The 144179-nt window shown below is 41.1% G+C and overlaps 2 protein-coding genes across 7 annotated transcripts; one reads left to right on the top strand and one right to left on the bottom strand.

Annotated features, from left to right (window-relative positions):
- The first annotated feature begins 51917 nt into the window (after nt 1–51917).
- LOC125890952 (transcription factor SOX-13-like) lies at nt 51918–112180 on the top strand. Of its 4 annotated transcripts, none has more exons than XM_049579918.1 (14): nt 51918–52291; nt 85028–85244; nt 85409–85511; nt 88469–88555; nt 90110–90282; nt 92018–92086; nt 92258–92369; nt 96949–97025; nt 97722–97887; nt 98429–98553; nt 101292–101397; nt 102504–102674; nt 104710–104926; nt 107934–112180. In XM_049579918.1, the coding sequence occupies exons 2-14, from the start codon at nt 85029–85031 to the stop codon at nt 108217–108219; spliced, it is 1908 nt and encodes a 635-aa protein (XP_049435875.1). In that variant the 5' UTR covers nt 51918–52291; nt 85028; the 3' UTR covers nt 108220–112180. The 4 variants fall into 4 exon arrangements, with proteins under 4 accessions (XP_049435875.1, XP_049435848.1, XP_049435857.1 ...); XM_049579891.1 differs by having other exon boundaries at nt 92255–92369; XM_049579900.1 differs by lacking the exon at nt 51918–52291 and adding an exon at nt 58503–58621 and having other exon boundaries at nt 92255–92369.
- Nucleotides 112181–113976: 1796 nt separating this feature from the next.
- etnk2 (ethanolamine kinase 2) lies at nt 113977–133139 on the bottom strand. 3 transcript variants are annotated; one of them, XM_049579988.1, is made up of 9 exons: nt 132720–133139; nt 126313–126450; nt 126079–126200; nt 125397–125537; nt 122806–122948; nt 122343–122426; nt 121525–121685; nt 121361–121434; nt 113977–120901 (listed from the first exon to the last, which is right to left on the bottom strand). In XM_049579988.1, exons 1-9 carry the CDS (start codon nt 132864–132866, stop codon nt 120829–120831), a joined length of 1083 nt encoding a protein of 360 aa, XP_049435945.1. In that variant the 5' UTR covers nt 132867–133139; the 3' UTR covers nt 113977–120828. The 3 variants fall into 3 exon arrangements, with proteins under 3 accessions (XP_049435945.1, XP_049435935.1, XP_049435953.1); XM_049579978.1 differs by lacking the exon at nt 132720–133139 and adding an exon at nt 130730–131394; XM_049579996.1 differs by lacking the exon at nt 132720–133139 and adding an exon at nt 130354–130537.
- Nucleotides 133140–144179: the final 11040 nt, after the last annotated feature.

Below are 144179 nucleotides of genomic sequence, written 5' to 3'. Positions count from 1 at the left end.
ATATCAGGTAACTTATTAGTAGATGCAACAGTAAAATTGAGGGGGGACTGGGCACTTGAATATTTATTTATTTATTCATATATTCTGCCTTAAAGCTACCGTCAGAGATAGTCTGGGAAAAATAAAAATCTTGTTTCTCTGCCTCTTCCCACTGTTTCCAATGGCATTTGCTAGAAACTACTGTGATTGTTGGAAAACAACCAATCAGAGCCGAGCAGCCTCTGACGAAGCTGTCAGTCATGTCAATCACTGCTCGTGAACTGTGGTTAAACTGTCAAACTAGGCAGCACTGATCAAATATGAATCAAGATTCTGCTACTGTATTGCCTATTTCTTACCTCAGATGTTTTCATCAACATATTTTAGTGTACTGTTTAGCTGTAAAATGAGAAAGTTTGGTTGGGGGTGCTTGGTTTTCGCTTGACTATTTCAGATGTAGCAGCTAGGTTGTAATCTTTCTCACTTTACAGCTAAACAGTTAACTGAAATATGTTTCTGAAAACATTTGATTTTGCAGGCTGCTTTTGGGATTGTTGCGGCCTGAAATGTCTGAATTCATGGCAGCTTTTCACAAAAACTGTGAGCGATCGCAACATTGCAAACTGATTTGAGGTGAGAAATAGGCAATGCAGTAACAGAAACTTGATTCATTTGTGATCCTAATTTGACAGTTTGAGCGTAGTCCACGAGGAGTGATTAAGATGATTGACAGCTTAACTTAACTAACTTTAACTTAAGCCAGTGAATTCTTGTAAATGCCTTTAGAAACACTATGCGGAGGCAGAGGAAATTATTTCACAGACTATGTCTCATGTTGTCCTGCTGCTGTGTGGATTTAGTGACAGTTTGGGTAAATATATATGGCAAAAAGCTATCTATTAAAGTTATTGATCACACCTTTAAGCAGGAGGAATTTTATGACTTAGTCACCTCGTCATGATGTGTCTGAGAGTCACAGATACCCACACACTGAGAAGACAGGCCACAGATGTTTGCATTGTTTGGCTCAGTTTGTCTTTGTTTTCTGACATTTCCCCATACTGATATTGTTGTGCCACCTCAGCTCAACTCTGGCCATGCCCATCTGACACACTTGCAAACAGAACCTGCTCAAACAATCATCTTAACTGAGGTGTTATTCAGGTAAAAAAAATGTAACAGGCATGAATAAACAGCTCTCAGGCTGTAAATGGTGCATAAGAGTGATTATTAAAATATTAGATTTTATTTTAATCTTGTAAAAAGTTAGATATTGTAACTTGAAAGCAGACCATGTTGAGAGACGATGCTTCACTGCGCGGTGTTGCCGCTACAGCCTTAAGCTATCAGTATTCTTCATCAGCTTTGAGGTTGTGTCTGGCCTTTTCCAATTGAACTTTCCAGCGCTGACAATCTGACATTCACGCAAACTTCACACCCTGACTGGTCGGGGGAGGTAAGAAAGTAACTTTGAACTTCTCTATCGATGTATCACATCTCCTGCCTCTTTGTCAGTTTGGCTGTTTGGAACATTCATTCATTCCTTCATTCATTCATTCATCTTCTAACCGCTTCATCCTCTTGAGGGTCGCGGGGGGGCTGGAGCCTATCCCAGCTGACATCGGGCGAGAGGCAGGGTACACCCTGGACAGGTCGCCAGACTATCGCAAGGCTGACACATAGAGACAAACAACCATTCACGCTCACATTCACACCTACGGACAATTTAGAGTCACCAATTAACCTAGTCCCCAATCTGCATGTCTTTGGACTGTGGGAGGAAGCCGGAGTGCCCGGAGAGAACCCACGCTGACACGGGGAGAACATGCAAACTCCACACAGAAGGGCTCCCACGCCCGGGATCGAACCGGCAACCCTCTTGCTGTGAGGCCTGTTTGGAACAACTATAAACAAATCCGATTTCCGACGTGGTTGGACAACACGTTGTTCAAACTAGTTCTGTTCTGGCATAACCCAACCCTTGGTGTCGAGACAGTGAAACGGCAAACGTCATCCTTGAGTCCTCACAAAGCAGGTGATGGTAGTGACCTCTGGGGTTGCAACTGCATTAGAATAAATTGATTTTGGTCCAGGTATTAAATGCTAGCGCGATCAGACCTTATTTAGTGTGGTACAGTATGACCGGTAGTTTATGGTGGCTAATGTTGGTTGGTTGGGTTTAGGCACCAAAACTACTTGGTTAGGTTTAGAAAAAGATTGTGCTGTCGATTAAATTTTTTGGAAACCTACCGGATGTAAGTACGTCTAAAAGGGACATAGTGTAAAGGTGCAGACACACCAAACCTACATCAAAGAACTAGCGGCGCCTCACGTCGCCCTGTGTCAGTTGCATTTGAACACACTACACGGACTACATCCAACGGCCAAGTAGCACGTACGTTCTGCGCTCGTGTGAGAGAGAGCGGAGTGAGAGAGTGGTACATCCTGTCAGCTGAGGGGTTTCCTATCTGTGCAATCAAGCACCGCAGCACCTCCACAGACTATTACATCCAGACGGTCCCAGTGTTTCCTCCGCAGGCTCCACTTCACTCAGCTGCCCGACAAACCCGCTGCTTCCTCCCACTTTAATCTGAATAGCCCTGGCTCTATGGTTGGATCCAAATGGAGAGCCGGAGCTAGCTGGGAAGCTAGCGGAGGCTAACTGGCTGTGCTTCCCTCCGGTCATGCTGCGGCTAACGCTCCGCTAGCCTCACAGCTAGCTCCGGTTTGTTATTCAGGTTAAAGTGGGAAGAAGCAGCGGATCTGTCGGGCAGCTGAGTGAAGTGGAGCCTGAGGAGGAAGCACCGTTTAGCCCCGGTTTCACTACAGGCAGATTCACTCGCTACAGGGGTGAGGAAATAAAACAGCCAATCAGAGTGATCTCTCTCACCAACAAGCTCCGCCGCCGATTCAACATGCTCAATCAGCCGAAAAGCTGCTGACGCCGAAGTGCCGACGGTGCGGGACACACCGCAAAAACTAGCCCGACAGACGCTCACTGACAGCCCGACTTTGGTCAACGGCCGACCGTCGGCTTGGTGTGTCAGGGCCTTAAGTGTAAAAATGTTCATTAACGACGTAACCAGGTAAAGGATATAAGTACGAAAAGTTAAAAGAAGTCACTGTCGACTTTTAGCCTCACACAGGACACAAACAGCAGTGTCCTTCGTGAAAGTTCTGTGTTTGACCCAAGACTGTCTGTATTTGAGGTGTAAAGGCTATGCACTAAATAGAGTCCCTAAAAATTTCCACAATGGAACAAAAGAGGAAAGCTGTGTCATAATCCCTCCGTTGCTTACTCATTCATTACTCCTACATATATACAGACTCAGTAGTTCACAGCAGCGTACAATTTCCCACTCAGAATCCACTCTATAATGACAGACAGTAAACATAGTAAAGAAGTGATTTCAGATGCAACTATGGCTTGTGTATTCATGCTGTGCAATACTTCAGATTTCTTTCACATGTAATTTAGAGTTATGCAAGTCAGTACCTGCCGGTAATGGCTTAAAATGATTATGATTCATAAAGGGCAACACATACTGTTGATGTCAGACATGTCAAAATTCTTACACCCCTTGTTTTTGACGTAAGCCTAAACCTCTAATTACTGCCCACTGTGGAGTAAAGGATTGAGTTTTGATCATGAAGGAAATAATAAATGAGTGAATAAGGGAGTGATCTGGAGCACAGCCTCGCTCTCAGTCAGGTCACCTGATGATGATGTCACATGTACAAGCTTTGAAAACAAATGTACATAGTCTCACTTTTAAGATATTGCTTATGTTTATACATTGCTTAAATCACAAAGCAGAAGCATTTAAATATAAAAAAAATCACCCTATACCAAAAAAGTAACTATTTGAACTGAAAACATGCTCTTTTTCTAAACCGAACCAAGTAGTTTTAGACCCTACAGTGTCTACAGTGGACCCAACTGTGCCGCCACCTCATAATTTAGCACATTACATACCATCACCACGTAAAGCAGTGTTGAGAGGCTGTGGTCATTTCACATACTGCTATGAGATCACAATGTTAATTTTGCCTCCAAATGTACTGGGATGGACAAACTGTTAAAGTCAATGACTTTGGTAAGAGCACGTGGTTTAGTGAGCATTGTGATGGCAGGTTGTTTCAACCTGTGTGTGAACTCTTTTCCTATTCATGCTCAGTGTGACACACAGGTCGGTGTTTGTGGTGCTGTTCTCTCCACTCGATGGTATCACTCAGCGACGTGATAGCAGGCGGGGAGGCCTTAAATAATGAATACTGACATGTTTATTCCCTTTACTCAGTGCAGACAATCAGTTTGCGTCAGTACAGGTTGGAGTGGAGTTATTGCTCTAACCTGTGATGTAGGAAGCAATTATAGAAACATGTGTAATCATGTTTTGATTTTCTGTGCATGGTCTCGACCAAATATGGGGTTTACTAATGTAAGTCATGATCTAGTTATCGCTTAGTGTACTACTTCAGTCTACTACCCTTTTCTATTAGTAGATGCTGTAAAACCAGGTTATGGTTTGTAGCGTTTCACCTCGGAACATGCACTCATATGTGTATTTGCATGTACTATATTTACTCTGTTTACACTCAAAACACAACATCAAAATCTAATGACCTTGAAATCACGATTTTGTGGATTTTCATGTTTTAACTTAATATAATTTATGAAACTTGTACAATCTTGAGCTCATGATACCTTTCTGAAACCTACTGGGGGAAAAAAGAAAACTTTATGAATGCCAGGTCATCAAGTGAAGCTGCTTTTTTGTGAATTCATGCAAAGCTGTCAGTTTCTCGATGTAAAGTGGCTGTACTTGTCGGGAACAAAAGCGAACACAGAGGAGAGGTCCTTTGTGGTGAAAGGTGGAAAAAATCTGCTAAAAAATGTAACCAGAATTCTCCATGTAAATTAAAGAAGTATAGCCTCCTAATAATTCAGACTCATCTAAGCAGTCTTCTCCATATCTGCAGTAGTTCACTGTGATGTTCAACACAGCTTTGGCAATGCTGCTTACTGTCATTGCTGTTAAGGGGAATTCCACACAACTATATCTCTATGTGTCATGTGGTTGCATTATCAAACCTGTTTGTTTTGGGTGGTGAATGTTTATAATTTCAACGTGCCTGTATATGACCGACCTCTAAACTTTGTTTCTTGAATGGGTAATGCCAGAATCAGTGACAATCAATAAATGACATCTAGCTGGGGATTGCCAGATTGGTCACATATGCCACACCAGCAGCAGAAAGAAAAGAAAAAAACAGTTTCCAACTTGTTCACACTTTCTCTATTAAACAATTCATTCAATAGCCACTGCCTCGGACTTGCTCATGTGGTTCTTATCTTGTTTTAACAGCACCGTCGAGATGCACAATACATTTATTTTCCCTCCAATTAACACAGTGAATAATACGCAGGTCCGATAAGGGCTTTTTGTTCCAAACAGTGTTTGTGAAACCGAGGAAATGTGGAGGCATTTTTCATTGTGAGCTTGTTTGGCTGTAACACTGGGGATCTGATGAACATGTCGGCCAAAGCTGCTCCAGTGGCAGGGGTCAGTGAGCAGTGAGGAGGGGAGGGAGAGGAGGAGGAAAGCTTCATCAATATCTCAGACACTGACCGTCCCACTACTCTCAGATATTAATCAACTGTCGTTCAAACATTATTTTACCACAGTCTAAGTCAGATCCTTAGAGCCATACTTTGGTCATTTAACAACCTTTCTAATATGGTATATTATGCTCAGTGGTACTGCCCTTATGGTGTGTGCTGTTTGATATGTTCTTTACTGTTGCGCTATATAACAAAGGTGTGGGCTTAAGTCACATGACTTGGATTCGAGTCACAAATTTGATGACTTTTGACTCAACTTGACAACAAGACCTGCAACTTGACTTGTACTTAACACCAGCGACTTGTGACTTTGCTTGGCCTTGAGCCGTTTGACTTGAGAATCCTTGTTATCTTCCCCCTAGCAGAAAGATAAAAAAGGATGTTTTTTTAAAAAGTGTGCCACCCAGCTAACATTTGTATGTGGGGCCCCTGTGGGTAGTAAATGAGCTGAAAATGGGCCCTGTATAGGATTATCCATGGGTTCCATAGTGGCCCCATGCCAATTGCCCACATGGGTGGTTTTATCCAAGAGGGCTCCAGATAAGATGTCCGCTTTGGGCCCATACCCACTTGGTACTCACGTAGCCCTAGCCTATCCCATGTGGGGCCCACTTGGGTAAAACCACTGAGGTGGGCAATGAGTGGGCAATGGAATGAGGCCACTATGGAACCCATGGACAATCCTATACAGGGCCAGTTTTTCAGCTAATTTACTACCCACATGGGCAAAAAAAAAAGTCTTAGATCTTTAGAAATGGAAGACAAACCTAAAGTGTTGCGTTTAAATTTTTGTTCAGTTTATTCTAAAAGTTTCTGTGTTTTCACAGGGGTGGTAACTTTGGTCCTACTGCATTATTTTGTTGCATATTTACTCTCTGCCATACTATCCCCAACGTTCTTTGCATTAGGTGATTTACCTCTTAGTTATCCCAACTGTTCAAGGCAAAATATACCCTAAAACTTAATACTTTAGTGAAAGAGTTTAGTCTGAGGTTTTTCCAGAGAAGCATGATTTGAATAAAAAGAGTTCCAGTTATGTGTCAGGATGTTCCCCTATCACAGTCAGTTCACTGTAGTCACAGTGTGCCACCAGTTGTTTTAGTATTCACTGTGAGCACCAACAGGATTTGTCTCAGTCTTTGTTTTGAAATCCTTGATTTGTCTGGCTCCATCTTTTTATTCTTATCATTCTATCTTACTATTATTTCTTACTTTCTATTTATCTGCCCCCCTCACCCCCAGGCCAAATATTTTTATGTACTTTAATTTTATTTAAGTGTTTTACCTGGATTCTTTATTCACTAGCACTTTGATTATTCGTTGTAGATTTGACAATAGAGTTCTTAATGCTGGTTCAGCCTCCACTTGTGTCTTTTTATCTAATTTAAAATGTTTTCCCATCACCTGACGTGTATGTCACATGACTTTAACTATGAACAGCGGTTGTTTGTTTGATCCATTCGCCCCACTCAGACTTTCTCACTTTTTTATACCACATCATTGCCGCAGATGGGTTTACATCAGAGACAGTTACAAGATCAGTGCGTCCTAAGATGTGCTCACACCCAATGCGATGTGAGCATTTCATGCAACAAGATTACATATTTAGTCAATGCAACAACGCAAACAGACACAAAGTCATGGCAGGTAACATGTATGATGAGGTAACCCCACCAAAGATGGTCCTCTGCAGCCGCAGAGGATGGCTGTAGCCCTACACTGGCTAACCAACCGGCTGTATATATGGTGGATGAAAGGCTGCATATCTCCATGACTGACTTTCAGACAGATCTTTGGGAAAATACTGGCCATGTGCAGAAGAAGACTCCCAGGTTAAAAAATCTTTTGCACACTATCTAGTCTTAGTTGCTTTTACTGGAGATTACCCTGGTGTTTAGCAGCACGTCTGAAGTCTGACTTTTGAGGAGAATGGACGTAATAACCAATGTTGTGGAGTGTAATGGAAAAGTAATAGAACAAGTAGTGTAACAAATTACTGTTAGCAGGGAGGAATGAGTAAAGTAATAATATTACTTTTAAAAAGTCTAATGAGTATTGAGTAACAAGCTACATTTTTTGAGAATGAGCCCAACGCTGCCCCTCACTATGTTTACTCCTGCTCATATGCCCTTCTGTTTGTGTCTCTTGCTGGCTCCCTTCAGAGCCAGTTTTGCCTTTTACCTGAGCTTCTTTTCATCTTACCTGCCTTGTCTACATCCTGTATTTGAGTTCTCACCATTATCCCAGAACCATTACACTACCTGGTTTCTCTACATATATCTGTGTGAGTGTGAGGTTGAAATATCTGCCAGATGTTTCTGCTTCCAGCCTGTAGGAGTGTGAATGTCAGAGTCAACATGTTACGCTGTGCTGCTGAATCCACCAGCTGCATCAATCTGCTGTTACACGTCTAGGCTATTTGTGAGTGAGGCAGCTGTGAATTGTGGAGAACCACTGTTTATTGTATTTAAATACGCAGTGAAGAAAGTTAAGTTTTCCAGTTAAAACAAATGATTTAAGGATGATGCACACTGTCACATTATAAGCTCAGTTTGAGGTAGGTTTCCTGCAGACATGCTACATTCCTATAGTTATGGCTTATAGTTATTCTCAGGGTTGTGTGTGTGTGTGTGTGTGTGTGTGTGTGTGTGTGTGTGTGTGTATAATCTCCAGTGTAATGTATGAAAAAAATAAAAAGTGCAGTTTTTTCTGCCTGTTTCGAGAAATCAGCATCATCAACAACATGTGTAGTGGAGACAAAACCACTTATCACATCGTTCACAGTTTGGTCAGACCAATCTGCTAAATATGCAGATCACTGGTTTACAATCAGGCTAGGTCATGGTCAGGGTGCAAATGACCCCAGCCCAAAACCAAGGGGGCAGGGGTCTATGGTTTACCCTTAAATATGAGCAAGTCCAGCAATTTACTTACTACCTTAAATCTCTGACAATACAACTTATATGTATTTACATGATAAATAAATGTAATTTTGTTATTGAAACACATTTCAATGTGCCATCTGATACTCCCACCCCCCGCAGGTACCGTTTAAAAGGTGCAGTCAATCTGACATGGATCTGGTGCGCAATGTGCAAAACTCATGAGGGCGGCTGATGTAAATGTGTGAGGCAGACTGCTGCCTAATGAGCTGAGTCAGAATGTCTCACCAAAAATCAGGGGCTCTTAAAAGAAAAGCGAGGGTACAGACAGAACAAGAGAACAGAAAGTGCAGAAGCTATATAGAAACTACGACATCAATTGGTACCAGTCATGTTACGCTATCTTTTCAGAAAGAGGGACAAATAATGATCCAAAGTTACGCTAAATTTTGGCAAGGGAGAAAGAAACACTGACATATATTTAAAAAAAGGTCCCAGAAAGTCTTGGACCTGTAGAAATTGAGTAAAAGTGGAGAGTTGAAAGCCACATACTCTTTACACTATTTCAGTTCTGCACACAATTTGACCAATATTTGATTAAAGATTGAATGAATAAATGACGAAAATTAATATTTGTTCAGTCATGATCTGATCTTATGATTCAATAGCCAAGCTTGCAGTTATTTCCTCAATCAATTTTTGATTTTGCTTTTCTCCAATCGTTCGTTGTAGGGCATTTTTTTGGCCCAGGGCAAATATGTGACTACCTCTGCTTTTTAAAATAAGGAAATAAGGTCCTAATGCAGAGTAAATACAAAATACATATGGAAATATGAGTCATTGGATTATATTCACAGGAAGTAAAACATTTTGCATGGTGGTAAGTACAGTAACGGTTGGCCTCCTTTTCACTACAGCTTTGTCATGAGAAGCAGCTGAACTACATGCGTCTGCATAATACATTGTAACTACACTATAATTATAATAACTTTACAGCCTATTATGTCATAATAATAAGCCACACCCTTTATCTCATGCTAGTCTACGTTTAAACTATATTAATAATGTAATACATTATAACTAAGTAAGTAGGCCTAAGTAAACTTTTTGCTTTGTAATTTCCCAAACCCATTTTTTTTTGTAAATGTCTCATAATTTTAGAATAAATTATTATATAAATTATTTTATTTCAATATTAACACTGTTATCTTATTGTTTCTTCCTAATAGTGATAATATTATTACTACGGTATGCTGTACTTAGGTACTCAGGTACTCAGCACAAAGAGAGAGGACAAAAGGTTGAAGGGATCCTTCAAGGTTTGTTTGTTTCTTTGTTTTTTAATTACTAACACAGTATATATGTACCCAACTAGTATTTATTGATACCCTGTATACACTAAATAATTACACAGTAATTCCAGGGCTGTAATCTAAAGCATTACCAAACTAAGTATTATAGCTAAGTGTGTATAATCAACCTACAAGCCTGTACAGTTCAGTTTGAGCAAATGTGTTTTATTATTAAATGCCAAACTTTTTCAAAAAGCTTCACATGAGACAAAAACATTCAAATAGCAGGAAAGATTCCCGCATGTAATTACCACTGTTGAATCATTAAAAAACACAGTGTGAGCCAGAAGAGAAATCAGGAGCCATGTTAAGCGCTGCCATGTCTACAATGAATCCAGGTTGCAGTGCTACAGGTTTATAGATACTGTCTGTCAGAATTCAGTCATGGTAAGGATCCAACATCTTTGAGTCACTCCACAGGGTGAAATACTCACACCACTGTGCCTTTGAAGTGTGCGGGTTGATTTGCTGACAGTAAAGAAGTTCAACGGAGGAGATAATTAGCATTGTTCCGAGCAATTCTTTCAATCAACATGACGTTTGTGGCCTGACTTGTTAGTGCACCACAGGGGCTAAATAAGTTGCCATACTTACATTCCACTTGCAAGAAAGGCAGGGACAATGATTCATCTGTCTTCTCTGCTGCTGTGTGTCAACTTCAAATGTCTCACACTGAGTGGACAAATTGCTGCAGGAGATGTGTGTGCTTCTAAACATGTTGGCCATATTAAGAGCAATATCTCCTTATAATACCTAGTCTGTTTGTTACCCCCAAACAAAAGGAAAAGTAGCCCAGCTTGCAGCTCACACACCCTCACCTGTCTGCAGGGGCTTATTCTTCAGAAGAATTAAATCAATTATTGTCTTCTGAAAGCTTCCAACACAGCTAACAATAGATCTTAACAAGACTACTGCTATGCTATAGGCTCTGGGAGATACACATAGGCACACTAGCACTCTGAGCTAAATACTAACATACTGATGTTTCGCAGGTATAATGTGTATCATGTTCAGCAGTTTAGCTTAGCATATTAGCATGCTAATGTTTGTTAATTAGCACAAAACTCAAGCTGCAGCTGATGGGAATGTCATTAGTTTTCAGATTTGGTCCTAAATTAAAGTATTGGACAAACATTCACTACATTGTGTTGGTAGATGAAAACTCAGAGGATCACCAGACTAAGAATTTATCATGAGAGGGTGAATATCTGAACCCAAATTTATGACAATCCATCCAATAGCAGATTTCATTCGAGACCATTTGCAAAACTCATGGTGGCGCTAGCAAAAAAGTCAAGGCATCATACTGTAAGTTGCCCGTTGCCTTTGAGCCATGCATGCCTGTGTAAAGTGTTTACATATGCAAAAATGAAAACTCTGACCTGCTGATGATGCTACAGGGAAAATCAGGGGATCGTCAGTGTCAATAGGACTCATCTTCTGGGGACCATGAGTGTTTGTACCAAATTTAATCTGAATCTATCTGGTAGTTGTTGATGTAGTCTGGACTGAAGTGATTAACCAACCAACAGCAGAGCAACATAGCCGTCCCCAAAAATTTGAAAATCACTTTGATAGACTTTTGACCAACAGAAGGGGATGCCCTTTGCGATTTCATTCAGAAATTCCTATTTGTTTCAAAGATCCAGTGTGTAGGATTTAGTGGCATCTAGCAGTAAGGTTGTAGAACTGAAACTTCTCCTGTGGGCTAAGTGTGTGGAGATCTACGGTGGCTAACACGCAAATGCGAATGGCTCTAGAGCCCTGGAACCAGTGTTTGTTTTGTCCATTCTGAGCTACTGTGGAAACAACATGATGGACTCCGTGGAAGAGGACCCGCTCTGTATGTAGACATAAATGGCTCATTCTAAGGTAAGGAAAACACAACAATTCTTAGTTTTAAGTGAATATAAACTAATGAAAACATAGTTATGAATATTATAGCCTATTATTTTTTTTGCCAATATCCTACACACAGGACCTTTCAAAAGTATAGCCTAATGTCAATATTAGTTTTCCTAAAATGAATGTGTTCTTGTTGTTCAAAGTGATGGATACACAACTTGAGCAAATTTCTTCTAATAGATTTTTGTACTGCACAAAAATGAATGGAAACAAAGGGCTGTCTGTATTCATATTCCTAAAACAGTTTGCAAAGAGTTAGCTGTGTACATAATCAGTTCAATATTTTGGGTATAAAGTCATTTTAAAGGCTACACTAGCTTTTCTTGCCTTTGGTGAGGGCCAGTCAAGCTGTTTCCCCATTTTCAGTTTCAGTGCTAAGCTAACCATTTTCTAGATTTAGCATATGGTAGCTATCAAAATTGTCATCTAACTCTCAGCAAGAAAGTGAAGTAAAGGAGCTCTATGCATATGAGGTATCTGGACACAGTTCTCAACAAGGACGTAGCTCAGCCTGCCGCTGGCAGATTATGGTGCTAACTCAAACAGTGCTAAATAATGGCAACAGTGCTAACCTAGCTAACGGTGTTAATCAGGGGTGCTACACTTTCACAGCAAAGCCTCCCAATATCAGCAGTAACTGCCATGTGAGTGCAGTCCAAAGCCCTGTTGATGAGCTTCCAAGTGGGACACACACATGCACTAACATACATGAGTAGCTGGACCAGCTTACCATAACAAACCACAGAGAAGCTTGGATTATAACACACACACAGAGGGACTGTGACTTAAGTCTCTGCTCCGAACGCCATTACTCCTTGATATCTTTGCATACAGAACCATGAGGTGTATTTTCCCAAATGCTGAATTATTTCTTTGAAGCTAATGGGCTAAAACTTGCAAATAGTGGTAAATACAAAGTAGTTTCTACCATCTGTGTTTTTTCTTGTTTGTTTGTTTTTTATTGTAATACTGGTATGGCCTTTAGAAAGCCAAACTGGTCAACCACCACTCTCAGATAAACAGCATCTGGTTTATATGGTTTACTTAGGGTTTTTTTGTCTTTCCTTACAGTGTGACACTTAATGCATACAAACTTTTATAGCTTATTGCAGTTTTTGTGAAAGCTGAGAGAGAATGTACATTTGAGAAGAACCATATAAACAGCATCTGTAAGATGAGGAGCAGGAGATGCTTCAGCATACAGCAACAGGTTTGTCATAGCCAAGCACAAGTGTTAAAGGCCCCCGGTGCATTACTGTGCTTCCCCTAAGGCTGACTTGGCCCTGTCAGTCCCTTGATTCACGATCAGCGCTTGCCTTGTCTCTGCCAGATATATATTTGTGTCATTAGGTGATAGGTTGTCCATAGTTTCTGGACACAGGCAGACCGCAACCATGTCAACGCAGACTGTAATTCACTCAGGACAATGCCCGTTGTCCTCATAACCACTTGTCTCCGAGGACGACGAAACATGAGGGCCCTGTTTCATATTACCAGAATCAAGAGCTGCACATGGATAAAACCAATCTCCCTCTCTGTGATGCCTGCAAGGGCTTTATTTCATCTCAGAGAACTATTTTATCTTGCTTCCTGTTTTTATCTCCTCATGAAACTGACACCTGCTCACACACACACACACAGGCGTACACACACATTGGCAGCAGATCCCAATGAAGTGCCTAAATATGGTGAACAAAAGGTCTGCAGGGGAGTGAAAGGAGAAGCGGAACAAAAAACAAATAAGTAATGAAATTATAACAATACAGAGAGAGGGGGAGATAGAGAGACAGAGAAAGAGAGAGAGAGTAGGGTTGCCACAATGGTGAGGAACAATCGCGCCGCGTCAATGGAAAAAGGGAGGTGGGGGGGGGGAGAGGGCTATCTGGACAATAGAGCCGGTGACAGGAGCACAATGGCTGCAGTGTTTTCAATTAGACATTATCTCATAGACAGAGTGGCAGGTCTCATTGTGCGAGGGGGCTATTTCAGGGCTGCCTTTGTGTGGGGCAGTGCCATATTCCCCCACCCCTCCTCGACCCTCAACTCCCTGAATCCCTCCCACCCCCCCGCACCCTCGCCCCCGCAGAGGCCCTGTTATCTTGTGTGCCACTGTGTGTATTTGTGCATGCATGTATGTGTGTGTCCGTAGACAGAGAGCAGACCTTTTATGTGGCTTGTTATTTGCTTTCCATCAGCGCAGGGCAAAGTGTATCCTGCTACATGTGCCTGAGCTGCAGACAGATGGAGGGAGAGGGGAAAAAAACGGGAGGCGGGAGGTGATGGTGTCTGATGGCGGGAGGATCTGACCCCGTCCGACTGACCTGTGATGTTCAGGCTCACCGTTGAGTCGTGTTTGCCAACGCTGACCGAAGTGCCCCCCGTCCTCCAGAGACTTTCTGTACAATATTGTGCACATCACTATCGAGTCAATCAGGTCATATGTGGTCTCCGTATCTCTATAGGGTAATGTGTGCGAAAAAGCAGCTCTCGCCTTCGGCCTCACACGCTTCCGCTGTGTTGTATTGCTGCATTCAGCGGATGGAGGGTCGGAAAAAAAAAGGGTGTTGCGGTGTGCTTGCTTCTCAGAAATAATGCGAACTTCACTTATCGGGCTGGAGCATCTGTAACATGTTGACACGCTCACAAAAATGGTTGTTTTTCGAGAGTCTCATTCAGCCGCCCCTGTGCGGTTTACTATGTGTGTATGTGTGTGTGTTGTTTATCACTTTGGCTTTTTGCATGTTGGTTAAGACACCTTGTTCTGTCTAAATGCACACATAAGCAGACCTGTGCTATCGCTGTGATATTGTGTCAGCTAAGCAGAATAATCTTCTGAGGTTTTTCCACTGTTGGTGGTTATCTCAGAGGGGGCCCCTCCCTCTGGTTTACATGGCACGTATTAGGCTGGGTGTCATGGGTCACACTGTTGCGGGTAAAGAAGATTGCTATAAAACTATACTAATAGCTTGGAGGTAAAAGGTTGAATCAAAAGAAAGATGTCTATATAATCACACACTTTAAGTGCTCATGCTTTCATGGAGCATTTTTTTAAAGAAATGAATTGCACTCAACAACCTACAACCTTAAGCTCATGGGAAAGTGCAGTTGGTTATGGAAGAAAACTGGATGAAATCAGATGTAAATGGGTCTTATTTAAGTCATCAATCAACACCGCCATTAGCTGTCTAGCATCATTGTTCCGGTGTTTGGATTGGATTGAAGGACTTCAAACTATAGGTCCTTGTAACTTGTGCTTTCATACTGTCTTGCTTGCTCCATCACTATTGCTCTTGCTGACTTTTTAGGATCTACACTTCAAATGTATCCTCACAAAATAATTAGAATGATATCCTACTGATGAGCACCCCGCGAATGACGTTACGTCCTTACTGGTAAGTTATGTAACTAAAGTTACGGAGGTTAGATTTAGGCAGGTAAACTTACTGTGGTCATGTTTAGGAAAAAAAATATGGTCTGGACGTATCTTAAAATGACTCAAAGTTTATATGGTACTGAACTCTGGTCTCCTGGGGGGAAGTCTGAAATTGGAGTGCTGGGAACTGCTTCCTTCTTTACCCCTGTCAATGCATTGGTCACATGATCACAGCTTTCCAAAATATGTGGGTTATGCATGAATTACTGGCTCATAATAACGTGGAATATGTATGAATTTTGGTGCATTACTTTTCTTCAGAAAACGCACAAACCATGTGATGTGATGGGGCCTACTTACTAATAAGGGAAGTTCCCAAACAAAAAGAATCAGCTCACCATCACTACGGGTGAAAACAGAGAAGGTGGGAGATTAACTGACTTGATATGCTATGTTTGAACTCACTCTGTAATCAGGTGAGCAATGTGACATTAAAATGTTGCAGAACTTAAAAATTCCACTTTATTTTAAAGGAGATTGGATAATTGGTATTTTTTATTAAAAACAACACAGTAAGTAAATGACAGATAAACTCTGGGTGACATAAAAGCTGTTAAACATCCTGAGATGCTATGAAAATCCAGTTAAGATGTGACAAAAGGACCTTGACTCGACACAAGACCCTTTAATACAGCTTGTTCAAGGCAGAAATGTTGCTCTGTTATTCTGCTTCACCATTCTTTCTAAAAAGGTACAATCACAAAATGACAAATGTCTTTCCTTTAACCCAGCAGCAGAGGTAGTAACAGTGCTGAATCAACATCAGGACAGCCAGCAAGAAGGGAAGGGTGTGAGGTTTAGATGACAGGTTGTCTGTGCAACCCATTGCTGAGAGATTTAAATGCAGCTAGAAGCAGTTAGCAGCTAACTCGAAGAAGAACAATGAAAAATGTGTCCGCAAACTGGGGAGATAATGAAGGCGGGGGGCTCCTTACCTTCCGAGCAGAGGATAAGATTAACTGCCATAAAAAAGGGATGGTAACTGAGTGTTATCGGTATTTTATTTCAGGGTTATTTAGAAAGCACTGCCAATGCGTATGATACATGTCACACTAGAGGCTGACGCTGTTGTGTTACAAGCCATGTCCATCACGCCTCTTTTGTGCTTGCGATGTCGGCATGCTATTTAAAACCACACACTGGGGTGGTGTAGTTTGGTTCTGTAAGAAACAGCGGCATAATGGAGGGTCTTCATTGCAGCCCTGTTGCAGGATTTTTGCATGAACAGGGCCACTAACATACTGTATGAGGAAAGAAAACATTATTTCATATCTGGAAGTGATTATCTTAATTTTTTGGGGAAACTGGAATTGGAACAATGTATATATATTACCTTTGACACAGCACATAGTTTTGATGGATAGAAAGACAAAAAAAGAGAAAAAAATCTGGTTAAATTCATAAAAAAAGTCAAAGCCTATGTTGTATTTTTATATTTGCATTGTACTTGATGCATGCATTAATTATATTTTATACATAAATTTAAAAAAGACTAATGCCTGAATTTTCTTTTTACTTAGTCCTCAAAAATCAACAGATTGAGATTATTTCACAACTGTACTGAGATTGCTGACTGCTAAAAAAAAAGAATGACTACAATAATCTTAAAAATTATAAGATAACACTAAAGGCATATGACACAAAAAAATATCACAGATCTGACAAAACCAGAGATTAACCTGTATCAGCATGACAGTGAGAATAGAGGTGGTAAATGGGAACCACCAAGATAATTTGCAGACTCAAACATACTGCTGGGTATCAGGCAGAATGAACAACATATCACTTTTTGGTCTCAAACCTTTATTGTTTTGTCATAAAATATGTCTTCTACCAGTCTGCATCTGTTTTTGTAAAACTCTCCAGATACTGATCTGACAAAAGTTATTTACTAGTAATGATGATCGAGGATGTTTGAGTGACCACTGCTGCTGGAAACACTGACCCAAAACCTCCCCAAGGCAACGGCTGTAGGCCTACTTTTTACTCTCTTGTCCAGTGTTTCTTGTGGTTTATTTCCGTGCTCTGAACCAGTTATGTGACCCAACAAACTCTGCGTGTCTTTGTGAAGGTCATTTTGTGAGGATGACAAATCTCTCTCAGTGGTCATCATAAAGAGCGTGCTGGTTTTGACTTTGACAGCAGCTCAATGGTTATCTGCTGTACTGTGGTTCAATCGGTGTTAATCTGTGAGATGAGCTGCTGCAGTGTTTTGATGACGAGATAGCATGACTGAAAACCTTTTCTCTTGAAGGTGACACTTTGCGTGCATTTTAAAGACAATCATCTAGGATGTTTCAAGTTCCATAAACAAGGACATAGTCTAAATAAAGTTACCACAGTGCATTAATGCTCACATTTAAACAGCTTCTAGAACTGTTGTGAACTGTTTTAAAGTCCTGCAGACTGATGCAACCACAGGTGACTTAATTTTTATTTAGGTGTAGTATTTACAGAGGTTTTCATTGTTGGTGTAGTCCATCTCCTTGGCACCTATCTCTTATTAAAATATTTGCTGGGTATCATCTCGGACGTGCCTGATTTAAGTTGTTTAGTGTGCGTATTGTGTGAGGTGCAGAGAGAAGCGGCAGGTAGGCTGTGCAGTCAGCAGCCCTCAGATAGATATCTATCTAATGGCTGAGTGGAGATAGCAGTCGAGTGACCTGATTCCAATCTCTACCATCAGGATCTGACAACCCCAGAAAAGAGGGGCAAACTGGGACACAGGAAGACAGTGTGGGTAATTGACTTCAGTTGAGGTCGGGGTTGTTATGACATGTTGCATCTAGATTACGTTGGGCTGCTCATACACAACAAGCCTCCAGCAACTGCCACTGCGGCCAGAGGGGCATGTAAAAAACCCATATTTGCTCTCGTAACATATTTGTCATATACCTCAGTTACATTTCAGGTGAATTGTCAGACATTGCAAACAGATTATAATAGGCATGAATAAAGTTTGCTTCCTATTCAATTAAATCAAGACAATATATGTTCAATGTAACATGATGAACTTAACTGATATGTGTATATTACTGTATGTATTGTGGTGCCTTTTACAGATTACAGAGCTGATGTCATCTGCAGCACAGACACCCATTACTTGCTTTTTCCATTTATTTCATTTGTATATATTGCAAAATCTACTTACATCTGTACATCGACTGAGATACAGATGGGCGATACATTTCAGCTTCAACGTTTCTTGTCATAGATTCACCTGGATCAGTATTCTTTTAAAACTTGTTTTGCTGATGCTGGTGGAAACTGTTACTGTCTAACATATCATGCCACAATCTCATATATTGTAGGCGTTGACATCTGGTGATTGTAAAGGCCATAACAAGTGAGTCACATCAATTTTATGTTCATCAGATATTCAGTGAGACTTTGTGTCCCTCTATTTACGAATCTGAAAAAAGAAACACTTAAAAAAAAGATCTTAAATGAAATGGCTGTAACATAAAAAAAGTTCTTAAAATGACACACACCAGGGTGTAAATTATTCAAGTGTGATAATGAAGAAATGAAATGTGTTTGATGTATTATACCTGATTTAATGTTTGATAAATGCAGCTAATTTTCTGTAGTGTGTCACCGGTACAGAGAGTAGAAAAGCCTGTAATTACTGATGGACGTGTCATTTTGTCTAATATATGTTGATCACTTTTTAGCATTTTCCTCTTCATATTTGTCTGTTCCTGCAGTGATGGATACAAAATCAATAGTTGTCTTAAATGGGACAGCACTAATGCACAAAACATCTTGATTAGAATTTTCATTAGAATAATAGTATTTGATATTACTTTACGGATAAAAAAAAATAAATTAGCAAAGTAAAAAGGAACAACAATATTCAAGGTAAAAAGGAAAAATAGATTAAATATGTTGTTGTATTTAAGATTAAACACATTAAACTGAAAAATAAAACAGTGATGGGTGCTTCATGTCTAATTTGTTACATGTAAGCTATCTGGAGGGCGATGGAGTGTGACATTACAGATTCAAACAGATTCATGCATGGAACTGGAACCTGACAGCTTAGCAGTTTAGATACTAATGTTGTGTTAAATAATAAATAAATAAATGTCTGTCTCTATGTGTCAGCCCTGCGATAGTCTGGCGACCTGTCCAGGGTGTACCCTGCCTCTCGCCTGATGTCAGCTGGGATAGGCTCCAGCTCCCCCGCGACCCTCAAGAGGATGAAGTGGTTAGAAGATGAATGAATGAATAACATATACATATATATACATATGTATATATATATATATATTTATATATATATGTATATATATATATATATATATATATATATATATATATATATTTATATATAAAGAAAATATAAATATAAAGACCAAACCAACAATAAATTGATCCTCCTGACATGCACTGTGTGATATATCCTATGACGCTGTGCCATGTTGTCAAAAAAACACACTGATGAGCCAAACTGTTGCAACAGGGTGACACCTTCCTTCATTACCATGACGATACACACACTGCACTTTATTCTGAGTAAATTCCTATCAGATGTGTATGAATTCACTGTTCAAAATTGTCCTCAACTAGTGCACCACTTACTTCTTAGGTGATAAAGCCTTTAAGGCTGTTGCACCGAAATGGTGGAATGCACTACCTCATGAGCTGAAAGCGGCCTCTTCCGTGGACATTTTTAAAAAGCAGTTAAAAACACATCTGTTTAGGCTTGTGTTCCATTAATTGTCCATTGTATCATCTCTGTATTTCGCTGTACTTTACTTTTTATTTGTTTTTGTGTATTTTGCATTGTTTCTGTTCTTGTATTTTTTGTATTTTATCTTGTGAAGCACTTTGTGAGTTCTCTCTGTGAGAAGTGCTATATAAATAAAATGTACTTACTTACTTACTTCCGTTTGATTAACGTTTACTAAAAAGCAGTGTTTTTTTTTCAATAGATAGCAATAAAAGTCACAAAAATAGAGGGCATGCTACAAGATAAGATGATTAGAACTTTACCCCCCCCCCACCCCCACCCCCCCAGTTTATTTATTCTTTTTTTTAATGCAATTTTGATGTTTTCTTAATGTATTATATTTAATGTATTCTTTGCCCTTTTGAATTGCCTTGTGTGTGAATGGTGCTCTATTGTCTTGCCTTTATTTATCTAGAGGGAAACTACCGAAAGGTCCCTTCCAGGGCACCTGTAAGCTATTTTTGAAGATTTATTGACAGTATGAAAAATACAGAATAACACCACTTCTTCATCCTTTAAACCCACACATCGTATAAAATAATGGACGTAGCCATGACTTCACCCATTGGTTTGTTTGCTCCCATTTTGAAGTCTCAAGTTTGGCATTTTGGTCGTCACCATCTTTGAATTTTGAAGCTGGAAGTGACCATATTTGGACGATAGTGTGGAGCTAACTCTAATGCTAGCCTTTAGCTTGGTTAGTACCATGCATTTATGGCTATGGTTAACTGTGCTGATACTAATGCTAATGCTAGTGCTAATTTTCACTAGCAGAAAACCTTAAAGGGAAATTTCGGTTTATTTCAACCCGTCTCCTATCGTCCTAAATTTGTTTCAAGTCACTAGTGACATAGAAATAATAGTTAGCATGTTAGCCGTTAGCCTAGATACAGCCGTAGCGTCAGACCTGTTAAAACGTAATTGAATGGGCAACCTTCAAGTGCAAAGTTAGTCCACTAAACAAGCTTTTTTTCCACAAAGACTGCCTCATATTGTTAGGATAAATGTCAGAGAACATATAGAAAACGACATGTAAACGTGTTGTCTTACCTTACCGGTGTGGTGCCATGTTTGTTGTTTACCACTTAGCGAAGGCTGCAACTGGTCCCATTCCTTACAACAGAGGTATTCCTCTTCTGTGGGCATTGGGGTACAGCATTCACAGGTAACATTACACCACTGATCTCCAGAGCTAAATCCTTCCAGCAGCCATTCCTCCTCTGTCGTCCTCTAACGTTACCTGTTGTGCCTCTCTCTCTCTCTCTCCTCCTCCATTCTTTCAATTTTGCTCTTCGTCAGTGTATTCTGGCTCAAATAAATAAGGGCGGTAATCGCCTCTCGATGTGGAAAGCCTATATACTAACCATTCCACATTTAGGTGGTCTTCAGAGTTGTCTTACCTTACGTGTGTTTACCATTTACCTCTGCTTCTCAAAGCGCAGCTGAAATATCGCGAGAACAGGCCACAGCAGCTGCAAGGCAGAACCGGACAGTAGCCTGAAAGGTTCATTCATTTATTTTATGAAAGATTTATAGAATAATGGCTGACTTTTTGCCAGACTTCGACTTTGTGGAGGAGGAATTTGAATTTGCAGAGTTTGATGGCCGCCCTTATTTATTTGAGCCAGAATACACTGAGGAAGAGCTTTGTGAAATTGAAGAACAGAGGAGAGAGAGAGAGAGGCACAACAGGTGGAGGATGACAGAAGAGGAATGGCTGCTGGAAGGCTTTAGCTCTGGAGATCGGTGGTGTAACGTTACCTGTGAATGCTGTACCCCAATGCCCACAGAAGAGGGCAAGGAATGGGACCGGTTGCAGCCTTCGCTAAATGGTAAACAACAAACATGGCACCACACCGGTAAGGTAAGACAACACGTTTACATGTCGTTTTCTGTATGTTCTCTGACATTTATCCTAACGATATGAGGCGGTCTTTGTGGAAAAAAAGTTTGTTTAGTGGACTAACTTTGCACTTGAAGGTTGCCCATTCAATTACGTTTTAACAGGTCTGACGCTACGGCTGTATCTAGGCTAACGGCTAACATGCTAACTATTATTTCTATGTCACTAGTGACTTGAAACAAATTTAGGATGATAGGAGACGGGTTGAAATAAACCGAAATTTCCCTTTAAGACCATTAAAACAAAACAGACTTACTGGAAAAACTGAACATCGAACTCCTTCAGTCCATTTTTCACTCTGCTTTACTCTTTTTGGTCTCAACTCTTTGGTCCCTAACTGTCTTTTTGTCATTTGGTATTGGACAGGTGTGAGAGGTTTTTCAAGGAAAAAAAACTGTCTGCTGCTGCTGGAAATAAGGTTGATGAGAGCGTTGAGAGTGAACCAAAACAAAAAACTGAAAGGGTTTGTTGAGCTGAGGGAAACTGCACAACTGGGTTATAATTCTCTGTGAGTTTGCCACTACAAGCAAAACCTTTCATATTACACAATCATTTGATCCATTCCTATTTCAAATTATTGATTAGTACAACTTTAGTGATTATGCTCTTGTAAATGTGATGATCCACTGAGGAAGAAATCTGAAAAACAGAAATCAAGATGTATCTAGATGAGCTGAGAATCACTTGGTAATCAGATTGCACAATCAAAGTGAACTGCTGACAACAGATCAGTGGCTCTAACTTTCCATGTGTTTGATAAACTGTAATTCTGTAACTATCATTTTAAACATGAACCTAGGTCAAAATAAGACAGTGTTACAGGTTGCTGTATGTTAAATACCCATTTACTCTGTACCTATTTATATTCTCCTTTTCTCTGCTGTATTATTTGCTGTTGCACCGGCTCAATATCCTCAAGGGAATAATTAAAGTTTCATCTTCTAAACAACCTGGCACACTAATATGGAAACTCTGGTGCTCCAGGAGTACAAATAAAGGTTGAGGCTGTATAGTACAGAGCATGGTAATACAAGGCTATGCTTGAACCTACAGCTAACAGTGGCTGAGGGTGCTGTAGCATGGCCCAGCCTGGCAGAACAAACAGAGCGGGTTGGCACTGCTCAGCAAGGCTTGGCCAGCTTCAGCAGCCTAGACAAAGGTACACGACCTGAAAGGCAGGAGGCAGAATAAAGCTAGGAGATTGTAGAGCTGGCACTATGCTTTCTACTAAAACAAAACTGCGTGATTTGTATGGACAAAATGACAATTTTGGAGGGGTATGTGCTCCAAAGGTTGTGGTCTCTCCTGAATGAAGTTTAAACAAGAGTTGAACTACCATCATTTGAATTTGGTATTAAAGGGACAGTTCACCCTAAAATCAAAAATACATATTTTTTCCTCTGACCTGTAGTGCCATTTATTAACCTGGATTGTTTTGGTGTGAGGTGCCAAGTTCTGGAGATGTCAGACATAGAGATGTCTGCCCTCACTCGAATATAACAGAACCAGATGGCACTTGGCTTGTGACACTCAAAGTGTCATAAAACTACAGTACAGTTACAGGTACAGCTGCACAGCTACAATACAGCAATGTCTCTTTCCAGATCTCATGACCCTGTTACTCAAGATAATTCACAGACTATGTTGTGAGCAGTTTCACGTAGGAACTATTTTCTTTCAACTGAACTACACCCACCCATCATATCACTGTGCAGAAGGAAGTGTGCATCTACTCATGGTCAAGAGGCTGGTACGAGATATAAACATTAATGGCGTTCTCCTCGGCTGAGCTGTAACACTAGCTAGCTCAGTGGTGGCAGTTAGCTAGCAGTTATTGCACGCTTCGGTTAGCAGGTGAAACCAGGTCATGCTGTTGAGTTTTTAATTTTCTTTTTCTTTTTCTTTTTTAAGCTAAGTGACATCTGGTTCCATTACACTGAAGAGAAGGCAGACATCTCTCCAGCTGATATCTTGCTAAATAAAACCCACGTTTGACTGCACAAACACGGCTAGAAAAGCGGCCATCGGTTGCTAAAAACAAGCGTTGTTGTTGTTTATCTGGAACAGTGCTCTGCAGTGGTTTTTAGCACTGCAGCCACCCTCCCCTCCACCTCCTGATGACAAAGTCAGTTCATGTTACTTTTGAAACACTGATATATGTATCATATGCATCCATGGTTTGCAGAAACGTCCAATGCAAACATCTTCTTTTGGCAACTGGACTGTAAATGGGCAATGTAAAAAGTAGGTAGAATTAGCTTTGTTAGTAGTTCCTGTTTGCAAAGTACCCACTGATGTACAGACAGCTAACACTGGATAAATGTGATACTGACATAAACTTAAAAATGTGGCGATTCAAGTTCTAGGGTGTCTTTTTTCTATCTATATGTATATGTAGTCACACTAAATGTAAAAACATGTTCATCATGACTGTGAGTTTGGATTTGACTGAGTTATGACTCAGAGAAGAATTACGGATTTTAATGCAAATTACAGCACCCAGGCATTCGCTTAATTACCTTCATTGCTACTCCTGCTGCTGACTGTATTGATAAGCGGTCAAATCAGTGGCCAAACCGCAATAAATACCTTCCTGTTTTTTAGAACACCTGCATATGTTTGTCCCTTTCACCTCACACAGTTTCTTTGCTCTAATGCAAGAGTGTACTTGAGCATGAAAGTTTAATTTTAACCGTGAAAACCATAGTTTGACAAAGTATTCTCAACTGAAATTAAATTCCTGCTGATGAAGACTGTGAGATGTCGCTGAAGGCTCATGAAAAAGCTAGTGAGCGGAACTTGGGTTAAAATTGTTTCATCAACGCATAGGCATGTCCTTACACAGAGATGTACTTGACCATATTTTATGTGGAATTTTGGTTGACTTTATTGCATCTTGATTGAATGTGTGGGTGTGCTGTGTTCCTGTCCTTGAGAGAGACAGTCTCAGACCTTTCAACAAATTCAGCATTATCGTGAATAAGGTTACATTGGTCCTTCATACTTCTTCAATAGGTTTGTTCAGGGCTGGTACTTACTATTCGTTGAGAGATGGGGTTAAGTTAAGGTTAGGGTTAGACATGAAACGCTGAGGATTACATCATGTAGAATTCAATAAAAAACATTTCTTTAGAAATGAATTTAACCAGACTCTTATGTATTCAGCTACATGTATGTCTGTGTACAACTGAGTGGATTTTTGACACAAATTAAGTTTTTAATGTGTATTAAAGCACAAAGACAAAATTACTTTTATAATTTCATAATCTCAGTATCACTTAATGGCAATGATTTAACAGATTTTTGTTTTGTCTGATTAAAATGTGGCTGAGAGCTCTAAAACCATAAATTCCCAATTTAATCCAACACCATGTCCAACAAAAAGAAAATGCAGTGGTATTCTCATTAAAGTCCTACTCATGCCAGCAGTGGCTGACAAACATTTGTTTACGTGACTAAAAACAAGTCAAAGTGTCTGTGAGTGTGTGTGTTTTGCATTTATGGAGAACACACACCTGTTCTTCAAGTGAATTTTGTGTCTTGGACTTTAAAAGGAGGAGGTTTGTGGACTGAAAGTAACTTTTAAACTTGTCTCCAGGCTGTGACAGAATCACATCTGGCTCCACAACACCAGGATGAGAGCTGAAAGTAGCTGAAATAACTGCGTGTCAGTTTCTGTGTTGTGCTGGCAAACACAAACAGGACATGGTGAGTGACTTTTGGTAATTTTGAGGCCAGAGGCACATGGCACACCTGCAGTGGAGCTAGCACTGAGGAGGAATACATTGTCAGTAGATATGGCAAGTCTGGCTTAATTTGAGACTAATGAAATTCCCCCCTTTCCACTGCACTGTGCGCCACAGCATTCTGATAGCTCCGTTGTGGAGGAGAACAGTCCAAAACATGTTCACCAGAAACCCCTCCAAGAGAAAACTGATATCTGAGGTACAGAATTGCTACAAGCAAATACACTCAGTGGCCACTTTATGAGGTACACCTGTGGATTCTAATGCAGTCCCAAACGACTGCCTTGAAGTCTACTTTCATGCGTGCCTATTATGTTCAGGTTTTTTCTTCTCTATCATAGAGACCTTAATTAAATTACATGTTTTAACACTGACGTCATAACTAATGGTGAGGTGTTTCTGAATCTTTCTGCATAAATGAGGTGAGCATATAGATTGTATAAAATAATGGACATAGCCACCATGATGTCACCCACTGGTTTGTGAACTTACAGTTTGAAGCCTTGAGTTTAGTATTTTGGCCATTGCCATCTTGGATTTTTGGAGTCAGAAGTGACCATACTTGGACAAGAGGATGGCACAAACCCTGAGGCTAGCTGCTATCATGGTTAGCACAGCATACATTTAAAGATTCAGTTAACTGTGATGATGCAAAAAAAAGGCTTAAACCATCAAAACAAAATGTAATTACTGGAAAAAAACTGAACATCCAACTTCCCGGAGGGCCTTTTAGTACACAAAATGCTGCATGAGCCTTTTTTTTTTTTTTTTTACATTTAACGAACCCCCCATGTCCTCAGGTCAGGCAGTTTAGGTAAGCTTGTACGAAAAAAATTGCAGGTTTTGGGTAGGTGGGTCATAAAGTGACAAAGCAATGTTCTTAGTAAGTTATTAATAACTTACAGAAACATTGTGCAATAATCCAACTTCCATCTTCTCTCGATCTGATGTAACCGTCCCTCTCTCTGTCTCACTCACACAGCAAGCAGCTTTATAACCAGCGCTGCTGCACTCACACTTTCTTCTTATTCAGATTTTGACCCGGAAAATCTGTTTAAGTTCAGCATAGGCCGAGTTAAATCTCTCCAGTCTTAGGTCCTGTTTATACGACAACGATTTCAACTGAAAATGGTAAACTTTAGTTGCGTTTTGGCAGATAGTTTACACCACAGCGGCATTTTGGGTGCCTGAAAACGCAACGTTTTTAAGACGGTTTCGAGGGTGCAATTTTTTAAACTTGCAATATGCAGTTCCTCTGAACAATGGCGGACTCCCAAGCTCTGCTTGTGCTGCTCACCCAATTGAATTTATCAACGCTTCTCCAGCAAAGTGTAGATTTATTGTAGCAACTCCACCTCGTTGTCCATCCAGACAAATGTTCATGCGGTTGCCTTTTTTTTGGTTTATACATCACCGCTCTGTAGAAGGAAGCACATGTATGCAGGAGCGTGTTGTTTCATTGCAAAGTCACACCACTACTGGCCTGGCATACTGCAGCCTTTTTGGTCATTTTTGCGGATGCGTGTACACAGCAATTGTTATCAAAATGTCGTCATCTGAACGCGGAACTTTTTTCAAATCGAAAATGAGAAACGATCAGTGGATCGCTTTCATGTAAACATGGCCATAATGTCCATTACAAATATTTCCTTTTGCAAATATGTAAACAAGCACTTCTGTAACGTCATTTTAACAAACCAATGTACGCATCAGCTGTAAGCTTGAGATCACACTTAAGATGAAACCACTTAAAAGATGGGTGAGCACTTGCTGTCTTTCTACATTTGTAGTTTTTACAATAAACACGTTTTATATTGTGATATTTACAGGAAATATAGCCAAGAGCAGCTTGTCATTAGTGATGATTACCAGAAACTCAGCTCCAGTTTACAGGTCATTAATCGAGGCATTTCTTTATGGGTGGTGCGGGTTGTAAAAAACCCTCACCGTGCATCAGTACCCTGTACGATTGACAGTGGTGGGGAAATCAGCAATGGAGACCAGAATGGTTTTTTGTACCAGGCTGTAAACATGTTAATTTCTGCTGCAAAGTTGGGCATTTGAACATGGGGATTTATACAGTCTATGGGATGGACTCACATTTGGAGCCAGCCTCAAGTGGCCATTCAAGGAACCTCAGTTTTTGGTACCAACTATAGGCCCGTTTCCACTGAAAAAGTTCCTGCTACTATTTGGGGGGCAGGAACTACTACAGGAACGTCCTCTCACTCGGCCCTCTCAACCGCCGTGTCTCCACTGAGAGCGCGGAGTAGGAGGAAGGTTCCTGTAAAGTTACCGGGCTCTGTATGTGACATAATCGTTGCGTGACCATTTTGACCGGGGCGACGTAGGGGCGTAGGGACTTCGTTAGCCGTTAGCGATGTCTGTAATAACTCCGGTCACGGTCCGTGAAAAAAATATTTTTTCCAGCAGATGTCTTAGTTACAACATGATTGAGCTAACTGGAGTAGTTTCATGTCGTATCCGACAACGGGAGGCTTTTAACAGATGATGTCCTGATGTTAGCTTTGCTGCTGCTGTTAGCTGTCCGTCAGCTGATGCTTTCTAGACATTGTGATTTCCCAAAACTGAATAAATACCACACATAGTAACACAAAACTGCTTTGCTAGCTCAATCACGTTGTAACTAAGATATCTGCTGGAAAAAATATTTTTTTCACAGATCGTTTATTGAGTTATTACAGACACCACTAACAGCTAACGGTTAGCCCAGCTAATCTATGATAACCATGTTGTTATTTACAAAACGTCACATCCTGCCTTGAGTATATCCAATCAGCACCAAGTAATCCCCAAGCACCAGCCAGGAGTTTCTCTGGGCCGTTCTGAGTACCTACTCCGAGGCAGGGACTTGTTTAGTCCCTGTAAAAGTTCCGGAACTCTGTCCTTCGGGGGTGGTTCCTGCGGTGGAGACACGCACCAACAGCCCCGGCCCCGTAAAATTACCCCGAAGTTCCTGTGGTGGAAACGGCTTCAATTATCAGCCCGTGAGGGGCACCAGTCAATACAATACAGTCCATTACAATACCACCTTTGACCATCACCTCAGCAATAATTGGATTAAGACATATTGAACAATATGATCTTTGTAAAAGGAACTCACGGCGGATTAGTTGCATTGAAAGCCAACTGAATGTTCAGTTGTACCTAATACATCTGAATTTGCTTGTAAGAAAAAAAACACTGGTTAATTATGTTCTCCAGTCTTACAAGATCTATTTGCACAAAACAGACATCTTTAATGTATGCGGCTCCTCCACAGTCCCCACAGCATCATGGTGCAAAAACTGACAGCTGTGTGTTGGATTACAATCATTCACACCCCAGCCATGTGCGTGTAGTTCAGATAAAAAAAAAATACTGTTTATTTTGTTCTTGCTTAACAGATACACATCAGTACAAGACATATCTACAAAAAGTTGATCTTTGAATTGGAACTTCTCACGCACGTATAACAGCACATCCGCAAACAAACTGTCTCTGCACCCTGCGCTCTGCCCTGGTGTGAGCAAATGCAAATCCTGGTAATAATTGACATGAAAATTACACTTCACAGTTTGATTCTTACTGGAACTGCACCTCTGCCCCCACACTGACACAGTTAACTTCACTGTCTGTCACCAAAACACCAAACAGGCAAGTGAATAATAAACCTGGTTATGACAATTCAACTTTCCTGCCTCAAAGTCCCACCATGAGCTTTAATGAAGACACAGCCCGTAGTGTCTTGGTCTGACCAACATTTGGACAGAAAATGTGTCAAAATGTGTTTTTCTTGGTTATACTGTGATTTGATGTTTTACCTAAATCTTCTTTTCTTATCTTTGACAAAAAGACATGTCCTGATTATGACATGAGGTACAGTTTGAAATGCTGCTGTTACATCTACCAGCATGGTATGGATACATGAACACTGAGTTTATAAATATATATATATGAATATGCTATTGTGTGGAATGAACAACTTTATTATTGCCTTTGTTTTTCCCAGTGTTAAAGGGCCTTTCTAATAAAAGCAGCTGAGCTATTTCAGACATTTTTAATATAAACACAGCAAACATCACAGAAATATCTGTTCACCAACAGAACATAAATAACCATTAAAATAAAGAGAAAATACAATTCATATAGTAATATGCTAAAAAATTTAAGTCAGAGAAACTTGGACTTAATTTTAACACCCATGAGTCCAGACTCTGGTGGACTGCAGCCTGTCCTGCAGCCTTCTCCTCACATACCAGACACATATGACATACTGACAATGTAAACTTTTGCCCTGCAGACACTGAATTTCAAAGCATGACTGACTCTACTAACAAAGCTCAAGGTTTATTAAAACTTCATCAGTGTATCCAGGTGCCAGCTGGAGGCTCAAACATCTGGTCCACCTGTATTTGGGTGTCTTTAGGTTTAGGTCAGTTAAGTTAATGTGGTTAAGTTTAAAAACGAAACATGGTGAGGTGTAACTTAAAATGACTCAGAGTTCACTTAAAGTTTGCATGGTTCAGAACATGAGATTCAGGGGGAAAGTCCAGGTTTTTGTGACCCATCCACTGCCCCAACCTGCTTTCTTACAAGAACGCTTGGGACCGTTTCCTTGTTTCCTCCTGTTAGCACATTGGTCACATGATCGCAACCTTTTAAAATATGTGGGATATGTACGAATTTGGGTACATTATTTTTTTCGTAGGAAAACATTCAGACAATTTCTGAGAACAGACAGCACATCCGCACACTGAGTGCTGAGGCTGCCATACAAAGTGCCACAGTCATACGCACTGACTGTGTCAACCCTGCTATACTGAAGAGGTCAGGCTTGCCTATAAACAAATGCGGGTAAACGGAAAAGCTGTGGTTTAACCCCTATAATGGTTATTTTTTTCAACCAATTGCAGTGAGTCATTTTCACATGGGTTTATGATGTACATGCAGTGGAAAAAAAGTTTAGTGCGTAGTTAAATAGAATCTGGATAGGCTGTAATCACTGCTGGATGAGGAGGTGTGTTAGGGCACAAGTATGCTGGCTGCGTGGCCAAACGTACGCGAACATAGTGTGCTGTGCCTGTGTGTATACTTGCTGCAGCACAGTCATTCATCGACACAGCCAAAACGCCTGAAACTGGTGGTCTCCGCTAGGGGCAGACCACAGCACTCAGACACAGAGGTTGTGAAAAGTGAAGAAGGCGGTGACACTGTATTTCCAGATGTAGTAGGCTATACACAAACATGCATGGGTGAGGAGTACAGATGCCTAATTGCGGACAAGGTCCAACAGCCTTTCAAAACTATAGTCCACCATTGTGATGACCTGCAACCTCACGTTCACGGTCTCTAGAGGTCTACTTCACATGAGTGCCTCTAGTGTTCATGTCAATATTGCATCTTGCACGTGTCACGTGACCTCGTGTCAAAGTGAGCAGCCTATGTGCCAAACGACCACAAAATACGCATGGCAGCCATGATGCGTACACGCACGCATTGTCTGCAGCAAGTATACTTCTCTTAGGCTTGCTTACATGAACTGAATTACTTACATGGTGTAAAATAGTCAATTGTCATGAGGAATCATACAAACTCTCAAGCATGATTTTTTTCCTCCATTGTTAAATACTTCTGGAGATGTCCATGTAATGTAATGTAATATAATTTAATATGGACATAGACAACTTAACTTGCTAGCATGCTATCTAGCTAACGTGCTGTGCTTGTAACATTAACTCCTTGATCATAACAGAATATAACTTTAACCACTGCTCATTTTAGAAGGCCCACCACAAGAAAACATTCATTCATTCATCTTCTAACCGCTCCATCCTCTTGAGGGTCGCAGGGGGGCTGGAGCCTATCCCAGCTGACATCGGGCGAGAGGCAGGGTACACCCTGGACAGGTCGCCAGACTATCGCAAGGCTGACACATAGAGTCAGCATAGAGTCACAAACAACCATTCATGCTCACATTCACACCTACGGACAATTTAGAGTTACCAATTAACCTAGTCCCCAATCTGCATGTCTTTGGACTGTCGGAGGAAGCCGGAGTGCCCGGAGAGAACGCTGACATGGGGAGAACATGCAAACTCCGCACAGAAGGGCTCCCACGCCCGGGATCGAACCGGCAACCCTCTTGCTGTGAGGCGAGAGTGCTAACCACCACACCACCGTGCCGCCCCACAAGAAAACATGTCCTTAGTTTATGTTCATAAAACATACAATGGAGCATAGATGTTTTTTCTGGCTGCCAGCAATCAGCCATAGCTAACATAGCTAGTGGGCTAATGTTAGTGAGCCTTTCATTGTCCCATACCAGGATACAGACTGGAACCAATCTAACGCCAATATAGTCAAAGAACACTTTTTCTTGCAATGGCCTTTCTAAAATTAGCAGAGGTGAAAGTTACTATATTCTGCTATGATCAAGGAGTTGATGTTATAAGCAGAAAACGTTAGATAGATGCTAGCGCGCTAGCAAGTTAAGATGTATAATGTTCATTAAAGGAGCAATAAGCAAAATTCAGGACCAGGATCTGACATTACCTCTAAAGAAACAACGGCTGTTGGCGAAGTTGTCGGATAAAGAAAGGGACAGAACTCGGATTAACACTGACCTTGAATTTCCAAGGTGGAGAGTACTGCAAGAGCTAAAGGGGCTACAATTTGACTCAGAGCTAGCTCTTCTTCTCCTGGACAGGTAACATTAAGTAACAACATAAAGTCAAATGTCTGTTTTATTTAGTGTTACAGTAATGTTAGGCACATGTCGCTATGTCAATTCAATTAAATTTAATGTTACAATCGTAGCATGGGTTAATGTCCGGAGCTTGAGTTATTAGCGGCTTGGTCCCAGCAATAGGTCAGGTGTTACGGTTGTGTTAGGTGAGTAGCCCGGCAGCCCAGCTAACATTTGAAATTAGCAATGTAAAATGTGGCCCGGCGGGCAGCCTGGCGGCTGTGTTTAGCTATTCCCCTGCCTACTTCAATGATGATGGTACCTGTAATAAATGTAATATATTTGCTGAGATGGAGGCGAGGCTCAGTGACTAGAGGAGCTGGTAGAAGCGCTCCATAGCTGTAAGTTAATCCAGTAGCCGTAGTAGCTCTAGTGCTAACTCCAGGAGCTAACGCTAACGTCCCTACTCTTCTCCGTGAGCCGGAGCCGTGGCGGGCTCACAGGCTCACAGAGAAGAGTAGGAACGTTAGCGTGGCAGCCGACTAGTGCTAACGCTAACGTCCCTTCTCTTCTCTTCTCTGTGAGCCTGGCAGGCTCGCAGGCTCACGGCTCCAGCTCATGGAGAAGAGTAGGGACGTTAGCATGGCAGCCGACTAGTCCTAACGCTAACAGGAAAGCAAGGAAATAACTAAACACAGCAGAGACCGAGAGTGAGTGAAAGACATCACTAACTGCTAAACTAAGCCAAACTAAGTTGGCTGTTTAGGTTTTATTTCCTCGCCCTTGTGGCGAGTGAATCTGCCTGTAGTGAAACCTAACCGGTGCTTCTTCCTCATGGTACATTCACACCAAAAGTGACCTGAGCGCCAGCGGTCGCTCAGGTCGCTGGCATCGCGCTGCTTGGCAGCAGCTCCAGCAGGCGCTTGCAGCGGCCAAAAGGGCGGGGCCGGCTGCTGCAGATGTGTCCATCAAGGCTGACACGGCTGTTCACTTTACAAGGATGAACAAATATATCATATATGTCTTCACTTTGTATTATCCATGACTTTCATTACACAATTAAAATAACGCTAATAAACACAGTCAATATAGAGTCCTTTATAATTATGATTTTACTCTCCTGTTGGCACGTAGAACCACTGAGAAATGTAATTGGTGGTAAATAAGTGGGAGCTCTTTAATCGCACTTTCGGAAGCCTGCTTTGTACTGCATCGGCGTATTTGCTGAGGAAACACAGGGACCGGAGCCGTCGGGCCGTCTGGGTCCACAGAGTCCTGCAAACCCGGCAACTCCACGGTGAATTTCACCGGCTCGTACAGCTCCGGGAGAGCCCAGTCCTCCGTACCCAAATCCCGGTCTGCAATTGGCTGCTGCTTCGGCAGCGGCGCTGCTCATTTGCATAAAGTTCAGCTTCTCTCAACTTCTACTTGACGCTCTGGTCGCTGGCATTGCGCCGCTCGCTGCAGCCGACGCCCCTGACGCCCTTTGTAGCAAGCGTACATTGAAAATGAATGGCTGCCGGCCACTTATGACGCTCATGACGCTTTTGGTGTGAATGCACAGTCAGGCTCCACTTCACTGCTGCCAGCACAGCCAGTTAGCCTCTGCTAGCTTCCCAGCTAACGTTAGCGCCGGCTCTCCGTTTGGATCCAACCAGAGCGCCGAGCCCTGGTTTGTTTTTCAGGTTAATGTGGGAAGAAGCAGCGGGTATATCGGGCAGCTGAGTGAAGAAGCTGTGGAAGAAACACCAGGACCGTCTGGATGTAATAGTCCGTGGAGAGGCTGCGGTGCTCGGCTGCACAGACGAGGCGAGTGGGATGGGGGGTGGAGAGCAGAGGTAGAGGGAGGAGTGGCTCATGACACACTTTGTTTTAGTCTACAGGCAGTGCACAACAGCGAACCTAAACCTAAACTAGATTATAATTCATTTGAAAGCCTCGTTCTTAGTCTTTTACATCCGACCTGGAAAACCTCGCAGCCACTTTTATTTGTTATAGTGTACCGTGCTCCTGGCCCGTATTCTGAATTTGTATCTGAATTCTCAGAGTTTTTATCCAGTTTAGTTCTTAAATCAGATAAAGTTATTATTGTAGGCGATTTTAACATTCATGTCGACGTTGATAATGACTCCCTGGCTACCGCGTTTATCTCATTATTAGACTCCATTGGCTTCAGTCAGGGTGTACATGAACCCACTCACTGTTTTAACCATACCCTCGTTCTAGTTCTGACGTATGGAATGGAAATTGATAACCTAAAAGTCTTTCCACAGAATCCCTCGCTATCGGATCATTATCTGATTACTTTTGATTTCTTTTTACTCGATCACACGCCACTCAGCAACAGTTACTATACTAGATGTTTATCAGATAGTGCTGTCGCAAAATTTCAGGAAAAGATTACTCCATCGTTAAATTCAATACCAAGTCCCTCAGTAACAGAGGTTTCCCGTACCGACTTTGATCATTTTGTCGATAGCGCCGTAGGCTCGCTGCAAACAACACCTGACTCTGTAGCTCCTCTTAAAAAGAAGTTAAAAAAGCAAAGAAAATTCGCTCCTTGGTATAACTCTCAAACCCGTAAGTTAAAACAAATATCGCGAAGGTTTGAAAGGAATTGGCGATTAACCAAACTGGAAGAATCTCGTTTAATCTGGACAGACAGTCTCAAAACTTATAAGAGGGGCCTCCGCAATGCCAGAGCAAACTATTAGTCAGCATTAATAGAAGACAATAAGAACAACCCCAGGTTTCTTTTCAGCACTGTAGCCAGGCTGACTGAGAGTCAAAGCTCTATTGAGCCTTGTACTCCTTTAGCCCTTAGCAGTAATGATTTTATGAGCTTTTTTAATGACAAAATTCTAACTATTAGAGGCAAAATTCATGACCTCCTGTCCTCAGATAGTACCTATCTAACCTCAAACACAGCTGTAAAACCTAATATATATTTAGATTGCTTCTCCCCAATTTCTCTTCAAGAATTGACTGTAGTGATTTCTTCATCCAAATCATCAACGTGTCTCTTAGACCCCATCCCAACTAGGCTACTTAAGGAGGTCTTTCCTTTAGTTAACACTCATATATTAGATATGATCAATATATCCTTATTAACAGGCTATGTACCACAGTCTTTTAAGATAGCTGTAATTAAACCTCTACTAAAAAAGCCCACCCTGGATCCAGAGGTGTTAGCCAACTACAGACCAATATCTAATCTTCCCTTTATGTCAAAGATCCTTGAGAAAGTAGTCGCAGACCAGCTGTCTGATTTTCTCCATGATAATAATCTATTTGAGGAATTTCAATCAGGATTTAGAGTGCATCATAGCACTGAGACAGCTCTAGTTAAAATTACAAATGACCTTCTGATTGCTTCAGACAAAGGACTTGTCTCTGTACTTGTTTTATTAGATCTTAGTGCGGCGTTTGACACAATTGACCATCAAATTCTACTGCAGAGACTGGATCACTTAATTGGCCTAAAAGGTTATGCACTAAGCTGGTTTAAATCTTATTTATCTGATCGTTTTCAGTTTGTTCACGTTCATAATGAATCGTCATTACGTACCAAAGTTTGTTTTGGAGTTCCGCAAGGTTCTGTGCTCGGACCAATCCTATTTACTCTATATATGCTTCCTTTAGGTAACATCATTAGAAATCACTCTATAAATTTCCATTGTTATGCGGATGATACTCAGTTGTATTTATCGATGAAGCCAGAAGAAAGTAATCAATTAACTAAACTCCATAATTGCCTTAAGGACATAAAAACTTGGATGAGCACCAATTTCCTGATGTTAAATTCAGACAAAACTGAAGTTATTGTTCTTGGCCCCAAACAACTCAGAGACTCTTTATCTGATGACATAGTTTCTCTTGATGGCATTGCTCTGGCCTCTAGCACTACCGTAAGAAACCTCGGAGTAATATTTGATCAAGATTTGTCTTTTAATTCTCATTTAAAACAAACCTCACGGACTGCATTTTTTCATCTGCGTAATATTGCGAAAATTAGGCCTATCCTGACCCAAAAAGATGCAGAAAAATTGGTCCACGCTTTTGTTACCTCTAGGCTTGATTACTGTAACTCTCTGTTATCAGGTAGCTCTAGTAAGTCCTTAAAAACTCTCCAGCTAATTCAGAATGCAGCAGCACGTGTACTAACAGGAACTAAGAAACGAGATCATATTTCTCCTGTTTTAGCTTCTCTGCACTGGCTCCCTGTAAAATCCAGAATTGAATTTAAAATCCTACTGTTAACTTATAAAGCTCTAAATGGTCAAGCTCCGTCATATCTTAGAGAGCTCATAGTGCCTTATTATCCCACCAGAACACTGCGCTCTGAGAACTCAGGGTTACTCGTGGTCCCTAAAGTCTCCAAAAGTAGATCAGGAGCCAGAGCCTTTAGCTATCAGGCTCCTCTCCTGTGGAATCATCTTCCTGTTACGGTCCGGGAGGCAGACACCGTCTTAACATTTAAGACTAGACTTAAGACTTTCCTCTTTGATAAAGCTTATAGTTAGGGCTGGCTCAGGCTTGCCCTGTACCAGCCCCTAGTTAGGCTGACTTAGGCCTAGTCTGCCGGAGGACCCCCCTATAATACACCGGGCACCTTCTCTCCTTCTCTCTCTCTCTCTCTCTCTCTCTCGTATTCTATTACTGCATCTTGCTAACTCGGCCATTCTGGATGTCACTAACTCGGCTTCTTCTCCGGAGCCTTTGTGCTCCACTGTCTCTCAGATTAAATCATATTGCAGCGGTGCCTGGACAGCGTGACGTGTGTGGTTGTGCTGCTGCCGTGGTCCTGCCAGATGCCTCCTGCTGCTGCTGCTGCCATCATTAGTCATTAGTCATACTTCTACTGTTATTATACACGACTATTGTCACACATGTATACTGCCAGAAATTAATACATACTTTCAACATATTGTACCGCAGTAGCCAGAACTATAACTATAATATTATTACTTTCAATAATGTTGTTGTAAGCTACTGTCATTACCTGCATCTCTCTCTCTCTCTCTCTCTCTCTCTCTCTCTCTCTCTCTCTCTCTCTCTGTCTCATTGTGTCATGTGGATTACTGTTTATTTGTTATGCTGATCTGTTCTGTACAACATCTATTGCACGTCTGTCCGTCCTGGAAGAGGGATCCCTCCTCAGTTGCTCTTCCTGAGGTTTCTACCGTTTTTTTTTCCCCGTTAAAGGGTTTTTTGGGGGGAGTTTTTCCTTATCCGCTGCGAGGGTCATAAGGACAGAGGGATGTCGTATGCTGTAAAGCCCTGTGAGGCAAATTGTGATTTGTGATATTGGGCTTTATAAATAAAATTGAAAATTGATTGAAAATTGACCTAGCGGTGAAACGATTTCGCTTTTTGCCCCTTAAAAGATGTAAATCATATTAAACAGGGAGGTCTCCACAAGTATTAACCAAGGAAAATAAGCCGAATCCATGCTTGACAGATGTGAGCTTTTACAATTCCTTATGATGATTAATTATTTTAAAATGCATAAGTAATTCAGTTCACGTCAGTCTAACATACACTCCTCTATTCAGCATCCAGCAGTAACTATAGCCTAAATATCAAGATTCTGTTTAACTACAGACTTTCTAATACACATAGATCATAAACCTATTAATATAAACATGACTCAGAAAAACAAACTTGAGAAAAATGAACTTTATACAGCTTTTTACTGTAGCTCCCCTGTTTGCTTGCATTTGTTTACAGGCAAGTCTGACTATTTCAATATGGCTGTTGATGCATGATCCAGCAGCCAGTGAGGCCTATGCTTCTATATGGTTATATATAGCCTAGTTTAAACATTCACATGCATTCACACACCACAGCCATTGGGGGCTATTTGGGGTTCAGTGTCTTGCCCAAGGATACTTCTACATGCAGACTGGAGGAGCCGGGGATCAAAACGTTAATTTTAGGATTAGTGAACAACCCACTCTACCTCCTGAGCCACAACTGCCCTAAACTGTCAATGCCTTAGTAAAATAATAATAAAAAAAAAGCTTCATGCGACACTATCCCTAGTGGAAAAACAGCAAGAGGTTACTGAAAAACACTCAGGTTTGGTGGTTAATAAGCCACTGGAATTACAGCAACTGGTTGCTGAAGAACAACTGGTTTTGTTGTTTCTGGGTCTCAAACATTGGTCTGTGGCTTGGCAGGCGTCTCGCCAAGGTGTCACACACCATCTCCTTGATATGACACATACATTGATATGAAACATATGAAATGCACAAATTTTACATAATGTGGTTTGCAGAAATGTACAATGCCAACATTTTCTAATGGTGACTGGCCTGTAACCAAAGTGCATTTGTTGCCTAAACCTAACCACAGACTGGAGTTTGGAAGTGAAACCTGGGATTCTGGTGTCACAGTCCTGCACTTTGTATGTCCACCATCCACTCAGCCACCTCTCTGCGTTTCATTAACTCAAAAAAACATTGTCTCTCAACATAATCCAGACAGCGATTACATTGTCACCACAATGTAATTATGAAAACAGTTTATTAATCTGCAAACATATTTTCTAGTTGACAGGGTTGCTTTCTCACGTGGTTCACATTCCTCCTTTCAGGTACAAATGTATACTAAAGTTCAGCGAAAGATACTAGACTTTTCTCTGAGTTAATCTGAACGTGTCATATTTTTCTATTAAAAAGTCATCACATACAGTAAGAGCATTAAACAAGAGGAAAGCCTCTCAGGCTTCTCCACAGCAGAGCACAACATTGGTGCCATAGAAATGGCAGATTAAACCTGTGTGATTCAAACACATAATAAAAAACAATAATCAAAACACTGTGCTGTCACTGTCGGGCTAGTCATTCAGTTTCTCTCCATTGTTCAGGTGCATTGTCAGAAACAACGGTGCATGCTTTTTAGATTAGGTGACACAAACAACACAACTATGTTTCAGTTTGCAAAGTAGTCAATGCCTGCTCAAAATGTTATTGTGTTCTGAGACTCTTCATGCCATTAATAAAAATCACATAATGCTGTGTGAAAAGCAAATGCTGTAACAACAAAAAAAAAATCCTCACTGAAGACCAGAAAAGGAAAACAAGCCTCTGTAGAGAAGCAGTTCATGCCTGCAATCATGTAGTGGTGGCAGGGAAGAAATGTATTTTAGGCAGTTCATAGAAAGGATGGCACATGGCTCACAACCAGACGATCCTGGGTTTGAACCCGCTCACCAGCTGAACTTTAACCATCATGTGGTTGAGGAAGCACATAGAAAGACAGTTTAAAGATGTTTACCACTCCTATCTATATTGTTGCTGCCGTAGATTAAATGACAGTTTTGCATTCATGCCACCACGATTCAATTTGCTATTTTCTTTAAAGGCCTCCTGCAGTGCACCCCTGTGTCTCACAGCTGCATTTCGTGCTCCTTCTGTTTCCATAGTTTGATGTACTAAGGTCTGTCTCCTTTGTTCAGATGCATTATTGTGTTTCAATTTGCAAAGCAAATAGATGCTACAAAGTCCTCAGTTTACACCTGCAGTGATGAACAAAACTGAAACTAGAGTCAAGAAAACATTTTAGACAGTGTGCAGGCCTATTCTTATTTTACATACACTGACATCAGACCATAGATCACAGCCTAAAAAGCATTGTATTGTCTAGTCCTGATCCAGGACCATGGGAAGGATGTTGAAAATATGAACTTACCAGATGGTAAGACATGTCGTACTGTCCTACAAGCAATGACAAAACAACATCAAGTGGCCCTAAAGTAACTAAAGCATGATTTATCCAGATGGGGAAGATCTCTTCTAGTAAAGTCAGTACAAACCATCAAGGTAGTGCAGAACTTCATCGCTCATCGGCCAGGATGCTGCTGGGCAGTGGAGCACTTGGGGCTGCCACTGACGGCCAGAAGATATACTGCAGCAGTAGTGGTGATTAAAACAGTAACCTCATTAATAATATCTGTCGGAATAAATGGAGTAAGCTTTACAGCAGCCTTATGTTTTCCCTCTTTGTAGGTAGCTAAGAAGATACCATGTACTCATATTTTCCACATTCTTTCAGTGTCTAATTTAATTTAACAAAGGCAGACCTGTATGTAGTATAGGGTTCTGGACCAGGGCTACACATTTCTTGGTGTGACACTTTAACAAAGTTTGGCAACTTTTTACTTTCATACATTGTTTTCCATTTCACATTTCAACATATACTCAGACAACAGTTTGTATGGTATCTAATAGGGCTGTACCCAAATATTCGGATATTCTAATATTCGGTTCTATGGGTAGGTATTCGTTATGAAAATTTGGTATGCGATATTCTTTTTTTTTTTTTTAACATATTTTTTTGGTGCTAAATGTAGTCTTTTTGTTGTTGGTAAATGTAGGTTATCAATAAAAATCAAAATAAAAATAAAACTTTTAAATTGCATTGTTAAAAATGCGAAAATATAGTATAGCCTACCAACTGAGCTTGTGCGCATGGCAGGCTTGAGCGCATCCGTCTGAGGCTGTGGATCAATGCCAAGTTTTACCACTTTATCACTATTCCCTCTAACTTGTAGCTGTTTTTTCGTTATCTTTTGAATTTAATTTTGAATTTAAGTTTCTTTTGGAGCGCATGACACAAGTGTGTTTTGACAACGACCGCGGACTGTCACCTGCTCAACGCATCAGTACCTTCGGATGCCATGACAGTAATAGATTATAGATTAATAGATTATAATAATAATGTCAAAATATCATTTACAGACCGATTTAACAGACGATCACTGCTGCCTGACCCGCAGATCCATTTGCGGGTCCCACGGGTTACGGGTAGACACCGCGCATCACTACTCAGCTCAGTCTATAAATCCTGTACACAACAGTAAGGCTATAGACATTATATTCTATTCAAGCCGGCAGAACCAGAAGCACATCGGCTCTACAGTGCACGACACTGCTCTCTGCTAACCATTTTATTGCAGCACAGAGTGTCTGCCAGCAACCAATTACTTGCAGAGGCTTCCTACAACTTGTTTCAACCGTTCTGATTTAATCAGAAGACAAATTAAACAGGATGACTAGCCAATGTGAAAATCAAAAGAAAGCATAAAATAATGTACTGAAGGAGACTGTTGTGCCATCACATTTTTTTTGTGGTTTGAGAGCAAAGATCCGGTCGCTGCTGTGCAAAACTCCGCAATACAATTAGGTCCAAAAAAAACCCGGACCCCCCCCTGGCAGTGAATGAATATATATGAATAATATATAAATTCTGCCGAAGGTCCGAATTAGTACCCCACTAATGACATTACATACTTAACATAAAGTTACGTACTTAGTGTACTGTGGCAAGTAGGGTTAGGTTTAGGAAAAGAAACATGACATACCTTAAAATGACTCATATATCACTTGTTTTCAAACAGTTAGCAACACTGGTCTCCTGGAGAATAGTCCTGTACTTTTTGACCCATACACCACCCCAATCTGCCCCCTTAAGTGGACTACTTCTTGTTTTACACCCCTCTGTGCATTGGTCATGTAATCACTGCCTTTACAATTGTGTGGGTTATGTACAAATTGTGGTGCATTACTTATCATAGGTATATGTACTAACAGTGCATGGCAACATCCTGCACATTCTGATCCCTGCTGCATTTCTTACTTACTATGCTGCAACGTTTTTTGACAAATACTATGTTCCCAAACTGGTGTGTCCTTTTACATATGACATCACACAGATTATGGTGTCAAAGTTTTGTACAAAACTCTGCACTTCTACTGATCTACGATGGGCTCTGCATACAGGCAAAACACTGAACCTCAAATTGCTCCAGATGGTTGGCTTGCATGCCTGCTGCCATCAGTGTATGAATGGGTGAATAAAAGACAAAAATTGTAAAGCGCTTTGGATAAAAGCACTATATAAATGCAGTCCATTTCCATATTTTCACACAGTGAATGAGCCAACACAGCAGAAACAGATTTTGTCTTTATTGGGAAAAGCTTTAGAATATGTGAGCAGAAGACTCTCAGGTGAAATCTACACTCAGTGCTGGCATATGTGTTAAATATTAAATATGTGATGAGAGCCAGCAATTATTGAGTTCAGTGAATGCTTTTGAAGTTGTGATCACTGCCTCATTGCATTTTCAGCCTAAAGGCTCTGTTATACTCCAAAGCTGCACTTTTACAAAGGACCAAACGACAGTGGCGTCATGCTGCTCTAGTGTGTTGTGGCTAGGAAAAGATCATGTCAAGGCTTAAAATATCTGGTTTCTGTGGCACAGTCCCTGCAAAAAATGCGGCAATGTCTCCATAAAAACAACTGCTTTTTGTGCCACTATCCCCAGTGGAAACAGCAAAGCATTGCTAAAAACACAAACATTTGGTGACTAAAAAGCTGCTAGAAATGCAGCGATGACTCACTAAAAAACTTGTTTTTAGCAAGTGGAAGCATGGCAGGTCTCACCTTGGTGTTACACTATCCATCCCCTCCACCTCCCAATGACAAAGTCAGCTCATATACTGCGTCAACTTAGAAACACAGATCTGATACATTTGAAATGTACAAATGAAATGTATTTATGGTTTGCAGAAATATACAGAGCCAAAATTTTCTTGTGGCAGCTGGGCTGATAAAAAAAACCAAATGATAATGTGAAATTTAGAAGAGTGTATGAATGCAAATTCAGCAACCTGCATGCAGCTGTGGAATCATGTAGTAGTCAAGCTCCTGATCAGTACAACAGTGTCGTCCATTGTTTATGTATTACTGGTCCACAAGTTGATTTAATCACTTGACCTGGTACACTGATGTTAGTAAAAAAGAAGAAGAAGAAGGAATGATTATGTTACATGATTAATGGTCGCAGTCGGCCATCTTGATCCTCCTCTTGATGTTCATTAAGAAAATATGATCTCAGACCTTTTAGCGTCTCCTTTCAAGCTAAATCCAATGAACAGTGAGTGAAGCTAGCTTCTGAAGGACCAGAGCCACTGTGGTACAGACTTAGCCTTTGTGGTACGTGCTCTACATGTGAGCTGCAAGGTCACTTAGAAATGTGCTTTAATTATATTAAATTTATTGATCATGTGAAAACTAGGGCTGTGACAGGTCACAAAAGTCATGGTTTGGTTCGATACAATACAGTGGTGGCACGGTTTGTTAAGTTTTCGGTACAGCAAGTGAAAAAGCCAGAGAAATTTCCTTGATTTTTAAACTTTAATTTGGGCTTTTGTTTTTTTGTATAAAGCAGTTATTACCATCTGGCCAAAATAGGCTCATTAGAGTACGGATAAAATCAGTGATTTCTTTCCACATAAGTTACCTGTGAGAAAATAGTTGTTAAAATGTGAAAGACAACTGTGTAGTACTGAACTGTGGAGTTAGAGTATTGGATTATTTTTCACTATGTTTGTGTCCAGCATTTTTTGGGTGGGCCAAAAAGCCTGCTCAGCGACACACTGGAGCCATCCCTAACATAATCCCTTCCCTACTATATAAAAACTGCTTTATAACTGACAACAGAGCACATAGTATCCGTGTTGTTTCTTTTGCTTACTGTTGTCAGTGGTGAGTTCACTACATCCCACGAACTCTCTGAGTACATTGTTTAATAAATCCATACATAAGCATCTTTATTAAATGCGACCATCACATAAACACAAGCTAAACAGCCATCACTAACGTTCTGTCCGAATCGGCTACCCTGCCCAGTGCTGTGTGTGTGTGTGCTTTATGCTAACGTTAGCTGTTGTTAGCTGCTGAACGAGAGGCTATAGCCGCACAGTGGCTATTGGTCTCTGGTTAGGAAAGTGTGTGTCCTGTGCATTGTGCAACCATGCATGCGCATTGCTTAGCTGCTAAAGAGAGTCTTTGGCCGTGCAGTGGCTCATGCTTTGGCTCGGCGGTCATGCATGTTACTGTGCTACTGGGTGAGCTGCTAAGGAGAGTCTGTGGCTGTGCGGTGGCTTGTTCTTTGGCTTGTGTTCTTATCCACCACTCCCTCTTGCCGTCATCCTCATTATTCACAGTGAAACAGAAGTGGCTCCAAACACCAGACCTGTAGGTTATTGGAGGATCTTCTATTTCTGGTCTGATAATGACGTTACTTACCATCTTGCAACGAGCTAGCTTAGTGTAGCTGCCTCACAGTGTGTCTTCCTGGAGTAGAATGCTCTGGTTTGGGGGCTGACAGTATGCTGCCTGTTCCATCATGTGGACTTAAATATACAGTTTAAGCTGTGTATATTATTTTCCAGATGTAACGGGATAGGTCAATGTATCCTTCAGTTTATAATGCGTTCCAAACTGAAAGCGTTGCACTGCGCAGTTTAATACAAACACATGTACTGTTCCAGCCCTAGTGAAAACATCTAACTTGTAATGTCATTTCTGTAAGTCAGTAAGTAAACTGTTGCACTTGATCCTGTCCAGGGTCAGTCGTAGACCTTTGCATGGATGCCTCCTGGGCCTTAGGCATGGGTCATCTGTACCTTCACCCCCCCTGACGGCAGGCCTGTCTGTCACACAGAATTAAATGTAACATCACTGTCTAGGACTTCCTGAACAAAACAAGCCAGAACTCCAGGCTGATGCTGAGGGGTCAGTTGATCTTACTGGAGGGTGCAGAGACGTTCATATAGTGCAAATATCAATCCAAAATATCAGTCATGACACATCTGAGAAGCCAGAACATCACAACACAGAGACATCATGTTGCTTCAAAAGAAGCATGATCAAGTATGTACTTATATGTATGGCAGTACATAACAGTGTGTCTGTGTGTGTGTGTGTGTGTCTGTCAAAGAGAAAAAGACTGAATAGATGAACTGAAGAGAAAAAGGACATTAGTTTGAAAGCGTAAGAAAAGAGAAAAGTGGAAAAAAAGGAAAGGGTACAAGAGAAAAGGGTAGATGGAGAGAAAAAAAGGAGAAGTGTAGAAAAGGGTTTTGTAATCTCGGTATAGTGGTGTTGTGCCGTCTCCATGGCGACAGGCACAAAGGCCCGTGGTTGGCCATTGATGGCTAATTGTATTCTTCACAGCTCTTTTGTTAATTGTTGTCTGCCCAGCTCCCACTTCCTGCTGGGCCACGGCACAAAGCCACGAACAGGAGGGATTAGAAATGGCACATCAGCTCCCCCAATGCACCGCAGAGCTCTCTCTACCTCCATCTCTCCCTCTCTTTCATTCTCTCTCCTCCTCTCTTTGTCCCTCTTTCTTTCTCTATCTCTCTCCGTCCCCATAGAGCCGCGCCTCCTTTTATCTTCTCCTCACCGTGTGCACTCCCATGACCTCGCCGATTCTTTCTTTCTTTCTTTTCCTTTATTTCTGCCTTGATATGAGGTCTTCACTTCTTCACTCACATTTTTGTGACATTCTGTCAGCTTGTTTTTCTGCTCTGCCTCCTTCACTGCCAGCATTATTCACAGACACAGATAAGACCAGCTTACTGTACAACATGCACACACTAATGCAGATTAAAACTGCAGATACACTTAAAAGTAATGTATATCTTTTAATCTCAGTTGGGCCTTTTCATCACTAAGCCAATGTTTTCCACTACTGAAAACTTTATGCAGAGCTTCATGATGATGTATGATAACACTGATGTATGATCGAGAACTTTTCCTACTCATGAGCAAGGTACAGTACTTACACTTTGCAGCCGTGTTAAGAAACTGTTCAGAGACAAGGTGGTGTCTGTGGTAAGAAAACTGTTTGTGTATGAAAAGAAATCTGATAAAGAGTCAAACTACACCAAATTACTATTCTATACTCCTCTATCCTCTGACAGCAGACAGACCAAACATCAATGACAACAACTACGGTTTGATCAGATATATTAAAGCACAACACAAGCCATCACAGTGAATAGAACGAAGCAGAGGAAACGGCCATGTTCGCCAAAATGTTCCGTCAACTCAACCAAAGACTGTTGAAGTTTACTGTATGAACCACTGCGTGCTGTTTCCTATGACCACTGTTGGGGGATGGGATATGCTCGGAAAACAGCGCATCTTCAGTGGTGACCTCAAGGTGTATAGTAGATGTACAGGAACAGGGAATACACCCTCCTCCTGCACCTCTCCATTCTTTGTCACTGGTGAAGATTCTCTGTCATCCAGGTCATGGTAATCACAAGTCATAGGCAACTGGACTTGCTTGAGTTTCTTGAAGACGTTTCACCTCTCAGTTCTGGACTAAACGGAAGAAGCCTCTTGGATGAGAGGTGAAATGTCTTCAAGAAACTCAAGCAAGTCCAGTTGCCTATGATATAGCATTATGATCCCCTCTCTGTCCTAAGCCCCTCCCACCAGATGACCGTGGGCATATGCACATGCTTCATACAGTTACGTAGTGTTCTCCAAACATTAATTTATTTAATCTTATTTCATTGTAGAATTGCCCACAGTGCATTCGCTCAGCCTCTCCTTGCTTGGCTCTCTTTCTGTTTATCAAACCACAAATAAGACAAAAATTAGCGAGCAAGCCACCCTGCCTTACACCCCGCTGATGTGGACTGCTGGAGAAGAGCAGGCAGCAGTTTAGGAGATGGATCTACTGTCAGTGGCATTAGTAGCTCAAATTTATCCAGCGCAAACCTCCCAGCACAGGGTGTCACAGTGTGCTTGTGGCCAGAGGGGCCAACCTGTGTAACGGCAGCAACAGAAAGTTTGGTGATCCAGTGAAAGTGCGGGCAGTCCATGCCCCTGTAGCTGGGGTTTGCGCTAGCTGGATTCAGGTTGCTGCATCCGCTGACTGGGGGTCTGTCTCTGAAGCTGCTACCCGCTCTCCATCCAGCGAGGTGGTCTGTAACAGCGGCGAGTGAGGCGGATGGCAAACTGTGATTCAAGGCTCCAGCTAACATTAGCTAAATAAACGTGAACTTTAAGCCACAGACGTGAGCCTTTAGCTTCAGTTGGCAGAAGGCTAACTATTAGCAACATTTTCTCTCCATCTTCAAAACGCTTCACTGATATTGTTACATGTTTTATTGCGTTCATTGTCAAACTGTCTTTTAAACTCACCCTCTGATAAGTCCGTCTTCCTTCTCTGGGTTGCCTTGCAGTGTAGGCAGTTGTTACCAATGCTGGAACATTAACTTTCTCTGCAGGATTCTCCGCCATTGAATCAGGCTTTCACTGAAGGGACATGCACATGCATCTGCATCTGCAGAACAGCCAATACCAGCGCTCTCTCTCTGAAATGACCCGTGATTGACTGAAATCTCCTGTCACAGCTGTGATTTTCTACAGCCTGAAAACAGTTAAGAGGAGTTGGAGACGTCTTGTTTTCTCTCAGTCGATTTGAATTACCATATGCTCTAAGTTTATCATGGGAGTTTAACCCAATTAAACCAAAATGAACCAGCCTACTCCAGCTTTAATTACAACCAGTGAATCTAAGGATGAATTTCCTGTTTCGGCGCAACCTTCTGGCAGAGCTGTGATTAAAGGTGCCAATGTTCTCCATCAGAACATGCCTGTCAGATAGTCAAACAGCTCCTACCAATACTTTCTTGCGTCCTAATTGGAGGGGCTGCATCTGCATTTCTGTTACTTTCCAAAATCCACCATCTGACATTCATGCTCACTTCACACAGCGGTTGGCTAGGTGTGTGGAGGTGAGAAAGTAAGTAGAGTTTGAACTTACCCCTTCAGCTCCTTTTTCATTCATCACACCACTATTTCTGTGACTTTTTGTGTGAACAACTGAGTGCAACACTATGAGTGCCTTTCACAAAAGGCTGTCTGAAAATGTGTTATCCTCATGTTGAATTGATTTTTGCATCTCACCCCTCTCACTGATGGCTGGCTTTTCACTGCACCTTGGAGCGTGGCCGTTTGGAACGGCTATAAACACATTTGCCTTCCAACATAGTTGGACAACAGTACTATGAATTACCAACTTGTTTTCTAGCTTTATCTATCCCTAACACTGCACTTTTGTTCATCTTTTACCTGCAGGTTAGAATCATCAGTCCACAACAAACACTGATGCACAGTGTGCATACAGTAACTGATGGGCTGAATGAGTTAAACTCTTCAGCACTCTTATGATAAACCCTTCACTGACTGAACACATTAAAAACACTAGTGTGGACATAAAATGTAATTCAAACCACATTTTCTAATTTATCCACAGTTGTGTTTACAAAAGGCCATTTAAAACTGTGGAAATTAATTTCTAAATTTGTCTTCCTATGTTCCAAAGATCCTGTCATTTTCAAGGATACAGTATATAAAGTATGAAATGAAAGATGAAGGCATCCAGGATATTTTCATTTGATGTAACAGTGCAGCCATTAAAAACATGATTCTGGGTATGAATGTGTTGTTCAGAGTAAGCATCTGGAAAAAAAAAAAAGCAGAATCCAAACAGAGTATTCAGTGTACTTCATGCACTGCTGTTGCGTGTGTGCATAAATCTACTTTTATAGGGAATTTAACGGAAAAATAAATGAAGTGATTTAAGAGTCATTGCACCCAAATTACACAAACAAGTTGTTTCCACACATGCTGGAAGTTTTGGACTATTTTTTGCCAGAACATCAATACAACAGAAAAGAAATGTGACGCTCAAGGCAAAGAATTTTGGAAACAAACGGTTGCTCTGGATAAAACTTTTCTTTCAAATGTTTTTGTAAGGAAAAGATAATTGGTATTTTTTGTACCCAGGTCACAAAACAATTTGAAGTTTTTACTGGAATGAGGCATTGCTGTTGAGTTTGTCAAATGTCATTTATTTTGTTACTTTAAGCAGCAGAAATGAAATTCAATTAATCCCTCAGGTATCTGGGTGGCGGCAGATGTTGGTAAAAAATATGACACACAAAACCAAAACTCTCTGCAGAGAATACAAACTACTATGGGCAAACTGGAAACTTTTTTTTTTTTGGTTTAGTAGAAACAGAGCCATTAAGAGGTTAATTATTTATATGAGATTAACTAATAAATTGAATGATCTCCTAATTGGTGATCTACTAATCATTTAAGGCATTTATTAAGTAAAAATACCAAACATTTGTTAATTTCAGCTTCTTAACAAGATGCACTGCTTTTCTCTGTTGTATCATTATTAACAGCATTTTTGTCGAGTCTGTTGGTCAGGCAAAATAAGGGACTGTACTAAAGTTACACAGGAGAGTGGCTGAACTTTATGTTTTCATTAAAGAAAAATAAAATAAATAATCATTTTTTCTTTGGACCCAACCCTTGAATGAAGAAAACACAGCAAAACCCTCCCATCAATATATTAAAAACATATAAGGGAGTTGGAACAATATCTTTAACAATAAATAACTTAAAGAAGAAAAGCAAATTAATTTAAGGTGATGATATGCAAGAGCTAGATACTCTCATTTGACACATTAGGGAATATTTTATATGCAAAACAAATCTTTGAGAGCCTTATCTTAGTCAAAGTGCACGGGTTTTAATCACCCAGGGACTGCAAACATGCGAGCTGAGCTGATCATTGTCCTAATTTTCCAAACTGTAAACAACCACTGTCAACGTATTTCATCTCACTAGATGAATTAGTGGCAGTGTGTGATGTCTTATGTGACACATTTAACTTGCTGCAATTCTGCTGTCTGTTAAGATGCAGAGCAAATGAGAGAGTGTACAGGCTAGTGAGAAAATGGCCTCCTTGTTACAGATTCAGTAACTGATATGACCCATATTTTTGGTGTTTGTTCCTATTAGCTGCTTATTTGATTGCCATGGAAAAATAAACCCCTGGTCCCGAGACATAATTGTTGTCCCCTGGTATAGACATTTTTATGACCTGTGGTGGACATGATAGCATCTTTTGGCTTTTTCAAGTACATCAGATTTAGAGCAAAGGAAACACTTTGCACATCCATTAAATAAGACAGGTGCGTTGGAGAGAGAAGATCAAAAAGTTGCAAAAGAACTCCTGCACACTGTCTAACTTGCAATAAATAATTTATTTATGACGTTTCAGTACTAGACCTTCATCAGACAAACAGGTTTGCCTGATGAGGGTCCTTCATCAGGCAAACCTGACCTTCATTGCCTGATGAAGGTCTAGTACTGAAACGTCATAAGTAAATTATTTTTTGCAAGTTAGACAGTGTGCAGGAGTTCTTTTGCAAGTACATCAGACTACCCTCTCTTCAGCAAAAATAAAAATGATTATGACCACCAATCCCCCCCTCTAATAATTTATGTACAGTCCCCAAGACATATGAGGCATCACCTTTGGTATTTGACATTTTATGAACTAAACAACTAATCGAATAGTGAAAAAAAAGTTCTGAGTTTAGAGTCAGAAGTAATTTAAATTTTTTAGTATTGATGCATCAGTACCCTATTTCAGTTTGTGATCAGCGCTTACAAATTTGTCTCCTTCTGAAAAGATGCAATTTTGGCATAGTCTCTTTAATATCTTAACACTTATTGTTAAACTGTTTTTACACACGAAAACAGAAGTAATTTCTGTGACACTGAAACCGATTCTGAAGGACTAGTTTACCAAGTCATCTACAAATGGCATTTTGCAGAGGCAGCTGTATACGCTTACACAAATGGTTTCATTTATTCTCATGTTTAACAGCAATCATGAAATGTCAGGTTTATTCTCGACATTTCAGTGTTATTCACATTTCTAATTAATTCTCAAAATGGTATTTCAGGTGGATTTTTTTGACACTTCGGCTTTATTATTGCCATTTTGACTTTGTACTCGAAATTTTGACTTTATTGTTGATGTTTCGACTTTATTCTCAAAATGTTATTTTGATTTTATTCCAAACATTTCAACTTTATCATCAATTAAGACTTTATTCTTAAAATAGTATTTCAATTTTATTCCTATATTTCATCTTTATTCTCGACATATTGACTTTATCATTGATATTGTGACTTTATTTTCATAATGGTATTTCAACTTTCTTCTCAACATTTCGACTTTGTCATCGATATTTTGACTTTACTCTTAAAATTTCAACTTCATCATTGATATTAAGACTTTATTTTCAAAATAGTATTTCAATTTTATTCACAATTCGACTTTACTCTCAAAATTTCAACTTTATCGTTGATATCTCGAATTTATTCTTATAATGGTATTTCAGTTTTATTCACGACATTTTGACTTAAGTCTTAACATTCCAGCCTTATTTTTGATATTTTTACTTTATTCTCAACAGTTGAACTTTATGTTAAAAATGGTATTTCAACTTTATTCACTAAACTAAGCCTTAGTTTCCAAAATAGTTCAACTATATCATTGATATTTCAACTTAACTCTTGACATTTTGACTTTGTTCTAAAAATGGTTTATCAACTTTTTTCGCACCATTTTGACCTTTGTCATGACATTTTGATTTTATTCTCATAATGAAAACAAAAACGTCTCTATTTTTGCCTCCACGTTTGGCCATAATCCTCTCAATCGAACTGAGCTAAACTAAAGTGAACATTTCTGTGAATAGATATTGGATTGGATATGGATCCAAAGGAGGAGAAGAGGCTGTCAATTGATCAGGACCAACCCATCAATAGCGATCGATAGTCCGACCGATTTGTGTATAACTGCAACAAGCCGCCAGTGACGGATAATCGTTTGGGTTTATTTCCCCTCCCTCCCTCTGTGTCCCCTCCGCCACCACCTGGAAATCAGTCCCTCTCCCTTTAAGTGGGAGGTGAGCGGCAGGGCGCTGCGGACGATGAATGTTGGAAACCCAGAGCAGTGGATAGACACAAAGTCACCGGGACTGAGTGAGTGAGTGAGAGGGTGAGTGAGTGAGAGCAGCGCTGCGCTCTCTGTCTCCAAAACATTTACGCACCGCAGCAGTATTCCGCCCCTCTCTCTCTCTTTACTCCCCGCCGTCCTCTTAACACCAACATCCACCACCGACCGGCTCTCTCCACTCTGAAGGACCGGGGGCAGAGAAGTCAGCACACGTACCGAGCAGCCTCCGTCCCAAACCACCGTGCTTTGAATGCAGTGAGGAATTAAAGCGGGAGAGGAAGAGGAGGAGGACGGAAGTTTTTTTTTCTCGTGGCGAGCTCAGGGCGCACCGGGACTGGTGAGTGAAGGCTTGAGCACACATCGGTGAAATGTAACAACTAATCTTTGTCATGAACTAACCCTGTAGATGTGAGGAAGCTGCGCACATTACAACTCACTCAAAGTCTCAGTGTCACGCAGCCTTTGCGTTCAAAACTTCTCTTGAATTTCAGGTGTGGATCTGTGAGAGTGTGTACCATCTAGCAGCCTAAAAGGGACATGGTTGGGCAATCGCCCCATGCATGAACTCCCAACTTCCAAAAACTTCTATTTCAGCTTTCCTCCGTAATAAAACAAACACATGGTCCAGTTTATTCTAAGTTGTACCCACTTCTCTCCGCTCTGCTCTGTCTGTGACATCTTTAGTCTCCTTCTCTGAATGTGCCACACAGGAGATTCTTCGACTGGCAGTGTACAGTTACCTAGTAGGGGGAGATGATGGTGATGATGATGATGATGTCAGTCTTGTTGGCAGATGCAAATGAGCAGATATCAGCAGGTTCACTGAGAATAGGTACAGGCGGCAACATTGTTCCAAAGCTTTTAGCACCCTCTTTTTTTGTTCTCCAGCTGATTCACTGAAGTTTAGGAAGAAGAGTTAGAACTTTATCAAGTGTCGGAGGGATGTGAGGTCGTCTCAGTGAGAGGGAGCACTTACTGTCATTTATCAGTTGTCAGGTTAGTGTGTCGTTTATGTAAGGCTCATGCTGCACAGAGTAGTCATAGTTTACATAGTTTACATGCAGTATGTGAAGCATGGGGATATTGTAGGTCAGTGGTGCTTTGGGTCGTACACATGGGTGCTTTGAAAGCATTCAGGGGTCCGCTGCATCTGACAGGGGTCACACATAAGGGTGTGATGTTGATCACATACTAAAGCTGTCGATATGCGAAACAGTTGAGGACACCATGAGCGTAAAGTGACCAGCTCAGAGGTGACTTCTCTGCCTCAGCGCAGAGTACAAAGTAAGGAAAAGCCAGTGGGCATTCTGCCACAGTGGGGGTGGAACTGAACAGCGAAGTTGTAGATTTGCGCGAGTGTGCGTGTGCTCGTCTTTACAGTGGCTGGCTGCATACAAAGCTTTCCGTCAGTGGGGAGTCCCTGACCTTTCTCTCTGTCAATCTTCTTTCTTTTCCTCACTCGCTCCTCACTCCCATCCTCACACCCCCCACTGCTGCCACCACTCCTTTTCTTTTCTCTCTTTCTCTTTATTTTCAGGCCAGTTAGAAAGACAGTAATGCTGCATCTCTATACTTGCACATGCACACACTCCCATCATGCTTTTTAGCCTCCACAGGGAGGACAGGATGGAGCAGTGCACATACTGTGGACTATATACCTCTGCTTTAACTCTGACATAAACATGCAGGATAATCTCAGGGAGTGGTTTGGCATTTCACCCTTCACCTCTGCCCCCCCCCTTCTTCTGTCTCTTGTAGAGCTTTGTCTTCTCAGGTGAATGAGTTCACGCAGGACAAAAGGTGTTCCAGGCTCTCACTCTTTCTCTGTCTCTGTCACTCAGGTGGAGCGCTGCTATCATGTCTTGCATCATAGTTGTGTTTGGCAGACAGGTGTCTGTTAAAATCCGACATCAGGACAACTTAAACCGGTCAACAGTAACCACGGCAACAGCACTTATGCTCCATACTACCTAACCAGTTAACAAACTTTGTCCCACCTTGTGGCTCTCATGTGTTCCTATCACGTTAAAGACACAGAACTCAGCATCCAATATTCCTAAAAAATAAATATCCAGTGACGTCTGAAGGTTGTTGAACAACTCTTAGTGCTACTTTGAAGGTATTTATCAAATCCTCAAAGACCTTTCTCACCGTCTGAATGAGCAGATATTTAGTCCACTGTGGAAAAAAGCTTTTAAACACATTTCCCTGAGTCTTTTTCCAAATACAAAAACGAGAGACAGAAATGACTAATATCCTGTCTCAATTTGTACAACATGAACCAAAATGAAAATCTGTCACAATTATATATGTTACTGTTTCTTTAAAAAAAAACAAAAACAAAAAAAAAAAAAACAATTACATGGGCATGTGTTGTGTCTTGCCTACCTACACAGGAAACTTTCTTATGCAGATGTTGAGGAGAGTCTTTGAGGATTTTAAATGACCTTTAGAACAGCAGTGATGGTTGTTAAACAACCTTTAGGCTTTTTCAAAGACCTCTGGGTGTTTCTCTTTACGTCAATCTGATGGTTAACATTGGGACTTGAAAGTTATGGTGATTAGAGTTAGACCGTCAGCTAGGCCCATTAACTGGCTGATATCAGCCCACTGCGGATATATCAGTCCAGTCGCCAGAAGAAAATGTTAGCATTGTATGTTTCTGCAAAACATGGATGCATTACATTTCCATGTCTCATATAACTTCTCTAAAGTGATGTATGTGAGCTGACTCTGTCATCAGGAGATGGAGGGGGATGGTGGACGCCATGACACCTTGGCAACCGCCTGCTAAGCTACAGAGCACTGTGCAAGACTGACAACAAAACAGGTTGTTTTTTAGCAAGTCGTTGCTGTGTTTCCAGCAGCATTTTAGCCATCACACGTGGATGTTTTGTAACAGCCCGTTGCTGACAGTGCCACAAAAAGCAGTTGTATTTTACCAAGACATAGCTGTGTCTCCAGCCAACATTGTGACACAGAAAGCGAGTATTTTAAACCAAAATACTAACTTTTCCTAACCCTAACCAGGTGGTTTTTGTGCCTTAACCTCACCACATGTTAACCACAGCACTGTTGAAATGTAAAGTTTCGACATGTCCGTTACACAGTAGGCTTTTGCGGTATCTGTTTTTTCATACCTTAATAACTTCCTGACATTTCACCAGGGTGTATGTTGTATGACGGTGTTAATGTGTGTCGCAACCCCTCAGCCTCTCCGTCTGGGTTTGATAAGCGCCTGCATTTATAGAAATATTGAAAATCATACCGTCAGGATTCCGTAGTACCCTGGTATATTGTGATACCATGATACTGCCTAAGCTTTACACATGATAATAACATGAAAATGTAACGTATTCATGGTTTGCAGAAAATGTATAATGCCAACATTTTTTTCTGGTGCTCGGGTTGGATATATTGGTGTGTGTTTACACTGTAAAACACCCTGATTTGTATGTATATTGATCACAGTTTAAAAAAAGAAATGTAAAGAATCCATATCAAGATTTGTAGTTTATATTTATGTACACAAATATTCTATCGGCTCATATACCATTATTGTATTTCTGAAATTCCTAAAAAATCAATTTCCGTATTGGTGTTGTTTTTTATAGAGCTTCTCCATCCTCCAGTCATGTTATGATCACGTTAATGCACTCCACAGGATTGTAGTTTAGAAAACCTCTTACCTGTTTTCATAGTCACGTTAGACTTTTGACTTTGTTTCCTTGTGTTTTGAATGATTTGTGCATATGCTTGTGTGTGCGCATGTGTGTGTGTGTACCATTTCCTATACATGGGACGTCTCCATAAGGGCAGCAGAGCAGACAAAGGTTTTTCCCCCTCTCTCCTCCTGACCTCCTATATCCTCTGGACATTGTTCTCTCAGTCCTATTGAACCAGGAGTCCACAGAGAAACATCACAATGGAGAATAATGGTGTGTCTGTATGTGTGTGTGTGTGTGTGTGTGTGTGTGTGTACTCCTCAGCCTCTCCTTCAGCGCAGTGTGAGGCCAAGCCAATCACACAGAACAATGCTGGGTTCGGGGAAGCCTTATGATCTCTTTAAATAAAACCCTCTGGCTGTATTGTCTCCTTTGGAAGAATCACAAGAAGTGTGAACATTAAAACACTCAGCTGGTTGACTGGCTGATAAACACGCTGGCAGTCAACAGTTTTATCCTCATGTGACGTCTCGCACAGAAACTTTTCACTTTTTTCACTGCTTATTCAACGACTAAGAAACAGACTTGTTCATCAACTTTTAACTGAATCATACTTCTTAAATATGCTCATATTATGTTATCCTTCCAAATGAATGACTGACTCAGCAGTAGGGCTGCAACTACTGATTGTTTTATTTTTGACTAATCTGCCCATTGTTTTCAAGATTAATCAATTAATTGTTTAGTCTATAAAATTTCAAAAAAGTATGAATAATACTCATCACAATTTCCCAGAACTCAAAGTGACATCTATAATTTTCTTCTTTTGTCAAACCAACAGTCCAAAACCGACAGACTCTTCATTTACTATCATAAATGCAAAAGAAAAGCAGCAAATTCTCACATTTAAGAAGCTTGAACCAGCAAATAGTTGAAGTACTTGCTTGAAAAATGACTGAAACGATTAATCAATTAATCAAAATAGTTTGGGATTCATTTTCTTTTGATCAACTAATTGATTAATTGCTAATAGTGCTAATAGTAGTGAATAAAAAATTGGCAAAATTATTCATTGAAGCTTTTCATTTGTAGAGTTGAAACGATAAGTAGCAGTCCTTTTGTTGCTTGCCTGTTTTTGCTGTTGGTTGGACAAAACGTAACACCTGAAGACACCAATTTGAATTCTAAGAAACTGGGCTCGACAGTTTTCACTGTTTTCTTACATTTTTTATGCAAACATATTTGACAAATTCATTTTTAAGTAGAATAATTGTTAACAATTGTATGAGTGGTTGTGCACATATTTACCATATTGGCAACATTTTAATATTGTGAGGATGATCTTCATCGTATCACCCAGCTCTGACTGAGTGCTAAACTCATTATCTTTTCTCTTTCTGAGTTAACCAGGCCACACACACACACACACACACAAACACACAAACACACACACACACACACACACACACACACACACACACAGGCTCAGACGACTGTCACACACACACACTACAAAGGTGCATGAATAATATCCAGTTAAGATGCGTAAGCAGTAATAAGCAGTAATTTATCTGTATTTATCTATATCTTTATCTATAAGTTAAAACAAGTTGAACAGTGTTGTATAGATCCTTTAAAATGGACTAGAATTGACCAAAAAAAAAAATCACTTACAATTTAGTTTTTTACTGCACATTGCCTCTTCAGGGACTGTATACTTAAAAGCTGTGTGAGAGCACAGAGAAATGAAAAGGTGTTTGAATTATACACTACAGTGTGTACTCACCTGACTTTTTTTGTCTTGTACAGCAATGTAACATGTTTCTCAGTTCTTAAAATGCTTCATTACTTGATACACTTAAATTCTTGTGATTTCACAAATTTAAAAAAATACAGAAAATAGAATCAATCCGACAGTATTACCATCTGTCAACAGAAAATTCATCTGCAACCATTTTGTCAATCAATTAAATGTTTCAGTAATTTTTCGAGCAAAAATGGCAAAAAAAAAAGGCTTTTCTTTGTCTTATTGTAAACAGAACATTTTATTCACTTATTTTAATATGTCACCTTTGGCATGTTTCTTACTGTCCTCTTGTAGTTAACACACAAAAGCATTCAGAAATCCAGAAAATAATTAGCAGTTGCAGCTGTACTTTAAAGCAGCGATGGTCTATTGCTCAGAGATTTGGTGGAGGTGGTGACATCAGTTTGATGCAAGCTTTTGTGGTGTCAATTGTGAATTAATAAGTTTCTTAATTCAGGTCTCTATTCAGGCAGAGGTGACGAAGGTGTTTCTCTTCAACTCTGTGACTTAAAAAGCGGATAAAATGAGATTATTCAAGTTAATTCTTCACTACATCCTTGATAAGTGTGTTATCACAGACAGTTTCTATGCCTCACAGTGTCCTCTTTTGCATTATGTAACAGCCTGCTCTCCTCACGTTAAGCCACTCTGACCCACCAACATGTGCTCTTTATTGATTCTGTACATCAGTATCACAAATACAAAATCCAGAACATTCAGTGAAGTGCTGAGAAATGCTTCTTTTTATAAGAACTGCCTGCTGTGAGAGCTTCTTGGTCACCCTTTAAGTGTCAAGGTGCGAAGTGTCTTCGTTTTTTTGTTTAACATGTGAGGCTAACAGGGTGAGAAAGAGCAGGAATTATAAGCAGAGATGTTGAATGTGTTAGGAGAAGGTCTTAGAATTCATCTCTTAAGGTGAAAAGGTTATTTGATTCCTGTTGCCTTATCTTAACATCTCCTCTCAGGACTTTTTTAAAAAGACACTTTCCACCTGTTGCCTCAATAGAGGAAGAAAAAAGATGACTGTAGGAAACACACACATGTGAGCGTGCACACAGTGGCTCCCGCTGGGCGGGTGATAAAGTACAAGACTTAAACTGGTGATGGGCCACTCTCAGAGACACCTAGAGACAACAGCAGCTGCACACACACACACACAATCCTTCAAGCATCTACACACACACACGCCCTGAAGGTAAGATTCCTGTTTCATGTGCAACAACTGTTTTAAAAAACCTCAATAACATGAGGAAGATTAATTTACCTCTCTGCTCACAAGGTTAAATATATGCTTTCATGTGTTTGGTTCTGAGGCAGATGCACTGTTGAAGCATCTGATAAGGTGTGTGTGTGTGTGAGTGTGCGTGTGCGTGTGTGCGTGTGTGTGTGACAACAGCAGTGTAGTATCCACATGTTTAGGTTTGTATTCTGTAAAGCTGAAGATTAAACAGGGATTTTGAATGATATTTGTAAGACCTCATTCTGTCCTGCACACGCTGCTGCAAAGTGCATTTATGTTATGCCAGCTGCACTCTGATGTGCACTCACTCGTCCATGAATGCTGTCATAAGCTCATAATAATGCGCTAATAATGCAGGAGCAAAGCCCGCGCTTTTAGCCACGGCAGGCTATTTATCAACGGCTGTAAATCAGTTTTGAAGAAGAAAGAACGGAAGAGTTGTTGAACGCTGCCCTGCGTTTCACATGCCACTTTTAAACACTTTCTAATCCCTAAAAAAGAAAGAAAGAAAAAAAAACAGCACTAGAGATTTCTTAACTTTTCCTATGTGCGTGTGAAAGCCTGTGTGAAATGCAAGTGTTTTCATTCAGCACGCAATGTCATATGCAAGCTCCTACAGGACTAAGGTGTGTTTCATTAAATATAGAGTTGGGAGGGAAGCTTTTGTTGGGGAGTGTGTGTGTTATTTTTTTTTTTATTCTGATGTTTGTTCATAACTACAGGTTTCTTTTGTCTCACTGTTCCCATTATGTTCGTCACATAACGGCTCTGTATTGTTTAGCACAAGACATGAATGAGCAGGTTTATGTGAACCAGTAAAGCCTTGTAAAATCTGCCTGTTAATTTAAAGAGACTTAAGAGTTAAAAAGTGAAAGGTTTTTGTCTTAAAATATGATAAATGTAGAGCTTTAATGACAAAAGTGTGTGGATTATGACAGGAGTAACATAGTTAGTTTGACCTTCTGCACAATTACAGGGACAAAAAAAGGCTCAGTTTTCAGTTTCTTTTACAACTTTTTCAGTCCTCACCAGCAGATTTGCATTGCCATCAGAGAAGAGCGCACTGATGGTTGTTTTGTTTGCCGTGACTGAAGATCTTTTTTCCAGCGGATTTGTTTATTCCTGCCCAGATCATGAGAATTCACAAACCCACTATTGATACATGAACTTGGCAGGCACAAATAAAAACAAACCAGTTTCCTGGTTCATTTACATGACTTTCCCCAGGACTCAAACAACAGCGCTCTGTTTTCATATAACCCTATGTCCAGAGACAGTTTTATTTATAATCAGTGAGATCTAAAGTGACAGTAGGCGATTATGTGCTGCTTTGTAGCTAACGTGTGATACGTGTGCATCATTTAAACCAGGTGTGCTGTAAAAACTTCTTTGAACTCTTCGGCAGTGATGCCGCTTTAAATTCTTTTCCTTTCCTACATGACTTTGTTTCAGTAAAGTGAAATATGTTTCTGACAGATCTCAGAGAACATAACAGCAGCTTCTCTGCAATCTTATCTTCCACTAACCGCATCTGCTCGATAACTTCTTGAAAATTATGCGCTCACTTTTACGTCCTGTGCAGTGAGACACTGAGATAACTCCGTCCCCGTCATGTGTCCCCTGCCATTCTCAACATCTCAATTTAAATAATGCCGTGGCGAACCTGTAAAGTCACCGGGGAAATAAACAGAAAATGCACGGCATACCTCACCGTGTCAGAAAGAAGACAAAAACAAAGCTGACTGATGTAGATATTGTTGCAGTGGTGAAGCCGTAGATGAGGGCTGTACGAGCATATACACTGTCAGTTACATGCCTTAAACTTGTGTTATTATACCCCCTCTGTTTGCTGCTCACTGTTGTTCCTCTGTCAGATAAAGATTTTCCCCCCATGTTTTAATTCTTTTTCACATACAGTACGTTGGTTTTATCATGAGCTGAAGTGTAACACAATTGAAGGAGAAACCACCCAGATAAATTTCAGTATGTGGCATTTAGCTACTTTATCAGCCTGTCAGCTCCAAAAACAAAGACTCCTGCAGACTGTGTGACGAATGCTGAACTCTCCCCATAAGTTACAAAGCAATATTTTTTCTAGTAGCTTGTGTTTTACAACAAGAGAATCAAATTAAAAAAAAAGTAGAAATGTAGAAAGTGAATTTTCTTTATTATGATTTTATTAGTTTGCAAGCGTTACTTAGCAGCTCCAGTTTGACAACTGGATCACATGATGCACTTTACATTGTTTAACCCTGATGTCATCATTAACTCGAGTGGCTCCTGTTGTTTGTTTGTGCGATCTCCAGAGTTCTACGTAATGACTTGGATTAAACATGACTGTTGTTTCGACCACCAATGCTTCTCTACCAACCTGCTTTGCTTTGTCTTAAGCGGAGCAGAGCAAGTCATATTCATCTCTACCTTTTGTGCGGCACCGTATCCCATTGGGTCCTACTGAAAATGCAGATCTTTAAAAAACAGGTCACAAATACACAGTGTCAATCTGAAGTAGTTGAAAGTAATTAACTTAAAGCTACAGTAGGGTAACTTTTACAAAAATAACTTTTTGTAATTTTTGCTGAAATTGTCATTTTGTCCAGACAGTAGTACATGAGACAGATAATCTGTTAAAAAAAAAGCTAAACAGTACACTAAAATATGTTTCTGTAAACATCTGAGGCAAGAAACAGGCAATGCAGAAACAGAATCTTGATTTATATTTGATCAACACTGCCTAGTTTGACAGTTTGATCGCAGTTCGCAAGCTGTGACTGACAGCTGCGTTAGAGACTCCTCGGCTCTGATTGGTTGTTTACATTCAGCTGCAGCAGATTCTTGCAAATGCTTTCAGAAGCATTACGAGGAGGAGGAGGATTTTTTTTTAACAGGTCAAGTGTCTCATGTACTACTGTCAGGATTTATTGACACTTTTAGCAATTATGACAAGAGTTATTTTTATAAAATAAGAATAAGAATAACTTTATTCATCCCCAAGGGGAAATTCAGTTATCTTCAGCTCATCTACTGTAGTATATATCAAAAAATTATAGAGCTTGATGGCTGTTGGTATATAGGATCTCTGTATTCTGTATCTCTCTGTCCTGCATCGAAGAGAAAGGAGCTGTCCACCACAGTTTTTTGGTCCATCAAGGTGTTGTGGAGTGGATGATCTGGGTTGTTCATGATGGCCTCGAAAATCTTCAGTGTGCATCTCTCCACCACCTCCTCCAGTGTGTCCAACCTGACTCCAATCACAGAGCCAGCTCTTTTGAAGTTACCAACTACAGCTTTAAGTGACTGAGCACTGTAGATTTTAGCAAACTTTACTCAAACTAAAGGGCTTTTTATATGACTTACCTGTTTAAATGTTATTAAGTTGCAGCCATGTTGACCACGTTGGTTAGGGAAACTAACTATGGTTAACCCCAGGTAGCTGTGGCTGTTGCTATTTCAGTGTGTTCACAGTTCATAAAAGTTAATTGAAATGTTTTGGTTTCCGAAAAAAGTTTTGTCCAAAGTTTGATTGTACGAAATGACCCTCCCCGTTCATTGCAACTGTACATGGGTGAATTTTTATGTAACTCACCCATTTATGTTTTATGAAGTTATGCATAATTAGGGACAGGCTGCTTTGAGTGACAGGCTGTCTGCCAACACTGTCCTCGGCCTCTCAGTCAGATCAACCCCTCACTTCTCCACAGAGCAGGTTTTTAGAGCGTTTTTGTTGAGGCCAGAAACAGCCCTGTGAGAATGGTGAGCATATATGTTCACAGCCTTGCTTTCATCTTTCTTTCTGCTTCTTGAATTGACTGGCTCTTGACATTGAGTCTGTGCTTTATAAACAACAACAAAAGATTCAATGGATTTTTATTTTTTTGTTCCGCCAGTGTTCCTCCTGTGTTTTCCTATTTTCAGACACTATCCAGACATATCTGCTGTGTAGTCAGGTCTGTGAGCCGGGCCTGTGTGTGAAGCCAGGCAGCGTGTCATTACTGCGGTCAGCCGGCAACTTCAGACATGATCTCCAGCTTATTGGAGCTGGTTAAGACCTATGGCACTAAGTTGTTTGTGGCATCAGCAGCTATACTTGTGAAACACACGCACACATACACACACCCATACACACACACAAACACACACACACAGCATAGACCTCCTGCGGTTTCTCAATGCTGAGACGAACAGGCCCTCAGCAGAATCACCTGTTGTGCTCCTTACTGCTCAAAGGCGTTTCCATAGTAACACCTCAGAGCCCTGGCCCCTTGGTCTATAAGACCCTCAGCAAACATAGACCCCCACTACCACCGTTACAAACTCCATAAAACACACATGCACGCACACACACACATACGTTGTGCACACGTGGGTGCTCTCAAGAAGCAGCAGTGAATGGAGTGAGGATATAAAGTGTGCCGGGCTAAAGGAGAGAGCACATTGTGAGAGTCGGGCCTCCTTTGTCTGAACTAGCCTGAAGGAGTAGGGGGTGGAAAGGGAGTGGGGGTGGGGGGGCTTTGTGAAGGAAAAGAAAAAAGTGGCCTTCATACACATCCTTTCTTCCCTTTCTCTTGTTCTATCTCTTTATTGGGAGTGTGTTTTGTCTTCTTCCCCCCCCTCCTCCTCCTCTCTGATAAATGCCACAGTAGCCTTTCGCTAGCCGCCACAATAGACGACCTGTTTCAGAGAACGAGAGGGGCAGAGGGAGAGAGAGAAAGAGAGAGAGAGAGAGAAAGAGGGATGAGAGGGAGGGAGGCATGAAAAGAAAAAAATGGCTGCTTTTTAACCTGTGCTTCTGAAAAGCAGAAGAATAAAGCGGCCGTGACTAAAGCCAGAGTCCTGTTCTCCTCTCTTTTCTCTCTCCTCGTGTCTTTGTGAAGGGCACAGTTGTGTCATCAGCCTATTTATACATCTTATTTAGAAAGCCTTTGAGAGAGAGACACAGAGAGAGTGGTCAGAGAGGGAGAGAGGCGTATGAAGTGTATCTGAGCAGGATGGAAACACGGCAGACATGTTTAGCGTGTAATTGTGACTGAAGACATATAGTCACATAAAGTCAGAACTGTGCTTTGAGATGATATATCTCTGACTACAATGAACAATGATTAACTAGCAGTGACTAAATGTCCTTTGTCTTGTTTTTTTTTTCTTTACTGTAGAATATTTTCATTAGTGAAATGTATTCAGATCCTTCAATTTGGTGAAAGTAGCAATAACAAACTGTAAAATAATCTGTTACAAATATTACATTGAACTTGCACTTAAATAAAAGTAGAGATGTTTCATCAAAATTTACTGAATCAAAAGCATCAAAAGCACTCATAAAGCAGAATGGCCCATTAAGATAACACTGTATATACATTATACTACTGAACTGTAATTACTAATGCAGTAACCTGGGCTTTAAAGGACCCCTATATGATTTCCCAAGCTTTACTGTAACAGCCAACCACTATTTGCTATGTAGAGATATAGTGGACTGATGGTGTCCTTAGCAGAGAATGAAGTGATGCTACCTGTGTGTTGTAATCTGAGCTTTTCTGTTTTTTGTTGTGATGGAGGGTCCGGCCACGCATGCATATTAGTGCATGTGAGTCTGTGTAGCCCACTGGCTAGCTAACTGCCATTGCTCTGCACTGCGCTCATAAGGTGGTTACCAGTGCCCCCAGGAACACCACTAAGCCTTGCTTCTAATTTCTCCCAGTGGCCACTTGGTGGTATTGCAGCAAAACATCATCTGTGGCTCAAAAGCTATTTTCCGCATAGATCATTGTAAAACAACATTTGTAAAACTGTTGACAGGACACCCCGAACTGCAAGGTCAGTTATGACTCAATCTGTTATTAAAAAAGGTGTGTGTGTACATTATGGTAAATGTACGACCTGCAACAAAGACGCTAATTATCATTACGTACAGATATTTATCACTGAAGCTTCAGTGCCCAAACACAAGACAGTTAGAAAAAAATTTAGCATTATGTGCTAGGCCAGCAATGTTGTTGTCTGGTGTCTTGTTATCATTATACAATGATGCGGTCACTGCTGACAGTGCAATAGCGTCATCGCGCAAGCCACCCTCCGATTCCCTCCAGATTAATAATGTTAGCTCTGCCAGCACTGTTGCTGCTGTTAGCACTGTACGCACTGTTAGCACCACTATCTGCAAGCGCCACTAGCGCTAGCTTCAGCTAGCAGCCACCTTCATGTTGAGAGCAGTCTGCAGGCAACTTCTGAATCACAGATACGCTCTGATAATATATTGAGCTCCTCTAATGTTGTATTTGGCAAACAAGGGAACCAATTTAATTTTAAACTTGTATACTTCTGAGTAGATTTATTGATAGCAATGGATTAATTTTTTACAGATATTCATGTGTCCTGAATGAAAAAAGTAACTACAGCTGTCAAAAATTGTAGGGAGTAAAAAACGCAATATTATCAGCTGAAATGTAATGGAGTAGAAAAATGCAGTGATCTCAAGTTAGCTACAAGTAGCTCCGATTTTACTAAAAGGTACCTTGTGTAGTTTTTCACCACTAGTGGTGCAATGGAGCAATGTGTGCGACTGTGTTCTAGTTTGGTTTGTATTGTGAGGGTTATCACTCATTGTCCATCACGGTGTCAATGAGAGAGTTCTTCGCTAATCTGCGGCACACTGAGTTCCCAGCATTCGTATCTCTTTCCTCTTGCTTTATCTTGCTGTCTTTGGCTTCTGCCCCCTGACAGGCTTTTATCTGATGAGATGTTGGGTAACCAATCAATAGGACATATGACCATGTGATTGCGATTATGTGTGAAATGTGTGAAGAGCTCTGCATTAACAAAATATGATCTGCATCACAGCTGTTGTGATAGTTTCCTGTTACATTTTGTATCGTGTCCCATAGTATATTGTTTGCTGTTTGCAATGTACCAGTGACATCGTCCTATAGTATAAAAGTTATGTGTTTGATATTTAAGCAACAAAAAGGAAGGTTTTTTCTTCTTTTTGTTTTTTGCTGCAGCACCCCTCACAAAACATACAGAGACAGACACACACACAGTAATAACAAAACAAAAAACAACAACAAAAAACGGAGCCATGTAACAAGGACGATTTGTCCTGCTGCATTGTTTCTTGTCTTTTTGATGCTGAAACACTAATTCTAGTGAAAATTACAAACAATCTGAGCCTGAAAGCACTGCATTAAAGCAGCACAGCTGCAGCCCACTGCTGTCTGGAGAGGCTGTGAACTTCGAAAAGTGCACTTACCTCATGTCGTAAACCTGTTGACTGGGAAGATTACTGAGCGTAGTCCACAGAATCTTTTAGATATCACTTAGAAAGCCCTTGTTTCTGTGCAGTGATATATTTGTGCTTGTAAAACTCTCGCTAATAGTTCTGCTGCTCGTACTGTATTGGACGAGCACATAAAAACCTAAATACTGAGGCCTTAATTTCTAATTAGTATTCATACAAATGTGTCCATCCTTCTGCTTTGCACATGCTGCTCCATCTGACAGGGCCGCTCGCCAAATCATCTCCTTGTAGTTTTAGACAAAGATGAGGATATGAAAACATTTTGTACTTTAAGGTTACGTTATTCTGTAAATAAATGTCCCTCAGTTAAATAAGTAGACAGACAATACACAGCCTAAACGGTGGGCCGTAACAAAGGGCTAAAAATATACTTTGTTTTGCATCATTTGAACCAGAGCATGTGCCCTACAGTACTATGAGGTGCACGGTTACATGCTCACTAGTGTGGGCTAAGTTAATGTTAAAAGAGAAACCAGTGCTGACACTACAAAAAGCTGTTGCTCTCTGCATTTATCAGTTCTAAAGAAACTCAACCACACAAGCACATGAACAAAACAGAAACCACAACCCAGACAACTTTGTCAATCATGAGAAGACAGAGGAAAGAGCAGTCATGTGTTCACAGCAAGCTAAAGTGGGATGGTTAACTTTATGACTCAGAACCCCCCAACAACACCCACATCCCTTCACACCATCATACTAGTGATGTAATAGTTATCTTCTATCATTGGAATCTTAAAAAAATATATTTCCTGCTTTTTTCTTCTTAAGCTATTTTCCTATTTAACAAGTGTCCAAACTTAAGTTACAGGAAGAGAATTTAAAACAAAGCCTGACTCATTCCTGTATCAATGAAAAAGGCCGCAGCCTACAAAGAACTTTATCTAAATAAAATAACCAGATCAGACCTGATCTTCTGACAACAGACTAAAGTCTTTGTGGTTTTATTTAAGAAAATGAGCCTATCTACGCGGTCAGGGCTGAGTCATATGTAGTCTGTTCATTGTAAGTCCTTGTTAAAACTTTAGCAGATCAAGGAATCAAAGAAAAAGAAAAGCAGCAGCCAGTGAAGAACAGCAGGGGACTTTGTTTTTGGTGAACTTGTGCTTTGGCGGAGTTCTGGGCGCTGACATTGGGGAGTAAAACCAACTGCCACAAACAACAACTCCGGTATGTAACCAATGCACTACTACTGTTATGCCAACCTGGGTGTTGTTGATAAACTCTTAGTCAAATCAAGCTGTAATGTAATGACTGAACAATCAGCTGATCAGTCGTTAGCATCCGTAGCGCTAATGCAGGTAAATCTAGTCAGTGTACTTTTCAAGGACATGAAAACGACAAAATTTGAACAATACTGACAAAGTCCTCAGAAAAGTCCTCTTTCTTCTTGGTACAAGGGAAAGGCTTATTTCATTATTGTCTTAGTTTTGTAACTAGAGAGTAGCCATGCTTAGCAGCAACTTCTAGCTAGCAGGTGTTCCAATAATAAGCTATTGTAATTCAGTAAATTAAGGGTTTCTTTAGCAGTCTTTATAAACCAATGGAGCAGAGTTTAGTTTCCCTACTGTAAAGTCAATGTGTATCTGCTAAAGCTCCAAACTTGGTCCATAAGGGGACTTGAACCAGCAACTGTCCGGCTCCCAAGCCAAGTCCTCATTGACTGAGCTAATGCCACCCCATATCCACCATGAATACGAAAGGAACCAATCTACCAATGCTCTCTCAATGTCATGTTTCCAACTTTTTCTGCTCCGTTCGGCCCACATGTTTTGCTATTGTTAAGGCAAGTGTGCTTGAAACAATCAAGTCCGTACATGGAGTAATGTTGTTCCTCTGCTTCCTGCCTACAGCCCACCTTGTGTTGTTCGTCCATGTTAGTTTAAAACAGCCAGGACGCAGTAACGGTTCCAATGGGTGAAACTGTCCACATTTTCAGATATGTCTCTTCTGAAAGGCATTCATGATGCGCTCCATTGTACAACTGAGAAGTGCAGGAAGTAGAGAGAAATTTCCAAATCCTGCAAGCTTTCATACCTGATTTGTCATTTTCGGAACGTTATGAAATTTATCCGACGCTGTCCCCCAGTTCCAACGTTTATCGGAACATTGTTGGGGGGAGGAGGCTTCAGACACTGTTTGGTGATTTGACGAGCACTTCATTTGAACCATACAGGTGCTTTAAAGCCATGTCTGGATTAGCCATAGCCATCACCGCATTGTTTAACTCGCAAAGGTCTTGGGCTTGTGGGCAATTGTGTTTTTTAAGGCCCCTGAAAACAGAAATAATGGCATTTGGTCTTTTTAGTTTATTTGTGATCCTTATCTTGACATACTGAGTGAACCACAGAATATTGTGTTCTTACAAATGTTCAAAATGTACAAAAGTTCCTACTTCACTTTGGCTTTGTGTTACTTACTGCTAACAGTGACTTAATGTAATAAACACTAAAGTAGATACTTTACATTTCAGGTCTTCACGGGTCCAAAATGACCTGGGAAGTTTGTTCGGTAATTTTAAAAATCGATTTTTTTAATGGAGCGTAATTACAATTGCTACCAAAAATGTTGCTCTACTGCTAAAAACAGTTTTCATATCAGGAAACTAGGGCTGTCAACGAATATTCTAAATTCGAATTTAAATTCGAATTTGAAAAAAAAATGGACCTTCGAATGTGAAAATTGATATTCGATTGTCGAGAGAGAAAAAAAACACCACCGCAGCTGTCCTCTTTGCAAGTGGGCGTTGGCATCAGATGTGCATTTCTTCACGCTGGTCGACAAGTGGTTCTGTTCCCAGCTGTTGTCTCCGTCACCCGGCTTGACACATTCGCTCGTGGCTCACGCAGAAAATAGACCAGACACCGAAACGATTGCTGCAGGGCGCAAGCCAGTCACGGTCTGGTGCTTCGAGGCTATTGGCAGTGCTTCCGCGGGCGGTGTGTTCACGGGTCAGAAAGGGGGGGCGAGCGAGAGGTCCGCGGTCGTTTATAACGTAATGTTATAGATAATTGTGTTATGTGTTTTAATGTGTAGGTATGTAAATGTTTTTGGGAACTGCCCATTGGTTTGACAGCCCATCGGTTCGACATCCCATTGTTCCGATCATATTAAACTCATTGTTTCGAAGTCCGTTCCGAAATCATCATGATGCCCTGTGGTTAAGGTCTGGTTAGGTTTAGGCACAAAAACCACTTGGTTAGGGTCAGGAAAAGATCATAAGCCGTGAGCCTGCTCCGCCTCAAGCAGGTCACGGCGCACCATACACCCGCCGTGAGCCGTTCAGCACCGCGGACAGTCGGACTAATGGGATGTCGAACCAATGACATGGACCCAATGTTTTCAAAGACGTTTATGTTGAAATAAAAATACCTACAGGTAGTTATGTTTCATATACAGTATGTTTCCTTGTATTAGTTTGCTCTCTTGTGGACATAATGCGGAAAAAAAAAATATTTGAATGGTTCAAACCTATGAGTTATTTTTAGAAGGAATATTCGAACGTCATTTTTGAGCAATTTTGACTGCCCTACAGGAAACATACTGTTCTTACCCATCTTACTGTAAATACTGTTAATGTTAATTTTATTCTATTGTCATTTATTTTTGTTGTTCTGATGTAAGCTCCTGTAACACCTGCCAGCGACCAGTTTAGAATAGTTCTAAGTGGCTTAGATTGTGCACACAAATATAAATGTTTAAACTCTCTTAAGTATGGAAATGCTACATTGTTAGCTTGGCTAGAATCACCAGATTTTAGTCATTCAGTTTAAATTAATGGAAACCATGAGCATCAAAGTATAATTAACTCAGATTTACATGGTACAGAGACAAAGAAAAGTGCTAACACCTTACCTTTGAAACAGGCCAAGTCGTAAAGGTTTCATAAGTTATATTTATAATTTTGCTCTGTTAGCGTTCACCACTTAAAAGGATCAAAAGACTTTTTCATAAAATGACTGCATGTTGTGAATATTGTCAGGCTCAGTATCCATCTTACCTCGCTCCGCTCCCCCGCCAACTTGCTGGCCCTGCTGCTCAATCTTTGTCACCTTGCTGTTGCTTTTGTAATCCGCCCAATCATCGTGATCAGCACTGATCATGGGTCTTCTCTAATTCACTTGGGTATTACACATAATGAAAAACAGACCTGGGACCCACCCATAAAAGAGTGGGACCACACCCGGACCCAGTTCACCATAATGAAAACTGGAACCAAACCCGTGTGGTTGGGTCTCAGGTTGTGGTGTCAGGGTAGAGCTGTGAAGGCCCCTACTGTAGATTAAGTCGATAATTAACTACCTGTGCTGTGGCATTCATTTTGTGGCTTTGCCTTAGTTTTTCCAACAAAACTTTTCTGAACTCAGATTGTTTTTTTCCTAATACCACACTACAGATCCAGAGATTGCATTGCCATCCTCTTAGTAGTCTGTCTGACACATGAAACACTTTTTGTTTGCTTGTTTTGCCACGGGTCATGCATTAACACGTGGTGGTGTGCATGCCGATGGGTGGATTTCAAAGCTCCAATTTACTTCAGCTGCCATTTTACCAACATAAATGCTCTTTTCAGCAGAAACAGAAACTGTGATCATACGGCAAAAATGTTCAACGTCCATATCAATTCATTTGCCACTGACTGTTAATGAAAGTGTGTGAATGAATCAGCCTCACACTTCCTATTTCTTTATTCCATGTTGGCTCATTTCTTTATACTTCTTCTGGTACTGATGTAATGTTTGTGGCATCGTTAGGTAGGGGAGAAATCGGAAGTGTGAGATAGAAATGTGTTGGAGCAGAGTGTGTGTTTCTCATGTATGTGTGCAGTGGGCGGGCCTCTGTGGGGCAGCCCCTGAACTCCAAGAGGAAAAGGGAGTAAAATGTAGTCTTTGTGATGTCTCTATCACTCAATCGCAGCGCTGGAGTTCCTAACACTGCTCTTTGTGTGATGAACTGACCAGCAACCACAGAACAACAGCACCTTATCAGGGCTTGTAGGTCTCTGTGCTCGCTTTTTGGCACACACACACACACACACACACACACGCATTCAGTGCAAGGTAAAAAAAAAAAAAAAAAAAAAAGAGGAAACTAAGTGTGTATTTTTGATGAGCTTATTCTTTGGACTATGCACTATATGGTTCAGTACCCTTGACATCAAAAGGCCACGAGAACAGAGGAAGAAAGGGGAAGGAAAGGAGAAGAGGGCAAGGCTTTTGTGTCTTCAGTCCTGAGAGCTCATTCTCTAATGAGGCCCAGTCAGCAACGCAAGGAAGCTTTGTTCGAGAACTGTGTGTGTCTGTTGCTATGTGTGTGTGAACGTCTTACCGACCTCTCCAAAAAATAAAATAATAATTCAAGACCTGAACATACGCATTCGATTCATCTGTCGGTGTGATCTTAAGAGTATTTAGTGCTCTGTTGGAAGGCCTTGAAATTTCAGTGAAAAGCTGTTTCTGAACTTCTCTAAAAGTCAGTCAGGTAGCGGTAAATAAATGCCAGGAGAGCTGTTGGAAAAGCAAACAAATGCCACATGCATCACTTTGTGAACCACGCAGAAATTTGCTCATCACAATTTTACAGAGCCCAAAGTGACGTCTTCAGGTTGCTTCTTTTGTCTGATGAACAGTCTAAGACCCAAAAACTATTAGTTCACTACATCGTCAATGACAAAAGCAAATTCCCACATTTAAGAGGCTGAGGTAAGCAAATGTTTGACATTTTTGCTTGAAAAATTACTGAAACGATGAATCAATTATCAAAATAGTTGGCTTTTAATTTTCTTTCAGTCAACTAATTGATAATCGATAATTGTTGCGGCTCAAGGCTCATTGTAGCTGTTATAAGAAAGTTTTTTTCCAGCTGTTGCAGAAAATATAGATTTCCATTTTCTTTGCTCATTTTAGGCTGCATTGACACCTCCAGTTGTTATCAACCACTGTTTTTAACATCTTCAACACCTCGTCAAGGTATTTGTTGTTAATGACTGAAGGAACCAATATGTAATTATTTATTTTCCTTTAACTGTTTTCTCGCTATGAGTAAAACAGGACAGAAAAAACACATCCTTACCCATCCTGTCTCTATAGACTGGATCACAGAGGTGAGTGCCATTTGTATTTTTTATCTCAATTTCACTCTTGTTCAGAAAATGTTTTCACATTTATGTACAGTATGTACAATAAAACCTACTGAATATTCAGTGTGTGATCAGTGAAGTGCTCCTGAATGTGTACTGTCTGACTGGTGGCATATGTCCACATATCTTGCATCACACCTGAATTTACTCCATTTGGTATGATTGACTGCTAGCTTCAACTGCAGAGCTCATTACATCACTCAGTTCTGTAGCTGGTTCTCAACTGCACTAAACTCACAACACATTTTTAAAGAGTCGTTGCCAACTAAAAGCCCAAATCGGACAAAGACAGCAGATGGCCATGTGGTTCTCTTTATACTATATTGGGTGTTCACGCAGTCCCCCCAGTCCACTCGCAGACGTGGGCTTACGATGGTGTTAAAGTCATGCTGACCCCCGCAGCTATGTGAACGCGGAAAAAGCGTAGTTGGAGATTTGAAGGACTTGCACCCATATAGTGCATTCTGCCTCGCGTCCCGTTTTTTTTGTGTGTGTGTGTTTGTTTCAAAACCAGACTCCACTGACAAAAACAGTAATTTTACCTCACTGAACATGGGAGCTGAGGGTCTACTGCTGCCTTGATCAGTTAGTTTGTGTCATTGTGTGACTTTGGTTAACAGTTATTCGGATTCTATCCTGGTGTGCCCATCCTCTTGAACATTTTTTGCCATGCTTTGTATTTTTTAGCCAAGTCTGTATAACTGCAAATTCAGAGACACCCAAAATTAATTCTCTAAAGTGACATTTGCACCATTATTACTTCTGGCTCCCGTCACTACTGGGACATAGGGCTGCAACTAACGATTATTTTCATTGTCGACTAATCTGTTGATTATTTCTTCGATTAGTCGACTAATCATTTTATCGAAAAAATGTGTTAAAATGTTGAAAAATGTCGGTCTGTCTCGCCCAAACCCCAAAATTATGTCATCTAATGTCTTGTTTCGTACTCACACCAAAGGGTTTTAGTTCACTGTCACGGGAGAGTGTGTAAAGCTGCCAATATCTGAACGTAAGAAGCTGCAGTAAGAGTATTTTGGGGTACTTTTATAGTACTTTTCTATGAAAAATGACTCAAACCAATTAGTCGACTACTAAAATAGTCACCGATTATTTTAATAGTCGATTAGTCATCGATTAGTCGACTAATCGTGACAGCCCTACCGGGACATGTGTCTTTTTTGGGGTCCGTGTTCACTTTGGTTGACCTCTCGACCTCTGGGCCCCTAAACATGGTAGAAAAGCAGTGTGTGTTGCTATGGTCTGCGTAGCCGCTGTCTTTAATAGTTTAGTAGTTGTTGTGCTTGTGTTTATGTGTGAAAGCCCTGAAACAAACAAACACTGCCTTACCTATTTGCATCCAGCTCAGCAACCTGCTGCACTTCCTTGTACATCACTTGGTATGTAACCATCAAAGCACATGTATAGTGTTGAAAATATGGCTGACTCTCGACAGAGTACCAAAATGTAGCTAGGTTTCGTAGTAATGCAGCAAAAATGTAGTCACTGGCCCAAAATGATTAATACAAGAGACGAAATAAAGGCATGATGGAACATTTCCTGCAGCTTAATATGAGAATGTAGCATTTAATGTACCCAACCACAGTCATATGGCCACAGAAGCAGCTACTGTAACTGCGTCCAACTCAAGTAAAATTAAGTGGAAAACAACCAACAGTGCATGGCAAGAAAGTTTTTCTTTTTTAGACCAAAAAGTATCACAATATGTTGAGTCATTTGTCACAAATTACAGTTTATGACGACCTAATTCATCTCTATTTGTTATTGGTTTCTTTTCTGACTCAAAAAGTGAATTTAAAAAATAAGTACCAGAAGAAGCTTTTTAAAGGCTTTTTAGTGCATCACTGCTGTAATAATCAGAGTATTATGCACACAGCTAGGCTGAATTCTGACAGGTTCTTCTCTTCTCAATTAAAAGGTGATATTAAACAGCAGTGACAATCTCTTAGTTTGCGCTGTTGTTCTTACTCTGTTGTTTACATGTTATTTCCTGCCGTTAACACTCCACGGCTTTGTCGTTTATCTGACAGCTCTTTTTCTCCACTTATAGTCACGTGTCCTGAAAATCATAACCTAGGATAAAGCCCACTTTGTTAGAAAGTGGCTGAAGCTAATGAATGCTCTCATCACACCCCTATCGCACCTGTTATGGGGCTGATGTTCGATCGGTATCACACCCGTAGGGCTGCGGCAACGGTTACCTGAAACAGCATGCTAATGCTATGCAAATGAAGCCCCTGGACGGTGGGATTAGAAGAGGCTCTTTGTACTTTCCCTCTTGAGAAGAGAGGTGGGGTGGCGGGAGTTGTGGGGCTGGGTCAGAGGTAACAGGAGAGTAGAAAAGACAGGCGTTATTGGTAAGGGAGAGCCAGTCACTATGACTTGTGTCAGCAGCTCTGTTCCGGTGAGGGAGCGCTGTTGGATCTCCTCCTGTCCACTCCTCCCTACCAGGTCAGTAGAGAAAACTAAAGGCTCGATGGAAATGTGTTCTTTTAAATTTAGGTTTAAGACTTTGAATTGCGCTGCTATAAATTTCCTTTTTTAAAATAGTGTTTTCTGTTTTTTCTTAACGGCAGTTCTGCAAAAAGTTTAACTTGGCTCCATTAAAACCTAATTTTCTCTGATGAGCAAGCAAAGCAACATCCCTCCCTGATTGTCAATCCAAGGAGAAGATCCTGGCAGGTTTAAAAAGATAAAAGAAAACAAAGATTTGAGAAGAGATTAGGTGTCTTTCAGTGATGTTTCACTTTTGTGGAAGCTCTTCACGCGATCATCCCGAGCCAGGCCCTGTGGGCAGACAGACTAGCTGGCGTGGTAAGCCGAATTGTTTTATCATCCCTAAGCAAATATTGCTAACCGTGAAACATTTCCCCAAACATTTGTTTATACATCGGCTCACACTTGTCTTAACACGACTGCACAGCAGGTTGGAAACTTAGTGTGAGAGCTCTGTCACAAAATGCGGTTGACAATTGAACAGTGTGAGAAAATGTATTGCAAATGTTTCTCTGTTAAGTGTGATGGAACTGGCTGTGGAAATATGCAAAGATCAGGGTGTGAGATATTTTACATTTGCTCCTTTGTTGTCGTTGTTTAATAGACCGTTGTGCTTGAGCCAGCTGACTGAGACGTGTTGTGGTTTTCTGCCGTTGATACATTCCTGCAGGGAACCTTCTGCCATTACAGCTGTCACTCTCAGGGTTGACAATGAGAATGCCTTTATTTGTTTATCACCGAGTAAACCTCTTTAGATGTCTAACACTTTATCCTGCTGCTCTCAACCACTGAGATGGGCTCTTGGCACTCTGTCTCCGTCTTTTGTGCACTCTCTGCTATTCTGCCTCAGGCACTACTAGTTGGAAAGCGACAAGAACGATATAAACCCAACAAGCTGCTTCTGTTGGGAGGGGGGGAGAAAAGAAAACAGTGAGAGAAAGAAGAAGGAACAAAGGAAGAAAAGAAGAGAAAAGAAAGGGAGAACAACAGCAGGGATTTGCATTGCCAATCCCCCGGGGGGGAAATGTTAGGTTTTACGTGTTACAACTTGTTGGGTAACTGAAGGTTTTGTGTGAAGTGATTCTTGTGTCGTGGGAAGTGTAAGGTTTCAGTGTTGTCAGCGCTCAAAGGAGAAGATCTGATTTTTATCTGGGGGCAGATGCATGTTCCCTCCGTCCACTGTCATCCTCCATCGCCTCCCTCTCTGCTGCGGCAGGAGCATTCACTTCACAGCGGGGGACAGGACAAGTATACTTCTGTAACAGCGCAGCCATTACTGTGGTCAGACTGACAGTGAGCCACAATGGGCTTCTTTTTAAAGGCTCAGTTCACCCAAATGACAAAAACCCCTTTCTCTCCTATTTAGGCCTAACATACGCTGGGGGACTTACACTGGGGAAAAGACTTTTAAAAGACTAAAGTCTGACATCTAAACTGTGAGTTTTTAGTCACGCACTTCAGATTTTGCCAAGACTGGGGATCTCGAAGGTCCCTGTTCCCAGGTTCCCATCCTGCTCCTGCTGGAAAAACATAACTCTAGATGCATGAGATAAAAGGCGTCATATGTTGACAGTACTCTTTGTCAGTTTGACGTCAATATTATCCATGAAAATCTGTATTTGCATACAAATTAACATTTTGGATTTTGTCGCCTTAACTCGCTGCCGGCCTCCATTGGTTAACTGATTAGAGAGATAAGAGATTTCTTCCTAAAATAGGTGCAGGTTGGCGGATCAGACACGCACTGAATTAAACACCAACCCTTGTTCACTCCACAGTACAATAGAAATGTTCTTGCGCCCTTGTAGAATCCCCTCCATGTTGACTATCTACCCTGTTAAGTGCTGCAGAGAGTACAGCTGTTGGTTGACAATGATTAGATCACTGAACTTCACTATTCGCATGAGCCAAGACTAAAAATATATAAAACATGTTAGACATGTTTTGTCAGAACATCTGGATGAGAAAAGGACTGACCTAAGACAGCTCGAACTGAGTTTTATGACCACCTTACACCAAACAATCCAGATCACGGTAGCGCGCACCAACTGAGGTGATTTTATTCCAACGTTGGAAATTTGGAAATCGCTTAAGATTCATTTGTCGTAAAGCTGGCACTAGTTTTATTGTTCCCTGAAGATTTTTCCTCACAGTACAGCAGAAAGTCTCATTGACAGATTCATTTAGATTCAGATTTCTTCCACAATATGTTGGCCATCCTTTTTCTTTATTATAGTTCAGCGTCTGCTGTAAAACCCAAATTTGTCAGCGATTAGCAGGAAAAGTATTTCTTTTTCAAACTGCAATATGTTGAAATATGATACAATTATTATTTTTGTTGGCGCACTTTCACTTGTTTTTTTTGAATTCCTAGAAACTGATATCAGTGTGTTGATAGCTGAATCACACAGACCACACCCTTGTTTTTTTAAATAGACAATATGTGATCCTTCAAACGCACTGATGTGACTTGGAAGCAAAAAATAGTCTCACCTGCTTGGGCGGTTTATACCACTACAGTCAGTTATTAGCTCACTGTGTATGTTAAATGTCAGAACACAGTTGCAGAGGTCTAATAGTTGTTTTTGGTCACTTTGTTCTGCTTTGTTTAGCTCAACAGCTGCTCTGAGGTCTGTTTTATTGTAATTTCTTCACGGCATGTGGTGAGTGCCCATAAAAGCTGAACAATACCGTAGGTGGTCGGAAAACTGGCCTCAATCAGATAACCTCGAAAGAAGGCAATGCTATTCAAATCATGCGACGCACACACACACACACACACACACACACACACACACACACACTACATACATAGATACATACATACATACACAAGGTCAGGTTCCACATGGGTGCAGTCAGCTGCACATAGGCTAAGGGTGTGCTTAAGTAGATGAGACTGATGTGGAGGGAAGCCATAACCTTGACTGGTTTCTATTGTTCTCGCTAAGACGCTAAAGGCATTGTTTAAAAAAAAAACAACAACCTTTGTGCTTGTAAAACACACACGCACCTTGACGCATTCCTTGCTGTCATCAGCTCTGTGGGTCACTGAGATTCAGCGCATACCTCTGCATTGGGTGACACACACACACAGTCTGTGCAGAGGCGTGTGAAAGCCACCTGTGGCAGCTCTACAGTCCAGTCCTCTGTGGAACGTGGAGGGGAGACCCAGGAATAACTCGCCGTGGGACAAAACTCGGTGTGTTGCTGCTGCCAGCCGCCCCCACCCCTCGTAACACAATCAACCCCTCACTGATACCGATTGTGGTTGCTGCAGTGTTGGCTAAACAGTTTCGCACCTCTCCATCTTCATCCCTCCATCCTCATTCCTCTCTAATGCTCTGCAAACCACACACGTCACTTGAAAATAGCAATCAGACAGGATCAGGTTGATATGGATCCTTGTGGGTGTGCTGATAGTTTATTCCAGCGGTCACCACAGATGACTACTGGAAGTATACATGAGTTTGAAACAGCATTTAGATGATGGGAGAGATTTTTTTATTTAGGAAATTTCAATTTTGGACCTAAAAACAACATGGACACATACCCACTCACACCCGCACTCAAACACACACACACACACACACACACACACACACACACAAATAACTGAGTGCGATACCATGTTCAAAGTCAACAGTAGTCAAGCAGGTGGCATCAAATGATTCTGAGTGCTGTTGTTCCCCCCGGCTTGCAGCTGTATTTAATGTGCTAGGAGGCTTTTTAGTCACCATCAGCTGTGTAAAATGGTTTTATTATGATCAGAGTTTTTACACATACGCACAAACACACACACAGGTACAAATACACACACATAAGCGCGCAATTCGCACAGGTTTAAAGCTCTGGCAGACAGGTGGCTTTGTGTTGAAATGCAGTAACAGTATTATGTATTTGGCAGAATGCTGGCCTTTTTTTTTTTACATTGCCTGATTGAAGCTGTTAAATTAATGTGGCTTTCCTTATTGGTGAAGGTGCACACACACCTGGTTTCTTCTTAAAGAAAGCACTGGGCAGGAAGTAACAAGCAGTGAGTGTAAAAGTTGATTAAAACAATAAAGCGGATTAGTTTCACTTGATGGATAATTAGGATTTTTTACTGGGTGACATTTTAGTATCATCGTTTACAGATGTATTATTGGAATCATGTGGTGGTTTTGATGACGATGATGATGATGATGATGATACAGTGTTACTGTTTTAGAAATACTTGTTATCGCAATAAGTCCAAGTAAAATGTCATTTAAAAAAAGGTTGTTTGGAGGTTTTGGTTTTAAATGTTTGAGGAGTTTTAACTTTGACTTTTGCCATTTTGTCCTGTCTATAGACGGGACAAAAATACTCACATTAATATTGTGATAGTGAGTATTGAGCCACATCGACCAGCTCAATTTGGCCATACTAGGTTGTTAATATAACCAAACTAACAGTAGTCTTAGTAGAAAATGTTATATAGTCAACAACACTAGCAGCAGTAACCAGGAGTGAATAAGAACAGAATTAGTGTAATTTATACTGCCATACTGTACATCATGGTATAGGCCAAGCAGTTTCCAACACAGAGATATTCTCTGTCGATTTTCGATACTGTCGATTTTCAAGCAACTTTGTGTAATAACATCGTGGGTCCATCGTTTGTAACTAAGTGTGGCAAAGTTTCCTCCATCTTACCAGTGCTTGCACCTCCCTGCTCATTTTCAAACCGTAAAACTAAGCAGCGCTGTGTCGCCATGTTTTCGTGCGGCGGCACGGTGGTATAGTGGTTAGCACTGTCATCTTACAGCAAGAGGGTTCCTGGTACGAACGGAGCATGGGGGGCCAGAACCCGGGCAGGGAGAGCCCCCCCCGTGCAGAGCCTGCATGCTCTCCCTGTATCAGAGTGGGTTTTCTCTGGGTACTCCGGCTTCCTCCCACAGTCCAAAGACATGCAGGTTAACTGGTGACTCTAAATTGGCTGTAGGTGTGAATGTGAGTGTGAATGGTTGTTTGTCTCTATGTGTCAGCCCTGCGATAGTCTGGTGACCTGTCCAGGGTGTACCCTGCCTCTCGCCCAATGTCAGCTGGGATAGGCTCCAGCCCCCTGCGACCCCCAACAGAATAAGCGGTTATGGAAAATAAATATTTTAGTGCACTGTTTGGCTGCATTATGAGAATTTGTGAACAGGAAGTGGGTGCTATACTGTTTCCTGTATTGTAAAACCGGAGGCTGAAAAAAAAAACTGGGATCAAACAGTAAAACGAAGCAGTGCTGAACAAATACAAATCATGATTCTGTTACTGTGTTGCCTCTATCTCACGCTAAATGTTTTCAGATACATATTTTAGCTTATACTGCTTAACTGGACAAGCTAACACCTCCGAACTTGTTTTATGTCGCCCACCAGGAGAAGCATCTATTGATCTGGTGTGTTGCAGTGCATTCTGGTAGTTGTAGGTTTTCTACCTCTTGAGCAAAAGCGAATACCACAGTCCTTTTTCTCTCTTTTCGCTGGTCGTAGCACCAATATTAAAAGTATTTGAGTCTATCTACTGCATAGAAAAGACCATCTTTCCAGTAAGGAAATACTTCTAAAGAGGTTGGTACCACTGTATCAGCATCTCATGGTAATATAGTAATATTGCCCCAACCAAGTTGTGCCAGTGAAAGTTGTAACACAAGTTTGTCAGAGTTGCAGTTGTAGTACTGATGGTCAGAGCAATAGATGAACAGTAGCTGTAGTTGCAGCAGTATCAGCTGTTTTAATAGGAGCAGTGATACCAGAAGTAATGGAGTACAAGCAATACTAATTTTGGTCCAGAACACTGCCACTGGAGAGCAGTACCAAAATATGCAACATAATGATTCTTTGTCATCGTAGCACAGTATCAGTGTAGGAAGCATTTGTTTTGTGGCTCAACAGCAATTTAAAGTGAAACGCTCACATATGGGAGTCTTAGTTTTTTCATATATTGTTTTATTGAGTCCATCTCAGGGGTATGTAGAAATTTTGTTTATATTTATCCTGAATTTAGTTTGGCCTTTCCAACATACCTTTATTCATCTGAAAAAAATATACATACATAGTAATACTAATATTTGAAATAATATTTGAAATGTCCTCTGTAGTTGTAGTTGCAGGAGCAGTTGAAGTAGTAGTTGCAGTAAAGTTTACACAGGGGGCAATTTTTCAGTAGAAGTTAAAGGCCTGTGGGACTTTTTGAAGAATGTCACCCACAATTTTGCCAACATGAGGCCAGAATAAATAGCAGGGTTTTCCCAACTGTCAGAAGACTTGGGTGCAGCACTTGTTGTTTTTTTTTCTCTCCAGTCAAGCCTATTTACGTAAGTATGAAGATAAATAAAACAACACTTTAAAGATGACACAGTGTAGCTCACCAGTAGCCTGCGGCTACACTTTTGGAGTGGAAGGCGCACAGTCCTGAAAGTCATTAGCTTGCCGACGCCTTGCAATGACCCAAACGTCCTTTGTTTGTGGTTTTACCCTCCAACAACTTCGTCAACTCTGTAAATCCACCACCGAACTGCTCGGCTCCCAGGCCGTCCACTCCCAGGTGCTGATTGCAGAAGACTAGCCGGATTATGGAGGTAACTGCCTGTTCCCGGAGCCTCAGTAAGCTTGTCTGTTAAATGCAAAAGACATCACAAATTTTGCCTCAACCTAAGTTTTTTTGGGCTATACCTATAAAGGTACTATAATTTAATACACTGTATACTCTCTTGTAAAATGTAAAATTTGTTTTGTTTTTTCCATATTTCAATTTCAGTGTTTGAATATACTTAAGATTAAAAATTCATTGCTCTCTGACAGGGTGTACATGCGTTATTAGGCTATTATATTATCATTTTATCAGTGGCATAAAGTCGTCTCAAAATGAGAATAATTATGTCTTTTGCAATTATTTTTTGGACAATACTGTAAAAAGTCCAACAAAAGTAGTTATTCTGACATCATGTATGCTCATAAGCATGCAGGTGATGTAGTTCCTGCTGATGATTACATGCTTTTTGACCTGTTAACAATAGGTGACAATATTTTGCCAAGAGACGTAGCACTGGCTAAGGGCCAAAGAAGAATAATGCTAACTAGCAAACATGGATGTAAACAATGCAGGTTTCAGTCAGAGTAAACAAACAACTTTGCATTTGAGGAAGGAAATGCACTGAACATGTTTGTTAGGCTTCAAGGATACACACAGTGTTGTTTTGTGAGAAACAAAGAAGGTAAACAGAACAGTTTACTTACAAGAAAACTCTGCACTTTTAATTCTAAGAGGGTTTTCATTGCAGAGGAACAATAGCTTGATTGTGTTCAGCTGTCATCAACAGATACAATCAGAGTGCATTAACTTGTGTGACTCGCTGGTGGTTCAGTCCAAAGTCATCTGCCAGGGCGCTTGCCACTCTTGTTTTGAAGACACTTTTGTGTTGCACTACTTGATTCATTGATTCATCATACACACACACGCACACACACACATACACATGCATATACATCACTGAGGTTTGGAGCCTTGGACCCTGGCAGACAGGTGGCTTTGTTCAGAAACACAGTATGCCGGCTGGGAGAGCTGGGTGAAGTGGAGGGGGGGCTCTAATCATTATTATGCTTTCCGCAGAACGGTGGCGCTCCGCATTTTTTTGCCGTGTTCCCGAGTTGGTCGGCACATTCCGCTGGCATTGTTATCCGGCCTGTTTCCTGCGGCCGGCGGCTTTTGTCAGCCTCTCCCCCATTGTCCCGGCTTCCTTTGTTCCCCGGCTCCAACAATGGCTTTTTTTCTGCCTCTTAATATATATGTGCACTTTTTGCCCTTGTGTGTTCTGTTTGTTTTGTTCTGCTGTCTGCTGTGTTTTTCTTTCCTCCCGCTGCAGAGCTGGGAAATAACACACATACACACAAACATACACGCACCAGCCTGAGTTGATATGTTCAAGTTCACTGTGGTTCAACGCTCTCTCACTCAACCTGTCCTGTCTTCCTTTCTCTCCCTTTCTCCCTCACTGAGGCGTTGTCTGTCTCCCTCCCCTATAGCCTCCTATTATTCACTGTCACACACATGCACACACGCACACTTAGACAGTAAGCCTAGCTGTGACTTTAGGTGGTGGTAACACAACCAGTACCTAACCCTTGACCTTGACTTCAGCAGTGACCCAGAACAGCGGTTCCCAATCAATCGATGTCATGAAACAGACCCTGAGAGACACATCAGACACCAGGGGCCCCATGTGAAGAGGCTATGGGCCATATTTTAACAACCGTATCTGCATCACCTCCGCATGATGGAAGGACAATGACAGTGAAACCCATCACTGGAATAACTAGCTTTATACATTCTGAAATGCAGCACAAATTTACAGAAAGTGAGAAAGAGAACCAGGCCCGTATTTGAAACAAGCTTATATTAAAGATATGTCTTTGTTTTTAATTCATACTGTTTTATACATATATTTTATCTTGTTTTCATAAGAACAAAGTGGCCTTTATTTTTACTTGTCATTATAAATGTAGCATAATGTACATTTTCACAATATTAAATCCATATTAAATCCATTATTACATGAATAGAGTCAAGTAACACTCAGAACTCTGCTGCTCTCTGTTTTCTTTTCAACTCACTTATTAATTCCAGTCATCTAAGTTCAATCACTGTAAAACTACCACCAATGAAACTTGATAATGACATCTGTCCTAGGCTTTTAACGTGACACACCTGCAAGAGGTGTTAAAAGAGGAGCAAAGCTGAGTTTGGAACTATTTACTGAGTCAATAGAATCATTCTTGTTGTTGACAATTGTGTTTGAAAATGCAACTCAGCTGATGGGATTTGTGGTGGCCCAGCACAGTCATATAAATATGTGAAATGGACACAACCTCTCAATGAAGCATTACATGGTGGGCATAAAATGTGTTAAAATGACATGTTGACAACAGGAAAACAATCCCATTGCAAAGTCTATTAGGAACAGTCACAGTTTTGTTGTGAAATGGTTGCAGTTTGGTGAGGTTTAGGGAAAGAAAAACACTTTGTTAGGTTTAGAAAACAGTAATATACTTGGTGAGGTTTAGCTAAAGATTGTGGTTTCGATTAAAATAACTACGAATGGGTAGTGTCATAAACATACATACCTCGAAAAGTTATGTAAAGTACCTACTTAAAGTACTTTGCGTAGTTACGTAAAAGCCGTTAAGTGACGTAAATAGGCTAACTTGTGGTTTCACACCAACAGCAGTCTCCTGGTTGAAAGTCCATGTTTGTTTTACCCCATCCACCACCTGTCCCACCCACTGTGCGTGAACTTTCTCTCTTCATGCTTACTTTTTTGTGTCCACCATGATAAAAGATGCTCATTGACTTTGCATTGGAATTGTTTTGTGTTACTAGCATGTCATTTTAACACATTTTGTGCCCGAAATTTGAGAATTTACAGTATTCATTTCGCTGAAGACCTTTCGGAAGCCTCCTGAAGGACCAGATGATGACATGCATAACTACCATACAGCAGTTGTTTAGTGCAGTCTTTAGCCATGCTAGCACCTTTGCTCCAAGGATGGTAGTGTTGGTCTGTCAGTCCTCCTCTTTGTACCAGACTGAAATATAAACAACCATTCATGGGTTGTGATGGAATTTTGTACAGACATTCTTAGTCCCCTGGGGATGAAGCTTACTGACTTTGGTGATGCTCTGACCTCTCCTCTAACGTTGCCATGAGGTTTCACTTTTGTAGTCCAGAGTGAAATATCATGGCAGCTATTGGATGGATTGCCATGAAATTTGCAACAGATATAGGTTACATTCTTATGACTTTGGTAATCCTCTGAATTTTCCTCTAGCACCACCAGGAAAGTTTTCACTCACTCAGTGAAATATCTCAACATCTACTCAATTAATGAACTTTGGTTGACATTCATTGTCCCCAGAGGGCATATTGTAATAACTTTAATCTGTTGTTGTTTCATCTAGCACCATTATAATGACAAAAGGTTTATCCAATAGGTCAAAGACCAAATACCTGCAAAATGAATGGCATCCCCTTAAGATTCAGCTGTACTGTGTGTTCAGTGCTAATTATCAAATGTTAGCATAGCTGTAAAATATTAGTCTTGCTAGTCTTGTTCTCTGAGTCAGGTAGCTCCCAAAGCTGTTTTAACTTGTTCATAATGCAGTTTCTCATTTCTAACAAGTAGGTAGAGGTGAAACAGACATATTCAGAGATGAACACACTCAGGAATGACCCAGCATTATTATTTTGTCAGTGTTATAAACTATTAAATCAATAGTGCTTGAACTCTGCTCTTTGCTGTAATTATATCTAATATCAAATTAAAATTGACATGGCAAGTGGCCAAGCCTCACCACACCCAAATGACACTTAGTTTTGTGTGTTATGTTTGTCTTTCAACAGGATGGTTGAGCCCAGCCCTCCAGCACTGCACCTCCTCTCAGGCGGGGATGTCAGCATGGCGTGTATTGGTGTCAAAGTAGAACAGGAGGAGTCAGGTGGTGGGGGTGGAGTCATTACATGCACTGAACCTCTTAAGACATCTCCCACACGTGATTGGTCAGGAAATCATCCACTGGAGGCCCGCCAATTGACCCCACCACTCTCCCGCTCCCCTTCGGTAAGAGCATTAAGAAGGGCGTGACAGACTGAGAAAGGTTGACGACAGGCATTTTAGGAAATGTAGGAAGTGTCACAGATTGATAAGTCAAAGTAAAATATGTACTCTTCCTCATCCTGCTCTGATGCTTTGTCAGTTGACGGATTATTTCTGTGCCCTGACAGGAGGGCTCTCCAGGTAAGGAGCTGCCTCTCAGGCAAAGCCCCGTGGGACTGAAGGAGGCCAGGACACATGATAGACCAGAAGGACAATCCAACTTTAAGGAAGGTCTGTTGAAAGTCTTAATAACTTGCGCTTTGGTGCAATATAAAACTGAAAATATCCCCTGATTGTGAAGTTGAAGGCATACCTCTTGGTATTTAGAAAAAGCCATGACAGACTGTGTGTGTGTTAATTAGGGTTCAAGCCCCAAAGGGGACCATAAAAGTTCTCTATCAGCACCAAATTTGGTTTACAGCCTTGTGGGACTTAAGTACACATCCATATTATGAATGTGCAAGGTCAGTCAAAAAACATGGCCAATCATGGTCAGTCAAAAAGTCTTCGCAAAGGGTGAGGCTTTACAGGAAATTGTCCGTTAACAATTTGACCAATCATCCTAAATCTTGGTGGATAGTTTTAGTTCGAGTTAAGGAATAGGCGTACCAAAGCCTTTTGAGCCCAGCCCATGGGGGGCACCACAAATACCACATATACATAATACATGCACCTCAATTACAGATGGACAGAGTGTCACTAAATTTGGTACACATGCTCTTGGGACGAGTATTAACCAAGATCTGAAATGTCATAATGATTAGGGCATATGTACCTGGCTTACTTAGAATTCTATGCTAGATTATGCCTTTGCTCAATTTCTTGGGAGTTGGATCGAGCTAGAGATACGAATCTTGGCACCATAACTATGAATCATGCCCTATTGCTTCACATTAAATTTGATCCTGATCGGCCTGATGGTGGTACTGTAATTAAGAACTGAAAAAGTGAATCTTTGACAGGCCACGCCCCTCACATCATGAGTGTAATTGACTGGGAGTTTGAAAAACATCTGCATCTCAATATGCTCTACAAAAAAAGACTCTTGGACAGTTAAGGCCACCATGATAGATGATTGCTACTTTGCATAATGTGAAAAACAGTAATGCAACATCTGCTTTTTGGATTTTGACTGTATCACTGCTAAATGTAGTATACAGCATTGCAAGACAGAGCTACACTCTTCTATTACAGATAAGCAAGACTGGTCAAAAAACATGGCCGTCATCAATCAGAAGTCGTTGCAGAGGGCTGAGCAACTGTATTTCTGTACTGTATTTTTTCTGTGACCTGTTTTTAATATTTTGACAAAAGATTCTTAACCAAAGGGTTTTGTTAGCATTTTCCAGAGCTGTGTCGAGCATCCATCAGTGACCATTTCCAGAGTGGAAAAACTATTTTTGTCTACCCTATTAATTTATGATTATATATATGTTATTATAATAAGTGTTTTAAATACTAAATAATAATTATGATTTACCACAACTTAAGTTTTATTAGTTTTGCTTTTAGACACAATAGCAGTGTGGCTGTAGGGATGGACAGTGACAAGACTCTGATAAACTCAATTGCACAACTCAGAAAAAGGTCAAAGTCAAGTTTATTAAACAATGGGCAAAATTGTGGTCAGGCAGAATCAAGGTCAAAAATCCAGATAGGCAAAATCAGGCAGAGGTACAAAAGGGAAAGGCTAAGGCGGGTCCGGAAAAACACTAACAAGATCAAAAAAACGAGGACCAAAACACTGTCAAGAAATGCTGGTTGACTTGACAATACGAACAAGACGAACTGGCACAGGACGACACCTCCCAGCCAGACAGTGCACCATGCCACACCACAAAAACTTGTTCAGGGATGGCACAAGGAACGAGACAAAGAGCTCAAAGTTTCAAATTCCCCAGATCCCAATCTGGCCGAGCATCCATGTGATGTGCTGGCACCTCAAGAGTACCTCCAATCCACGGTGGGGCCTCCTTGGATTAGACTTGGAGCTGACCTGTCAAAGCATGCACACAGGACCTTTGGGGTTGTCCTGTGGTGTCTGGCACCAGGGTGTTGGTGGGGGATCTTTTGAGTCCTGTGAGTTGTGAGGTGGGGTACCAGCATGTCCCATGGATCTTTGATCAGATTGGTATCCAGGGAAACTGGAGTCCAGGTCGATGCCTTGAGCTTTTTGAGCATTTTCTTGTGGTTTGGCATGGTGCTTCTTCCTGCAGGGGGTCAGTGCCATCAGGGAGCTCATTGCCATGAATGGGGAAAGTTCGTCTGCAACAGTGTTTGGGTGGGTAGTGCATGTCAAGTGGCATCTACAAGAATGCCAGGACCAAAGGTTTCTCAGCAAAAGTTGGATATTTTCCAGCTCTACACATAGTGTCTTTAATATTTAATATGCAAACACTATTCAAATCAATGAAAACTGTAGCTGATACACTTTAATGTTTTAGAACAGTTTGTTTCTACAGCACTGAGCATGAGTGGTTTTAAATCTCCATATTGGATTTAAAACATTGGTATCAGTGTACCTCCACAGTCTGTCTCCAGTCTGCCCCTCAGTTTTATTTACTTCTATGGGAGTCTTTCTCTATTACTCAAATATACCCACGTCCATACAATTTTCTAACCGACCAGACTTTGACGACTCCATATTTTATGTGTTTAAGTGCACTACATTCTGCTGCTATTCAGCATTAAACAATACAGTCTGCTGAAAATCGATGCGTAGAAGTGACAGTTTCTCTAGCGAAGCGAGGGTGTTGTTTTGGTTCCTGAATGGGTTCGGGGGGAACGGGGTGCTTTTTTTTTTGTCTGATTTTGTTCAATCCCTCACATGTGGAGTAAAAGGCTGCTCTCTGAGCCGCTCCCGAGACTCTCCCTGCCCTCGAGTCTTTCACCAGTCTGCACTCCTCGCCTTAAATTTTTCTCAAATTCTCTCCACTAGCTGACCTTGGATTGTTCTCTGTCCAAATATCGATCCACTCAAACACTCAAAACTTCTCCCAGAGGCACAAACAACCTCTGCCCTACGGCACCTCAAATGTCTTCTTCAATCAATGCCATTAGGAAGGCAGAAGAGAGGCTGAGAAAGTAGTTTGGTGTCAGATGGATTTTATTTGACAGAATATATTTTTCACGCCATCTAGTGCAGCCCATCGCGGCTCAGCTGAGTACCTGTTGTGTCCTGTTAACAGTAATGCCTACCATTGAGAAGCTGCTGAATGCTGACTGGAAGGAGAAACTTCTGGATAAAAGCACAGTGGGGGCAGGACAACTGAAAGGTCAGCTTTCAAACACTACCAACACATTTATACCATTTATATACCACTTACAAATCATTATTTCAAATGCATTACTATTTAATTGTGCAAATATCTCTTGTATTTTTTCATTTGCCATAATCCCCATCTGCTTTGTTAACTGAAAAATGTTATATAACACTTGTTACACATTTCAAAAGATACTAGGCTGCAAGCACTGATTTGGCACACTGCTGTTTGGATCATTTTGCTATCAAAATTGTGGGTTTCATCTTGTGTTCTTTTTTAAAATCAGGGTAAATTGTGACAGAATGACACACCTGGAGAGACAGAGCCAGGAGGAAAGACTTGACTTACCAAATTAAATTTATATTAATACCTGGTGTTTGCAAACTGATGTTCAGAGGTATTCAGCCTTGATTATGTCTTGCAGACCTTATATGTGGTTTTGTTGTTAACTCAGTATTTATTTATCTCTAATACTTCAGTCTGTTTAGATGTTGTCCTTGCAAGTGATAAAAAATACATCAGTAATATAATAAAGATAGTTTCCTCTTGTTAAAATCAGCAAGCAGCTAAATAGTCCTGTCGTCCTTGTTGTTGTTGCTGTGCTGAATAAAATCAAGGAGAAATGATTCAACCCAGAAAACCTTGTGTGCCATGTCTTTAATAAGAAAATTGGTTAGAAAAAAAAAGAGATAGGAATATTTGTAATCAGTTTACAGCACTGCAGAGATAGAGTAAACCTGAGGAAAATGTCTGTTTAGCTACTGAATGTGTTCACCAGCTAGTCTCTGACTGTCTGACAGCTGTTTGCTGCTGAGCAGGTAGTGTACAGTAGGTTTTTAGAGCTTTCTCAGTGAAAACAGCCGCCTGCTGTTGCTGAAAACAACGTTATGAGAGTGGTGAGAGAATGAACCAGTACAGTTGTGGATCGGACAGCTTAACAATGAGCTGAAACTCACTATAAAGCTCTGTAAAGCCGAGAGGAGCTGGAGATGCAGCTCATAATTCTCTGCAGATTCATTACTTGAGTGATCCCTTGGCCCATGTCAAGAGTTAGCTAAGCTATTAAACATAGTTTAACCATCATGGAGGAACAGGAGGTGTTCTAGCTGCTGCTAGAATGGCCAAAATGCCCCGAGCAAGCACACTGAGCTTCGGGTAATGTTATTGTAGGTGATGACACATTTTGTTTGACGTTCTCCATCATTAGCTAGCTAATGTTAACTTATATGAATGTTTACCTCCTAAAATAGCCCATGTGTTGTGCTCAAGTGTTGTCTTGTAAATAGCAAACCCCAGTATTGAACAAGAAATAGCCCAATGCTGACAGTAGGTCCATCATTTTGGGCCAAGCCAAACCCGACCTGTACCCGAACATTATTTGTAAATATTTGTCTGAACCCGCCCGAACCAATAGGCTCCAGTCAGTGTCTACACTCTACACTGCTCACAAACTGTAAAAATATACAGACACTCTTTACCACCTTACACTGATCATGGCACAGGTTGTCAGGAATGTAAGTGCTCAAGCAGTTTTTCTGAGTAACCTGACCATCTGACCCCTTCCAGGTACCCCAGAGGCTCTGGCAGAGAAGGAGCTGCAGTTGTTGATGATGATCAACCAGCTGAGCGGTTTGAGGGAGCAACTACTGGGAGCCCACTCTGAGCAGAGGAACATGGCCGCCCTGCTGCTGGAGAAACAGCAGCAGCAGATGGAGCTGGCTCGACAACAGCAGGAACAGGTACCACTCAGAGGTGTACAATCACAGAACTAGAGAATCCATCCATCAAAACTTCAGAACAGTTTTCTGTGTGTTGTCTTGATGAAATCTAGAATGAACCTTTCTGACCCAACAGACCCAGAAACTAAGAAATCCCAGGGAGCTAAGAGTCTAGAGTCCCTTCTGTTCTGTCTTGTTTGTGTTTTGACTGCATATGAAGAAGCACGAAGAATAGGCAAATTAGGCAGATGAAATTTAAAGCGATCTTTGTTTGAGATGTCATTTTTTGAACACGACGAGACAACAGCAGGGAGTCATTGTGTTGTTCTTTGTAATTCACTGCTGCACGACTGTGTGGTGCTTGAATGGGTGAAAGAAAAGTGCAGTGGTAAAGCGGGAGGCAGAAAAGGCAAGAAAGGCAAGACACCTGTCGGCGAAATAGAGAGTAAATCTCTTAATTTTAGTTTAGGCTTATTTTATAACTATACAAGTGAGTTTTTTGTGTCTGTCACTTCCACACCTTCTCCTTATCTCACGACGAAATGGAAAATCAACATAAAAATAATAGTGATAATAAAGGCAGTAACACAAGTAGCCTCCACCATTAAAGCATTGCACTTGTGCAACATTGTTAAACTTATGCTGGAGACTTTAAAACATAAAGGATCAAAATCGGTGCAGCAAAGCCAGAGATATCGTCTTTTTTAATTCCACATACAGTTCCGCCTACATTACCCACAATGCATCTCAGCAACTGATGGTTCAGTTGGAGATTCATGTGTGCTAGTTGCAGCTAATGTAGCCACGTGCCGCTAGCCTTAAGCAGAGATAAGCAGCAGGCTACAGAGGTCTGATAAGCTCATGTCTTTCTAATTCTGCACCTCCAGGTTTTTTTTATTCATTTTTAAAGTTGTAGTCTTCAGACCCGACAAGCGCTGACTCAAGTGACATCACTTGAGGACATTTATCAGATTTTACGCTGCTTTACACAACCTTTTCATAAACACAAGCTTCTCTATTCCACTATAACCAGTCCACTTAGTCTCTCTGCCCCACTGCGCTCCTCAAGGTTTTCCAACATGTTGAGCTAAATGCAGTCACATCAGGGATTAGAGAGTCCTCTCCCAGCTCACTGAAGAAAAAAGTCTCTCAGTAAAAGTGAAAGTCACTGCTGGTGGATCCATTGTGAGCATTTTAGCATGTTAGCCTGAGTCTGGTGTGTTTGATTTGGGTCACTGAGCGTGTTCGTCAGGTGGAGCATTAATCGAGTGAATAATTAAGGTAGATGCAACCTTTTTTTAAATATGCCAAGGTACAATGATTTTAACCATAACCCATAAGAATGTGATCCGTAATTTGATGCCGTTGTTGTCCATTTGCATTGTTAACTAAATGTTAAACCTGGCTGTTCCACATCCTTCCCACCCTCTGAATGTGAGCGTTAACATTTACAACATGTACCTCTTCCAAAATGTTTCTATCAGTAAAATTATTGATTCAAAAAAGTACAAATACCCATAACATGTTTTGGGTATTTGTCTGACAATCACTCTTTTGAAATCAATGTAGTTTTTGACAATTAGTTGAATTTTGTTAAAGTATATCATTGGGATACAGAAGAAGATTCATTCTGCAATGAATTGCTTTGGGTGGGTGAATGAAGCCCTGATCATGGTCATCTACACTGTGTGCCCTTGTGTCTGTTTGCCACATACAAACGTGATGCTTGTGACAATGAACTTATCTTGTGTCTCAGATTGCCAAGCAACAGCAGCAGCTGATCCAGCAGCAGCACAAGATCAACCTGCTTCAGCAGCAGATCCAGGTCAGCTCCCCTCATGACCTTCACATGTCATCACATACCACAGCCAGCAGCACTAGCATGGGATCATTGTTACGAATGACAAGTTCTCACTGCAGATCACAAATCTGTGTTTTAGACAAATAAGGTAAGACATTTTACGTAAGGTATGTTTGTCCTGCCTTGTCCCAGCAGGTGAATATGCCCTACGTGATGATCCCTGCGTTCCACCCCAACACCCAGCCTCTCTCGGTCACCTCTGACCCCCAGATGACCCTACCACTGCAACCAATCCCCTGCAAGCCAGGTCAGTTATTAAGCTAGCAGAGAGGTGTTAGCTCTGGGAAGTGTTGGGTTGGGACACACTGGCTCCCATGAAACCATAAAACTATTGTTGGAATGGCAAAATAGAAAAAAATAATTCAATTAAATAAATGTAAATGTAAATGTACAGTTATTACAGAAATATTTAAAAGTTGTTAAGAGGAGATCAGAGTAATTTTTAAATATTGCATTTACATGTTTTATATTTTATACAGGGTAGGTGGCACTTTTAACAGCACAGCATATTTGCTTCGCTTCCGATTAGAAGTCGACTGATAGTCGATTTTTAAAGGTTGACATAATGATGATGATAGTTTGGAACAGGAAAAAGCCAATGGCCGATAAGTTGCCCGATATCATCCCCCACCCCCTTACACACACTATTTGACTTTATTAGAAAACTGGAGAACTGTTGAACTGAACATCTCTGTTCAAGTAATATATACCTGAAATGGATATATAAATCTGGATCACTGAATATTAAACTCATAATGAACAAATAAATTATCAGACTAATCATAAAAAAATCTACATAGGTGTGTTGTTTTCTTTGCAGCTATTGATTTTCCTCAAAGTCAAACTTCAAGCTTTCATACAAAACTGTGATCAGAGATGGGCAGTACTTCTGTTACTTGTATTTGAAATACCAAATCAATATTCAGTTACTTTTGATTGTTTTGTAATTGACATTTGACAGGGGTGAAAAAATAATCACATTTAATTTGAAGCAAGATATTTTAGAGTCAAGAAATTTTGTGTTTCACAATACTCAAAAGATTCTCTCAATGATTCATTAAAACTGGGGTACTAGCTTCAGGCTCTTACTCAAGTGCACTGTGCTCCCATCCTTGCGCCTTTGTCCAAAATGCTGCACTATGAAACACAACTGGTAGTTTAGAGGAACAGTTTCCTATGGCTTCACAAAAAATCAATTGTTTTGCTTGTCTCCTTGGGTGCTCCACGCTGCTAATATTAGTCTCTGGATGATGGTTGATGAAGTACTGTCAGACACTACACCTTCATCTAACAAAGCTAAATCCAAAATCCTCTCCAGTGCTTGTCTTCCCCGAATATGAACTTAAGTAGCTCTGTACTCTGTGTGCTGCACTGTGCCATTGCAGTTGAGCTACCCCTTTTTCATTGCATCAACATAACTTTATTAACAACCTTAGAATATCTATTCAGAATCACGGAAGAGAGGAATTGATAGAATTCATAATGGGCTTATAAATGTTCTCTACTACTGTATTCTATGTGCTGTAGTCTCTTGAATTATCATTGTGATCTTTTGATAATCCATCAAGGTTTTCCTCCACCAGGTCTTTAGTGCAGGGAAGGTTGGGGTTTTGTCAGTTCTTTCATAGCCTATTCATGCATTCTCTGTTATTAAAAGTAGAATGGACACTCTGACAATAACTGTGCTTTCAAGGTCTGAAACTTAGTGCTGAAAAGTTGTCAGCTCCATGAGTTGCCATCCACGCTGCAACGTCTTCTCAATCAAGTGTTTTTGAAGAGAGACTTAAGCATATTTAAGCTCTTCAACTCAAGGTCTACTTTAAAGTAAATGGAAAGGCATCAGTGAGCTACAAATGTGGACTTCAGTTGAACAATATGGTTGATAGTAGCTTTCACACACTTATGCTTGTACAGTTCGCAGGCTATAGAGGGTACAGCTCGAAAGCCGCAGCTTTGTGCAGTTTTGCTTTCACGAGTCTTAAAAGCTGTGATCATGGGTGACCTTGTCTTCTCTATCTTTTCAAACCTAAAAGACACAAGGCCAGTCTTTAAAACATTGTAGGCGGAATTTAAGGATAACCATTCATTTGCTTTATTTTATTTCAACAAATGTGTATGTGTGTGTGTGCTTCAGAATGCTTTGACAGATGAATGTAATAATTTGTTGAAGGACTGCAGGGTTGTGTGGAAGAGGTCAGCTATAGCCAGCAATCTGAGGTTGTGTTTTCTTTGAAGGTATAGACAGAGAGAGGGAGCTTTGCTGTTTGATTTCATTTTTGTCAGAGTCTTTTATAAGTTTACTCATTTGCATATAACTTCACTATCAATTGGACATAATATTCTGGGGTCTTACCACAAAGTCCAAACTAAATGCACCTCCTTTTTAGCCATGCTGTGAGTTTTATTAATGCTATCACTAATGCTACGATAAAACATTCCCTATTCCATAATAGGTTTCATAGCTGTCACTTTCTTAAAAGTACCCCTCCATACATATATGAATACTAATATTTTGTTTAACATGGTTTTCCTACTTAAAAAGAAAAAAAAATAAATGGGGTCAGAAGCAGATCTACTCTTTGTCCCTCATAGAGTGCTGCAGGAATGAGTCCTAAAACAACAAAATGAGTTAGCATTTTAGCACTCCCAGTTCCTTCGTCTCAAGGTCAATGTCCACTGAATGGGTTTTTGGTTAGATGCCTGAAATAATGTCTGTGGTTAACACAAGCTTTAGAGATTTTCACGATTTGTTCTATGGCATAAAATAGATCAGTAAATACCCCACTCATGGATTTTGAAGCCCTTGGGTGTCTTCAAAAGGACGGTTGCTAAGTGGCTAAATGACATCAGAGCATCATCACGGCAAACACGGCTTTACAGCCTTGTTGAGGTGGCAACGATAAGTCATGTGACCAAAGTGTGGTTTGTCTGTAGCCCTATGTTAGCTTTTTATTTCTGGCGATTGCATTTCAGCTTTAAAAATCATAAAAGTGGTCTCTATTTGTGAATATTATCTAGCTGAACAAAATGTGTAAGTAGACTCATAAACTTTTGTTTGCCACAGAGCTTATTTTCTGTAATTATCCAACATTGAATGAGAAAACCCCATTGTGTTATTGACGAGGGAACCAGGGCAACACTAACTTCTGCATCGACCTATAAAAAAACCTGTCGTCCCTGCAGCGCTGCATTGAGAATTCTGGATCTGGCCTCTGCCACGCCCAGCACCGCTACTTTTGGCAGGTTCACTTTCCATTTTGTCCTGCACTGCCTGCACTAGTTTGATCAGTGAAAGTGCAGTGTGCATCAAGATGGCTAGCGTTAGAGGAAACATGAGAGGGATTCAGCCAGACGTGTTTTAGCCTCAGTCAGACCCAGACTCACATGAGGAGTCTGTTGTGCACCAAAATCGGCTACTACCAGATGTATCAGAATAGAAAGTGAAGTTATCATCTTGTATTTGTTTATGTTGTTTGTTAGCTTGTAAGCTTGTGGGCTAACTGGCAGTGGGAGACACAGCTTTAATGGTTGTGAAACACACAATAATATCTGCTATGATGGAGTTTTAGTCTGTAAATAGTGGAAAGAAGCTCGGGGTCCAGTTTACATCCAAAAACTGCATACTCTATCATGTTTCCTGTCAAAACTTTCACTATGCTAATGCTAACTCTGCTCTCTGTACTGACAAGTCCGCTCAGTGCTGTGGACATTTCAGGTTTCTTTGCCGATGTTGTGTCGAAGTCTGTTTTCCATCAATATGTGCTGCCTCTATTAGACAGCCATTGACTGTCGTAGTAGCGACGTACCTAATTCAGCTTGCCTGGGGTACGTTTGAACCTCAGATTTTAGGAGACTGACCAGACATTAGAGGAATGTGAAAACACCTCTGCAGTGACAAACTTTACACCATGTACAAGTCAGTATAGTCAAGGTCAGACATTAGGCGACATGAACAGTGAGGAGGACTTTAGAGTTCCTTTATGCAAAATTCAGAACAATAATACAGCAAACAACTATCTATGGAAAGATATAGTGGAGTAATGTCATACTGAGCAGAGAATGAAGACTCTGTGTGTGTGTGTGTGTGTGTGTGTGTGTGTGTGTGTGTGTGTGTGTGTGTGTGTGTGTGTGTTGTAATCTGAGCTTCTGTGTGGTTTGTTGTGGTAAGCAGGTCCAGCCGCTTTGCACTGGGCTCATACAGCAGTTACTACTGATATCAGGATGGCGTCATCACAGAGACAAAGCACCCATCCTGCAGTTTCCCCCTGGTTGACACCATTAGCTCTGTCAGCACTGTTGCCATTGTTCAGCACTGATTATGGAGTTAGCACCATGCTTGCTATAAGTCATAGGGATTCCTCTTCCCATTTTTATGACAATATTGTTTGTGTGTTTAGACCAAGATAGTGAGCTATCCAAAGTTAGGCCTAGAACTTTTATTGTGTTTAGGTGTTCAGTATTTTTTAAACCAATGGCCAGTTGGCCAACATGTGTCGGGATCCGATCACAGTGGACTTTACCTCGGAAATATTTAAAGCCAACTTGTTGCACTCAGTCCACGTGTAGACATCTATTTACAAGTCCAGTTTGTGGCAGCACTGGACAGAGTAGTGTCATCAGCATACATAACTGAAAAGTATAATGTAGAATGTAAATTGGGCTATTGAGAACAGGAGGGTGCCATCAGAGTTAATTACCGTTAGCTAGTGAGTGCTAATAGTCACCTCACTTTGGGCTCCATTGCAAATCTTCAATCACATCAAAGTAACTACACAGGTATTTCAGTGTTCATGTTTTTCATTCTCCAAATTTTACACCCTCCACAGCTGTGGACTATTCCATGCAGCTGCTGCAGAACCCACACCCCACCCCTGTCAAGAGGAGCAGTGGTTCCTTCCGACAGGTACAATATTACTATAGAATGTATTGTGTGTCAGGCATTTCATTGTTCATCTCAATGTAACAAACTCGTCTCCCAAGTCCATTTCTAATGTACACACCTACATTACATATCCAAAGATAACTGTGAGAACTTATGGTTCAGTGTGTGTGTGTATGTGTGTGTGTGTGTGTGTGTGTGTGTGTGTGTGTGTTAAATGTACAGTGTGTGTATTTAATGGATTTTTAAGAAAGAAACTCCTTCCAGATTTAACAGATATTGTATTTTTTAGTTATTTGGAAGTCTAAAGCTTTTAAAATACACCACACCCTCTGTTCAGAAACATAATGTGTGTGGTATAGGTGTGTGTGTGTGTGTGTGTGTGTGTGTGTGTGTGTGTGTGTGTGTGCGTGCGTGCGTGCGTGCGTGCGTGCGTGCGTGAGTGTACCTGTGTGTGTATGTGGCCTGAACTGTATTTGCATGGCGGGTTTTCAAGCATAGATAGACCAACACAGCTTAGAAAAACAAAAGGAAAGAAAGGATGAGGTGATTACGAAGACAAAAGAACAGAGACTCCACAAAGGTGTGACAGATACGCTCCGACATGCCAAATCTGCCGTGCATAACCGGAATACATCCACACCCTCACCCTTTGCGGTTACATCTGAATGTGTGTTAGGTGGCCCCACCCCTGCTCATCTGCTCTCACTGTGTGTTTAGGAAGCCAGTCAGCCCTTGAACCTGACCTCCAAGCCAAAGGGGCTGGAGCTGGGGAAAACACCCAGTCCTCAGAGCCTGGAGCTGGGATCACTGGCGCTGCAGGGGGCCTACAGGTCCAGAGATCTCCACAGAGAGGTGTCCCACAGCCCGCCACGATCTGCCCTCAGTGAGTAATGCTGACAGCTGCACTGCTGTGATAGAAAGTGGGAAATCGTGATCCCAAAAGGGGGAAAAACTGTTGCATTCTCACAGCTCCTCTAAGATGCTTGAATCAAATTGGTTATATTAGACACCTTATGTGTTTCTGCTCTGGCATGGTAACAGGGCTTTTAAATCTTTTTTTCAGGTACCTGAGGAGGTTGTTAGCACTAGTAGCACTATAGAGCAGTGTTTTTAAGAGTGGGTCTCTGTTTTGTTTGTATCTATGTAAATCAAAAGACAAAAACATTTACACATAATAGCTTTAATTTTTAAAGTCATAAATTGTGTTTTATCTATTGTTGTTCATTATTGACCCAAAGCATTAATGTGTGGTGTCTTTCCTTGAGAACATGATATACTGCTGAGAAAACAATGCATTCAACAGTGTTTGATGATCTCTGTGCCATGCAGACACACCAGCGCACAGCGACATAATGGGCACTAGTTAAATTTAAAGCAGGAGCTGTACATTATCACTTTAACTTTACCTGTATTTTTGTCTTCAGGTTTCCTTGGAGAAGGCGATGTGGTCACCCAGGCCATCCATGATGCCCAGCAGCTCCTGAGAGGTCACAGCACCGGAGGGCGAGAAAGAGACAGGGACAGAGAGAGGGATGGTGGCGGAAAGATGGTGAGCTGATGTCCAAAATGCACAGTCCACACACGCAGTCCCAAGCATTCTGTTCAGAGAATAGACTGTATATAAAGAAGGATGACATGACAGCTCCTCAAAAGTGAAGCTGAAACATCTGAATCGCTCCCTGGCGGCTGGCTGCAGTATAGGTCATAAACCCCGCCTCCTCTATGTTAGCAGATGGGACATAGCCCAAAACTTTTTCCCACATTTTTCCAAAAGATCATGCTGATGTGTGTTCAAGTGTTTGTTTTTCTGGTAAGTTTGGTTAGAACTAGTAATTTGATGAAAGGCAGATTGAGGTCATGACTGGCAGCTGTGTGTGCTAATTGGTACGCTCGCTTGTACTGGCACTGTCGCGATTGAACGGACGGATTCTGGCTCCAAATAACGTTACCAGCCAGCACAAGATGGCAGTGACAGTATCCAGAATATTTTGGCTTAATTTTTGCACAATGGAGGTCTGAGCTGAATGCTGTATGATTAGCTTAAAGGCTACAGCAGTGAGATAAGACATGCGCTGAGGGAATGTAAATGCACATTGTTATTGCAGTCTCTCCTTCCCTCTCACACTGTTGCTGCCACTGCAAACAAACACCTGCGTCATAGGTCCTTCCTGCAATAAGTGATTTTTTGGACTGCTTGGAGCAGCGGAAACAAGTAGTTAACACAACAACTTGACAACTTAGCAAAGTTTCTTATTAACTCTAACAGCAATTATGAAGCAATGTTATCATTCATTTGGAGTCACGGCCACCTGATGAATGTAAGTCCAATATTCACTCACTTATTGCTCTGTTTTTCTCCTGAGGGAAATATTCGGATCTTTAGCTGCTAAATGCTCCACTATGTTTACCAGCTAGTCTCTAAAGCAGCAGTTCCCAACTCGTCTAGATTTTTCCTTAATCTTCAGTTCACAGTCCAAACAGTTTCATATATTCAGCGTCATACTGGCATTCAGCCATGTCACCAAGCTAGTTTGCTGTCTCTGTTAAGTAGCTGCCCATTAGTCACTCACTTTGCAGCAGGAAACAGCACTTCACAATTAAAGCTCTGTGCTGGAAGTTAACTGCACTTCAAAATAAAGTGTGTTTATAACAGACTTGACATGTTCGCGAGTCATCTGCGGTCCATTCAGAATGGACCCACGACCCACTTTTGGACCGCGACCCACCAGTTGGGAACAACTGCTCCAAAGCCCAATGAAAAAAATATCTTGAAAATTAATCCATACCTGTCAGACAAGCAGACTTGAGAATTCTCAGGGGCAATTTTATAAATTTACATCACCTGAGTCTGAATTACAGGAAGCCATTATTTTAACTGAAGTGTGAAGTCAGCAATATTACGTATTTTATGTCTGAAATTCCCTTTTTCCGCATTCAGCTGCTAAGAGACTTTGAAAGCCTGTGAAAATGCATTATGTTCATTTCACCACTGAAATTCTGAATAATTAAATGATCTTATGGTTGTTCAGACAAGGCCGGTATATCAACAAAGAAATCTGTCAGATCTTCCTGTGGTGAGCTGGATACCGATACCGTCTTACTGAACAAACTGGATATGAGGAAACACTCACAGTCTGATTCTGACTGACAAAGAGGTCTAATTGGGGGTCAGAGGCAGGTTTAGGGTTACAGAGAGTCATGCCTCTCCTGAGGATTCAACCAACTGAAGAATAACCACGCACAGAAGCGCATTGTGACAGCTCAGCACTGTCGCTGCTGCTTTAGGGAATATGCTGTTGAGTAAACACTGTATGGAAAAGACAAAGAAGTTATGTGTCTGTTGTGTCTATTTTTAGTAAGTGAAAAGGGGCTTCAGTATCCCCTGACAAAGATGCTATCAACTGCTGCTATCCCTCTTTATGTGAGTGCAGTCATGTGCTCCAGTGAAAATGTACAACATGTTTTAATTACACACATGACGTTAGCAGTAAAATGTGGAGCAAAATGGAAACATGCTCCTAAAGCATCTCAACATTACATAATTTGTGTGGAACTCAACAGTTAAAATGCCAGTTGTTTTTGTTTTTTTTGTTTTGGTTCTTGTAAAAATTGTCTTCTATTCTAGTCTTGGTTTTCATTCTTTGAGGTGGCTGAAGCTTTGGTCTCAGCCTCGTCCCGGCGCAACAGCTGTTGCAGCCTCACAATACCACAAAGGCCTCAGTGTGGCACTGACTGAGCCACCTGCCCTCTCTCTTTGTCCACAGTAATACTGTACTCTGTGGCTCTCCTCCTCCTCGCCTCCATTATCCCGCTCCATCTCTGCCGCTGCTTTAACACCAATCCCAATGACTGACCTATTTTGGTATTACACTCCGCTGAACGGGGATAAATAATGTTTTACAGCTCGTGAACGGGCGATAGAAACACTGGCGGTGTGATAGTTTTGCAAATTTAGAGTTAGATTCCCAACTCTGCCTTTTCTCCTTCACCTCTCCTCTCTCAAACAATAAACACCATTCTTCCCCCAGCACGGCGTTGTCATATCCTTTCTTTGCATTTACAGCTCTGCATTATAACAGCAGCTGATATGGTGAGCGTGCAGTTTCTTTACCTTAAATAGCAACCCTGTAAAACACATGCATGCTTTGAACACACCCCTTGCACATTGGGTCATCATTTTACTGCAGTCCAAATTCAAATCGACCCTTTGTGCTCAGGTGTGAATATTTGTGTGACTTCACTGCGTGTCTGACTTCATCTGTCTTTGTCTGTTTTTTATGTCTGCAGGAGTACAAAGATTCTCCCCACAGCGAGAAAATTTCTTCCTCCGAGCGGGGTGAAAACAGACACGTTCCACTGTCCACTGAGGACCACCTCAGCAGTGACTCTGAGGGTAGGTGTCCCCGCAGGAGCCTGTTAAATAAGGACGGCCTTATGCATTGTTGTTTAGCAAATGTTTTGTATTCCCAGGCATGAGTGGTGACATGGGCGGAGTATGAGACAATAGGCCCCTGGGCATAGACATGGAAAAGGCGCCACCACCTTTCCCTCTCAGGACTAGGAACACACACACACACACACACACACACACACACACATACATTTTTGTGTTTCTTGTAGTTTTGAGGTTTTTTAGGCAATTTTGTGTCATTTTTTTGACTCTTTGTGTTTGTTTTGCCCCTTTTTGTAGTTATTTTTTGTCTCTTTGCAGTTCCTTTGCATCTCTTTGTGGTCTTTTTGAGGTCTCTTCCTGGTTGGAACTGTTAATTTGAGTGACATTTTGCAGGTGACTGCCAGGGGGGGCCCTGAAACTTGGTAGGCTTGTTCAGTAAACCCTCCATGAGTAGTGTCACAACTTTCTGTTTCAAAGGCAGTTTACTACATTACTTATTATCATGATTTTGTGTTACCACCTCAGAATATCGGATTGACATTTAAATATCTCAAAATAACTTGCGCCACCACCACCTCCATGTTCAGCTGTATCAACATATTGCATCATCCTCTTGAAACTTTAATGAGAAAAAAGAAGACAACAAGTTTCTGGCACAGACCCAGGATGATGAATGTGGGCGGGGAAAGTCAATCATAACTGCTTGTGAAATCGGATGTTTGTGGGTGAAGAGAAACTTCCCCTTCAACAAGTCAAGGTTAATAACCAGGTGAGAAAAAAGAGAGGTGTAAAAGAAAAGGTTAACAAACAAGAGATACAGCCACAACTGCGGGTTCAAGCCCTTTCCTGGCAAAGAGGAGGAGGCAGCTCAAGTACCAAAATGGAGGCCACGAGCAACAGCGAGTGGGTTTCAGCGCCTCACACAGTTCCTTCAGTTGGTTTAATTCTGTCCAAAGAAGGAGTGAGACCAATCACACACTTGCTCCATCATTTTAATAACTGCGCATTCAAAGTCCCGCCTTTTGCTCCCCCTTTATCAGATGTGAACTAACAGTGTTTACCCAAGGATTTTTGTGATCCACTGACTGTAGCCCTCTTTCCTGTAGGTGCCCTGTCCGTCTCAGTCCAAAGCAACTATGCTGAGGCCCGGCCCCCTCCCTCCTCAGGCCACATCAAGAGACCCATGAATGCCTTCATGGTGTGGGCCAAGGACGAGCGCAGGAGGATCCTGCAGGCCTTCCCCGACATGCACAACTCCTCCATCAGCAAGATCCTGGGTGAGCCTAGCTCTGGGCAGGGGTGGGTTTCACTCTGTGCCTCTATTCTGAGACACTGCCTGGCACATGTGAGGGCACGAATAGCCACCTGCTTGTCCCACCAGACACACACACACACACACACACACACACACACACACACACACACACACACACACACACACACATACACACACACACACACACACACACACACACACACACACATACACACACACACACACACACACACACTGGATTGAATCCTTTTCCTTGGACCAAACGTTTACATTCCATTCTATTGTGGAGAGCTGGTTGTTGGGAACAACCGCCTCTCACACGGACACACAATGACATACAGACTTGAATACACACACGCATCCAAGTCATGCATATGTCATGTCATATGTCACATAAACCACGACTTAATTCAAATATACATTTTATTAATAATTACTTAAATACCTCATCCCAATCTGCAGAGAACTGCTCTCTCCAGTACTCTCTGTTCATTGTGGTGGGATCACTGAGATCCATGTTTGTGCTGGTTTTCACACCAATTACTACAGCAGCTAATCTCACACCTCTGTGGGTGAAGATGTGTTAACCACACCTTCACCCAGAGACAAGGAACTTAACCAATCTAATCATTTTTGGTCTAATATGAATTTAAAAATGTGTATTCTTGTGTACCACACTGACAATGACAAAACCATAACAACTTTAAATACATGGGTAGACAAGGGCTGCATGATACAAGGAAAACATGCAATGCATAGTAACATTGTGAAATATCATGATGACGATATTTCAATCAGGACAGACTTCATATGGAGGTAACAATAATTTATTACAAAGTGCAGGATATTGGTGGACACTGGTGATGGAAATGAAGATGAGGATGATGGGATGTGGAGCAGGACCGGGCATTGAATGTGTTTAAAAGTGAAGGTAAATGGGGTGGTGGAGGGCCGCATCTGATTGTCCTGAAATGACACCTGATATCAGCAGAGAGGATTGAAATTAGTTGAGATCTAAATGAACGCCAAGTTCAAAAGGGGGTGTGGTCTGAGCAAAGGGGCCAGAAGTAGGCAGATAGGAAGTAGAGACGGGGCCATTGCCCACACACACTTAAGGCGCATTCACACCAGGATAGTCCAGGGGATTTGGTTCGATTGGGTGGGGAATGCCAAAAAACTTCACACCTTTATTTGGTTCGGTTTACTTTCATACTGCACTTATTAAAGCGGACCAAACCGCCTGGACAACGTCACACAGTTACAACAGCTGCTTGTTTGGGGGCGGTATTGCCCGAAACGACCACTGAACAGGAAGAAAAAAAGCACGAGGAAGAAGAAAACTCAGCTCATCGATTGGCCAGGACTAAAAATGGAAATCCATCCCCTTCACAAAAACACCTAACACCAAAATGTACTGCGCTCTACATCAGTTCCTCTCTTTGGTTCACTTCCTCCCTTTGGTTCACTTCCTCTCTTTGGTCCACTGGATTGTGCGTTTGCATTTCCCACTGTAAGTGGACCGCACCAGGGTTCACTTGCAAGTGAACCGAGACCCCCAGTTTTCAAGTGGACCAAGGTTAGCTAGTTTGGCCTGCACCAGAGTTCGAATGATTGTTCACACCACTCCAAATGAACCAAACTATCCGTGAAAGCGGACCAGGGTTTGTTTAAAGCAGACCAAATAGCACCAGTCCTTAATGTCCCTGGCCCACATTAGATTTAATCCTGTTGTTTTTGATCTCACCACAAGATTGTCTTTAGTTTTTTTTTGGCATTTCACCTTCATTGAACAGTTAGGACAGACAGGAAACAATGGGAGAAAGAGAAGCATAACATGTGACCAAGGTTCCCAGATGGAATCAAATTGATGCACCTTTGACAGAACCGAGAAAGGACGAGAACCCCAGCCAAAACTAAGTTGAAGCTACATAAACATTTAAGCGTGCTCTCTCCTCACTGCTAGAACACTTTGATTGAACTCATCTTTATTGTTTATTTACTTTTCCCTCATCCTCCTTGTGCCAATGTGTCCTTAGGCTCCAGATGGAAGGGCATGTCCAATCAAGAGAAGCAGCCTTATTACGAAGAGCAGGCGAGGCTGAGCAGACAGCATCTGGAGCGCTACCCTGACTACAAGTATAAGCCCCGGCCCAAACGGACCTGCATTGTGGAGGGACGGAGGCTGAGGGTGGGCGAGTACAAGGCCATGATGAAGAACCGCCGGCAGGAGCAGAGAGCGACCTACACACACAGGTAGAAACCAATGCACGCACCAACTTGATTTGCACAACTTTGAGAATGCAATGCACAAGAGTTTGTCCCTGGCAGACAACGCTGACAATTCGCTCCATTGACGAGAGTTTTCTCTGCACCTCCACACATTGTAGACAATGCCTGCAGCTCCCAAAGCTCTCCTTTTATTCTTTAAGACACAAACAAAAGTGGAGTATTGATACCGCAGCTGGGCTGTTTTTTTTTTCAGTCTGTCCTTGACGATGAATAGCATCCCTCGCCATTGTTCCCTCCAACTCCTCCAACTAGTTAAGCTGGAGGAGTTGGAGGTTGGAACTGTTAACAGTGGTTGGTTTAGAGCGTTTTTCTGTTTCAGTGATGTTTTTCTTTGCCTCCCAGATATGCTCAACACATCTTTTGTCTTTTAGACTCTTTTGAGAGAAATATACGTCAATATCAGAACCTCAAAATGGCCTTAGATTTCATTTGTGATTGTGTTATTCATATCGGCTTTCTTCAGAGTGACTGGGATACTGTATTTTAAAGACCATTATGTTTTCACTTCCTGTTTCTAGGTGTGTGTAGTTGGCAAGCTAGGTCAACGAGCCTCCATTTTCCAGGTGCAGTAGTTTTGCATGGTTGATGGGTCTTAACACTACAATACCCATGAGCCTTGGCTACCATTGCTATAGATACAGTCGGTGTCTAGACATGGTCTAGACATGGTGAGGGCGGAGTAGACGAGGGGGAAAACAGTCCTTTCCCTCAGCCTGTCAGTGCTGGGAAAGTGCAATTTTTAAACAAACATAAGAGACACCATTAAATTTACTACGTGATACAATATGAGTAGTTAAATTTACCATAATATCGTTGCCTCGCAGCCATCAGCACAGCCATTGATGTAATAGGTGTGTTTTAGTGAATTCCATGCATGTTTGGAGACAGTATGGCAGTGCTAACGGTACTCAACACCATTAGCCATCAACCATTTTTTGCTATAATGTCATCACATACTGGGACTGTCAAATCTCAAGAACTTCATTTTCTTGGACGCTCACAACTTTTTTACCATTGGCTAACACTGAATAAAGCATTAAACCCTTGTTGTTTATCCAGGAACAGCCCCCAAATCACAATTGCCAAACCCACCAGATCCCATTTAAATAAACAGTAATTCTAGCATGTATCGAGTCAGCATACTCTCACATCTAACTGGATGAATTAAGGGTTTGTTTCAACCAAGCCAGAGTTGGTTATTGTTAAAAAAGTGGAAAGACGAACTAGGGTTGTTTTTGTGAGTTTCATTTTATTTCTTTTGACTCTGAAGGAAGTGTGTTTTACAATGATAAAAGTACTGATCATTTGGTGGGTTTGGTGATGGCGATTTCAGGGCTGTTTCTGGTTAATCAAAAAGGATAACAAAATGGTCTATCTCTATAGAGATCCTTTCCATAATTTTGTCAATAACAATCCTGTCCTGAGCCTGTCAGTGGCAAAAACAAGTTCTTTTAGTGGACGTAGCTCGATGGTGCACAATTGCCCTCCATGTTTACATTGCTGGCTGCCATCAGCTGCAGTGGTCTTACTCACTGCTAAACTATTTTCAAAAAATGTTGTTCCTATTACTCACTATTACTCACACAAAAACATGGGGAAATCAGGTCCAGGTTGAAAAATACCCATTAACTCTGGATTTATAAGTTTATTCAATATGCAGAAAGACACACAAAAACTCTTTGGTCTAGTAGCAAATGCTTCTTTCCCCCCTGGCATGAAAGGATGTGACATTTTGTGGGCTTTCCCATAAATACTAACTGTATCTGTGGAGAAGAGGTCAGTCAGTGTTGCAAATTCAAAATACTTTGCCACTAAGTTTGTGAACAAAATGCTTTTTATGCTCACAAGGTTGAACCTTTGACATTTAATCAAAGAATTAGATATATTTTGTTTGCTTTTGTACTGATGATTCAAACAGAAAAGTTATATGAATGGTGAATCTCAAATGTTACATCCAAAAAAAATTTTTCTCCTCTTCTGAAAAATGAAATAATATCATTAGAATTTGTATGTCCTTGCACAAAAAAGGAGAATTCAAATTTCAGTTTGATTTAGATCAGGGGTCTCAAACTCAAATTACCTGAGGGCCGCTGAGCATCCAGTCTTGTCCCGAGGGGGCCACTTCAAGTATTCCACAAAAAATGATTGAAAAAAATTGAATTTCGATTGGCGATCATCTCACTGACAACGTAACTTGCTTCAAGTGCTGCATCGGACTCCTTTCTTGCTCTCTGGAAGAAGTTTTGTTGCGTTGACAGTCCTTTCTTTAGCTGTGCAGCTCATTGTGTCCGTTCATCTCCCTGGTACTTAGCATACTGTTCTGCATGTTTAGTTGAATAATGCCGCTTTAGATTGTACTCCTTAAACACGGCAATTTTCTCATTGCAGATCAGACAGGTGGCATTCCCCTCAAACTCGACGAAGAAATAATCAGTCTCCCACTTCTCCTGAAACACTCTGTACTCAGCGTCAACCTTTCTTTTGGCCATAGTGTTAGCAGCGTGCCAAATGTTTGTTTTTTTTCTACTTGGTTTCAGGTGTGGTGATGCGTTCAAGGGTCCTAGGATGATGCGCTGAAGGGTCAAAAACCGACAAATCTGGCATTTTTCCTCAGTCGTGACAAGGCTGTATTCAAGGTCCGCTGCGTTCACGGCCACAGCGGGCCGGATTTCACTATGAATTGATATCACATAGCGGGCCGTATAGAATGGTCCGGAGGGCCGTGTCTGGCCCCCGGGCCGTGAGTTTGAGACCCCTGATTTAGATAAATAATCAAACATATTCATGCGTACTTGTTTAAAACCAGATGAAACTGTATCAACAGTTCAGTCTAGGCAGTGATTACTGTCCAATAAACTCATCACCTTCATGATATTAAAGGTAAAAGTCAAACTCAAAGCAAACTGATGTATCAATAGAAAGCTGATTCATCCTACAGTCTTACGGTACGCATCACTTCCTGTCTTTACAGTCAAACAGAACCGCAGCAGATCCACTATTCCCACAGCGATGGCCAGTACCCGGGTGGTGCCAGCTCGGTCTCAGTGGCAACCATGCCCTTTCACCCCGCATTACTGGAGCACTACCTGCCACAGGTGCCCCCCACGATGCGTCGAGCAGAGGGCCAGGCCACACCTACGTCCCTGCCCAGAGAAAGAGAGAGGGAACGAGAGAGGGAGCGGCCGCCGTACAGCGAAGGAGAGGAGAGCGACGCTGGAGAGAGGAGCGAGGGGGAACTGGTGCTCCTGACAGACTGAAGTGGGGGAGTGGGGTGGGTGGGAGAGGAAAAAATGGCGGTGAGGAATGAGAGGGGAGGGTAGCTGAGGAGGAAGGGGGCTCTTTGTTGACTGACAGTTGGAGAAGAGGAATGGAGGAGGAACAGGCGAGACGGGAGGGATTGAGTTGTCACCAGATGATAAGATTGCCCCTCTGGTAGGCAAACGTGAAGAGATGTGGTGAGAAAACGTCATACTCACTCCTTTGTAAATTAGTTGAAATTAGTAGAAACCCTGCCCCCCCCCCCCCCACACACACACACACACACACACATAGAGGCAAGCTCTTGTGTTACTCATTTCCCTTCATAGACATGTCATCAGCTGCTTTGTTTTAGAATACAGAAGTCATACTTAAGTTACAAGGGAGAGGGTTTATTGTTTAATCCCTTATGCTACTTGCTTTCCTCCCATGTTGACTTTTGGCACCACAGGGATGCTTCTCATTGGAGGAAAGTTTAAAACCACACACGTTTACCAGAATCCCTGTTTTCACCTGTTTGACAGCTGAGTTATTACTCTGTGGTTGAAGCAACAGGCCAGTGATGGAGCTGTATGTTATCAGCATGTCAGTACTGCCCCCTGCTGGTAGGAGCTGGTTATTACTTCATGAAAAACCCAGAGCAGTAGCATTCCTGTCTGCTAATTTTCACATTAAGTATCTCAGTGTTGAGAACACTGACACTTGTTGCACCACATGCTCATATATTACACGACACTCACGCAAGTCATGGATCAGATTGTCTGGAGTAGTATGGAACCTGGAGTTTGGCAGATTATAGTGCTCCAATTTAAATTTGATCTTAAAAAGACTGAGAGAAAATAAATAGAGAGATTGAAGGTTTGTTTCAGCAATTTGGTAAGATATATAAAGATGGGGGGCTCAGATTAAAAAAGAATGGTTAGCAGCAAAGGCTGAGATGCTGCCCTACATGCCAGCCGACATTAAGGGCAGTAAGTAAGTAAGTAAGAGGCTGAGATATCCTGATGTTTAGTCCTCAGTATGGTTCAAGCACCTAAAACACTGGATCCTACATTTCCCATGATGCAGCTTCATACCCTGCCACATTAGACACCCACTTCCTGGTAAATGTCCATGTGGTTTCAAAATTTAAACCCCTACTTTCTAACTCTGACTTAAAAGTATACATTTTTAGTCTCTAATCTCACAGTGATAAACCCTTTTGACATCATCAAGGTTATTTTTCAGACATTATTCTGCTGTTCTCACAGCCTGTCGTCATGACAAATGAAATGAACCTAATGTGTAAAATATAATACTTGAAGCAGATAAGATACATCTTTAAATTGATCTCACTTAAAACAAAACAATGGCAGATGCCAGTCATTGCTTCACATACATTTAGTGGCTCTTGACAGAATACGCAGGGTTGTTTGTCACCATTATAGACTGTATATGAAGATGAGCGGCACATCTCCACTTACCCTCACTGTATGAAAATGAAGCCAAAATATCCCAGATACGGCTGCTGGTGATGTCATTTCGAGCCGGAGTCTGCGTGGTAACGATCGCTGTGGCGTCGAATTCCCGCCCAAACACTTTGTCCAAACAGTCTTGTGCAGCACCATTGATCGCGAGCACACCAGTGGCACACATAGATGTCAATCATGACCTCAAACCCCATTAATACTGCATCAAATAACTAACTTTGAAGAAAAAATATCACTTCAACGTACAGCTGCATAATAAGAACTACGTAAAATGACAAAAACCATTTTTGGGAAAAATGTATTTGACATTTACATTGAGTTTTTAGTTTGGCTCATGTCCCATTGCTTAAATGGTGGGGTGGGGTTTATGACCCATACTGCAGCCAGCCACCAGGGGGCGATCGTTACATTTTGGCTTCAATTTTGAGGAGCTGTCCGTCATGTCGTCCATCTTATTTATTTTTTTATAGTCTATGGTCACCAAGGTTGCAGAAAATGTTTCAGTTAAGGCAAGGCAAATTTATTTGTGTAGCACATTTCATACAGAGCTGTAATTCAGCATGCTTTACATAATGCATTAAAAACAATTTTAAAAAAGCAGAAAGACAAACTGTATAAAATCGTTCAAATGCTAATTAAAAGGATAAAAATCTGAGGGGTCTGTCACAGCACCCAGTGGTTTACAATCAGACCGCCAATGAAATCTTTTTTAAGAAGTTACATCCCAGATAATGTACAGTTAATTAACAATCTAACCCTCCTCTTCCTCGTCCTCCCACATCACTGTTCAGTTGAGCTGTGTTGTATATGCTGTATTTGTGTGTCTATGAGTTCCCTTTCCATAGCACGGTGGGTTGACCTCAGCCTTACCTATTTTTTTTATACCTCTGTGTTTGCTTCTTTGAGTGTTAATTGATTGTCGTGTTGAGCACCTCCTATCTGTGTATCCAAATGTCAGCTGTTGTTTTCGCTGCTTTTGAGATGCAGCCTCTTGCAACACTGCAGAAAATATCCAACATGCACCATAATTTTTCAGGAATTATTTTCATATTTAAAAGGCTCAAAGTTAAACTACATGACATTTTTGCAGACAGATCAATCAGCGTCGTAGTGGAATTAAGGTAAAGTTCCATCTGAATAGGCTAAATTGTTGTCTTCTTGTTTCATCTTTTATTTTCCTGTTCCAGCTATCAAACAGAGCCAAATCAATCCCAAATCACACGTCACATGGAGGCTGTTGTTTATCGGTAGGATGTTCTCTCTAACAGTTACAGAGATGGAGAAAAGGTCCATTAATGGTTGTGAGCTTTTGACAGTGAGGCTAAATAGAAACAAAGTTTTTGGGTGACTGAACCACTGGTCAACTTCATGAGAACGTAGAAACCAAAATCATCCGTGAGTCCTCAGTTCGTTTTCGGGCTACAGTGTGCCACGCTAACAGTTTAGCTTGCTGAGTGATATTTGGCTCCATGTTAGCACTTAGCACTGTTCTTTGATAGTAGGGCTGCATCACTGATGATTGGAGTTAACATATTGGCATACTGATTGTTTTAGAGGTATGCTTTATTTTGTTTTTCCTTGTAGGAAACAGGTTAGTTCCAATAATAAAACTTGGTTAGCTTCATGCTAATGATGCTACAGTTTAGCATGCATGATCCTAAGTGACTGTAGGTTCCAAATTTATTTAATGAGTTAGTTTTAACGTCAAAAATAGTTTGAGTTTGAAGTCAAAAGTAGTCTTAAACTGTAGCTTAAGTTGTAGTTTTATGTAAAACATTGCTATACTTTAAAGTAAATGTAGGACAAAAGATGTGCTAATGATTAACTAGCTACTGCTTTACCTCTTTCCATGTCACATCGTGGAAAAAGGTAAAGGTGTTGGATTTTTGGAGAATGTGTGCCTCCCCAATTCAATGCTCAATGGATGAATATGTGGTTGCCACAAGTAAAATAGTGCCAGAAATGAACCTGCTACATCCTACTTTATCCATTAGCATGTTGCTATTAGCCTGAAGGAATCTGTGGCTAACGCTTCTAATCACATGGATAGTTTTGGTGTCTTTGTTCTCAGCACTCAATAATCATATTGACTAATAGGGCAATGTAACAAAAATGTAGTGTACCTACATAACACTGGGGCCAATCCACTCTTAGCGAGCTGCAAGGATGACAAATCAAAATGGCGGGAAAAGAGGAGTTTCAGGCCTCGATGTTTGGGTTTGGGGCTCATCCAAAACAATCAGGGTCAGGGCTGTGTGGAGAAAAGATGCTGGCTTTTGTGCACAGAGATGGATATCAGAGGAAAATGTTTATCTTATTTTAGCGGAGACATGCTGAGGAGTCGTTACCCCTGCTGATGTAAATATAGAAAGAGACTTTATTTTGTTTATAAGAGCCTGTGTAATTTAAAGGTGTACGTTTCTTTATGTTTTCAGAGTTTTGTGTTGTTGTTTTTTCGTTTTGTTTTTTCTTGAAAGACAATAAATTGGTTGTGCTAATAACGTTTGGTACGATTTTTTATTTTTTTATGTGTGTATGTGTGTCTGAGACAGGTGTGGATCTCTCCCCACAGACCTTGGTTCAGTTGGTTCAGTAATTACTTTGCTCAATAATTCAGGTCTCCCAGAGGTCGTTCCCTGGGTAACACATCACCTCAGCTCTTTTCAGCTCTCGCCTGCATAACACATTATATCAGCACAGCAGTGTATACTTGGATGTTCTACTTTTCTCTTATATATTTAATGTAAACTGATTATTCACATTGGAAAAGTCGTAGTAAATAATTTTCACTATAATCTTAACAGGGGACCTCGAAAAGTGTTAAAAAAAAATTAACACAGCTTTAACTAAGGTTCAGGTCCACATAGACTGACTGGAACTGATGCACCTAAGTGGATCACAACTGCACTGTAAAAGGTTTAAAAACTAGTTCTGGTAATTGGGTTGTGAACAACTTCCTGAGACCATTGTTGGGAACAGACTGCAATGACATTGTTGACCCTCTGACTTTTCAACTAGTGCAATCAGGTCAAATTTCTATTTGTCCATTATACTTGGCTTATGACCAAATACCTGCAAAACTAATGACACTTGCGTAGGCTACCTTGCGTATTTTGTGCTAACTAAACATTAGCATGTAGATCACAGCACTTCTGTGTCTAAGTAGGCCTCCATTCTCACAGGACAGCTAGTGTGGCTGTAGACTCTCAGGCCTTGTCCACACGTCTACGGGTATATTTGAAAACATTTTTTCTTTGCGTTTTGACCTTTCGTCCACATGTGGGAAAAAACAGATTCTTTGGTAAAACTTAGTCCAGGGCGAAGATCAGAACTCCCGAAAACAGCTGTTTTGGAGTGTGCACTGTCATCTGCTTTGTGAGGCGGCATTTTGTGTCCGCCATGTGACCAAAGTAGAGCTGGCTCAAAACTTCAAAATTACATGACTTTTTACATGTTTGCACATAAAAATACAGTTACTCTTCCACTATATTGAGAACCAGAGGCATCAGAATGCACTACAGAGGTCACTGCTCCAGGCAGCCTTCTGATAATAGCTTATTTCCAGGCTTCTGATTGGACACCATCATCTTCCTCTTTGTGCGGCTTTAAGGTTACGATCAGCCTGTATCACTGTCTGTTGTTTTGGCAGCGATCGACTGGGTTTTGCGTTTTCATTTGGACTGAGATTTTTTTTAAAATGGTGCTTGTGTGGACAGGAATTTTTTGAGAACGAGAGGGGGCAACCCTGTTTTCGAAAATACCAGTGTACATGTGGACAAGTTTGGTTCTCATTGAGGTAAGTTGGTGAGTCAAAAAATAAACTCCTTTTACAATCAGTTTACAATTTCCTCAGAAGCAAAGTGTATTTTCCAAACACATTTGTAACCTTCTAACCCACTGGTATCCTACTGATGGATGACTTTTATTTCTTTAAATTTTATTGACTGTTTTATTTCTTGAATGGCAGCTAACTCAGTTTTGATTGGAGTCTATTAAATAAAGTAAAGTGATGGCAAAGGCAGATGCAGTCAGAGACATGAAAGCTCAACGACAAGGATGTTAGGAGTCATCACCTCAGTGTGTGTGTGTGTGTGTGTGTGTGTGTGTGTGTGTGTTTTGGCAGGATGTCCCACAGCAGTGTTTTCTCCTTCCTTCCTCCTGTTAAGGCCAAGGCACCAGGTCAGCTGGCACGCACACACAAACAGGAGGAAACTGGAGAGTCAGTAGAATAAAAGTCATATATTGGTAGTCAGAACTTCTGAGAGCAGACCAATGAAAAACACAGACTTTTTAAAATTATTTTATACATTTTAATGGAAATGTTTACTGACAACTGTTAAATAATTCTTCTTGCCACTCCTACAGAGGTGTGAAGGATCACTGTACAGTAAGCTTTTCACAGTATTTCTTACAGTATTTACATCCTCCATCTCCGCTGGCCGCACGCGATGACGCAGCATCTCCTTGAGCAGTGGATGAGTACATTTACAAAGTCACATCTGCAAGCTAAATGCTGGGTCCCTTTAAACAGCGCTCAAAGCATTTACAAAAAGTAAATATCAGCATACAAAGGAAACAAAAATAATCAGTTATCTGTACAGTGCTTCTTAAAATTAAGTTAGTACATTCACACACAAAAATAGTTAATCTCAAATGAACTGCAATGCAAACCCTCTGAAGCTAACCATTTTGGTATGATTAGAAAACAACAGAACAAAATGTGGAAAAACAATGTTAGAGTCACTCAATAAATAAACCCTGTTTAAAACTGCTTTAAAACACCAATAAGGCCTGACAAAAAGAGAGTCAAATCTTTGACAGCAAACATGGAACAGGACATTTTTGGGACACTAGAGGTCGCCACAAAAACAGATCAAACCGGTCTTAAGAAAAAGAGTTCCCATTCTCCTTTGGCTTCTTTTCACCTTACCCAGTGTGTTATGTACTGAGAAACGTCATTGTTGTGGCTAGTAACGCTAATAAAAAATTAAAATAACATACTTATCTTCAGCTATGTTTACATGCACATCAATATTCCACTATTATTGCAAATATGACAATATTGTGAATTTGACAAGGGTCATGTTAACAACATATTCTGTTTGAATATTCCAGTTTGGGTTAGATCATGAGGGATATGTCTGTATTAGTCTGATTTTAGGAGCATTCTTTGGACACGTATACAGCCAATATGGAATATGTGTCTCAGTGGGGATTTTGCGACACACTGCCTCTTGCCTGTTTGCCGTCAGCTCTGTATGTTGTACACAGCCAACTAGCCAACAGTTTGTAGGGCTGTGAGGTACAGATGCATGCCCAAAAGAAAAGCCCACATTTCTGGTCTGAAGGAGAAACACACCGAACTTCTTAACATTATGAAAGACTTGGATATTAAGAGGTTTGAAGATATGTGCAAATATTGCAACACCAACCTCTTCAAGAAGGTGATTAAAAGAATTAAAGAGGGAGGCTGTGTTCACACGGTTGAACAAGTCCGTCACTGGAGTAAAACTGAAAAAAATCCTGGCACAAGCCACAGCCGATCCGCTTTTCCATATTTTGACGACATGCTACGGTATGTTTATTGGAGTGTGCATGGCTGCGTGTAACAGGGAATATTAATGGAACTTTCATTAGCCATAAACAGCTTAGTAGGAGTACTGTATTTTTCAGAATAAGGACAACTGGATTATTTTGTGCATGTAATCATAGTCAGTGTTTTATTTTATGTTTTGTAGAGCCACAAGTTCTGCAGCAGAAATGTCAAACTTGATTGCAAGTGCAGTCAACAGCGCAAAAACTTTAGCTAACTCCTTGGTTAATATGTAAGTTACAATTAAGACGAGTAGGAAGAGAGATCTGTCATTGGTCTCATTTTTGACTACAATTTTTTTTTTAGGTTTATCCACAAAATTTAGTTTGACAAAGCGATCCTAACACGTTAAGCTTATACCAGACAACAGATCCGTCTCCATGACAACATAACAAACTCCATCTGCTGATGAAGACCGTCTGATACAATTGAAAGCTCCTGAAAAAGCTAGTAAGTGAGCCTTGAGTTGACATAGTTCTGTTGAATCCATTACTTGTTGTCCAGTCCTAGTTAGTGTATTTATTGAGTAACTTAACACTTTTAACACAAGTTTTGTAGTGGTTTAATATCTCCCCTTGCCGCAGTGATGTGGACGTGTACTCCAGGGTGTGTCAGTACACCCTGACATCACTGTTAGCTACGATCACAGATGCAGGGTGGTGCAACAGACTTGAAACTTTCTACCAAATAAGGCAGTTAAAACACTGCTTTTCAGCCTGATATTAAGTTACTGTTTAAAGACATGTCAATGATTTAGACAGTGACAGAAAACTCTTAGTTAATGTTCGGATTTTTGATGGTATGTCCATGTTTTTTCAGAGAAGGGCAACCTTTCCTGAGAAAGTCCAAAGACAAGAGTACGTCAGGGGTTTTAGGAAGCAGTGTGTGACACATTTTGAATCCTTAAGAATAGACACTGAACTATTTCAACAACACATTTCAGACATGATTTTGGTACCAAACTTTTCGATGCCATACAACACAGTGGGTAAGGTGACCAATGGGCCAAACAGCTGCTAATATACTACAACACTCGAGAATGAGAGCAGAGTTTTTAGGACAATCTCAGATCTGTGTGGAATGTGTTTTCAGTACAACTCTATATTTAGCTCTAGCCTCTCACATCGGTGACCGCTGGAGTGTTAGATTTAATTTCAGAGGAAACTAAATAAACCTGCCCTAACTTTTCTCTTCCAAAATCCCAAACTGTGTCAACAGATGACTTCCACTCAGGGTTGGTGTCCTCTAGCTAAGTGAATGGAGAAATTCATTCAGTGCAAATGCCCTTTTTTATCCAGGCTGAATTCCTACCAGGGTATTAGGATTGTGCGTTCAAGCAGCAAGCTTACTAATTTGGCCTTTGTCTGCAAATCTACTAAGCAGATTACTCCACTATTAGTCCCCTAAAATAAGGGCCTCTTGATTATCCGCAAATGGAAAATGTGCTACTGACCCGGGTCATTTGAGCTTTCAAAAGACAATATCGCCAGTAGCTTTTTGCTCCCAAATATGTGCCAACACGTAAGTACTTTTTTCACTATGTACCTTATGGGACAGTTCACCCCTAATCAAAACTGATTATTTTTCCTCCTACCTGTAGTGCTATTTATGAGTCTAGATTGTATTGGTTTGAGTTGCAGTGTTGGAGATATCAGCTGTAAAGATGTCAGCTTCTCTCAAATATAATGGAACTACATGTCACTCAGCTTGTGGTGCTCGAAGCGCCACCAAAAAAACATTTCAAAAACTCAACAGCAATCTCTCTTTCCCGAAATCATGACATAGTTACTCAAGATAATCCACAGACTTTGTTGTGAGCAGTTTCATGGAGGAACTATTTTCTTTTTACTGAACTACAGGAAGTGTGAATCTACTGCTAGCTCACCTAGCACCACTGAGCTAGCAAATGTCACAACTTAGCCAAAGAGGATGCCACCAGTGTTTACATCTAGTGCCACACAAGCAAGCAGGCAAGAGACTCTTGTCCAAGAGTAGAATCACATTTCCTTCTTTGGCGGGTGTAGCATGATAGGAAACAACAAGATCTGTGGATTATTTTAGTAACCCAGTCATGATTTCTGGAAAGAGACATTGCTGTTGAGTTTTTCAAATGTATTTTCTTGGCACTTTGAGCACCACAAGCTGAGTGCCATCTAGTTCCATTATACTGGAGAGAAGGTAGACATCTCTACAGCCGGTATCTCCAGCACTCTGCAACTAACACCAAAACAATCTTGACTGATAGACAGCACTAAAGGGATGAGTCAAAATGTGTATTTTTGATTTCAGGATGAACTGTCCCTTTAAACCCACTTAGCTTCACAGCCCTAAAATGAGTTGTAATTCACATCAGAATGCTCTGATCATCCCATCTCAGGATAAGAACCACTGACACATTTCAAATGTAGCTGTGATCCCTCTGAAAACACTTTCTCAGGTTAACGGTCCTGACTGAAAACCATCAACATCAGTTAGTGTCTCTTCTGCTGTCCTGAAGGGCTGCTGCTCACTTGGTAAATTATTAAGCCTATCAGTTACATGAGACCTGCAGAGGAGGACAAAGGTCAGGGCTCAGAGTCTCCCCCTGCTGGGATTATGTGGGTACTGGATATCCAGAAGAGAGTGTGGGTGAGAGAGAGAGAGGACACATCTGTGTTGTGGAAACAGCTTCAGCAGATATGATCTGAAGCTCGGATTCATTCATAAACGTCTTGTGTTTATCAGTCCAGTATGATCAGGCCAGTGATTGTGTCAACTATGGGGAGGATGAGGAGGAGTGAATCCTGTGCTTCAGTTCATTATAAAGCCAGTGCTTGTGCTGTATCAAGATTTTACTAACTTTTACTGGTCAGTGCAAAGATTATCTGCACCAAAAGCCAAATATAGGATTACTGACAGTTTAAAAGTCTGTGCAGAATTTTATGTAAGTCCTACTGAATTAAAGGAAAGAAGTTACCGATGTCTAATTAAATCTGAGTTCATTATGAACACATGTGAACTATGAGTGGCCAAAATTAGAATAAAGAACAAAAAATTAATAATTAAGGACCATTAAGACCTACTGTGCTTAATAAAGGTGCATTCTGCTGATTTTACACATGAAGCTCAGTTTGCCTGGCACAGTTAGCACTACTCAGCCTGTGGAAATGGATGTTAAGTGTCTTTTGTGGCTCTGAAGAAGCTTTGTCAAATCTGAACTCAAATAGAGCTGAAACTGATTGATCGACTGACATAAATAATGATCAGCTTCACTTTTCAAGCAAAACCTGTGTATGTAATTACGCATTATGTAAGTATGTAATAAGTACTTAGAAAGACTACACAAGTTGTTTAAGTGACGTCATTGCTTTCTCTCTCGCTGAAGCTACAGTACCTGTGTGTTTCATACCATGATATACCCACACAAGCAACAGGTCCCGCCTGGTTTTTCGCATCACGGCTGATAAAAAAGATCAGGAGTCGCCGGATAACGCACCAAAATGAAGCCCCATGGGTGGCATCTAATGTAGCCTGGAGTCGCTAGCCTCCGGCAGATATGAGCTGCGTGCTGTGGTAAGGTCTGGTAAGCTCACTTGAATCCGACTCCACACCTCTAGAATTTTTTTTTCCATTTTCTAACATGTAGTCTTCAGCAAACACTGACTTAAGTGACACCACTTGAGGACATTTATCAGACTCCACACAGCTCCCTCTGGAAACACGACAGGCTTGATACAATCTTTTTCACACATACTGTAGTACTCGCTAACACCTGGAAACAGACTTCGATGTATAAAATCAGTGGAGTTATAGTATTTTTTCTTTTACAGACACTGTGCGTGTCTGTTTTTTTTTTTAATGACTACATCTCTGGAGAGTCCGATGCTGTGCTCTTTCATCCCAGTAATAGGGGGCTCTCATGACAGCAGCACAGCCCCAGATAACCCACTCTTGCCTCATTTTGAAAGCTATACTTGATTTGACCCCAGATATAACTTACGCAATGTCTGATTACGTAACAAAATTTAGCTCCAAATCTGGGATGTGAATAGGAATAGATTACAGTGAGGGGCTGAGAGCAGTCTCTGATGGTAAGATGGCCCGTGGAACAGGTGCTACTGCCTCAATCTCAACACAAAAAGGGAGATATGAAACAAAACTGTGGTGGGAGCAGAACAAAGATAGTAACAGTGAGGAGGGAGCAGACACAGGAGGGCATAAAAGAGAAAAGGAGGGGTTGGCAGTGGAGGTGACAGAGGTTGTGATTTTCCAAGAGGTCTGGAAAGTTTAAATGGAAAGTTTAACGGAGCGATTCGCTGTAACCATAAAAGTCAAAAAGGTGGAAAACAGTTCGAGGACAGCAATGCACACAGAGTTGAGAGTGACGTTTACACAGGTCCTCTCTTTTTACCCAACATCTATCTCCCCTCCTGCTTCATATCACTTCCAAGTTCAACACAAAACAACCCAAACTGAGGAGCTGTTTCACCTGAGATGTTAAGTAATCCACATGTCTTCACATAAATAAATAAATGCACATTAAGCTACTCTCTATCACCGATTGCTATAACACAATAGTGATTCAACCTACAGCCAGTCCATGAAAAGCTTTTCCATTTGCTGTTCCATGGACTCAGTGGAGGTTCTTCCTAAAGAGAAGTCCACTAGCACACAGAGAAGTTTGTTTTGCATTTCTAGCAGCAGCAGTAGTTTGCTTGGAATAACTACAAGAGATACTGAAGCTCAAACTGCAATGACAGAAGAAAATCAGAGGAAACAGACAACACAGTACCGTCCACAGGGTTTGATGCACAGGTAATCTCTGGGAAGTGCAGTGCAGAAATACTGCAGCTACGAGCACTTAGCATCAAAGACAGAGGAATAAAAGAGGAAGGATCGCACGAGTCAGAATTTAAAGTGTTAAAATGTCTGCAGACAGAAGGAGGAATGGTCTCACCGCACACACCACATGCAAAATCTGAGGAATCCCAGGTGAAATGCCTCTGTAGTCAGTTTCTATAACGAGGCCGTGGCACTGAGCCATAGATACAGTGCACAGAGAGCAGGACAAACTATCTGCCAATGTCAGCATCAAACCCTCCTTAACAGTCTTGTCCCTCTTTTGACCTTCATTACCAGCGTTGTGGAACATTTTGGCGCCAGAGTGACAGACGATAAAACAAGTCTGTGATCTCTACCCTAAACTCAGACGGCTCTGCTCACTATGCCTTGTTCAGCTGCCTGAAGAGGGAAAGCAAGACATCAGGGTTTATCAAGATAAATTAAGTACACAAACATACACAAGCATACACTCACACACATACACACAGAGCTCACTGAAGTTTCATCATTCTTGAGCTAGAGTTGTGACAGACGTGGAGCTACGTTGGGGCAATGAAAGAGTAATTGCGCTTGTTGCAGAAAAAGGATGCTGGGTAGACCGAGCAGAGGTCCATCAACAGCTGGCTCACAGAGAAGAGTTCCCACCCTACAGGAAGTCCCAGCATAGAACCTGTTACACCTTCCCTCCTGTCTTCTCTCCGCAGTCTGTCTTTCTCCGTCTCCTCTCATTCTGGGATCTGCAGGGCCATCACTGCAGGTTTGGTCTCAAAGTACTGGTTGAAACGTAGCACAGCGTACCTGCAAGAACAGCCCCAAGTTTGATTTATTCTCAGGTTATATGTGAGGAAATATAAACTACAATTATAGTGAAGCTATTACAGATATTGTTTTCTTTTATTTATTTACTTTATTTATCCACTGTTTTGTTTCACTGCTTTCTTCCTCAGTGAAGTGAGAGTGATTGGGTTGCCAGTCATATCTTTCCTTAGGTCTACCTCCTCTCTGTGAACTACTAGGTGGGGGCAAGCTTGTTGTCCAGTGTTGGCAGGAAGTGTTAAGTGGTATGGATGCATACAAAAGAAATAAGAGACTTTGCTTTTGGGTTTTGGGTTTCAGTCTTTCACAATGCTCTGTTTAACCCACACAGACAGATTCTTTTCAGTCACACAGGCTGACCTATCACTTATGTAATATCCTACACAGGGGGGGTCACTACACACAGCTCTACATCTTTCATACACTCACACAGAGACCTACCCGAGGAAGTCGAAGTCGATGGAGGAGTATTTGGCCTGGATGAGAGCCCAGAAGCCCCAAAAGAAGTGAGAAGCCTTAATAGAGACAAAGCAGATATCAGGTGAGGTAAAGTAATGTGAGGCACTGTGGGTATGAGTGTGTAAGAGAAGGTGTGTGTGTCTCACCAGAGCAAACTTGTTGACCTGTACATAGAGTGTCTCCAGCTCTCGCTGGCTGACCTCCTCTGTTTTCTTGGTGAAGAATTTGTATGCCTGCAGGTACACTTTGAGCCACTCCATCTGCATCTCCCGACTCGGGTACAGTCCATAGTCCAGCTCCGCCATTCCTGACCACACACACGGACAAACAGTTGTACAAGATGCCACGCTGGATATAAAATTAAAGGGAATGTTTGGATTTTTTGAAGGGGGGTTGTATGGGGAACTTATCCATAGTTGAACTTATCCATAGTGTATTACATACAGTAGATGTCGGTTAGCACACCCAGTTTGGCTTGCTAAACAGAGGAGCTGCTGATCTACCACTGCCTCATTCCCTTAGTTAGTTTGCGTTATTGTTTGACTTTGTTAAATCCAAACTAACCCTTTAAAAAACCAAAGTCACACAGTAACCCAAACAAAATAACTGATAGAGGCAGCAGTGCACCAGCAGGTAGTGTTCAGCAATGTTAAATCGCTGTCTTTCTCACTAGAGTCTGGCTTTGAAGAGAGCCATTTAACGGCTTCAGTTCCCCGCCAGAGATTGTTGTGTCATGGTAAGGAAAAGCAGTGAGAGTATTCTAAATGTAGCATACACTTGAACTGATATTGATTTTTTTTTTTAAGGTGGGACTTAAGTGGCAACAATATGTTTTGTTGCTGCCCCGTTCACAGCAGTAGCTTCCGTGTTTGTACTCCTGCCTGTACAAACTGTTCTACTGTACAACCCCAGTTCAAAACTAGCCCTTTAACTCTAACACACAAATCACACTGGTTCGACAAACCTGCAAATTCATTGAAGTGGTTGCCGATGTCGAATGCCTGGTAGTTGTAGCTGGAGTATTCATAGTCTATAAAGCGAACATGACCTGTGAGACAACAAAGAGGACACGTAAAATGTAAAGTGTATAAAGGTGTGCCTGCTCACAGGCTCTTCAGGCTGTAGCAGAGGAAGTCAATCAAACTGGCATCATTTAGGTAGAAAGTACAATGTTTGCACTGGCAACATTTTGTGGGCTGCCACAGCAAAGTATCTGCCAAAGAAGTAAAACAGCAAGCAGTAACAGAAAAGAAAAAAGTCACATAAGAAAAGAAAATATTTCCTCAAAGCACACGTATGTGGTTGTAGCTGTGAAATGCATCTGCTACTCTACCCACGAAGCACAAATTAGGAGGAAGTCTGTGCTCGGATGTAACACTGCCCTCAGAGCAAACCTGTCGTGCCACAGGAAACACTGGGGCACTCACCCTCTTTGCTGTTGTGAATGATGTTCTTGCAGAGCAGGTCATTGTGGCAGAGCACCACAGGGGAGCCCAGAGTGGAGAGATGCTCCTTCATCCACACCATCTCCTGCTCCAGCACAGCTTTGCTGGGCACCTCCTGCTGTATTCTGGACAGGGAGAGATAGGAGAGAGGTCAACTTTTTCCCACACACATTTTCCCCAGATGCTTCTCTTGACCGGCTGTGACAAATATGCAAACACAAGTGTCTGCAACATGACACCGGCTCCGCAGCACAATGAAGGAAAGTGACAGAGATACTTTTGCTAGTTGTTACTGACTAAAACAAACAGCTTTTTGCTTGTTTTTGGATCATCACAAAGTGGGAACACACGTGCAGTGATAACAGCTGAGGCCAACATGCACAAACAGCACACAGGCTCAGTGGGGCTACAGCCTACTGGCTCCTGGGAGCACAGTTACAGAGAAATAAGATCTCAGTGGACACTGCAGTGCTGCAGAGTGTTACCGAATCACTATGGCTACACTTCTATGTCTCCTTTTGAAATGACCTGTGAGATCTAATTATAACCATCTGATATGTGATTTATTCCATCACTGCATATACATAATGTGCTTGAAAATGGCATTTATGCACCTCCTGCAGCTGTATTTATTCAGATATCTGCCCTTCTCTATCTCTGTGCATGTGACACAGGCCTGCTGATACATTTAACCTGAGTTCAGCCCCGCTCATATGACGCACATTGACAAATCTGTGTCAGTCTGAAAGTGGTATTACTGGCTAGTGGAGAAAGGGTTAAGTCGCTGAGTTAGTTTCTCAGCTAACCACACCAAGCAAAGACCCCAGTGCTACCGGTAATGGGCTTATGGGACTTAATCCACCGTCAGCCTGATAGCAGGAGATGAGAGAAAGCTGGGAGGGAGGCTGAGTCTCAACTGTTCAGCCCCTGCCTGGTGTATAGCAGAGATATGACACTGTTAATCTATGAGAGGTGGAGTAATTTTGCATAACACTGGAATATTACACATCACATAGATCTCTGACAATACCAGTTAACATCTGGGCGTTTATACAATCTGCTTCTGACCACAGGGCCACAAGTGTCAGCTGTCCAGGACCAGGACACTCTAGCTGTCTGTGTAACCAAGGAAGAGAGTAAAGTGACCCGATACACTGAGCTGAGCAAACATCTGCTGGCCCACTGCATGCCTCAGACTCCCTAATCCAGTCGGCTATTATTGTTACAGTTATATAAGCCACATGCTGGACTTAATCTAATAGCCATCAGAAGAAAGATATCTGCTGTGACTGGGCAGCTGGCCAGGTTATGAAACGGTCCACCTTTGTCGGCTCCAGAGCTCCGGTGCCAAGATGCAAACCAAACCATCTTCAGCCTGAACTGCTTTTCCTTCCTCTTTTCCTGAGATGAAAATGCAATTCCATAAAATACATTTCTCAATGCCAAATGCACCAGCCTTATGTGTGTGTCAGCCCAGGAGTCAAAAGTTATTAGATAAATTCTAGGAGTTATAAACTTTCAGGGTTTAAAGAAGCAGTGTGATTTATAAATTACAACAGCTGCCTTGATTGCTAAAACGTTCGATCCTTCCATTATGAACCACATTTTCAGTAATGCATTTCTTTCCTGCAACCTCTATGCTTGGCCATATCAACATATACAGTAAAGGTAACCTGGATTAAGCCATTAACCTAGATTAATGACTGACAGGAATAAGTGCTGACTGCTTGGAACAGGAAGTGTTTATGACACCAGATCAAATCTCTATTCATATTTGTTTAGTTATCTGACAAAACAACTACTTTGTGAACTTGGCTGCATAAAACAGTACAGGTAATGACAGAAAAGATGGAGACTGAACAAAAGTTTAACATGCTGTCAGACAACTTTCTCTCGTCTCTAACTTTCTCTGAGATTGTTCAGTTCAATATACAGCCGATGATACAGTACATGATGTCGTCATCATGAAATAATAAATTACTAAGCACTAAACACAATGCACAGCTGGTGGGAATGTGTCTAGTTCTGCAGGTAATTAGTCATAAACCAAAATATTGGACAAAGTGAAATGGTGCTAAATAAAAAGTCAGATTGCCAAAGTTGGATTCATCATCAGGGGAAACAACATTGACATGCTCGTGTGGCTAAAAATATGCTTTCACAAAACAGTAAAGGTGGTTGCAAAGCTTCTGTTCTGTCATAAAGAAAAAGACACCACCTTCTAGTATTAACCTTGGCAGTATCCTCTCACTTCCTGACTCCACAGTAAACCAGATGACTATTCTGTAAGTACATCATGTGCCAGATTAACGACCTCTGGTACCTAGAGAATTAAACAGGGGAACACATCCTGGTGCAAAAACGTTTGATAAAACTACTTCACTGAGTGTTCTCAGATGATATCAGGCTCAAGGTAAATTGACTCCATCCTCATTACTAATGTTACAGGCAAATCAGGCTGCGCTTCAGGAACTATTTGCATGATTATCAGAGCGCATGTGTGTGTGTGCTGAGCCACAAGCAGGATCACCCACCAGGAGCTACTGAGAGGCAGCTGAGAAGCCAGATCTCACCTAACGTTGGACGCTTGGTCAGTGAACTCGGTGGCCACGAGGGAGAAGTATTTTCGCATCTTGATCCACAGGTTGGGTTTGGGGATGCAGCCATTGTGTGCATGGATGGCATGGATACGAGCCATCTCCCTGGCTATCATTCTGCGAGGAGACAGACACACAAAAAGATGACTAGGTTTCAACATGAACCCATACATCATTTCAGTTCAGCTACACTGAATGAGTCTCCAGTTCAAGGAATTCAGAGTTCCTGGAAAGAGTCAACTGAATACAACATGTGACACACACTGAGTTGATGTAGACGTAGGAGTGTTTAAAAGCCAACACCAAGGATAATGAGTTTTAACAGATAAAGAATTAGTACTGATTTCTTTGTGCACTTTACAACTGAAACTCTTCTGCTTCCAAACTTAACTTTGGAATTGGCCTTTGATGATTTGTTTCTGCAGTATCAACCACCCGCCAACTACTATTTGCATGTGACTCCTATGTTCTTGCTTCATTTGCCTCTTTCCTGAGCGGTGTTGAGGTATTGCTGCATTGTAAAGCAGTTTGTGTCTATAAGGGCAGTGTGGTAACCTAGACTGATTCTGAGCACAATTGGACAATGCCACTTGTGTTACATCTCTGAGCTAAGTCAGTAAAAATCTTGAGTAGTCCCATGACTCTACCATGTCCCAACCTTAGTAAGGAAGGATCCCTGACGTCCTGCGTCCCAAGAGCGTCCCCCTGCATGAACTCATAGCAGATGCCATTCTGAAAGGTGCAGTAGAGGCGAGGAGCACAACCATTAGCATGTAGCACCTATAGAAGAGACAAAAGAATACACAACACATTAACAGCGTTAGAAGGGAAAAACTATTTTCAAAGTCACAGGAGAGCCAAGCACTTTTAGACTCATCTGCTATTACACTACCTGAAAGCTTTTGAGCTCATTGTCTCTGTCCACAATCAGCTCTGTCTTGTTCCCGTATACTCGGACCAAGACCACATCCTCTGGACTTTCCTCCACATAGCAGCCCACTAGCTTGTTGGTGGTTCCATCAGTGAAGAGCTGGAAGATGAAGAGAAGAAATCATTTAACCTGAGATGCAGAAGAATACGCCCAACCTCTGACTGTGCTGAGTGCTTCCCAAAGAAAATCTTTGAAGTTGTGCGTTCTCTAAAGCTATCAGCTGTTTTAAGGTCAGGACCAACAGTGCAGACACCATACAGCTCTGACCTACATGGCATATATGTACCATAGAACAACATTCTTTACAGAATCACTGTCATACATGCCCTCAGACCACAAATACCGCATAAATGCCAATCATTCACCATGATGCTTTTTAAAACAAATTAAATTCAACATGTAAATCTTGGCACATTCAGTCATTTAAAAACCTGTATAATTTATTTTAAGTATAAAATATACATTGATGTTCCATCAATTTCCTCATGATGCAGTTGGTTTGCAACAGATTAATGTACTGTATTGATATGTACAACCTAGATATTGCACATGGCATCAGGCTGCAAGAGGTATTTAACCATGTATCACCACTATGTTTTTTTTTTTACCTATAAACACTAGGACTCAAAAAGTGACTTGCATTTTTACCTAGATTCCAACTGTCATGTCTCACAATAAGCTGATTCCCAGGCAGCTGCAGACCCAGACCCAGGGTGTGCGTGAGTGAGATGGAGGCAGCTGCCTGCAGGAAGACAGGCTTTGCCCAGTCGGGCCCTGAGATAACTTTATCTTTTGTCTTTTGCTTAGAACAGCAACTTAATACAATATAGTTTCTGGATTTTGTTTGATTTCTAGTGTTGGCAAAAAAAGGTTTTTGCAAATTTCCAATTTACATCACATTAGCTCAAATGGTTAACTTGGCTTGTTTAACAATATTACGTGAATGGCGCTGTCACCAAACTTGATATGAAAAAGGGGCAAATAGTCGAATATTTGTACTGAACAGCTAAATCTGATTCGACTCACATAATTCTTTGTCTGTTACAACCCTAATGCTGTACAATATAAACTGATGTGGTGACTGAACTTATTACTCTGAGAACAGTATTTCAGAAAATGACGTGTTTAAGCAGTTGAGGAAAAGAGTAATCTGATAGGTAGCACTTACTCTTCAATTATCTAGAAGGAAAAATGATGTATGAATATTGCTAATACAGTTCATTTGGTTAGGCTTTGTTTGATATAATTCCAGATTTGCCATTTAGTCCAGCACAAGATTAAAAAGAACATGCTTGATTCTAAAACAGTGGATACAATTTCGCTTTACCCTATTAACCGCTTAGAAACTTTTTATAATGACAACGCAGACCTTGGCATTGCACACTACAGTCTGCAGGTGTATTAAATGCAGCAAGTTAAACACATAGGGCTTTGACAAGCATCCAAAGTTCCCGCTTATCCTGAGTGAAGCACATCCAACCACACCCTCTCTGTGCTGACCGCAACCAAGACTACTTGACTCATCTGCAGAGTGGTGTTGGCACTGTATCAGTGAGTTAACAAGTTAAGTCAAATGCCTCTCCTAAAATGAAGAGTAAGCAAAAAGCCCTCTGTGTCTAAAGCTAGGCCTTAAATATCTGAGTGACAACATCACTCCAGTGGAAACCAGTGGGCCAGTCCATCCCACTGCAGCGAACACAATAACAACATACACGCTGCCTGCATCTCCCCCGGCCCAGACGCTCACTCACACATATCTGGCATTCCACACATGGCTGACCACAAAGATGGGCGCGCAGGCATCCCTGTTATGACCGTACATACACAAGCATACACGCCTTTGCTACCACATGACTGATCCCTTCTACCCGCCACACAATACACCGCTAAGACCTGTGATCAATACATCGACAGACAGCGATAAGCTTGGACCCAGACAGAGGTAAACATTCTGCCATATACTGCCTGACGCTTTCTTTTTTTCCATGTATGAGTCTACGTTCTGGGGTCTGACTGCGAGGCCTCTGAAGCTGCCTTTCTTTGGCAGAGAGGAATCGTTCTGTCTTCAGCATGAGAAAGTTGTAAAAGGAGACTGATGCTCTGTTGCTGTTGGCACACTCTGCTGTTTTTTCGGAACTCAGTGTGTGTGTGTGTGTGTGTGTGTGTGTGTGTGTGATGTTTGGAAATGGACAGTGTGTATTTACAGTAAAAGTCTTCCTGTCCAGGTGGCAGGGCTAATCAGGTGTTTCTGTCAACAGTGCTGCCCTGCTGCTCCTCACCACATTTAGTGCTTCCCGCTCCCATCAAAACAATGGTCCCGCTGCTCAGGAACATCCTCCCAAACTCAACCACATAACACTTTTTTTTTTTTTTTTTTTACATTAATCTCACACTCTTCTCACTCTATTTTCAGCTGTGACCCATATCGTGAATACTTCACCAGCTGTGCAGCTGTACAACACCATATGAGGTCTGATTGAAAAAAGCTTCCACTGGGACATAAAGCCTGTTTGGATGTTGATCACTGAGAAAAGCTCTGCTGGTCTGGCCTGCAGAGGTCGAGGTAAACATTGTTGCGTCCTCATCTGCAGGTGTGTGAATGGATGGGGCGTTGGATTCAGAGAGATTAGCCAGCAGGATGTAAACACATGGCTGGCGTAACTGTGTTCAAACCGTGCCACTGGGGAGAGTAATAACAGTACATGGTGTTCAATGGTGCCCACTGTCAGAGTTAATCCAAGGACTTTGACCTGGCCACGACACATCAGTGACTTGATCATATTATAAGGAATCAATTATGCATCTTTCCTGCCCTGACAAGCTGCATCTGTAAAATGGATTGCTCAATAACACACATGTGTATGTGTGTGTGTGTGTGTGTGTGTGTGTGTGTGTGTGTGTGTGATAATGATGTGGTGAAGCTTTTCGTACAGCTTTTAGTTTCATACTGGTTGAAAGAGAAATGTATACCGGAGATGGATACAATAATGTAACCATCGATTACTTACAGTGTATGGCCCCACTCACTGTTTATTTTGATTCATTGTTACATACTGTGCATGTGTGCTGATGTTATCTTGACTGCACACCCATGTGTGTTGATGTGCTAGTTTTTCTTCACATGAACAAACAGATAGGCCTGTATATGGACAATAACAATCAGCTACACGTTTTGGTTTTGCTTGCATTTAGAAATCTTACAAATTTTTTCATGTGCCATGTGCTGAGAGTTGTATCATTTCTTGTGGACAAATTCTTTGCATACTATCTGACACTGTCTACTTTAATATCATTATATCATTAATCAATAAGAGTTTATTATGATGGAAAACACTTGATATGTGTCATAATCTGCACTTGCATTTTACACACGTGTACTGCCTTTATTAAAGGCAAAATGCGGCTCACATATTTTCTGTTACACACTGATCAGGCTGTTGAATATGTAACTGACAGAGTAAAATGTTCAACAGAAGTGGTGAAGGCTATTGAGGGCAGAATGCCGACGCTGGGTTAATATGCTACTTTGGAAAGAAGCAAAAAAAGTTTTTTTTTAATCAGAGATAGGGGAATGCAACTTCATCTCAATTAATTTTACGCAATGTTTAAATCTTGCCTTAAAAGGGATTTGTTAGATTTAACTTTTGCCATTTTTTCCCTTCTCTCTGTTTTTAATGTGTTCTTTTTATTTCTGAGAGAAATGTGTCTTGGTGTGTATTTATTACCTTTTTATTTATTTAAATATTTTAAATGAATTTTATGCAATTTCATGTACTGCTGCAACAAGTAGTAGATTAAATAATCATTTTAAGTAATATTTTCTTATGTTAAGATTCAAGGTCCATTTTATTTGTCATTTTACAACACAAGCTTGCACAAAGAAATGTAAGTTGTAGCCCTTTCACAGTACACACACATAAAACAAACATACAAATAACATAAAACTACATACAGTCATTTATATACACTTATATACTAGAGATGGACAGTTAAAGTACTCACATCAATTCTGATGTACTTGCAAAATAAATCTAACCTAAGAACAGGGTCCGAAACATAGATGTATATAGCTAGAAACCAGACGTCAAGATAGCACCTATTCAGTCCAATGGAACTGCTTTCCCGAAACATACGCTGAAAAGGTTTCTAGCCTCCGGGTTTACTTACACAGTATGCAGCTTACTTAGTATGCACAGTAATGTTTCATCCTGCTAGCCCCACCCATGAACTCACACTTGGCTCATAGACTTTTGCACTGTGATGATGTCACAGAATTTTAAATTGCTTTTCTCTGCTTGAGGAAGTTTTTCAAATATAAAACCTCCATGATAAAAATAAATAAATAAATAAATTCAAAACCGAAAGAGTCATAACTGACCTTGTTTGCTGTTCGAGGTGTCCTGTCAACAGTTTTACAGACGTCTCTTTTACAATGTCGATCAATGGGGAAAATGCTTTTTGGGGTTTTTACGCTGCAATACCGCGAGTGGCCACTGGTAAAAATTGGAAGCAAAGCTAAGCTGCATTCCCGGAGGCCAGAGTGCAGAGAGTGGCGAGGAAACAGAAGTTTACACATTACGTAGCTTGCACTGCACATGCATTTAATTTATTTTCTCAAAATCATAGACTGTATATAAAGATGAACGACATGACAGCTCCCAAAAAGTTATGCCAAAACATCTCAATCCCCTGGTGGCTGGCTGCAATATGGGTCACAAGCTCCACCCCCTCCATGTTAGTGGATGGGACATGGACCAAAACAAAATATCAAAATGCACATCAAATAAATGTTTTCCCAGATATGGTTTCTGTAATTTAAGGTAGCTGTTACCACGCTGCTTTGTGCCCATTTTGGTTTGGCTTGGTTTTAGTTATTTATTCAATACTATAAAAAGGAGGTTTGGCATCATGATTGACAGCTGTGCCTGCCATTGGTGTGCTCGTGATCAATGGCACTGCTCCTGATTGGTCAGACAGATGTATGGGCGGGAACTCGACACTGCTGAGATCGCTGCTGTACAGACTGGCTCAAAATGACGTCACCGGCACAGGATGGCAGTGGCCATATCTAGGACATGCTGGCTTCACTATTTAATAGTGGGAGTAAGTGGAGACGTGTTGTGCATTTTTTATTAACAGTCTATGGTTGAAATACTTCCAAACTTCACTCTGATGCCCGGTCGCCACTCTGCCATTAAAGCTAGATTAAGTGTGTCTGACTGACAATATTAAATGTAATCTGTGGGTGTGCAGATCTATCATTCTTGCAATTTGGATCTGTGCAGATACTCATAGATTTCAGTTACATCACTGCGTCCTGTCTGAGAAATGCAAATATTTAAACTGACTTTCAAACCGAGTACTCAGGTCCATCCCTACTATATACATATACACACACAAAGTACAATGCATACAGTAAAATAATCTCTATAAAGGTTTGTAGAGGCTACTATATGTACTTGCACTGTAACAGCTCAGAAATGCTTAATTCTCAGATATTTTCCTTGAAACTCTGTCCTTCCTGCTGCTGTCACTGAATTTTCATGAGCTATAAAAGTCGCAATAGTCTCAGTTTTAAGTTAGGTTTCAAACTTAAGCAGACACACCTTCAGGTTTATTTGTAGAACAGGCACAGACCTGTGTAATGTGACCTGCACGTCTGCTTTCTGATCCTGTCTGTTCATTGACTTTATTCATGCAAACTCTGCTTATCATTTTACCTAATAAATTAGCTGAATAGGAAAGGTCTCCCAGCATGCGTTTGCCCATATGCGTGCCTATCATATATATAGCAATATTTGTATAACTATTAACATCCAGACACACTTTAAAAACTGACAAGTGAGCAACATAATAAAGAAGCAAGGCTGACTATCAGTGACCAGAGTTCACCCAGCTATGACACAGTCTCATAAGGTGTGTGTCTGCTTCACCATATTTCTCACCCAAACTGACCATCACGTCACCATCAGATGGTCTCAGACACTAACCTGACCGTGACTGGGCTTCACTATTGTATCTGGTGCTACATGTTGTGTACTTTGGACACATAAAACTGTCTGTAATAGGAATATATATCCCTGCTTGCCTTTGGGGTAACTTCGTGACGATAGTTTATCTTACTTAAGAGTTCAAGTCTGGGGGCGTGGGCTAGCGAAGCTAACGTTTCCATATTATTTAGCTAATAAGACGCCTTAAAACAAAAGTAAGGTAGAGAGCGGTGTGTCGTTTGTTTTAAGAAATTAACCCAGACAGCAGATAATGTTTCCACGGCCCTCCTCCAGGCTGCCTGGTAGTGCTGGGTGATGCTGCAGAGCTGTCAATCTTAACTTAGCCTAGCATACAGCTAGCTTAGCGGCTAACGTTACCTTGGTCTTGACATGGCTCGTGTCCCACGCCGGTCTCAGCTCTTTAATGAGCTTCATCGCCCCCTCCGTCACGTTGTGCTCGTCCACGAAAATGGGAATTTTTCTAATAACCGGCGACCCCACGGGCACATGTATCTGCGTCTCCATCCTGCAGCCGTTTATCTATAACGTTAATCTCCGAGCCCTTCACAGATATTTCTAGAAATGGCAGCATACAAGTGTTGCTTGGTTTATAAGTCGCGAGATGTCGATGTGTTTTAGTGCGTGAATGAAGTTCTGCTTGAGAGATGTGTCTTGCTCGGTTGCAGTTGCAGTAAAGGTGACTTGAAAGCAGCGAAGATGTACGGTCAAACTGCCGGGTATGGATGCTCGTCGCCGGTTTTCTTGGGAGCAGTCAGCCAACAGTACCATTTCCTCCTACTTGGCTCCGCCCGCCGGGATCATCCGATTGTACCGCCGGTTGAGACGCACCATAGCCGTGCACGCCCCTTGTCTCCGAGTGGAGCCGAGTGGAGCCGAGTTGAGCCGAAAAGAAGAAAGCGTCACATACTGGTGTCCTCATGAGTCATGATAACTTCTTTAGAGGAAAACGAAAGGCACAGAAGTCTACGGGTACTTAATGTAGGCAAACTACAGTGAATACTGAAAAGCTATGGGACACTTGGGTTCAGTTTCTGAGAGGGTTTTCTTGTAGACAAACAACTAACAGTCTAACCACTGTCTAAAGTTACTGTCGTGTGAACTGAGGAGGCCAATGCTTCTTCTCTTGTACCTAATGAGAATGTAATGAGAAGCTGCTTTCAGGTCATAATGTGGAAGAAAAATAGCCAATGTACTGTAAGTAGTGAGCATAATAACATTATGGACTTGCATATCTTGGTCTGTTTATTAAACTGATAGCATGAACAATGTGTGCTAGAGCAGTGGTTCTCAACCCTATAAATATTCACCAGGTCAAGGACCTCCATTTGATAAGAATTTGCATCTGACACATCTATCTGAAAAGATTTTGGTTGCTATATTACTAAGATCAGATTCTATAGTTGTCATCCAGAGCTGCAACAAGTTGCAGGTTAATCGATCAGTCGATCAACAGAAAATTAATTATTATATAAAATTATTTTGATAATCGCGTAATCGTTATAGTAACTTTTTAAGCAAAGAAGCCAAACATTTGCTGGTTTCATGCTTCTTAAATATGATAATTTGATGCTTTATATGTCATACATGATAATAAACGGAATTTCTTTGGATTTTTGACTGTTAAAGATAAAACATACAATTTGAAGATGTCACCTAAGGCGTTGAGAAATTATACAGGGCATGTGTCACTATTTTCTGACATCAATAAAATGGTTAATTGATTAATCACAAATATAAAGGGCAGATTAATCAATTATGGAAATAATAATTGCCCTATTGTCAAGAAATGAGATAACCGTGGAGGACAGAAAAATTATGATCAGAACAGTCACTCTTATGACCACCTGGGGCCTCTGCTGGACCCCTGGCTAAAAACCACTGTACTGGAGATAAATTAAGGTAAGATAAGTTATATCAATTCTAAGGAGTGACAATTAGGTGTTCCAGCAGCACAAGAGACAGAAAGGAGCAAAAGAAAAACAACAGAAGATATAATTTATTAATTATATCTTCTTGTGTTTGTGTTAAATAAAATTAAAGCTATATAAATAAGTACAGAAGAGTATACAATAAGCACAAAAACTATACAGTAAATTGAAACAATAAAATACCTGCATATAAAATAGAGTAGCCTAGGCACGGGTACATAAATGTGCTTTATGTGGACTGATGTAGTAGCTAAATGTGCGAGACCCAATAGGACGTGATTTCAACCTATAAAAGTCTTGATTAAAAGTAAAAGCTGTCATTTTGAAGAATGGTCCAGTGAAATAAAAAATCATTTAAATATAGTTGCTGGTCTGAATGATTAGTCTGTGCTGCTGGGTAATTTATGCATGGAAACCCTGGTAGCAAAGACAAAATACAGCCACCGGATAAATATAATGAGTTATCTCAAATTTGTACTTATTTTCTACCTGTGACATCTGCTGCTTAAAAAGATGCATGAGGATGAAGACTATCAATATGCCACAAAACACCAACTCTGTCAGAGTCATGTCATTGTGCGGTAAGTTGATAAGTAGTTTGCATAAAGTAGACAAGAGAAAGGCACAAATGAGCACACCCACCACCCGCTGAAAAGAATAAATGAAGGGAGCATGACCCAGCAACCTCCACTACAGCAGTACCAACTCTGAGTCAAGTGGTGGCAGTATAGTAATAAAAATGTCTTTGCCAAGTGGTTCAAACAGAGGGACAGGTTACCCTGAGGGATGACTTTGAAGAAGGGCTACTTCCTGTTAGGATGAGTACACCAGAGAACTCTGTAGCTATCAGCTTCTTTCAGCTGCATCAAGAGATAACTTCCCAGTTGTCCTCAGTTTGGACTCTTCTGACATCACTCAGGTGGTTGTAGCAGTGATGGAGCAAGTTTGAATCGATAAAGCAACTTTTATGAATTTCCACATGATTATAATTTCATATGGGTATATGAGTGCTAAATACAAATTCTTCCTCAAACAAGAAATTGTGATATACTTTGTCACATTGTGATTTTAATGAATGAGAGCTTGGGGTAAACATGCTGAAAGATGGGAAGGACTCAGCTGTTTTGATACTATGTCAAATCTTTAATACTTTTTACATCAAAAACTTAATTTCTCCCACTTCTTAACTTCCACACTCATGGGATGCCTACCAGCACCGTGGCTCTTGGCTTTTGTGCTCATCACGACTCTGCTGTCTGTTACTAAAATCCCAAGGAGCCAGACAGCTGGTGAACATTGACATAAACAGCCATGGACATCCGGCCATTTAAATCTGCTCAAACTTGTCGTCTATATTGCTAGAGGCAACCACTCCACATCACTGGTGTGTATGTGTGCAAAGCCAGACTACATAAACAAGTCCACAGGAAGTTTAGGGAATTTTCGGCTGCGGTGTTTACTGTCTGAGAGCAAAGAGCTGTGATTGGGCCTACATAGATACATTTGTATAATCTACCCATAACATTCTTATTGCAGCAGCCTGAGTCTTTATGCATTCATACAGTGCTCAACATTTACCCCAGCACTCAGATCCCTTCATTGGATGCTAATGCACTTCATGATTTGGTCCCACTCTGTACATTTCTGACCTGCTGACTACAGTATAGACCTCTGGTGGTGGTTTTCTAACATTGAGTTTTCTCAGGGGTATGATTTATGACTGTGTCTGTGGTTTGTGTCTGTGGGTTTGTCATTACATTTTTATAGATGGTTGTTTTTTTCTTGAACTTTTTGTGCTGTATTGTATTTTACTCTAAGTATCACTTTCTGTATGCATTTCAATGTACAGCCCACTGAGTTTACTTGTATTTATAATGTGAAGATTTGCACATTATTTTGACAGTATTTTGCTATGTCCATCCTCTTTGTTTTAAACACTATACAGGCACTGACATTTTAAAACAGATGTATTTTAATATTTTTTATTATCAATTTCTCTTTTATATTCATGATTTTTGCCTTTACACTGTTTACTGTGTCTGCTGTGACTGTTATGGACCAAACTAGCAAGCACATTTGTGAGTTAGGCAAATATATACATGTGTAAGGTCTTATTTAAATAAGATAAGAAAATCAACAGGTAAATACAATATAAATGTCATACATAGAGGATACAGTGCATCTGTGAACACAATACTACATATAACAATGAAAATATGCGAAATATTATATGAAAAATAATACTTAATATATATGTTTTAGCTCTGAAAGCTGGGTCCAGCAGTCGATACACACTTCTCACACTGACCTTATGATAGCTTTAGCCAAGGCCAGTGTACATTACATTAAAGTGTGCCTGCTGAGCCCAAGCAGCAACCTGCGAGGCTGAAAAATGAAGCCAAGGCACAAGTATCAGAAACTGCAGTTCCTCTAATGGCCACTTGAGGCTGGCTCCAAGAACGAGTCAGTCCCCATAGACACCATATTAAAATGGCCAACTTTAGAATAGAAATAAACATGTTTACAGCCTGATACAAAAAAGGTGTTGGTCTCTATAGCTAATTCCCCGGTGATGACAACTGTACAAGGGGTGAATTTTTTTTCTACACATTTTATTAAGTCTTAAAGTTGCGCATTATCAAGGACGGGGCTTATTTGAGTGACAGGCTGTCTGTGAGGTGTCACCACAGCCTATGAGTCAGATCCATCCCTCACTCCATCACAGCTCCACCCTCTCATCAAAATATAGTCACTTCTGGCATCAAAGGAAATGGCCAGAATGCCAAACTTGGAGCTTCAGAACAGGAGTCCACAAACCAATCGGTGACGTCACATTGTTTTAACAGTCTATGGTTGAGCCATTGATGCATTTTACAGCTCAATTTATGCATTTATAAAACTTTTTTTTTTCTTTTGTTTTGTATGGCATATGTATGCTAAGCACCATAATTTTAGGTCATGGTGCCTTACAAGAAAAAAAGGAATTTTCTTACTTATTCACAAAAAAGCGACTTCCATGTCTTGGACTGTTGTTACTTCATACAACTTCCTGTTTTAAAGTATACCTCCTATTTTTTATAGTTAGGTTTAAATAACTGGAGAGGCATCAAGGGGAAGAGTAAATGTGCATATGTGTTGTATGTTTGTGTCAGTGTGTGCAGCTGTGAGATGGAGGTTATCAATGAGCAGCACATTGTACAAAGATGAACAAAGATATGCAAACAGCAAGGCATGCATGGTTTTGTTCACCGCCAATATTTTGAGCAACTAAACTTTGTGTATGTTTTGCAAGTGACTAATGGCTACTCATTAGTTTCACGGGACATGGTGGGATGGGTTGGTGTGTGCAGTCACACCCAGACACTGTGTGTGTGTGAATGTAGCAGCTCAGAGCCGCAGCTCTACCTGTAGCCACATGCCTCATCTGCTCTCCCTAAACTTCATCCAGTCTCTTCACTGGCTCTCAGGAATGCAGTTGGCAAATTGTGTGTGCATGTGTGTCTCACTGTGTGTATGAGAGGGTGGGAAGGTGTAGATGTGTGAGTGGATAGGTGGCTGAATGTGAATGTGCATGCATGTGTCTCAGCCATGACCTTGTATGCAGGTGGGACAGCTCAAAGGTAGACCAGTGCTACTTGGATATCTGAGGAATGAGGAAATGTTTACATTGTTACACTGCGGAGTGCTGTTTACAATGTCACACACACACACACACACACACACACACACACACACACACACGCATGCACGCACACATCATAAATCACATCTCCATTGAAAGAGTCAACTCAGGGCTTGCTTCCTGTCTAACCTAATTTGTCATGTCAAGGCTCATGTTGACACACTCCTCATCTATCACAGATTGCATGATTAGAATGAATCGGGGTGTTTGGGAAAAGAGACCATTCCATGTGAGGAGTGTTTACTTTCACACACAATTTCATAACATTTACACAAACCCACTCAGAGGACATGGATTGGTTTTGAAGTTGACAGATGTGGCTGAACAATGTGCTTCTGATCTACAACAAAGCAAGTAAATGGGAGGTCATTCAAGGACATCTGACCATCTGGACAGTTTAGAGATCACTGGAATAACAGACTTTGTTAAATTTCACTGTTTGTCCTTCCTAATGTTCTGTTTCCTGTTGCCATCTTTTACTGCTGTGCAGAGTTATAGCGGACTTATATTGAGGTTGTATTAGTTTTAAAAACATTGTAAAGAAGGCCAACTGATTTTCAGAATATCAAAATTGCTTAAATCTAAAAGCTTTTACTGTAAACTGAAAACAATTGAACAAATGTCATTTTGGCTGTCATTTGTCTTATCTGTTGTATCTTTCCTGTAAAAATGCTGTTGCTAGGGGGCAGAACAAACCACCAGGAACTGTGCCAGGCTTTGAAGCTAATTTTCATAGTGACCAAAAAGTGGTAACGCAATTTCCCGGGGAGCTTTCACATGATGCTATTGAGCCCAAAATGACTTTTTCCCATTGACTTACATTGGAAAAGAGACATCTGTAAATCAGTGGATACATTTTTTGAGCTTCACAACCCCTGCAAAATGAGAAGAGCCACAAGATTAAACAATTGTACCTTTGTTCAAGTTAGCAGAATGCTAAACCGGAAGTCAGCTACTCAGCCGGCAGAAGTTAGCCAGTTGGCTGCGCTTTGCCAGGTTAGCTGCCGTAAGTCTCTAGTGTGCTTGCTCTATGGGCTCCACAATGTGGAAGCAGTGCTAACCATTGGGGTTATTTTATACACGGCAGCTGAAACATTTTGGCTTTATGCACCACTGAGCAACTTTCTTAGGAATGAACGAGGCCCTGCTTTCAAAGCTGTATCCAGTTCTCCTAATACATCCATGGGCCAGAAAGATTTACACATAACAGACACAGTCCGGCACTGTTCCTGGGGGCTCAGTTTGGTCGAGGTTGTTTTTTGCCTACTGGTAACACGGTTGATGAGAATGCAGAGATTGAACCAAACAGTAGGCTATGCGAGCCATTTAACAAAAAAAAATAAGCCAAAACACTTAGTGACAGTGAGTTTGTCACTGGGAGTGACCCTTTTCTCAGTACGCCTACTCATATGTTTCAGTGAAATATTGCATTAATTATAGACTATGAACTCATTTTTTATTTGAACTTTATTTGAAGAGGTGTGTGTGACAGACAAGGCATTGTTATGACACTGTCATAACTAATAACTGTATGCAGAGTGCTTCAGGGATGATGTTTTTTCTGTAGGCCAATGCAGAAGTTACAATCGCACCGGTTCCCTCGTCTGAAAGCTTAAGGGGTTTTTCTATTGGATTTTGAATTACTGCAGAAAATAATTTGTGTGGCAAACAAATGTTTACGATACTTACACCTTTTGTTCAGCAAGATAATCTTCACAAATGAACACCATTTTTCTGATTTTTGAAGCCTATAAATGCAATTACCAGAAGTAAAAAGCTAATGTTAGGCTATAAACAAACTACACTGCAGTCACATTACCTACAGTAATATCACCAACCATAGCAAGACTGTAAAGCCATGTTCAGCACTACGCAGCGTGATGACGTTCTGTAGTCTCATTTAGCCACTTGTTAGCAACTGCCTTTATTAAGACGCATAGAAGCTTCAGAGTTCACAAGTGGTGTATTTACTGACATGTTTTATGTCAGCAAACAAAAATGTGAAAGGCTCTTAAGCTAGTGTTAACCACAGATGAACCAGGAGTGGTAAAATGCTCATTTCCTGATTTTAGAACTAATTTCTGTCAGACTCTACAAAGATGGACAATATGTCAGCTCCTTAAAAGTAAGGCCAAAACATCTTCATTGCCTCCTGGTGGCTGGCTGCAGTATAGGTCACAAACATTTCTCCCTTCGTGTTATAGCAGAGGGAACATGGGACAAACTAAAAAAGTGCACGCCAAATAAATTTTTTTCCTGAAGATGGGTGTTTTTTCAAGGACGACAACCCCGCAAAATTTAATCCCTTGTATACGATAACATTTTGAAAGTATAGAGGAGCTGCATGATTAAATCGTTTTGTCCCTATTCAAGTTAGCGGAGGGCTAAACTGGAAGTTAGCTGCCTGGCTCACAGAAGTCTCTGGTGTGTTTACTCTATGGGTCTGTGATGCAGAAGATCTGGGTAAAGTCAAACTTTTTGCAACTTGCACAGAACTAAACGCAGCCCTGCCTCCACCTTATTATCCAGTTTTCCTTATACATCCATGTGTCGGTGTATGGGTGGGAACTTGATACTGTTGACTATATGGATTACTTGTTCCACCTTAACAGTGTGTAATAACGCTGAATGACATCTGAATCTGAATGATTAGTCCAAATTGTACCACTGTGATTGAGGTCATGGGGATAAAGCTAAATAGTTTCTTTAAGTTTGATAATTAGGCTTGCTATGACATACAGTACAGGCCAAAAGTTTGGACACACCTTCTCATTCAATGCGTTTTCTTTATTTTCATGACTATTCACATTGTAGATTCTCACTGAAGGCATCAAAACTATGAATGAACACATGTGGAGTTATGTACTTAACAAAAAAAGGTGAAATAACTGAAAACATGTTTTATATTCTAGTTTCTTCAAAATAGCCACCCTTTGCTCTGATTACTGCTTTGCACACTCTTGGCATTCTCTCCATGAGCTTCAAGAGGTAGTCACCTGAAATGGTTTTCTAACAGTCTTGAAGGAGTTCCCAGAGGTGTTTAGCACTTGTTGGCCCCTTTGCCTTCACTCTGCGGTCCAGCTCACCCCAAACCATCTCAGGTCCGGTGACTGTGGAGGCCAGGTCATCTGCCGCAGCACTCCATCACTCTCCTTCTTGGTCAAATAGCCCTTACACAGCCTGGAGGTGTGTTTGGGGTCATTGTCCTGTTGAAAAATAAATGATCGTCCAACTAAACGCAAACCGGATGGGATGGCATGTCGCTGCAGGATGCTGTGGTAGCCATGCTGGTTCAGTGTGCCTTCAATTTTGAATAAATCCCCAACAGTGTCACCAGCAAAACACCCCCACACCATCACACCTCCTCCTCCATGCTTCACAGTGGGAACCAGGCATGTGGAATCCATCCGCTCACCTTTCTGCGCCTCACAAAGACACGGGCGGTTGGAACCAAAGATCTCAAATTTGGACTCATCAGACCAAAGCACAGATTTCCACTGGTCTAATGTCCATTCCTTGTGTTTCTTGGCCCAAACAAATCTCTTCTGCTTGTTGCCTCTCCTTAGCAGTGGTTTCCTAGCAGCTATTTGACCATGAAGGCCTGATTCGCGCAGTCTCCTCTTAACAGTTGTTCTAGAGATGGGTCTGCTGCTAGAACTCTGTGTGGCATTCATCTGGTCTCTGATCTGAGCTGCTGTTAACTTGCGATTTCTGAGGCTGGTGACTTGGATGAACTTATCCTCAGAAGCAGAGGTGACTCTTGGTCTTCCTTTCCTGGGTCGGTCCTCATGTGTGCCAGTTTGTAAGCGCTTGATGGTTTTTATGACTCCACTTGGGGACACATTTAAAGTTTTTGAAAGACTGACTGACCTTCATTTCTTAAAGTAATGATGGCCACTCGTTTTTCTTTAGTTAGCTGATTGGTTCTTGCCATAATATGAATTTTAACAGTTGTCCAATAGGGCTGTCGGCTGTGTATTAACCTGACTTCTGCACAACACAACTGATGGTCCCAACCCCATTGATAAAGCAAGAAATTCCACTAATTAACCCTGATAAGGCACACCTGTGAAGTGGAAACCATTTCAGGTGACTGCCTCTTGAAGCTCATGGAGAGAATGCCAAGAGTGTGCAAAGCAGTAATCAGAGCAAAGGGTGGCTATTTTGAAGAAACTAGAATATAAAACATGTTTTCAGTTATTTCACCTTTTTTTGTTAAGTACATAACTCCACATGTGTTCATTCATAGTTTTGATGCCTTCAGTGAGAATCTACAATGTAAATAGTCATGAAAATAAAGAAAACGCACTGAATGAGAAGGTGTGTCCAAACTTTTGGCCTGTATTGTATATATGACAAGTTATGTTGTCTTAGTTAATGTCATAACAAAGACATCTCAAATAATGTAAAACTTTTGTGTCTTCCAAACTTGTTATATTGTAAACTTGTAAACTATCTCTGTTTTTTATCTTGTCTTTTTGCCAGTGTTTCTTTTGTCATGACAACCTTTCCCTTTCCTTTACACCATTTTCTCCAGTTTCCCTCTCTTTTTCTCTTTTCACTACCCTCATGTTGGCTGCCTCATTTAAAGCCTCCATGGCATTTCAGAGTTAGAGGTTTGTCAGAGATTTAGGTCAGTGATTGTCCCACTCCAGATACTTCAGATACTTCAGATAGCCACACCTGAGCACACACAGTAGTGAGATCACCAAAGCACTCAAAGCTTATGCACTGCTCACAAAGATTGTTTGTCCTATCGTAAAATAAAGCTGGATTACATGTTCAGTGACATACAGTGGCTCTAAAAAATGGCTGTTGACTTATCTGCTTGAGTACAAGGTAACCCCTTAACTGCAATGATGTAGGCTACTGTAAATCTCTAGGCTATACTCAAGGCTTCCACTTTCAAGCTGAAAAAACTCCATGACACAGGATAGGCTTAGATTAAAAAAACAAAGGCTATAATTATTTACTCATACACTGTACTTAAGTACCACTCTGTATTTAGGTAGTAACAGAGATTTATCGACCAACTGCAGTTCCCCTCAGCTTAGTCTCTATATACAGACTCTATTGCCGTCTGCCGGAAGTCAGACGCCGAATACAGACAATGTGTTCCGAGAATGCCCTCAGCTATACCAACTGTCTGAGCCAGAAGTAACCATATTTGGATGAGAGGGTGGAGTTAACCCAGAATCTAGTCTTCACCTTAATGTTAAAAAAAACGGTTCGCAAGTTTTTCACAAAGAAAACATCTAATACACCTGACCCAAATGTGTATGTTGCAGGTGAGAGGCTTCAAGTGGTGACAGAATTCAAATATCTTGGAATTATTCTCGACTCAAACCTCACATTAAAAAAAACAGGTAAAGAAAGTCTCGCAAACAATCAAACACAACCTGGCCAACTTCAGATACATCAGAAATTGTTTAAATATGGAAGCCGCAAAATTATACTTCAATGCAATGTTAATGCCCCACTTAACATACTGCCTCACCAGCTGGACACAGACCTGACAACCAACATTAAAACCAATTCATTCTGTGTATAAGCAAACCCTAAAAGTTCTGGACAAGAAATCTTTTCATCATCATCACTGCAGTATCCTGGACAAGCATGTCCTTTTAAGCTGGGATAACACTGTAAAATTTCACAACATAAATCTAGTTTTCAAAATTCTCCATGGTTTGGCTCCACCACCACTTGCTGACTTTTTTATATTGAGCAGCAGACTGACCAGATCGGCCTCAACAACTATCCTCATCGTACCACTGAGAAAAAGTTCCTTCGGCCAGTCAGCCTTCTCATTGCGAGCTGCCCAGTTCTGGAACTCATTACCACCACACATTCGCAATATTGAAACAAACAAAGCCTTCAAACACACTCTAAAAATATAGTTAAAAGATAATCAGGCCTGCGATCACAATCAGTAGTTCATACTAATTCTATAATTCTGTCTATCTGCTTGCGTGTCTCTCTGCCTCCATGCTGCTCTTCTTGTCTTTTACTGTGTGTGTCATGACTGCCTATCTGCTTGTCTGTTTCACTTGCTTACATGTTGCTTAAATGTGCATTGCGTTTTGTTTTGTATTATTCTATATTGTTTTGTTCCTGGTGTCCTGCCAATATGTTGCATGGCTAATATGTTTGTCTGTTTGCCTGATGTAGCCTACCTGCCAGCTGAAGCTTATTTTCCTGTCTTTTAAT

Source organism: Epinephelus fuscoguttatus, linkage group LG1 (assembly GCF_011397635.1).
Source record: "Epinephelus fuscoguttatus linkage group LG1, E.fuscoguttatus.final_Chr_v1".
In the NCBI taxonomy this organism is placed as follows: Eukaryota; Metazoa; Chordata; class Actinopteri; order Perciformes; family Serranidae; genus Epinephelus; species Epinephelus fuscoguttatus.
Note: the sequence above shows the minus strand (reverse complement) of the source record. Positions and strands in the feature narration are given on the sequence as shown.

Coding starts and splice junctions, on each gene's coding strand:
- LOC125890952 (XM_049579891.1), top strand. CDS start 85,029: ATGGTTGAGCCCAGCCCTCCAGCACTGCACCTCCTCTCAGGCGGGGAT. Junction 85,512..88,468: donor ACAATCCAACTTTAAGGAAG/GTCTGTTGAAAG, acceptor TCCTGTTAACAG/TAATGCCTACCATTGAGAAG. Junction 101,398..102,503: donor CCTCAGCAGTGACTCTGAGG/GTAGGTGTCCCC, acceptor TCTTTCCTGTAG/GTGCCCTGTCCGTCTCAGTC.
- etnk2 (XM_049579978.1), bottom strand. CDS start 130,948: ATGTGCAGTGCAAGCTACGTAATGTGTAAACTTCTGTTTCCTCGCCAC. Junction 122,427..122,805: donor CATTCACAACAGCAAAGAGG/GTGAGTGCCCCA, acceptor GTTGTCTCACAG/GTCATGTTCGCTTTATAGAC. Junction 120,902..121,360: donor ATCGACTTCGACTTCCTCGG/GTAGGTCTCTGT, acceptor CTGTTCTTGCAG/GTACGCTGTGCTACGTTTCA.